This window comes from Athene noctua, chromosome 1 (genome assembly GCF_965140245.1).
Source record: "Athene noctua chromosome 1, bAthNoc1.hap1.1, whole genome shotgun sequence".
NCBI lineage: Eukaryota > Metazoa > Chordata > Aves > Strigiformes > Strigidae > Athene > Athene noctua.
In genome coordinates this window covers 126,113,993-126,251,428 of record NC_134037.1, presented here as the reverse complement: position 1 = coordinate 126,251,428, position 137,436 = coordinate 126,113,993, and the positions used below count along the sequence as shown (strand labels likewise).

Below are 137,436 nucleotides of genomic sequence, written 5' to 3'. Positions count from 1 at the left end.
TAAAGGAAAAATCATGATTTCCTCACTCTTCCTGTGAAAAGGACATGAAAGAGCAAAGGGACTTGTGTGTCTCAGTTAAAAGACGTGACGTAGTGTGAAGTTTCCTGGTCTCACTGGCATGACTGAGAATTCTGCCGTTGCCTTCACCCACGTGCTTCGATCAGTCCTCCGGGAATACAAAGAACGGTGGCTTTTTCTGGAAGGCAGACATGCGAATTTTGTTTTAAAGAAGGTTAACTAAATTAGAAAGCATGTGAGGCGTACGTCTTTATGGACAATGTTTTCTCCAGCCAGTAGTCCCTTAGAATCGTCTCTTTAACTCTGCCCAATGCATATTTAGCTTTTGGAGCTTACAGCTTTAGAACAGGTGTGCAGAAGGGCTTGTCTTCCAACGCTTTTTTGTTCTTCTAGATTAGTTCACATAATAAGACAGCAAGCAACTTCACCTCATAACCTTGCTTTGCAGTAATACTTCCTTTCTAAAGTGAGAATTTTCTGCTCATGAAATCTTGAAGCTGATGGTTTTGTGAATGAAATTCTGTAGCTGGCATTTAAAAATCTAATGGCAAGTGGACCTCACTAATTTGCAAGTCTTTCTGTAGACACATGCAGGGAGACAGGCAAGGGTACTTGAGCTCCTTTGATCGTTTTCGTTGTAAGTCAAGTAAGATGAGGATGCTGGATTTTGAAGGAAGAACTGTTTGGATAATGTTTTGGATTACTTTTTCTGGTATCTCTTTGTAGGTATGTCAAAAAGAAAATGCAAAAAGAACAAAGGCTCTTCAGGTATTGCGGCACAGAGGAGGAATTCTCAAGAATAAAGTTGCGGAAGAGCAAAGTGAGGTAGAGAGTAGCGAGGAGTCTCCGGAAAAAACATCTTTCTAATATGGACCGCACTGAAGTTGAGCCCACGCAGGATGACTCTATGGAAGAAAATGGAAACGTGCTTCAAGAATGGCAGAAAAAGGGGAATGAAGATAAATCTGGGACAGAAAATTAAAAGAGAAGGAGTTCTACTTGTGGCCAAATCTGCTTTTGAAAAGAGCAGTGCCATGAGTCCTGCATATCCAGACCTGAGAAAGAACAGTGAAGTGAGGGATTGCCAAACAGCAGAAAGGTTGGAAGAAGGAAATTCAAATGGTAAGTGAAAGGTCAAACAGGTCACATAGCTGCTTTTTCTTCCCAAGGAGGGTTACACTACTTACTAGGTTTTGGTCGTTTTTAATGCCATTCTGTCATTTCTGTTGTACCTCCCTAGAACCAGCACTCCGTGTTTCTCGCATAATGATGCTTCCGCTCTAGTTACACTACCCAAACTCGTGTTTTTCTGCAGCTGCTGATTTTTTGATTCTGAAGTTTGTTTTTCAGATGGTACCTAGTTGAAAAACACTCGATGACTTTCTTTTATGGGATGAGTATCTGCCCAGTAATGAGCCACATAAGTTAAACAGCGGTGCTGCAAGCAGTGTGGACCCAGAGTCACATGTGGAATAGAAGACTTATGTCCTAGAGTTCGTGGTGTAAGATGTGTTTCCCGACCTAAATTACTTTGGAAGTTTTACCATGCAGTGCTGTAATGGCAATGCGACTGTATTTTTTTTCCCCTGCCTTTTTCTGTAGTGCTTTTCTTTGTGTCTTGGGTTTCTGATTTTTATGGAGTAGTGACTTTTGCCAGAAGCATTTCTCAGTGAAAAAATGGTAACTGTTTTGTCTCTGTCATTCCAGAAACTGTGTTCCAGGTACAGGATACTTCACTGGTACTGTATTCCAGATAAACAGAAATTCTGCCTGAAGAACTTTGTGTCCTTACAGATTCGTGGGTACACTCTGCAACTTGTGCGAGACGTTCTTGGGTAGAAGAGCAGCAGGTGAGACGTGTCGAGCCCTCAGTGGGAACTGTCACGCAGCCAGTGATTGTCGATTACCAGGAGCTCACAGTAAGTCTAATTTCTATTCTGTTAACACTGAAGTAGGATGTTTTCTTGCTACATGTACAGTTGTAAATTAAGTCAGTTGTTAACCAATGCCAATTAGAACAATTTATGGGGAGGCTATATAGCTTGTGAAATAACTGAACTGGTAATGGACTGTGACTGTTGTGTTTCCACACCTGGTGTAGACTGTTGTTCTTGCTTTTGGTGAACTAAATTTTAGGAGACTGGGTTCTCTTCCCAATTTTTTCATTTAAAAGGGCTTGTTGAATTTTAAAATAGCCCACTGACAACCTGCTGGTACTGTTGGTTGTTAATGTCTTCACAGTGTTTAGGATGGATTTGGGGGGGTTGGTTTGGTTTCTTGCAGGTTTTCACTTAATAGGAACCTGAAAATGACCTCTGTTTCTAGCAGGGATGACTTTAAACCTGAAGTTAGCAGGCTGATATAAAGCTCATCAGGGATAAAATACGAATAGCCGCTTTTCTGGAATTCTTTCAAAATCCACTGTTAAAATGTTGCATTCTTACAGTTACAGTGTGATAAGGATTTTCCAGTCCCTTGTAGGAGAGAAGTTCACAGAATCACAGAATCATCTAGGTTGGAAAGGACCTTGAAATCATCTAGTCCAACCATTAAAACGTTGCTAAAAGTTGCTATCCTAGGCAACAGCTGGGGAAAGGCTTAAAGCTGGGCCTAGCTGCAGGAGACAGGGTACAAGAAGGACCTGATCTGCAGGGGATATTGCAGTGAGGAGAATCAGGAAAATTGCGAGGTTGGGGTGCTGGAAGTTGGCCGGTGCAGAGGAGGGCTGCTGTTTACCTGCCAGGATGAGAAAGCGAGTATGACATGGATGTTTCCTTGTGCTGGGAGATTGTGACCAGACAGGAGTCCCCTTTGGTGAAGGGGCTTGTCAACACCATTTCTGTCCCATTTTGAAGCTGTGACCTAATTTGTAGCAGTGAAACTAACTTTGTTAGTTCACCAGCTTCCTAAAGCAGCAGATTTCAGGGAGGGGGTTTTGTTGTTCATGCCTCCCTGTGTATGCAGAGAAGCCACACAGGTTTTTCACAGAGTCAGGGTGCTCACAGCATGTGCTCCGAGGTTATTGTCCGCTGGACAGAGGGTACCTATGATAGAGCCTTTATATACGTTTCAGCTGCGAGGAGAGTTACGGCCATGAAACGCGTCTGCTGTGAGGGAGGCAGAGTTCGATGCTGGGCAGTTGGGAGGCAGTAGTGTTTTCATTTGGTGTGCCTGCTCTTTTAAGCTGCCTCTTCACAGCCTCACACCACACACAGATACTAAACAACCACAGCAAGGGCTGAGGGTGCTGCCACTCTTGTTGCTGTTGCTTTCCCAGAGATTATGAGTCACACCTTTACCAGAAACAACTGTGCCAGAGGTGGGTAATCCGACTCTGCTGGTTTATCCGCTCTGTCAGTTTAGAGGCAGGAACTAACGGATCTGACTTTGCTTCCTGATCTGCTGCAGACACCTGAGCAATGTGTTCTGCCAGCAGCTGTAGGCACGGTGCACGTTCAGCTGATGGGTAATGGGGAGCCCCTAAGGACACTCCCGTTTCCAGCTGGCACAGCTGTATCTAGAAGATCCGTTTTGTGGTGCCCTGCACTGCAGCAACAGCCTCTCTCCTGAAATGCAGTGGTGGCTTTGCTGTGGCAGCTACTCTACAACGCAGTGGACTGTGTCGTTCCCTGCTGTTCTGGAAGCAGTTGATTCACAGTTATGATTGTTGATGTGATTGATTAGTAATAAAACATGGTCTGAAATTTAAGCCTTCCCTTTTTCTGAAGTGTGAAAAGTCAACTCATTTTCTCCAGTTAGATCTTGTGAGGTATTTGTTCTCTGAAGCTCACTCATGTTACTTAACAATGTAAGGAAGTAGGATGTCACTTGTGTTGTACTGTTATTGTTTAGCTTCTGAAATCATAAAAGAGCCCATGCGAAGGATCTCGCACTATTCTCAACTCGCTGTTTCCATTTTTTTCTTCAGCAACTGTTGCATTTCGTCACTTCGATAACTGAGAACTTCAATAAATTTCACACGGAAAAACTCCCTGCTGTTCTTAGTCGCTTCACTCACAGCCGCGCTGCCATCTTGTGCTTCACAAACTACCGCGCTTCTTCTGGGACGGGGAAAGTGGGGGGCGGGGAGGGGCAGCGGCTGAGCCGGGAACTCCCAACGCCGCCGGCTGCGGGGGCAGGCGGGCTGAACCAAGCCAGGCCCGGCCCGGTGGGGGTGAGCGTGGAGGAACAGTGCGGTGCATGTGTGGGCCAAACTGGGGAAGGTGTCTGCCTTACTCTTGTGGGGGTGTTGAAGGGAAGTTGCTACATTTCGTTTTAACGTTAGACGTCACGTGTGTTTTACGAGCTTTTCTTTTTCCCGTATTTTACTGTAATGTATAGAATTTCATCTATAGTTTTTCATAACTACCCTCTGTAGTCATTGTAGTCAATGTAGTCATTACCTCCTTGTAAGATGTTTAAAAACCTTTAACTCCTTGCCTAGTAGAGATAAGACAGACCTTGGACAGTCTGAAAAACTCCTAATAGCACTAACAGCACGAACCTAAAAAACCAAGTGTCTAAGAAGATGCCCGTGTCAAGATAAGTAACTGGAAGCTGGTCTAAACTAACCTCCTTGGAACAAACAGGAACTGAAGGACAGATGAGGTAACTGTGATCATATATGGACATGAGAAGCCTAAAGTTTACTAACGGACAGCGTGAGAAAGGCTACGTGGATCCCTAAGGAGGGGAGAAGACCCTCACTCTAGTTTCACTATGCATGCTCAGACTATGTAAATGAATTCTGAGAATCCATTAGCATAAGACTGCCTTTCCTAAGAAAACTGATGCATATGTATGATTTTTGTCTATATGTCATGTCCCGCTCAGATGAGGGAGACAAGTGATTCAGATTCCCAAAACCCCAACGGAGCAGACAACAAGTCTCAAAGTCCAAACTTTTATTGGCCACCCACAATGTACCAAGTGGACACGCAGTAATTGGCTAGGTATATGGCAAGTTGTGGCAAGCAATACAATATGTTTTGCATTTCTTAGTGGAAAAGGGAAAAGAGGGAGATAGAGGGAATAGGGAAATACAGATCACAGTCTGGGTTTCTGCATTGATCCCACCAGCGAGGGTTCCAGGAGGCATCCGTCTTTTTCGCTTGCATCGGTCTTCACTGCACTTCCCGCCTCCCCCGTGATTTATACACACTTCCCTTGGGTCCATCCCCTAGGCTGACCCACACACCTACGTATTCCATGTACGGGGAGGGGTGTACATGGGATGAGGTAATTAGCATGGTCATGTTAGCCTTCATTAGCATATTGAGGGGTGTTAACTTTAATATGCCTTCCGTGAATAATGGAGCAAAGTTCATTCATCGGACAGCTGGCCCTTGAAATTTGACCAGGTGCACCAGAGCAGAGCTGTCCTGTCTCCACAGAGCTCCCTCCTCCAACTGCATCTTGTATTATTTGGGCAGCCTTGTCAGCCTCAACCTCCACACTGTGCGCCCTGTGACTCAGAGTTTAGTCTTGTGAGTGTTTGAGTCATTCCTTCGATCAGCCTCAACTTTTGCTTTCTCAGTCTGTTTTTCTTAGTTTCTCACGTGCCTGGTTTCTTGTCTCTCACCGTATCATTCAGAGCATTTTGTTAGTAAATGTGGCACTTGCGGTGGAGTGATCTCCAGGGCTGCCCAGCGCTGCAAATAATGAATACCTGCTTAATAGTTATACGCAATCCTGACTGTTGAGTGAAGCTCTTTGTTTCAGTGTCGGGGTTTGGGTACGCCTTCTGATGCTCGGCTCTCCCCTAGACCAGGGTGTGCAGCACGGGAGATTAACACTGACTTCACTAAACCAGGTAACGGAGGCAGTTCTGGGTCCCTGAAAGGGCTCAGGGTATCTGCGGTAGAGAACATTATCTAGGAGTACTTGTGCTTGATTTCTGAGCCGCTTGGACTTTCTGGTAGGTTCCTTTGCACCGTGTCATGTGAAATGGCAGTGGCTGAGATGTCTCTTGGTCTGCAAGCTGGAATAGGTCCGCTTACTGTTAAAGGGTTTCACCAGACTGCAGGCACCTTTAGGCTGGCCTTATTAACAACTCAGTGTTGGGCCATCACCTCAGGGAGTGGCCACCGCTCACAAAAAGCACCCTCTCTCTATATGATATAACATACAATACAAAGAGTCTTTGGTGATTTTCCAGGAACTTTGAGCTCTCAATTCATCATCAATTTCAAAAGTCCATTGTATTCCACAGTTTTGTGTAGTTCTTATCATTCTGTTCCAGTTCCTCCTCGGACACCACTGCTCACTGATGCAGCCTTCAGTCATCATGGTTACTTATCTTCTGAACAATCTTTGTCATAATTCACTTTTAGATTTCTGATAAAAGACTCAAAACGTTCTATTTAACATATACTTAATCTATGTCTAGCTTTTCATTACCTAGCTTTTCTAAATTGCTTAAGATGTCAGTATTGTTCCCTAGAGCACCTGTGCTGTATGAAACCTATTAAGCAATGTATATTTATTAATTATTCCTGCTATTAATAATATCCTAAGAGAAAAGAGTTTTCTAAAGCTTGTTCCTTTTACACTTCCTTTGACGCTAGAGAAGTACAGAGAGTGTCCTGGGCATGTCAATGTGCATATAAGCATTGTATAAATAAGAAGTGGATTTTGCTGTGAAAAATTTCACCTTGTTAGGTGAAAAAGAAATACTCCATTCAAGGTAGGAATGAAAGAGGAATTTTAAAAGCTGTGGTCTTGGTTTTGGCCAGCAGTCTGTTTTTTGTTTGGTTTTGCTTAGAAGGATTTGTCACACAAAAAGGAAGCTTGTGAGTACTTGCAGAAGCCCTGTTTGAAGCAACCTGCATGAGGCAAGCTGGAGGACTGCCCTGGATGGAGACCTCTTTGAGCGAGCACGCATCATTTAGAACACCCTTTTTTCACTGTCTTTAGACATTGCCAGCAAGGCAGTCTGCTTCACTTGTATTGTTAGATGAATTCCCCTGTGCTGATTAGAAGTAGATGCCATTTTTTGTAACTGAAACGATTTAACTTCGGGCTAGTGGTTCTTGTGTCTTTGCTAGACTGAAAAGCCCTCTGTTACCACATTTGGGTAATGTGTCTGTATCCTCTGATTGTCCCCAGACATGTCTTTGTAAAACAGAGCAGTTTGAGGTAGAGCTTTTCTTTCTGAGGCATACTTTTTGACTCTCTTCATGTTTCTTATGACTCTCCTCCGGATTATGTCCTCTCTTGCAACACCTGTGATGACGAGCACGTGCTTTAGCTGGATCTAGTGGCCTGGTGCCTCACCTTAGCTGCTGTCGGTTATTACTGGAACAGACAATATTTATCACTGCACACCAGGCTATCACTGGAGACTGTTAGAGCTGTGTATCAGACAGTTCTGCCTTTGGCAGATGTCTCAGTACTGAAGACTTTCTGTCAAATAAGGCACTTTGTGTTATCATTAGGTATCCTTTTGTTCCTGATGTACCAAAAAGACTGTTGCTTGTGTCTTTTGCTTCCCTGAGCAGTCTATAGCACTTCACTTAAGCTTATTGCTATGCCTGGCCTTTCCCCCAGGTTTTTTCCCCATTTGTTTATAGGTAGTCTGAGGGAAAGGATTAAATTTTGCTGAGTTTCTTCGGCTAGTTACGATTAACATTGGTGACCCTTTGGTTTGGATGTGACGTTAGAAAAGTCTTATTTCCTCCTGTAGCAGCGTTCTTCATACTTCTGTCATCATCTCCACTGACTGCTAATGGAAGTCCCTCTTGGAAAGTTAGTCTCGAGAAGTAGAAGAATCTGGTCTGTTTTCTGCCCTTTGCAGCGTGAGGCTTAGTTTCGTGGACTCCTAATGAAACTTTGGGTTGTAAAACGAACAAGCCCCCTCTCACGGTCATCACAGCTTTCCTCTCCTAGTAAAAGCAAATAGCGCTCCTCCTCCTTGCAGAAATACCCATGTGCATAAGATCAACAGGTGTAAAAAAGTGTATCTTCAGTTCCCTTTGGTTTCCTGGGGCTAAATGCTGTCCTCCTGAAGGAAATCTTTTAATGTTCCTCTGAATGCAGTTAGAAATGGATCAGAAATAGGAGAAGAACTCTCCTAAGTAGTTTTTAATCCCAGGACACGCATGGTCAAACTTGACTGCTCCTCAGAACCAATTTTGAAATAACAGGGTTTGGTTTTTTTTTCATTAAAGTCTAATTTTATATGAAAGACTTTGCTGCAATAATTTTTTTCAGAAGGTATGAAGCTCAAGTTATCCACAAGAAAAGCATGGGAGAGGGGAGCTTTAGCTTTGGAAGCTGATTCTGCCCCGCCCCCCCCACCCCCTGCCAAGTTCTGCTTCTTGGTGTAGAAGCAGTCCAAGGCTTGCCTGGCATTAGCTGCAACACTCTCAGGTTAGGAGAGTTAAGAGAACAAATGCCTAAATGACGCAGAACTTCCTTCTTTGCTCCACAGATATGGTTCAGGTAAATATGTTCTTATTTCCTTCTTTTCCTAGGAATTTTCCTCTCCGAAATGGAATGTTTCAAGAGGTGCAGCTCAAGATCAATGAGAGCAAACGTGCCACCCTGTTCAGACTCTAGCTTTGAAAAATAATTAACAGCTCAATATCTGGAGGGACCATTTTCCTTTATTTGCTCACAGATATTAAATGTAAACCCATTTGAAGGAATATTTAGCTCTGTAGGAAGTTTATGGACATCCGTAAAGTTTTCTGCATTCACTTGCCATCCTCCTAAAAGCAAAAACCTTCTAGCTGCATCCTGAGTTAGAAAGCGCCTTTCTCTTTCTCCTTCATTCAAACCAGGTGTCTTCCAGTAAACTTGGGGAAAGACGAATTAAAGGGAATTCCCAGGGATCAAATGAGAATTGGAGCAAGTCTGTCTGATGGTGATCCAATGCAAATAGATTGTTCGGTGAGTATTTTTAGTTCATTGTCTCAGGGAGATGCTTCCAGGGTTTGCAAAAGCTTTCAGTAATGTTCTGTTTACAACCACCTTGGTTTACAGTTTTCTCTCGAGCAATTTGAAAACCGCCCAGAACGTTCCCCTTGTGCTGACGTGTGATTTCTGACAGAACCTCATTTGAGGGCGCAGCTTTCCTTATCATGCAGAAATGTGTTCTGTTGACTTTCTCTTTAGGTCCGATTTGATGGTGTGGGGTGGTCTTTTGTTGGAGAACGGCTTGCAGAGAGCAAGGCCATGGGTCTCTGCAGGAGCTGATTGCAGCCATCTGAGGTAAACAAAGGAAAAAACCCAGGGTACAGTTATGCTAACAACGGACTGTTATGTTAACAAAGAGAGAAACTGAGGTACACAAGGCCTTGATGGTAAAAACAACCTTGGGAAAAAAGGCAGGCCAAAAGAGGGAAGATGTTGTGTCATATCTGAAATGCCACAAGGGGCTGGGATATTATAATGTAGCCTTTTACATGTATCCAATAGATTTGTGAGTAGTACACATGATTATTGTAGAGTGCTTATATAAGGTGTGATTTCTTTCAATAAAGTTGAAGCTTGCTCTATCATTCACATTGAATCGGCTGCTTGCTTCCTCCGGCGCACCGAACAGGGTTACCCGAACTCTGCTTTTCCACTGAACGGAACCCGGGAAGCGGCGGAACGGATTTTCAGAGCAGGAAGGCAATAAGGTCGCTGCCTGGTGCAATAGATGTGTGCCATCTCCTGAAGCGCCGGGATTTGTAAGTCTGACTTCGGAGCAGCGGATCCACAATATTGCTTCAGGGGATATTGCAAACCGAGGGGGCTACAAAGGAATAGGCCGAAGCGGTATAACCAGGAAAGGCCATAAGGAATTATATAATGAAGGCTGAATTTGGGGAAACCTGGGAAAAGCCAGCACTGGTCCTTAGCTACTGATGAGATATTACTGAAGGTCATCAAGCTACGATACAGGAAAGGAATTAAAAGAAGTCTGCCTGGGCAGGAACAAGGAACAAGAGGTAGCCCTAAGACTTTTTGCTTTTTAGAAAAGCGGGGAGTAAGTCCGATAAAAAACTTAGCCACGCTGATTGGTCTGGGCAAGGCTAAGGGACACTTTAAAGAGCCAAATTTATTGTTTGAAGAAGCAGAATGGTGTGATAATCTTTTAGACCCTGATGCTGTAAATCCTGAAAAAGAATCTGGACTGTCTGGTCTGTATCCTCCCTTAATTGGGGATGATCCGTAGATAAAAGTGAGGCGAAAAAAGCTTTGGCGCAAGGGAATATGGACCTGGCAAGAAAAATTCTTACTCTGTAAGCTATGAGCCGAGTCATCAGCCACGTTGGGAGGAACGGCATTTTTCTGTTATTAAAGATTTAGAGACAAGCATTAATAAGAACGGGCTGCAAAAACTCAGACTACAACAGCTGTATTGGAGGCAATGGCTCAGGGATATCGATTGGCCCCATAAAAATTGGCTAACACTTTTAAGAAAAAAAACGGCATTCACGCCGACACAGTACTCTATCTGAAAAACCGACCGTGTAGATCTCTATGCTTAACATTCGGAGCTGGCGGCAGCGGCGCGGGGACTCCCCGACCCCCCCGCCGCGGAGCGGCCGCCTGCGGCTGTGCCCGGCACTGCGCTCTCGGCACACCCCCTGCCAAAAGCGGCAGGGTTATGCAGCACAGGCTTTGTATGTTCTTAATGGAATCTTCGTATTTGTAATATTTGTCGCTTTATGTTGTGAGTAATAAGTGTCAAGAGCTCCTCTGTGTGCCTGTGTGATTGTGTGTGTGTGTGAGCCGCGGCCCACTGCGGCTCCGAGTTCTCCGGCCAGGGAAGCGGCCGGCCAGGAACTACAGGGTCCTAGTGCCCGCCCGCTGGGGCATCGGTTCTGTGGTTTGTTTGGGCTCAGTGTTCTAAGTGTTACAGGTAAAATACCTCCTCTAGCAGGAGGCAGTAATTCTGTGTTGATTGTTGTTTTGAATTTAGGTGCATACTCTGTGGAGAGAGTGCACTTCTGAACCATCTGCCTAATGAAAATATTGTTAAAAAATCATCTGCAACCTTACAGGGGTTGTTTGTTTTACCAGGGGTCGTAGATGCTGGTTATGAAGAGAAAAATCAATATTATGGTCTGTACCCCTATGTTCAGTAACAAAAGGGTCAAAAAAAATTACTCAGCTTGCTTATTTTACTGCGGCTCCCCCTAATAGTATACCAAGAAGCTGCAATTACTCAGGATTTGGATCAGCAGGTCCCCCTTAAATATTTTTGGACTTAAACGTGACACAAGGTTAATTTCTGGTAAAATGTACTCTCGTTAAACCTGAAATATCTGTTGAGCTCACAGGCATTTTAGATACTGGTGCAGATGTAACCATAATATCTGTGAGCAGATTGGCTGTTAGCTCTGGTACCTCAAATGCTTTTCAGGGTTGGTGGTCATGCTGTAACAATTTAAAGCAAGGATCTCATTCATGTAAGGAGCCCAGAAAACTGGGTAACAAATATTCATCCATTTATATTGGAAAACCCCTATTGCATTTTGGGGTCATGACTGTATGACTCAATGAGGAACTCAAATTGCATCAAATTTGTCTTAATCACCACTGTAGCACAACCCACCCTGAAACCCACCCTGACACTAACCTTGTAAACCGAATCACCTGTGTGTATTGTCCTGCAACAACTTAAAACTGTTATTAAGACTTTAAAAGATTTGCAGACACTGTTAGGAACCATAAATTAGATACAGCCATTGTGAGCCTAACTCATGATGATCTGCGTAGCTTATTTGATATTTTGTGAAAAGATCCTTTACTAACATCACCCAAAGTACTTACAGAGAAAGCAAAACAAGATCTTCACCGTATAGCTAACAAGCATCGCAAGTATACTGCATTCCCCCACAGGACAAACCATCGTAGAAAGAGCACGCCAGATCTTGAAAGTGCTTTTGCAAAAACAAAAGGGGGGAGAGATCTTGGCTCCAGGTCAACCATTTGCTCTGCTGTAAAACGCATGCATTTTTTTTTTCCACCAGAATGCCAGAGCAATACAAAAACAGTTTTCTTTATCAAGGCATCCAGCTAAAGACATCACTGCAACTTGCCCTGAATACCAGAAAGACTCCATCTCTTCAAACCTTTTAAACATCTCCCCTGTGTTACAGATGTCACCAGTATTGTGTCATTTTTCATCACAGATACCAGATCGACAAGAAGTCCAGAGCAAAGCTCAAGTGTTAACAAAAACCTAGAAAGGGGTAACTGGGAAGGACCATTTCCTTTAATAACCTGGGGAAGAGGTTATGCTTGTGTCTTCACAGGTCTCATCTCCAATGGTCACCGACAAGGTGTGTGCAACCACACCTGAGGGTGAGAGGCAGCCAGCACTCAGGATCCAGCTGTGGGTGCTGTGGGTGCCCCTGTGCCGACAGTTTGCGGTCTCTTCTACTGATCATTCAAGCAGAATGTCTGAGTAATGTTTGCTACTGCAACAGAACAAACTATGCTACAGTTGCCAATTCTTTAAGAGAAAATGCTAACAGTAATTGTAACTCCTTAATGAAATATATAGGCTTACTAGTCACTTGTGCAAAATGTAGTTTAGATGAAATGTAGTTACTAATAAGGATAAGATGCTGTAAGAATGTATATATTCCACTTTCTTTGTTTAGTAATATTAAGAATTAAGAACTCAAGTGTTTAACCTTATTTAGAAACTCCCTTGGTTTTCCCCCTGGAGTGCTGGCCAGGCTCCAGGTGGAACTCAACAGATGGATGAAATCAGGTGTTTCCACTCAAAGAAAGTTGCCAGTTATTTTGGCCTGTTGATTTAAAGGCTGGACCTGCTTGCAGCGACTTTGGATGCCTCACCTAGGGTTTCCAGTTTGTGAGGAAGGGCGCTCTAAATTCTCGCTGTATCCAGGGTTCCCTAGCAATTGCGGATCTGAATGTTAGTACCATACTTTCCTTACTGTTTATTTTGTAGTGATTAGTCATATCCCTTGCATGTGGGTAGTATGGGATGCTTTGTACTTGATAGGGTACCTTTGACAGTTTATTGTGGTGATTAGGAATAGTATTACTGATTGTAGTAATTATTAAAATAGCATATAGTTGTATAATGAGAAATATTAGTAAACTTATGCTTGTGCAGCCTGCACAAAAAGAAAAAGGGGAAATTGCTGGAGAACAGCTTGCAGAGAGCAAGGCCATGGGTCTCTGCAGGAGCTGATTGCAGCCATCTGAGGTAAACAAAGGAAAAAACCCAGGGTACAGTTATGCTAACAACAGACTGTTATGTTAATGAAGAGAGAAACTGAGGTACACAATGGCCTTGATAGTAAAACAACCTTGGGAAAAAAGGCAGGCCAAAAGAGGGAAGATGTTGTGTCATATCTGAAATGCCACAAGGGGCTGGGATATTATAATGTAGCCTTTTACATGTATCCAATAGATTTGTGAGTAGTACACATGATTATTGTAGAGTGCTTATATAAGGTGTGATTTCTTTCAATAAAGTTGAAGCTTGCTCTATCATTCACATTGAATCGGCTGCTTGCTTCCTCCGCCCACCACATTCTTTCTGACCACATTGCAGCTTTAAGAGAGATGGTTGTTTATCCGTTGCTTTACCCGGAATTCCTTGAGAGATTGAAAGTTCAAACGCCAAGGTAACAGAGGTTGTTTAAAACTATAATTCACTTGTTTTCTGGAGCATATTTGACTGAGGTATCAATATATTCCCGTGCTTCAGAATTTTCAGCAGCACTGGTGGCGTTTTTTAGCAGTAGCAGAAAGTGATTGATTGAAAACGGATTGAATCCAGAATATGTGTGGGTTCAAAGATTGAGTGTGTGGTGAGAATACACTTCAAAGGTGTCTTGCCTTTTTAAAAGGTGGGGTTGTGGTGTTTTTCTTTCGAGTTCTATGTACAAGGCAACTTGATTAGTTCATAAGCAGGAAGGGATTACCTACTGGTAGTCACCTGTAGTTTGTTGCTTGGAAGTCCACTTGTCTTTCCCACTGACTCTTCTTTTTTTTTTTTTTTTTCAAGGGCCCAGGTACCCATTTTACAATTGATAGGACTTGCAACTAGACCCTTGCAGTGGGTGTTTGTGCTTGGGCTAAAATAAGAATGTGTCAGCTTCTGACACGGCTAAATTAGTTCTGTGTTATGAGATGAAATTCTTAGAGATTTAATTGTTAGCTTTACATATTCTTGGTCAGCAAAACTCGATTGTGGATATTGAAATAGGACTTCAAGTTCTTTCAGTAGCTTAAAACTACTACAAAAATAAATCTTTCAGTGTTTTGCTTCTTTATTCATTGGAATTCTCTTTGAAAGAACGGTGTGGTTGTTAGTTTTGGTTTGGTTTTTTTTTAGATGAAGAGTATGATTATCTGGAAATGCCGAATACCATCCCAGCTTTAGACTTCCTCCTCATTTGTCATCAGCAGTGGATGGCCTGAGAGACCAAATCCAGTAACTTAAAGCTTTCTGAAGGAGAATGAAATGCTTTACTATCAAATCTTGCTTCTTGTGAAAACAAGAATGAATATGCAGTTGCATCACTGAAAAACAAACTGGTGATTCATGTTAGAGCCTGGTCTCATGCTTCACTGAAGCTTGTTCTTGTATGGCTCACCCGTGCTGTAACCGCCCTGTTGGTTTGTCAGCAGTTTTGGAAGTGTCCTTCTGGGACACTATGACTTCTTTCTCAAGGTTTTGTACATCTGTGTTATCCTCTTTATTCATTTTGTTTGCTGCCTTGTTGAATTGTGTAGGAACACAAAACTTCCATCCGTTTTGTCTTTTCTCACACTTCAGCTGTTGCTGCTGTTGCAGAGAAGAAGTCTTTTGCTTAGGAGAGAAGAGTTGTGCGTTTTTTTCTTACTTACACTTGCTAACGAATGTAGCCAAGGTGACAGGAGAAGAGCCTTTTTTATGAGGAAAGGTACTGACTGCCTGAGTAAATGGGTGGGTGAATCTGAACGAAAGCTTCATTTATTATTTGATCAAGTAAGGTTGAAATGTGCCATGTGTTCTGTCTGAGTTGTATCTGTAATTTTCTGTGGTCAGTATTTTTAAGAACAGTTCACGCCTTTTTGTCTTTTGTCAGTTCCTTCCACTGAAATGGGATTGTCAGGGTTTCCTTTTCCAGTGGGTTTTTTGGGGAGCTTGAAATCTTGAGGTGTGCTGGGAAAGATTAATAAAACAAAGAAGAAAACCTCACAAAGCAAACCCACACCCTCTGCCACCAAAAAATGCCCCAAAACAGAACCCCCAAAACCCCTCCCAAATAACAGCCACAAAAAGGGTTTCAAGAGGCAAGAGAGATGGTGGCTTTAGATCGGAGGGAAGGAGATGTGGGCGAAAAGCACGGTCATTTAAATTCATAACAGAAGCTTGCTTCCAGAACCTGTAGTTGAATTAAGTCCCGGCTCTGTTCTCAGGGGCTGCCGAAGAGCTGTAAAAACTACTGGTATGATTTGTTTCCTGTCACCCAGTCTCAGGGAGTTGACAGAGGCCGCTGTCTTCTGTCACTTGTGCCACTTACTCCATTCATTCAGTTAGTAGAGATCCCTGATGCTGGTCTGAAAAATCTAGTTCCTGTGACCTTCCAACCATAACGTTTTTCATCCATTTTCCCTTTAAAATAGTGCTGGTTTGCTTCTGTCAATATCCCTGTGTTCTCATTCCAGGCCTACCAAATGCGACCTTCAATTATTTTCTTTAATGAGATAGATGCTCTTGCTCCTGTGTGGTGCAGCAAACAAGACCAAATTCACAGGTAGTACATTTTTTTGGTACCTACATAGAAGCTGCTTGATCTTTGTGAAAAGAAGATCACAACCTATTTAAGTTTGTGACACATTCATTTATCCTGAAAACTAGTAATTCGATGCTCCTAAATTTCCGATGATTTTTAAACAAGAATTGAAAACAACTTACTAAGCTTGAGATCAGCACAAGGCTTGTGTTACCTTATCTGTTTTTTTTTTTCTTCAAATGAGTCACTAATAAGTTAAAAAAATCAATTAAAAGCTTGTCCTTTTGGAGTGATCGTTGGAGAAGATCATGTAGAAGGTAACAACATTTACTAAACCAGCGAATGAAAATGATATTTTCCTGTTAGCTCTATTGTGTCCACACTTCTGGCACTCGTGGATGGCTTGGCCAGCAGAGGAGAGGTTGTGGTGACTGGAGCCACCAACAGACCGGATGCCGTCTTTACGAAGACGGGACGCTTTGAACGAGAGCTCCTCTTGAGCTTGCCAAATAAAGAGGTGAGAACTTCAGCTCAGTCTTAATGCTGATGTGGCAGAGTCCATCTTTATAACAAAACCATGTAATGATGCAGCATCACGGAGCAGTGAAAGTCAGAACCAGTATTGTACACCGTGGACAAAAGAGGGATATTGGGGAGACTGTCTTGCGCTCTGGAGGTCTGATCTGGTCCTGAATGCTTATGATGAAGATGACTTCAGCGAAGTTGTAGAATTACTTTTGGCTTTGCTGTGACCAGCCAAGAAAATGGGATGCTTCTAGTCAAGGAAGTGTTTAAGAAAGACTGAATGTGTGCATTAGTTATAAATTGCTGCTCTCTCATCTTTGAAAGAATGCACACAAGCGTTCCATTTTTGATAACAAAAACGTTTATCAAGGTGCGGGAGTGAATGAAAATGTTTTATTCCCAAAGCGGTTCATGCTGGCTTACTTATTTAATCCACTTAGGCACTTTCAGCCTGAAGCATTCTTGCTCTCGCTTCTTGGTTTCAGCAACAGGAGAGGGGGTGCTGTGGAACAGATCAAATATGTTATTCCCTACTGTGGAAGAAATGTAGAAATCTGCCACAATTAACCCGTGTACCAGGAAACACTTCAGTGAAAGTCTTGCTCATTGATGATGAGGATGGGCAACATCTGACACTTTCTGGATCAGTGACAGGAGTTTGAGTCAGAATGATTATTCCTTGTTACAAGTGTAGCAATTTGAAAGGTTGTGCTAGGACTCTTCTCCCTGAATGAACCGGCAGAAAAGCAAACTTGAACTAATGAGACTGTCACCGTGAAGTTTTGCTAAATTTGAGAGAATTTTCTTTGGTGAAAAGTCTCTTGTTTGCAGATGAGGTTTTTTTGGGTTTTGTTTTTGTGTGTTTGTGTTTGTTTTTTTTTTTTTTTTACTACCAGTTCTTCCTCAGGATCAGTAGGTCTCATGCTTGTGGAAACTTGCTTTTTATGGAAGCTCTAAATGCATTTGATTTCCCTGCAGACCCCCAGGAAGAGTTTAATGGAGCAAGTTGAGTATGATTAAATGTCCTGCTTGAAAATGCTGAGAGCATATTAACTGAGCTTTCAAATTCTTAAAAAGTTTAGCGGAGAAGAGAGTTGTTTATATTATTGTGAGGGTCTTTGTGGTTTTGTTTTGTGTTTTTGAGGTTTTCTTAAGAGAAAACTTAGGACAAACTGAAAGGCAGCCATTCTGTTTCCAGTCCAGAAAGGAGATTTTAAAGATTCACACGCGAGGCTGGGACCCTAAGCCATCAGACGTGTTTCTTGAAGAGCTAGCTGAAAAATGTGTTGGTGAGTTTGAAACCAAAGTGAGTTACTGTGTGTGACTGAGTCCCAAGGAATCTGCGCTTGTGCCAGGCTGTACCCCAGCTCCTGTGCCGTGCCGCAGAGTGAGGCGGCTGTCACGTCTGGGGAGCAAAGTCAGATGCTTCTTGGCTTTTGATTTTCTTTTTGTCCATCAGAACGTAGAATTGGTTTTGGGCATCTTTCTTGGGAGCAAAGTTTTGACTGTGAGGCTGCTTCACAAGTGCAGGATATCAAGCTGCAAGGCACATAACAAAACTCCTCCACAGTGCAGTCACTACATTCCCTCTTAAGCAGTTAATTTTGGGCTGTATACAAAGTCTCTTAGTGTTGCACTTTAGAAACCGTGACCTTGATTTCTGTGTTGCCTGAGACTGACCTAACATTTGCTTCTTGTTGTCTTTATTAGGATACTGGGGTGCTGACATTAAATCCTTACGTGCCGAAACTGCCCTCTGAGCTTTGCGCCGCTGCTGTCCTCACATATATGAAAGTCGTGAGAAACTGCAGTTAGATGTCACTTCTATTAAAATAAGAGCAGAGGATTTTGTCATGGCTATGCAGAAGATTGTTCCAGCTTCACAGAGGGCTGTGACTTCACCTGGGTGACTGCTACCCCCTATTTCCAAACCACTGCATGAAAACACACTAGCAGAAATTCTGCGAGCCTTGCAGAAAGTATTTCCCTACACAGAGGCTGCACTGAAGAAGAACCAACAGCAAGGTACAAGAACATCAACTTCTTTAAAATTCTGCCAGGGCAAATGTTCTGGTTTGTGCAATCAACACAGGCAAGCCTCTTGGCTGTAACGGCAGTAGAATGTTGTAATATGCACGTGCACAGCGCTGCCTGGGAGCTGCGAGCGACTCGCCCTTTGGAGTGGAGCGCTGTGCGTTCTCCGCTAGAGCACCCTGTTTCTGACAGTAGCTAACATGGTCTTTGTAGAGACGGATCTAAAGTTTAATGTACGAGGTCCCTCTTTCAAAATCAATGTTTAAATGGGGAGACAAGGGTGTTTTTACCTGAATGCTGCTTATTGCTGTTGGAAGAATGTCAGGACCACAAGACAAGTGGTTTAAGCTAGATACTGGTTTAGGTGTCATGACTTTTAACCATAGTCTCTGGATTGAAACGTTTGTGGATCCCACTGTACGCTTGCACATGAGATCAGAATGTTTTAGGAGTGGATGCTTCAGGGCTTGGCTTGCACAGCATATGTAAGCTCATGCTCGTGACTGCATCAACCCTGATCAGATTTAGTCTGTCAGTTGGTGCGAGCAAATAAATGTGTAAAGTAACTCTGCTCCCAATTAATGGAAATCTGTGATAAGTTAGTTACAATGCTAATTCCTGGAGAATGTTGCACCAGCATTGCTCCCAGTAGAGCTGGGAGATGTATTTGCATTGGTAAAACAGAGACAAAACGCCATCAACAAAATCAAAGCAGAGAGGCTTGGGGACTGGTAATTGCATCCCCTCCCTGCTGCCCCCTTTCCCTTCTCTCCTCTTTCACCGACCTTCAAGGAGCTTTATTGAGCTGATGTGTTGGTCTCTGTAGTCTGACTCCTTAGTCTGAGACATGGCATCCACTTACTTGCCCCACAACCAGTGGGGGAACCTGCTCCAGGAGCTACAGAAGTTGTTCCTAATCGTCTTTATTCTAAGGAAAGGACCTCCAGGTTTTCACTGACAGAGGGATAATAGCTTATGCAAATCATGGGATATAGGACAGCTTCGTAGAGACTCGTGCAGTCTCCTTAGATCTGTGGTAGAAGGAACTCCTCAGAAAACAGCTTTCAGCACGTGCCCTCCAATACAAGTGGTTTCCAGCACTGATTTAGAACTAGCTCTGTTAGTGGGAGAGCAAGTTCTGGACTGTTCAGGAAGGTTAACAAACTGGTCTTGTCTTTCAGACAGTTGAAGAGATGATGTGATTGACAGCCATGAGGAGGCACCATCTGCCTTTGAAGATGAGCCGACTCGTAATACACCCGCTAGAGAAAAGGAAAACCTCCTGAATTTCAGCAGGTAAACGTTTATCCCCTTTATGTTTCCATTTTGAAGATGTCTGGGTTTGTAAACAGTTGTGGTGCGAGGGGTGGTAGATGAAGGAGTCAAGAGCTGTTGGGGAGGGTGGGTGATCAGTATTTGCAAGAAGTAAGCGTGAAGATCCAGCTGGGTACTGATGTTCTAACGGACGGAGTACACTGTCATGACCGATCAAACTGACCAGCCCAGCCCTCAGTGGTCCACAGACTATTAGAACATGTTGGCTTAACCCTTGGTATTCCTTGAAAGACTCCAGACCAGAGAAGTGTGCTGTCTGTCCTTTTAGCTAAAAACCCCCTATGGATTGGTGTAGCCATCTTTTGACCTTCTGCCTTCCCAGATTGTGAAACCAGCAGGAAATTGTGTAGCAGAAACAAAACTGAGAAATGGTTTGTTGAACCACTGTGGGAAAAACGTCAATGATGTCTGCATTTTCTACCTTTCGCCTACTGAGTTTATGTTAAACTTTTGCCATTTTACTGTGGAAGTTGCATAAGCCAAGATCTGACAAAACAGATTCCTGTCGTCACTGTGGGTCAGTTATTTTTATCACTGTCTGTCACTGTGCTGTCCAGAAAATCTTTGGACTTGCTGAGCTTGGTTAGGTCTCTAGGATCATTGACTTCATCCAGTAAAGCTGCCAAAAGTATTGGGGTGGAAAAAGCAAATGCTGTTCACAAATGTGTTTTGTGCGAGTCAAGCAAGATGACTGGGAAATTAATGCACAATTCAAAGTGAAACAATCAGAGTGACTGAATAAATGTAAATCTTCTCCATCTTCAGTATACCCCTTGAAACCAATCCAATTGTGTACTTCAGATAACAGCTACTGTGTTCCAGTGCCCGTGTTAATTTTTGTCTAAAAATGGGCTTCTGTCCCTTCCTTCCCACCGTCGCCAGTAACTGTGGCCAAATTTCAGCTAAACTTGACCAATGTAGAGATCTCATGGTTATTTAAACTCAAGACCTGCTGAGAACTGGTGTGTAGGGGCAGTGAAGAGGTCCAGATTGCTGGGTGCTGGAAGAGAGGTGGTTTCCCCCATATCAGGTTACTGACCAGTTACCATGTGTGTATTGAGCTGGACAGTCCCCCTGTGGGATTTAAGAGCTGGTACTTAACCTCGCCCAGCGAAGAGCAGACGTGCTGCGGGTTGGCAGGTTTTCTTAGGGCAAGTATGGTACCAGTTTGTAACAAAATGGGCTGTGATGGTCTTCCCGATCACAGACCGCCTTATTATTTGCTTGAAGATGAAGAGTATTTGCCAAAAGAGAAAAGTGCGTAGTACAAACACTTTTAACTTCTGTGTGTCTAGTCATCACTTCCATTTTCAAACTTAGTTTCTCCTTACTGTTCTAGAAATGCTTATGATCAGCCAACATCTTGCAGGACATGGTTCTTATTAGTCGGAGAGCCAGGATATGGGCACGCTTCTCATCTGGCACCTGCAGTAATACACACCCTGGAAAAGTTTCCAGTTTACACACTAGACCTCCCCACTTTGTTTAGTAGCATCAGGTCTCCAGAAGAAGCGTGTGCACAGGTATGTGTTTCCTCTATAATCTCCTAAAATTCGCAAACTGTGTGTAAAGGAGTAAAGTCAGCAAACTTCATTGTTAATGGAGTTGGCCTGGCTTGAATGTATATGTTGTTTTTCTTTTTGTCTGAAAATCCACTTTTCTTCTAGATCAAATGACACTGACAGGATGTTGTACATGCTCGTATTTTCCATTTCAAATGAAACAGCGAGGATGTTGTTAGCAGCTGGGAAGGATGGGAGGTGCTGCCAATAAACCTCTCTTTATGGCAAGAAATCCTGGCGGACTCGGTGGGATCCAGAAAGTTGTTTTCATTGCTGCTTAAGACTCTGTGCTCCCAGCAGATGGCTCTGGGTCAGCCTGACTGTGTGCCGTGCACTTTCTGTAGCCACCTTAAATACTTGTAAAGCAACCGAGGTTTTAGGGAAAAGAAGTGTTTCTTTTTTATACATATACAGCTGCCCTCCTGCAGTATATGCAGTAAAAGCATTAAAATTCATGGAACGCTTACATTGGTACTATGGTGTGGGTTTTTAAACTGGGAAAATTAAATGTCAGCAGATTTAGTGCTGCTTTCCTCTTTACTTGTAGGCAGGAAATGCGTTTCATTGTTTGCCATCGCTGTATTAAAATACTGTGACCTTTCGTAGCAGCGTTTCAGAGCTGTACAAGTGAACAGGGAAGAGCTTGTGGGGGAGGTAAAGGTTGGAGGCCATCTAGGGTGCAGTAATCATGAGATGATCAAATTTTTGATCCTTCGAGAAACAAAGAGAGGGGTTAGTAAAGCTGCCACCTTAGACTTCCGCAGGGCTAGCTTTGACTTGTTCAAAAGACTGATTAACAAAATCCCTTGGGAGGTTGCCTTGAAGGATATGGGAGTCCAGGAAGGATGGTTATACTTCAAGAGCGAAGTCTTAAAGGCACAGGAGCAGGCTGTTCCCGTGTGCTGAAAAACAAGCAGACAGGGAAGGAGACCGGCCTGGCTAAACAGGGGCCTTTGGCTGGATCTCAAGAACAAAAGGAGAATCTACCGCCTTTGGAAGAGGGGGCAGGTCTCTCATGAAGACTATAAAATTGTAGTGAATTTATGCAGGGAGAACATTAAGAGAACCAAAGCACATCTAGAGCTCAACTTGGCTGCAGCTGTTAAAAGATAACAAAAAATGTGTCTATAAATTCGTTAACAGCAGAAGGAGGAATAGGGAAAATCTCCCTGCCTTACTGGATGCAGAGGGAAACATGGTAACTAAGGATGAGGAAAAGGCTGAGGTGCTCAACGCCTACTTTGCCTCTGTCGTTAGCAGTGGAACTGGCTGTTCCCTGGACACCCAGCCTCAGGAGCTGGGGAGGGGAAGCAGATTGAGGTCAGCACAGTTGATGAGGAGGTGGTCAGAGACCTGCTGCACCACTTGGATACACACAAGTCTGCGGGATGTGTTACACCCAAGGGTGCTGAAGGAGTTGGCAGATGTGCTCGCCAAGCTGCTGTCCATGATTTACCTGGAGTCACGGCTAACTGGGCAGGTCCCGTTGGACGGGAGGGTGGCAAATGTGACACCCATCTACAAGAAAGGCAGGAAGGACGATCCAGGAAACTATAGACCTGTCAGTCTGACCTCGGTGCCAGGGAAGGTCATGGAGCAGGTCATCTCGGGTGCCATTGAAAGTCATATAATGGACAACCAGGGGACCAGGCCTAGTCAGTATGGGTTCATGAAAGGCAGGTCCTGCCTGACAAACCTGATCTCCTTCTATGACAGGGTGACCTGCTTATGAGATGAGGGAAAGGCTGTGATGTTGTTTACCTTGACTTTAGTAAGGCCTTTGACACCATTTCCCACAGCATTCTCCTGGTGAAACTGGTTGCTTGTGGCTTGGATGGGCACAAGCTTTGCTGAGTAAAAATCTGGCTGGATGGCCAGGCCCAAAGAGTTGTGGTGAACGGAGTTAAATCCAGTTGGCAGCCGGTCACAAGTGGCGTCCCTCACGGCTCAGTTTTGGGGCCACTCCTGTTTAACATCTTTATTGATGATCTAGACAAGGGGATAGAGTGCACCCTCAGTCAGTTTGCAGACGACACCAAGTTGGGTGGGAGTGTTGATCTGCTCGAGGGTAGGGAGGCTCTGCAGAGAGACCTGGACAGGCTGGAGCCATGGGCTGAGGCCAACTGCAGGAGCTTCAATAAGGCCAAATGCCGGGGGCTGCCCTTGGGCCACAACAACCCCCAGCAGCGCTACAGGCTTGGGGAGGAGTGGCTGGAGAGCTGCCAGTCAGAGAGGGACCTGGGGGGGTTGACTGACAGCTGGCTGAACAGGGGCCAGCAGTGTGCCCAGGTGGCCAAGAAGGCCAATGGCATCCTGGCTTGTGTCAGCAATAGCGTGGCCAGCAGGGACAGGGAAGGGATCTCACCCCTGTACTTGGCACTGGTGAGGTCGCACCTCGATGACTGTGTTCAGTTTTGGGCCTTCCCCACAAAAAAGGACATTGAATGACTTGAGCGTGTCCAGAGAAAGGCAACGGAGCTGGTGCAGGGTCTGGAGCCTGATGGGGAGTGGCTGAGGGAACTGGGGGTGTTTAGTCTGGAGAAGAGGAGGCTGAGGGGAGACCTCATCACCCTCTACAGCTACCTGAAAGGAGGGTGCAGAGAGCTGGGGATGAGTCTCTTTAACCAAATAGTAAGCGATAGGATAAGAGGTAATGGCCTCAAGTTGCGCCAGGGAAGGTTTAGACTGGCTATTAGGAAGCATTTCTTTCCAGAAGGGGTTGTTGGGCGTTGGAATGGGCTGCCCAGGGAGGTGGTGGAGTCCCCATGCCTGGAGGTGTTTAAGAGTAGGATCAACTTAGCGCTGAGGGATATGCTGTAGTTGGGAAATGTCAGTGTTAGGTTAATGGTTGGACTGGATGATCTTCAAGGTCTTTTCCAACCTAGACGATTCTGTGATTCTCTGAAGTAAGGACAGACACGTTATATGACCGGATCCTCTTTGGTGGCATGAGAGGAGCAATTCCTTTCTTGTTACGTGATGGTTGCCTCTACAGTTCTATAACTGGCCTGTTTAGTCACTGCCCGGATATACCACGTGCACTTCTCATCTTGGGACAGGAGCTCCCAGCGTATGGATACTCCCAAAGGGTGCACAGAAAAATTTGCCACACAAAAGGACTGTTGCCGCTCTCCTCATGCAGTAGGTGCGCGTCTTCCTTTGTGGCTGAGGCCCCGTGCGCCTGTGGGCAATGGCTTGTGGCCTTTCAGAGCACCTGTTCTTCTCTGACGGGTCCTTTGGGAATGAGAGGCTCTGCATGGCTGAGCGATTCAGGCAGGCTAAAGACGGGTCACCTCTTGTGAAATGTACTTGAAATTATGAATTGTAACCAGGCTGCTTCTACAGTGCCAGCCCGCATTTTTTCATGTAGGCCTTTGTTTGTTCAGACTGCTCCAGGCTGACTTGGATATGTGCGCACTCTGAATTGAAAATGGTGTCACTGCAGCCCCTCAAACTTTAACTACCCTGGAAGAGATAAAAATCCCTGGAAATAACAAGGAGCTACAACATGCCCTAGGCTTGCTAGTATTTTGGAGGAAACATATCCCAACTTTTTCCTTGCCCTTTATATGATTTGACACGCAAAAGGGCTATTTGGGACTGGACTCTTCATCCATGAAGAAGCCTTAATGCTGTTAATCTTTGAGGCTGGAGTATATCAGGCCTTAGGGCTGATACATCCAACAGATCCATTCCAAATTGAGTGGGGTTTTACAATTCATGGGCTATCCACACATATGTGGCAACGTGGGCTGGAGAATACAACCTGCCCTATAGGGTTTCATTTGCGCAGTTTCAAAGATGCAGCAAATCATTACTTGGTCTGGGAGAAGAGTCTTTTCCTAGCTTTGCAGGAACCTGAAAAAATCATATGGCAGCAACCAATCATTCTACGAGGACCCTTTAATGTCCTGAAACCAGTAGTGGCTGGAATCCCTCCCCCCTGTGGGGTTGGCAGCGAGAGACAGTGAGGAAGAGGTATGCACAATTAGGTCATTACTGCCACACGTATTGGATGGAGGGATCTGAGGGAGAGGGGGTGACCCCACAGTGCATGGCTGGGCGGCGGTGGCAGCAGCTCCCTGCCACGGTGTTAGTGATTTGCTTTTAATTTGAGCTGATTTTAATGACTTTTGGTGATTTGGATTAAAATAAGGAATTATTTAGACTAGCCATCTAACTAACAGTTATGCTGCTACAAAGTCCTTTTTAAAGTCCCAGGCTGAGGCCATGTAGGCTAGTAATCATCATTAACCAGGTTTCCATTCAGAGAATAAGACACGTAATCAGGTACCAGTGTTAGACTGTGTGGTCAGGACGATTTGTTGCCCTGCAGACCAGGTGTTCTAAAAGTTACACTGTGAAAGGGCCTCAAAGAATGTTCAAATCACCATGGGAGCCCAAATGCTCAGGTCAAGGGCATTGGAGGGTCTTTCTTTCAGGTCAGTAACCCATGGCAGTCACAAAAGCAGCCCCCCGGCTCGTTTCAGGACTGAAGTGCGCATGACCAGAAAGAGGTGGGAATAAGAAAAGGAGTGATGGGAATTACCACGTTTCTGTAGGAGAACGTGATGAATATGTGTTACTGTATCCTCTATAATCAGCCTGCTCCACGAGTTGGGTGGGTGCCGTTGATGAGACAGAAAATTAACGGCCGTTAACAAAGGCATGTCTGCTTATCTCTATCCCACTGGTGTCAATAAGTCCTTTGATCCCGTTTTGGTGACACTGGCAGTCCTGCAGAGCGGCGCCACTTGCATGCGAGGCCCGGCGGCCTGCAAAAGCTGCTGCCACGGCCCCCCCTTCGATCTTATCGACTCCATCTCCAATTTCATCTCCTTTAGAGTCCCCTGCACTCAGCAGCCACTGAGCAGATACCAAGTGCTACAATAGAGCTTTACTCTTAGCCTTTCTAAATGCCTAATTTGAAAGGATTTCAGAAAAGTACTTAGTCTCAGGAGTTGTCTCCTCTAGAATACAAGCTTTTGCCAGCCAACATCTGGCCAGGAGTCTTGTCCTTAGGAGTTCAGTCCTGATGGAGAGACTGTTTTGGCTCTGTCTTGGTGAAAGATGCAGTGAATCCATAAATCCACACTGGAGTTCACTGGGAGGCCAGAAGGGAGAGGGTGTGCTGGGTTTGCGTGTGTGGCAGGGTTTTTGGTAGCGGGAAAGGGAGCTACAGTGGTGGTCCCTGTGAGAAGCTTCTCAAAGCTCCCCCAGCTCCAAGTTGTACCCGCCTCTGGCCAAGGCTGAGCCAGTCAGTGATGGTGGCTGCACCCCTGTGATAATGTATTTAAGAAGGAGGAGGAGTTGGAGTTGTGAGGTGAAGTTGTGAGGGAGACACCTCTGCAAACAACAAGGTTAGTGGAACAAAGGAGGAGGAAGAGGAATGTGGGGAGGTGTGCCGATGCAGAGACTCCCCTGCAGCCTGTGGTGAGATGGCAGGGCCACCCCCCTGCCACCCATGGAGGACCCCAGGCTGATTTTAGGGGGCTGTGGGCAACAGAGGAAAGAAAAGATCAAAACCAAAATACCAAGAAAACTGAATACCAAACCCCAAGGTGTACTGAAAACAAAGGTCACAGATCTATGTGAAGAAGAAAGAAAAGGAAAAATCAAAAGATGGAGGAGCATAAACCCTAAAGACTTTTTCTTATGCTTATAGTTTTAAGGTGAAAGTCAGTGTTTTCCGGCCATTTTCAAACTAACTGTCTTCCACCTACAATCAGACCCTTTTCAAATCTGTACCAGCTGCACAAACTCTGGGTTCTCAAATGCCATACAGAAATCTAGCAGATGCCCAAAAAATCACTGCCTCAGCTGTGCAGATGAACTGTCTCTCTACTTGCTTGCACAGATGAAGAAGTATTCAAAAGAATTTATATGAAGTACGTATTCATGGTATGTTTTGCTTGTCAGTTGTCTGCAAATGGTTCAGTTCATTCACCATTCAGACACAATTTGTGAAATAAAGTCCTCATTCATTCTCAGCCTGGGGTTGGTTCCCTGGTAATTCAAGATGATGGTCAAATATTCAAGCTGTAGCACTGTCTTTTCATCATCAGGTAGAGTATTTGACAGTGCAATCATTCTTCAAAAGCTGTAGGCTTTAGCCTTAGATGAAGAGAACCTGGACATTGTTTCATGTGTACCGCTAGAAACAAAAATGCTGGTAACAGACAATGTTTCCCAAGGAGACATTTAGATTCCTAAAACACAGAATAGTCGACAAGTACTACCTCGAGTTCATACCTAACTCAGAGGGATGAGAATTCAATACAAAATCAGAGGGACAGATCATGGATTTGTTCTCCTCACACACACACACACCCCCCCACACACACACGAAAAAAGGGATGCCTTTTGGTAAAATTTGTAGCCTCGGCTATGCCAAGTGACTACCTGGGAAATTAAGGTCATGATTGCAATTGGTGTCATTTTTGTTTGTAGAGCTATATAGCCATTCTGCAGTATAGTGCATTTATTGCTGGCAATCTCAAAGAAAATGTAAATGTTGCATAAGAATAAACCATACTATTCATGCATCTGACTGCTTCTTTTGAATGTGACCAGACCTACAGCATACAAGCAGTTCATATATCCGGTTTCAGACCTCTAGTCACGGCAATAATTGGCCTATTAGGAGATAGGTCCAGCTGCCCCTAGCACCTCTAATCTTTGAGGACCAGCTAGAATGCAAGGGGATTAATCTCTTACCAAATTTATTTGTCATCTTATATGCAACACCAGGGTGCTGCATTCCTGCCCTAGGGCTGTGACACCAGCTGATGTACTTGCAGAAAGCAGAGCAACAACGACTGAACATGCCCCTTGTTGTGGTTGTGAGGGGGTTGGCTGGAGGCTCCAGGCCAGAGCTGATGATGGCAATTACTGGAGCTGCGTGTACCAGGCACATGGGGCCAGGAACAAGGCAGTTCCTCCGACCTCCTGCTCCGGACCCCGCACCAAAGCCTCATGCATGGGAGCAGCTGCGGAAGGGCAAGCACCATATATAGGGCCTGGCTGAAATGGGCACTTCTTCCACGGGTCACTGATCCACAGCAATGCGCATTGCCACACTGCTCCTTTTCTTTTCCTGACGTTTCATGCCTTTGGCCTTAGCTTCTGAAGTTGTGTGGGTTTTTTGGGTATCCAAGTGAGCATGTTAAAAAGAAGTGAATACTCCATAGTATGGAGAGGGGAATGACTCACTCCCATAGACTCCAGGCTAAAAAAAATAATTAAAAAAAAAAGGCAAAAAAAAAAAAAGGCAGCCAAATGGCTTGGGAAATCTCATTCTTTTAGGTAATTTTTGTTACCTTGGCACATCCCATCTCCTTCTGAGACAACAGAAGTAGTTCACCCTGCAGTTTGACTGCCCTCATCTTGGGATGCATGTCTATCTGTGAGACATTTCTCACAGCTGTAGCTGGCGTGTCCTGGCTCGCCCTGGCCGCCAGCTGCTCTTGTGCCTGCTGCTGTGGCCAGCTCACATGGGTGGGGGACAAGCTGACATCCTGTGCAAATAAAGGGGATAAGAAGGGACCCAGCTGGATAGGTAGAAGTCTTCCCTACTGTCCTCAGATTTAAGCCAGTGCAACTCACCACAGCCCTGCACAGTCAGCTTGTGTAGAGACATCTCTGCTCAAAATGCCTCAGGGCTGTCTGTATCTCCTGAAAACCTCACATGTGGCTCCTGTCAGCTACCAGGTAGCTCCTGGTCACAGGGTTTGGCCACACCTGTGCCATTCACAGCTGTCTTCACCTGCCACCAGGAAGGAGGGAGGAAGAAGGAAGAGCAAGAAGAAGGGGAGGGAATAAGGAAGATAGAGAGAGAGGGAGGGAAGGCTGCATTTAGCAGCTACCTCCAGCAGCTAGAGCCAGAGTGACTGATAGCCACCGTGGGAGAGGCTCGCAATGTCTTCGGCAACTTCCACCACCTCTTTGCCCAGTGGCCTGGCCGTCCTGACAACTTTCCCAGATGTGCTCTTCATTCCTGAAATTGTGAGTGCTGGTTTTTCCCTGGGGGAAGGCAGATGCTGTTTGTGGGGCATCCAGCACACTTCATGCTGCAGGTGTCTGAGGGACGAGAATTGATGCTAAGCATGTGGTCCAGGAGCCACACCGGGTCCCCAAGTCACAAAGGTCTGGGGCCAGCCCCTGATACCTAGCACACCCTCAAAGAAAACCACAAGCCCCAGGCTGGGGCTTTGAAGCTCTCCTTCAGTCTGCAGGGGATTTCTGTGGTGCTCTGAAAACCTTTTGTAATTTTCTGCCTAACAAAGTTGAAGGGGTTGCTGGTGGGTCTAAACTAGGTTGCCAAACAGCCAGTTAATTAACTGGAAGATGATTTTACCAGCTGATACAGGCAGAGGATAAACTGCTTGCTTAAAGCAGGGAGTAAAGGCTTGCTGAGGTAATTTTTTGCAGCAGCAAAGAGCCTAGGGCTGCTGAAGCTGTACTGCTCAGATGCAACGTGCTGGACCTGGGTGTGTGGGCAACAGTGGATAAGCAAAGGGTGAACAAACACTTTTTAAATTCTTCCCGTATTGTAACTTCATTGAGCAGGAGAAGATCGTAATCTTTATAGATTTGGCACAAGTGATTAAAAGCGGTTGCTGTGAGCACTGACTAATATGGAAAGTTCCTGTGTCCTCTGTCCCCACCCATGAAACATGCTCTTCTCACAAGTTTGAGATATTTTTTGAAAGCCTGGGGACTTTCATCCAGCATTGACAGTTGAGTGTTGTAGGATGGTATTTGGATTATTGCATGCTAAAAACTTCAGTTTTGCCATCTGGGGCCAAATCCTTCCCTGTAACACAACTCAGTCCACACTCCTGGGATTTACAGCATTTCCTTCAATTCTCCTAGTGACAGCAGTCAAGCAAAGAGGAGTTGGGTTGAAGCAGGCATTACCAATGTGTAAAGAAAGGCTTTCCTTCAGCTCCTCCAAATATGCTCTAGGGACTCAGTTTCTGTGCCCAGGCCCTAAGAGCAAGCTCCAGGTTTCCTGCAGCTGCATGAAGGAAGGTGAAAAGTCCCTGTGAAGGTTCTGGCTGGGCAGACATTTGCCAGCCGCCCCACCACAGGGTTGTGTTAGTTCTGGTTCTGCTGGCCTCAGCATACATACGGTAAGGTCTGTGCCTTGAACTGTTTGTTTGTAATCTGTCTTCAGGGGATTTGGTAAGGCAGCTTGCTTAATGAGACAAAAATGAGCACCCTATCCTTTGGTTTGGGTAAGTTCTGGAAATGTGCATCCTAAAGGCTCAGGAACCACCTGGGGAAAGAAGAATGCTGCATAACTGGATTCCTCCACTGCTGGAGGTGTGTGACACTAGGTCATGCAACAGTATTATCTCTGCTGTGTACAAAGGAGGCGGCTGCCTTGAATCACAGCGTTCAGAAAGATAAAGAGTTTCTCAGTCTTCAGTGGAATCTGAGGTTGCCTGCAGCAGTTCGTATGGTGACTACAAAAAAAAAAAAAAAAAAAAAAGGCATTTCAAACGCTAAGGCAGTTACCAAAATGTCAGAAGGTCTTGCCTGCAGCTCAGATAATCCTGCCACACTGGGTGTGAAGCAAACATGCCCTTCTGAAATAAACCTTCCTGTTCATTGAAACCAGCCTTCAAAAATGTCTGAACCAGCCTCCTGAGCACACTGATGTGGGGAGGGTGTGACACCAGAGGGCAGGGCTACAGTAAGATTTTTTTGGGGGTCAAGATCAGAGGCAGATGCTCCCAACTAAATGCCCAGTTTCAAGTGGAGGCTGGGAAGAAATCAAAGGCATCCCTGGGCTATTGCCACGTGCAGTGCCAGTGCCAGAGGTGTGCACGGTTTTTGGCTCTGCTCTGGATAAACCAATTTATTCCACGCTTTCCCTCTCTCCCACTTTCACTTGCAGATCTTTGGGGGCCTTGTCTGGATCCTGGTGGCATCCTCGAAGGTCCCGTTACCCATCCTGCAAGGCTGGGTGATGTTCGTCTCTGTGTTCTGCTTTGTTATGTCCACCACTCTTCTGTGCCTCTACATCTGCGGGGTGCACGGGGGCAGCAGCTCCTGGGTCACCTTGGTAAGTGGATGTGACAAACCTCAGGGTCTCTTCCCCTCCCTGGTATCACTTGTAGACAATTGTCTCCTTGTTACAGCACTCCAAATCGCAGGCTGGTGCTTGCTCGTGTGGGTTCCTTTTTTTTTTTTTCCAGTGTGCTCCCTCCTTGGAAATGACTGCATGATCCTTGTTTCTTAGGATGTCATCTGTCAGGAAACAGCAGCTCTGTTCTACCTCAGTGCTGCTGTGTTGGAAGCCTACTTCACCTATGAAGCTGGCTTGTCTGCCAACCCTCTGGTAACAACTATCTACCGGGAGAACATCGCTGCTGTGGTGAGTGCCTGGCAAGCAGGGGAAGGAATGTGAGGGGATGACTGTGGAGCAGCAAGGGCCAATCTTTACTTGCACCAGTAATAGGAGCAGGAATGAAACTAATCCCAGTCCTACTATGCACAAATGTCTCCACATGTGCAAGAGTCGAGATATAGCACATCACAGGGTATTTGCTCAGTGCAGGAACTCATGCCATGTAATAAGTTAACTGGCTGTGTTTTGCCATTGTAGGTATTTGCATTCGTAGCTACCCTGATGTACGTGATCCATAAGGTGTTCTCACTCCTGCGATGGAAATCTTCCTAAGAGCCTCCCCTTGCAAGTGTGTCTTGTGGCCACCCCATGAACATGAAAGCTGTTTAACAACTGCAATTTCCAGGCTGGGTTTGGGTTTTGTTTTTTAATGTATAAACAAGCAGCTTTTTATGTGCGACCATGGCAATGAAGACAAAGAGCATCCCAGAGGAAGCTACATCCTGGCACAATCTATTTCCCTCCAGTCTCTTCTTGGCAGGGTACAGTTTGATGCTGGTAATTTGGGCCCAAATAGAAAAACATCCAGCTTCAAAAAGAATAATATATTTGGGTTCAAAGTGATAAAATCTCCCTGAACCACATCTTTAGGCCTCCAGGGTTGTTACTGCTCTGAGGGGAAGCCTGAACAACCAGCACAAATATGAAAGCAAGTCATTTTAATTACCAGCCCTCCATGTAAGCCTGTTTCCCTCCCTAAAACTGCTCTGAATTGTATGGATGATTAGATTAACATCTTGAATAAACAGAGGCAATCAACTCTTGTCCTCGGTGCATGGCTGCTCTCGCATGCACCAGTGTTATGTCGCTGAGAAAGATGGGCTTGCTGTGAATTTGCAAATAGGCAATAGTGATTTCTGCTGTTTTTCCTTTTGCTTCACACAGGTACACAGCCTTGTACAGCCTCAGGAGCACTGTAACAGGGCAGTGCCTAAGGAGGCACAAACTTAGGCATGAATGAGTGGGCTTTTGTGGCAAAGGGAGCCTGTGGGAATCTGTACCCAGGGTCAGGGGCTAAACCAGCTCGGGTCAGTCTTAGTGATGACGTTTATTTGAATGCTTACAATACTCCAGAGTGTTGAGTGAGTGTGCTGGTTTTGGCTGGGATAGAGTTAACTGTCAGATTTGTGCTGGAAACAGTGTTGCTAACACAGAGCAGGGCTTGCACAGAGCCAAGGCCTTTCTGCTTCTCACCCATCCCACCAGTGAGAGGGCTGGGGGTGCACAAGGAGCTGGGAGGGGACACAGCTGGGACAGCTGACCCCAACTGACCCCCAGGATATCCCAGACCACATGACATCATCCTCAGCATATAAACGTGGAGTAAAGAAGGAGTAAGAGGGGACGTTCAGAGTTGTGGGATTTGTCTTCCCAAGTCACCGTTACGCGTGATGGAGCCCTGCTTTCCTGGGGATGGCTGAGCACCTGCCTGCCCATGGGAAGTGGGGAATGAATTTTGCTTTGTGTGCACAGCTTTTGCTTTACCTATTAAACCATCTTTATCTCAGCCCATGAGGTATCTCACTTTTACCCTTCTGATTCTCTCCCCCATCCCACTGGGGAGAATGACCAGGCAGCTGTGTGGTGCTTAATTGCCAGCTGGGGTTAAACTACAACAGTGAGTCAATTTAAATGGGGTTTAGACCCAGGAAGGGATGTTTTCATGTGTTAGAGGTACCTTATAAACTGTGATACCAAATTAGTCCTTCCAGCTTGTGGGGCAGAAAGTGCTTCCATTTTGAGTCTGAAGTTCCCAGATAATAACAAGGACTGGAGACTGGAAGGGAAATAAAGATTGCCTTGGAGGCACTGCTGTTGCTTCAGATCCAGGGGGGGACTTCTGAGGCTTTTTTATTGCAATGAGGAAAACATTTGAATATTTTTCTTGTTTATTCCTTGCTGAAAACCAGCCTGACCTGTTTTGCTTGTGTTAGTGTGACAACAGCAAGATGATGGTAAAAAGAAAACCCTGGTCAGAGCAGGAAAGGAACTCACAGCCACTTTGGACTGGCACTTGGTTCTGAAGGCTTAACATGCACCTGGTGAAACGGGTTTCAACATCACATCATTATGTGTGTGTGTGGAGGTGTGCACGGTTGGTGCCCAGATTTGCCACCTTCTATTAATGCCCCTGGATTTAGCATTGAAACACAAGGACACCTTTCTGTTTGGGTCTATTTACAAGGCAGACATTTGCAGTCATACCCTGGCCCCTGGGATGTGGTAGCTCTGTCCACGTTCTGCACCCAGGTGTGGCCAGCACCTCTGCGCTGAGCAGTGCTGTCTGTCTCCTCACACCCACATCCCTCTGCCTTGTGGCCACCACGTTTGCAGCCTGTGTCTTGGCAGGGCTTCCATCTCTCCTCCCCCATTCTTTCTGCCTTGCTTTACCCTTTGCTTCGCCCTTCCCTGCCACACACCAGTTCACACTAGTCTGCACTAGTTCACCTCATCCCTTTCCTTCTGGCCCCACCCTGTGTGCTGAGATGCCTTTTCCCCCAGCATTAGTGTAACCTTGCTGTAAACCAGCACTGGAAAAAAAAACAGCTAGGTGCTGCTGGCACGGGAGTGCTCACCAGCCCCAGTGTGGCCGGGGAGTGGGCTGAGTGAGGTTGTGGACATGGCCCTGGGATGGAGACCCTGTGGCCCCAGTGTAAGCTGGGCCAAGTCTTTGCCTAGGGAGAGGTGGGCAGAGAGAAGGGCCACTGCAGGGTCAATAGCATCCAAAGTAACTGATAGGAAGCAGTGCTGCAACTATGAAACCCTCCCAATGTGGCCCCAACTTCATGCAACTGAACAGCTTGCAGATGAAGGAGGGTCCCTGTTTGGCACAGGGCTGCTGGGCCCCAGCTCAGGACAGTGACACAGCAAGATGTGGCATTGTTGTGAAATGAGGAGCTAGGAAATTAAAATATGATATAGAAATGAGGCACTCAAGAAATGAAGGTATAACTTAGTTTAGAGATAAAGATGGAAGACTTAGAGATCAGGCTAGGGACTAGAGGCCTATTAGTTAAAAGATAACTAAGATTAAAATAGGATAATGTATCATAGTTGATAGGCCAGAGAGCAGAACAATATGGAAACCTTGATTGATGGAAACTATGAGAGAATGCTTCCTGATGGAATAGGAAGACAGCCCTAAAAACTGGCCAAAACCAACCCTATGGTACGGCCTGAGTCCAGGAGGCTACAGAGACTGTGCAAGAAACCGGGGTAAAAAGTTCAAGAGTGAGGAAGAGCTACTTCATCTCTGCGACCCCAGCCCACGACCACTGGGATACACTGTGCTGACACGACTCGGAGGAGACTGGGGCGGAACATATGAAGATGACATTCAGGCTCCTTATAATACAAAGCGGGGACAGGTCATGCATATGTATAGGTGTATTATGAATATGTGATGCTTTGTAGCATAAAGGTAAGACAAGGTGCCACGAGAGGTGCGCACATTTGTGGTGGAACGATCCCCCATGTGCCTCAGCGCTGAATAAACACACCTACTTTATAACCTTGGAGGTTGTGGAGTCGTGTTTGCGCAAGTCAGTTGAGCCAGGCCACTGACTTGCACCTCATGCCAGGGGAGTTGCAGCAATATGCATGTTCCCTGCCTGGGGGGAAGAAGAGAAAAAAAAGAGGAAAAGAAAATGAAAAAAGCACCCTGTCTCCACTGCCCATCATGCCCAGCCCTCTTACTGTCTCAACACAACCATGAAGACCCACATGCCCTGGAAACTGGGCAGCCTAAGGTCCCTCCCTGGAAAATGGCACACCGCCACGTTTCCAAAGGGAAGGATGCTGCCCAGAGCTCAGAGAATCTCCCAGGATCTACAAACCCTGTGTGCACCAGGTCTCATCCCCACAGAGAGCCCTGAGGATACTGCTGGCCTGAGAATTTGCTGTTACCTCACTGGAAACATTGGGCACGATGAACACTGCAGGCTTGATCTTACTCCCATGGAGCTGTTTGGGGTTAATTGCATGTTAGCATGGCTCCCCAGAACATGAGACAGCTGGCTCTGCCGAGTGCTCATTGCACACGTTTGGCCCTTGCAGTTTGTTACCACAAGGCACCTGCAGTTCTTGCCTGTAGAGCTGCTCCCAGCCTGGCCCAATACATGGGGCGGCTCCATCCCAGGCTCTGCATTTGCTCAGACACTTCCAGACCCCCCCCAGATTGGCACCCTCATCATTTCATTCATCCTCCCCATCCCTGGGAATCCCTTGCAGACATAACTAGATAGAGCAGCCCATTTAAAAAAGCCACAACTCAGCCCTTTTCTCAGAGCACTTGCAAGCCGTTGACACTGTTAAAACCAGTGGGCCTACTGCATCCCTGCAGCCACCACCAGATTTCAACTGGCAGTGTAACTGGAGTTTCCATCTCTGCTCTTCCCCAGTTTCCCCAACAAGACAAGGAGGCCTGCAGGCAATTAGACTTTGGTTAAAACAAACTATCCTCTTGAAAGCAGACAAAACCTCAGATCCTGTGATAAAAACAAGATTACAGACTTGTTTTAACTATGCCCAGATTGCAATCTTGGTTGCTTTTGCTTAATTAGCTTCTTAGTCACAATGTTAGCTGTTCCCCAAATGTATGGGATACCTTGCCTCCAGTGGTGCAATGAGTTAGAAGCATTTCCATCTTCTCCTGAATTGCATGGGCATTTGCTTTGCCTGAAAGCAAAGGCACTTAATAGAAAATTACAGTCAGCTCCATGGAAAATGCAGGAGTTTCTGATGTTTCTTATTTTATAGTCAGCTTTATCTGTGAGTGATGGGCAAACTGTATGCTGGGTAAAACATCTATGCAAGCATCTGTATGAACAAACTTGTGAAAACGGGAAACCCACCAAAGATGACTTCTACAGAAGGATCAAAGCTCTGTGTGGGTCTGTGGCAGAGTCTGATTCATGGCTGACTCAGTCTGCCTCCGCCTCTCCTGACCCAGCTATGGTCCATTCCCCACCTCTGATCTTTGCACTGAGACCAGGGCCCCTTCCTTCTCCTTGGCTTCCCTTATTCTAACAGAATCAAGCATTGAAACCCCATTTGCTTTGAGGGATGGAAATGCCTTATTCCTTACTCATGGAAGTGCTCAAACGTGTTATTGTCCTGTGGGTTTGAGAAGTGCCCTACACCTCCTCCAGAGAGCAGAGGCAAGGCAGAGTAGTCCTGAGCAGACCAGTCATGGGAACAGATGCCAATGTAGCTAGTGTGCAGACCCTGAGGAAAGAGGGAGATTTGTAGTTACGACGTTACTTTTAAGTTCTGAAAAGGCAAAAGACATTCACCCTACCACTTCCTTATCTCACAGCTTCTCATTTCTACTAGCACACAAGGTGGACCTGCAAGGGTTGTGTGGTTTCTCCTGGAGACACCGGCTATAAATCAAACACTCCCCAGAGCTTTGGCTGATGGAGAAAGATCACTGAGAATAATGTGTTGTTCCACCCCTTTACAGAAATTACTGAGTGACAAAGAAGGGTTCAAGGGAGATGTCTGTTTGCAGACCTCTACTCACAAAAGAGAGACTATGACCCTTGTGCTGAGTGATGGCCCATGCACCTCATGAGCTGGGAAAATGTGGTGTGAGACCTCAGTTCGGGTTTCACAAGGAACAGCGCTCTGACCCAGGTCAGCTGGAGGGAGCTGGACTTCACAACTTGGTCTGCAGCGGGTGCTGCTAGCTAAGCAGCAAGCTGTCCCTATGGCTTGTCTTTCTTCAGCTCTTCCCAAGAGCACTCAAGGGACCTGCCTGGTTCTCGTTCTCACCCCACTGCACTGGAGACATTGACATCACCCACATCCCCAATCTTAGGCCAGAATATGGGGGGCTTTCGCCATATGTGTTGGGCAAGGAAATGCAAGAACAGCATACAAGGAAGCATCAGGTCATTTCCAAGTGTGGATGCAGTCACCTGCTACTGACACACCCCTTATTCCCGATTCTTAGAAGAGAGAAAATGCTGGCAAAATCCATCTGCTCACTGCAACACAGGGAAGCAAATGACAAACAGCTTGATGCAGTCAGTCACTTTAGGCTCTCTACCCAAGCTGAGGCTGTTTTGGGTCGCTTCAGTTCTGTTTCTGCAAGGACAAAGGCAGACTGAAGGTCACCTAAATGCGCTAGACTTGATTCCTTGAGTTCAGGTTTATTCATTCTTGATTTTGCTCAACAGTAAGATGCAAGCTAAACGTGAGCAGGTGTTCTTGAACCGTACGTTGATATGCTGCTTACAAGAAAGCTTGCTAACTGAACACTTTGCAGTCCTATTGAAGGTGGATTTAGATTGAGCTGGCAAAGAGGAATAAAGCCTTCAACCAACTGCTCAGCAGGCATGGCTTTGAATTAGAATGTCCATTACCAAAGTGAGAAAAAACTCAATTAAATTCACCATGCCTGTTTGTACATACACAACTGCTGTCTTTAGAAACCTGGATTGAAATCAGTGTAAAATACTGCTCCTAAATCTCTTTAACATCAAAACTTAAAATGTAAATTCCCAGGTTGGTCTTGAAGTATTTCTAAGGTATTTTCTCCTGTACTAACAAAACAGGTAGTACAAGCACCTTTTGTCATACAGAGAAACATCATGACAAGCACTCACAGACTGGGAGGCGCAGAAGTTAACTCCTGACTTTTTTTATAGCCTTGGACTGCTCTAACACTTTGTGATAAAACATTGTTTAGGTTCAGTTCCACTGTTTCTTTTGCGATGCCCAAGCCAAAAACATGGAGTTGCCAGGTAGAGCAGTACCCTAGCATGTGGATGCAAAGCCTGTTTATCTTCTGGTGGGACTTGGGTGATGGATCCCCTTCAACCAGTGAGCTAACATGTACCTCTGTGTTGGAGATCTGCTACATGGTTTACTCCATGTCTGGTCAGAGGCTGGTGTGTATCATGGACTAGCTCTATCTCCTTTAATCTGACAGCTGTAGCACTTTCTGAGTTCTGGGTAGTGTTGAAGATTCTATGTTGGCAGAAAATTTAAGTTAGGTCTTATCCTAGCACATGTGCAGAGAAGACTGCCATAAGAAAGGCTGGATTGTGTGTTCCGGACTGGACTTCCAATGGCAATCAAAATACTGTGATATCCCACAGTGGGGTGGCTCTCCTCAGGTATTTGGACTCTGCTTCATTTGGGGAACCTCCCCACTTGCATGAACAGTGTTTGCACAAGTCCAGCTGTTGCCTACCATCACCTTGCTCCCCTTCCCCATCCCCCCTGCAGAAGACACACAACTTCTACTTTCTGATTTCACAGCTCCCCCCACCATACTGAGTGAGCCTAGAGAGAGATGGAGAGTGCACACATTAACTCCCACTACTGCTGCTTGCTTCAAGATCTCCCAGACACTGGCATTTTGCAAAAAGACCCAAACAAACCCACACTGAACTAATTCTGAGGATTGTTTATTGCTTTCACAATCTTTTCAGTAGTTTCCCAAGAGCTTGTGAAGGAAACATGGGATCTGTTGATTAAACACCATCTTTTTCAGGAATCAAGTAAATGCATGCTTGAAGACAAAATCATGTTCACTGGCTGTTTGCATCCGAATGTCCCTAGTCGAACACTGGTCAGAAGAATTGTGGGAAAGCAAACAATGTTACTGAATGGTAGGGATGGGAGCAGCAATACGAATGGCATGAGAGAGAGCTACTGGTGCTCTCCTCTGAAATGTAAGCCCAGACAACCTGTCCAGTTGGGCTGGGCTTTTCCAGTTGCATCTCTGAGCAGAAGAGACGGACTGAAGTTTTTACCATGCCATCCGTCTGACATTTATCCAGGGAGATTTTGTCATTCCCTGAGCTTCTTTCACCTCACTCCACTCCAGCTTTGTGTCAGGAACTACATCTTCAGGCTCAGGATCCTCACGGACAGTCCCCTCTGGGAGTGCTACAACAATGGGCAGAGGGCCCTGCTCCTCCCGGAACTCCACTACGTAGAGACTCTTCTGGTTTGCTAGCTGTTGGTGAGTTTCCTGGGAGTAAGAAAGAGAAAAGACAATCAAAGCAATGGTGCCCGATGTTGGTTTACTTCAGGTCAAACTCTACGTGGTATATGGGGTAGGAAAAAAATAAAGGTAATTCACAACTAAACAGTTTAAACGCTGTGTAAATTAAATGACTCGTCAGGCTCATCGTCATGGGTTTCAAATGAGCTAATTGCATAAGCAGCAGAAATCCAGACAGCTAGACTGCAGATACACTAGCATTACAAGGCATCCTAGAGGAACTTGCTTCTGGAAAGGATCTGGCCAGAAAGGCACATCCTGCTAACAAGCAGGCGTGTTGGCATGTTAGTAATGTGCAGTAACATTTTTAGGTCTTGATATGGATATAAATTTGGCTTTGACAACAGTAAAGTGCTTATTACTGCCCTGACAGGTAATATTAGCTAATATAATGATACGAATTTACATTATTTTTAACTATACCTCTTCCTCGCATACAAGTTGTGTTGTTAACACTCATTTTACAGAATAAATGTCTACTGAGGATAGGAAAACTTTCCCATTCAGGGCAGTCAATAAAATTTATCAAGCGTGCATATCTCAAAGCAATAATTCATACAGCAGACTCTTCTTCTATTCATTCTGTGGAAGACTTCTCGGAGACCATGCATTGAAAATATATGACAGACTTCCTCAAGTCTGATTAACCTCAGATACTGATAAGCATCTGTAAGTATCTTATTAGGCAAAGATGATCATAAGCCCTTCACCCCCTGAGGCTAAACTGAAAAAGTTGGCTAGGACACGGTGACAGATTTGACAACTACAGCTTTGCAGGGCTGTATTGGGAAAGTAAGCAGCTAAATCCTGGCAGCTACCAAGCCTCTAAGGCCAAATGAGATAACCAGGAATTTCCAAAGGACAGACTCATCCTAAGGCTGGGGTTCAAAGGAATTCAGACGAAATGCTGCACATCGGATCTTTCCATCAGCTACAGGCAGCTGGCTCAGACAGAGACAACTCCATTGTGAGCACTTTGAGTCAGAGGAAATGACACCACTGCCCTGAATTATTTCAGAGATCTTAATTGTACTAGTGATAGAAGCAGCTCTGACATTCAGTCCTTAGGCAACAAAAACTTAAGAATGCTGACAAACAAGCAGCAGCAACCAAAGCTGGGCCACAACTTCCTCTGCCCACGATTTTTCAAATGCCACCAAAAATACTACAAATGAAATCCCCAAAATTCAGATGTCCCCTGGAGGCACCTGGCTGTGGAACAGGCAGTTACATACAACTGTTTCTGACTGGACAACTTCAAACAATTGCTGAGGAATTATTCACGGGCTGATTTTGTTTGCTCTTTGGAAAATGTCTTCATTTAAGCCTAGAATATAAACTGTTTGACCAAAACCTATTACAGTATAATCCTGTTCCATCCCCTGACCTGATGTATAGAAGCACTGAGAGTGCACTACCTGTTGTGTCAAGCCTTTAAAAAGAGCTCTGGTAATGTTAATCAAATTTTTGGATCCAGAAACCTTGGCATACATGTCTCTAATGCCAATTAGTTTGCAGATGGTGATGATAGCTCGGTGGCAACGAAGACCATAACCTGGTGAAAAAAAATATAAATTAGCATCATATGTTTATTTGTAAGCATACAACTTAGCTAAGTCAGAATAGAGACCTAAGACCTCTTCTTAGCATGTTAGAACACACTGTATCTTAAAAATAGCAAAAAGACCATTCTTCCCAGTCTTTGCAGCCATGCTAACATAAAGATCATTGGGGGGTTTTTATACTAAATACACCTTACTTAACATATTGCAAATCCAAATGAAACTGTCACCACCTATAAACTCAAAACATAAAACCATAAAAAATGCAACCTGTTTAATACAACAGGTTTGGGTAGTATTCCTAAGAAGTACCACTGGCAGCTTTAGAAGAATCTTCCACAAACATACCCCACCACCCAGGGAACATTCAAACAAAAGGCAATTTCTTTCAACAAAAAAATAACACTCTAGTACTTCCCAAAAAGAACAAAAAAAAAATGCATCAGGGAAGCAAGGCAACAAGTTTACTTAAAAGAGTATTAATAAGAAGCCATTACAAGGGGACACTCTAGATTTAACCGGATCATGACTGCTTCTTCTAAAAAGCAATACCTACATAGCTTCAAAACCACTTCCTTTGCAATTTCAGGTGACCAACTGTGAACAACAGCTTCAGTAACTCCTAATGATGGTAAATCTGACTTTAAACTCCTGGTTCACATACATAATGGAAGGATTTAAACTGGTCCCCTATGGTAAAGTTACTGCTCATAACAACTGGTATGCTCAAGTACTGCTCTCCTTTGAGCTTCTTTCCAGAAAGAAGTTATGCTTTTCCTCTTCAGCTCATAAAAGCGAGCAGAATACTGTGCACTATCAAGAGATTATCCAGGTACTGTGGAGAAACATCAGTTCTCTTCTCCCAGCCCAGCAACTGGCATGAATGATACTTCATTATTACATTAGTGGTACACTGTCAAGGACTGGGAATGGAAATAAAGAAGGTAACAGACTCCTTGGAGATAAAACTACATTGGAAAGGCAGCAAAATATTTCTAGAAAAAAGAATTGGTTTAATCCAACTTAAAGAACAAATGAGTGTTGTGACACTCGTTTGTTTTCAACTTACTGTTCAAAGCAGTAAGATTAAAAAAAGTTTGTGTGTGTGTCTTTGGAAACTACAGGCCAAATTACAAAATCTTGTAACAACTTGAAATTTGTAGGTGAGTGGGGAGGAGGGACAAGGATATTTCAAAATCCACAAACACAACAGAGGTTTTCATGTCATCTGCACCCATCTCCATCATAGTGTTGTATGAGCTCCAGTGCATAACTGTCGTACATTAGCATTAATTGCAAGTGGTTTCTTAGACTTGACAGGCATTAATGAGGGTTACTTTCTGAGGAGTCTGATTTTGCTCTCTCATTCCCCAGAGATTTGTTTCATGTGGCCTAGCTGCATTAATATTTAAAAATTGGCCTGTGATAGTTCTAACGTGTCTTACTTAAAAGCTGAAAAGCCAGGTTATTGATTAGTCCACTCTGCAGGACAGTCTTGCAGCTGAGCAAATGACGGGGGGAAAAAAAAAATCTCTTCCAGTGCTGCATGTTTTATTGTGCCGATATGTCCCTTTTTCTTTTAACCTACACTTGGAAAAGAAACTATCACCATCCAAAGCCATTTGTTCTGCCATTTGAGAAAACACTGTTTTCTGTGCTACAAAACAAATCCAAGTTTTTGACACAATTACATGTGAATGACCTCTGAAAGGCTATTTGTCAAAGTATCATTTTCAGTGACTTAAAACATTTAATTTCTGGCATTCTTATTGTTGCCTTTCTTTCTTCATCTTATCTCAGTCAGGTTTCTGCATATTGGTAATACATGAAACTCAGAAGCCAGCAAACTAAGTCCATCAGTCACCGAACAAAATTTACTCCAAACACAAAAGTAAAGGATTCTAACCGGCAAACTCCAGCTGTGGAGAGAAAGTTTGGCTCAGACATTTTTAACTTGTTTGTGGCAATCGTGCCGTTTGTTCTACTGAGGTTTAATTCAGTGAGGCCTATATAAGAGAACAGGGTCATTTAAACGTAACAAATTTTTTCACACTCAAAAATAGATACAAAGGTAACCAAAAAAGAAGTATTTAAAATGTATGCTTCCTATAAACTAACACAACGTTATGTGCAATTTACATTAGATTTTCTGGGTAGCCCCTAATAAGAGTGTTTAAACAGAACATCCATTTTAAGTCCTCACTAAGGGGCTACTCCAAGTTAAGTTCACATTCACATGCACATTACAATACTTTTTAAACTTGGATTTTCACTTGTCTAATATGTAATCCTGACTACAAAACTGGGTTTTTCCTCCACTTTGCAGGGATTAGGATTAAATTCAAGAGAGGAACATTTCAGTGTAACAGTGACTTTACCTTTCCTACTGAAACACTAGGCTTTGTTGTGATCATTTGTTGAGATATCCAAGTCCTACATACAGAAATTGCCAGCTGGAATTACACAAAGTGAGAAGCTCCAGCATACATAACTATACAGCTGTAATGCCCACAGCACTTAAAGTGGAGACAGTCTACATATGCCATGGTCTAAGGTGAAATCTATGAATAATTTTAATTTCTTGTACCTATTAATTACAGCTGCAGGGTTTCAGTGCTGGGCTTCACAGTCACATAAGTGTATTTGACAAACTGTTCTGCATTTCCCCTTATTAATTCACATTAGGAACTAATTTACACTACTCAGAGATGTATCAGTGTGGCTAGGTGACTACTGTAATTGTAAAGTCAAGACAGAGATGAAAATCGATTAAGAGCTGTCCACACTCCAAAAGGTAGCATATTCTGCAGCACAGATAAGCAATATCCCCAGCAGTTTCCATCCAGCTGGCACGTGCTAGAAACAGGAGCTACCTGGAATGGTGGCAGACATGAAGTCCAGAGCCTGCCTCCAGTTAAATCTTGTTCTGCAGTATGTCCACAAGTCATTTAATTGTACTAAAATTACAGCCAGCTCCTGCTTGTCCTATGAAACCTTCTCATAAAACACAAAAGCCTGTCAGGGACTAAGGTAAACTCAGCAAGAGCTTTATCTGTACCATCCCTAAAAATCTCAATTTTGTATAGATATATGTTACAGCGTGTTTTCAGAGCATGAGCACATAATGAAGTCTCTCACTCACACACACAGACAATTTATCCATAAAATTTTATACACTGATCTATCATTACACTTCTGAATAAGGCCCACGATGCCTGCTGTCTAGAGCACATTGGACATAAGCACATTTTTTTCTTAGACAACATCAAACCCATTTCAGGAAATGTACAATCTAGTTCCATCAGTTATAAAACAGGGAAAATATTCATTAAGTGGAAAAGTGTTTCCTGGTTTTTGGAGGATACTTGCATATATGTGAAGGTGTCGTGTAACTGAAAAGGCTGGCAAGATACTCAGACAAGGCAAAACACTGGCCAAAACTGGCAGCAACAAGCTACCCAGGCTAAGGTGCTAATGTGACAGAAGTGGACTCGTATTCTGACATGGTTCAACATGGTACTCTCACAAATAAACTAAGGACGTAAGAACCAGGCAAAATCATCACTGAAGTGAGTATCTCCATGACCAGCAGTTTGCCGTCAGGCCAAGAGCATTTTCCAGATAGAATCCTGATGTGTATTTGTTACGGCTTTAATATCTGCAGGTGTCATCACTGATGACTTGATTAGGGGAACAGACTGAAAAAAATGGGTTGAGGATATTATCTTGGGAAAGGCTGTAAGTGTACTGGAGGTCAGAAGAAGTCAGTGTAGGTCTGACAAACTGGAGACACAGTTTGAAACCAAAACACCGAAATTCAACACAGACAGATGCAGAATGCTTTGCTGAGAAATCAAAAGCACAGCTACAAAATAGAGGAGACTGACTAAACAGCAACAGAAAAAGGATCTAGGGATGAAAATGGACCACAACCCCCGCCCCCCCTGAGATCAATAGAATTATTCTGCTGCAGCACATTTGAAGCCTAGAATGAAATGCATAACACATAAGTTTTTCCAAGAATTATAAATCAATGGTGTTCATGTGTTAATTGTTGTTCAGTGCTGCTAACAGCTTTAAGAGGCCTAGACTCAACCCACAGTGTGGATACAGGCACAGTCCAGTGGAATGGCAAGTGTAACCTCTGGGGAAGGTGAAGAATGGAAGCTAGCACCAAGAGAAGGGCTCCAGCTCCACATAAAAGCTAGCCACTATGAAACAGATTCACTGCCCTCAAGGAGAAGGAGAAGCCAGATGTACTTCCAAGCAAAGCATCTGGGCCAACTGACCGTGACAACGCAAGACCACTGGGAAGAAGCAGTGACTGGTAGTAATGGGCAACTCCCCGCTGCAGGGAAGAGGCACCCATCTACTGACCTGACCTGTCATCTAGAGAGGTTTGCTGCTTGCCAGGGGCCTGGATCCCAGATGTTGTGGAGAGACTGCTGAAGCTTGTCTGAGCTTCTATCAACCCTTGCTGTTCTTCCATGAGGGCACCAATGATACTGCCACGAACAAGTCAGAGTATCAAAAGCGGCTACAGAGCTCTGGGGGTGACAGTCAGGCACATGGGCCCAAGTGGTGTTCTCAAGTAGCAAGAAAGGGGAAGGGCACTGATAATGCAGGTCAACAGCTGGTTGCAGAGGTGGTGGTGTTGACAACAGGGTTTTGGTTTCTATGACAATGGGACTTGTTTGAGGATCAGCGTGTGCTTGGGAGAGACGGGATCCACCTCGCTAAGTGAGGCAAAGGTATCTTTGCTGGCAGAATGGCTGACCTGGTGAGGACTGCTTTAAACTAGGAACAACAGGGGAAGGAGAGAGTTATCAGCAGCCCTCTGAAGGGGTGTTTTGCCAATTATCAGGCCTAGCATAAAGGACACAGCCAGCATAAGGATGAACCAATAACCAAATTGTATTTGATACAAAAGGTCAGTACATGGGTGAGCGCTCGGGGTACAAACAAGTCAGATTATACATAATCGACATCAATCCCGCTGACCCCCAACAACGACACCGCACAACCAACAATGGGTGGAATAAATGGTGAAATGCAGCCTCTCATAGAAGGGACGGGAGACAACCGAGGTGACAAGCCAAATACATAAGAGCAAGGAAGACACACACTGAATCTCTACACAGCCCACATTTACAAAAGCCAGAGCTGACTGGAGCCCAGTTCCAGGGAGGCAGGAGGTCCTTCCCCAACAGGGAACTCTGCACAGTGCATCCACCTCACAGACAGACACTGCCCCTTCCTGCAAGTGGTCCCAGCTTTTATCCCGAAGTGTGACACCTGACCTTGGTTTACTTAATGCAGACACCTGGGGCTCCTTTACCCAATGGCTCTCCCTGCCAGGCCGGCCGCACCCTGGAGGGAAGCCTAAAGGCAAACTCACCCCCCCTTTGTGAAGGGCTGTGGGAATCACCCATATGTCAACCTTAATTTGGGGCTTGGGGTTGAAACCCCAGCATTTCAGGGGGTGAGAGACAGGGTTGATGAACAAAGGGTTTGAAGTGATGTGAACAAAAGGGAAAGCAAAAATCGTCAAAACAGGCCTCGAGTGGGGTGACCACCAGCATCTGCATGTAAGCAAGAAAGTTTCTGCAAGGGACTGTAATGGAAAAGTGCTTTCTGGGAAATCAGCATGAGAAGGTGCCTCTCTGAAGTGCCTGTACACTAATACGTGCAGCATGGAGAATAAACATGAGGAAGGAAGAGATCTGTGTGCAGTTGCATGTCTGTCATCTTGCTGAAGTCATGCAGATGTGCTGAATGGCTAACATGAATGGAGTGCTACAGTGGAGGGATACAGGTTCTTTAGAAAAGACAGGTTGGGAAGACAAGGAGGTGGAGTTGCCCTTTATGTGAGAAAATAGCTGGAATACATGCAGATCTGCTCTGCTCTGGAGATGGATGATGAGCCAACCAAGAGCTTATAGGTAAGGATGAAAAAGCAGACCAATATGGGTGACACTGTAGGGCACACCTGTCTGCCAAAGGACATCTGATCAAGAACAACAAATGCATGAGGCTGCCTACAGACAGGTAGAAGGAGCCTCACGTTCACAGGCCCTGGTATTCACAGGGGACTTCAACCACCCTGACAGATACTGGAGAAACAAAACAGAAGGGCATAAGCAACCCAGGAGATATCTGGAGTGCACTGGCAACAACTTCTTGGCTCAAGTGACAAAGAAGCCATCAAGGAAAGGTGCTCTGCTGGACCTCACAAACAAGGAAGGGCTGGTTAGGGATCTGAAGGTCAAAGGCAGCCTTAGCTGCAGTGGCTATGAGATGGTGGCATTCAGGATCATGTGAGAAGGGCGCAGGGCAAAAACCAAGACCACAATGCTGGACTTCATCATCTTCAAGGATCTGTTTGGAAGAAAGACTCTTCCAAGGAATAAAGTCCTTGAGAAAGAAGAGCCCAAGAAAGCTGGTCATACTAAAAGATCACCTACTGTAAGCTCAGGAGTGGTCCATTCCAATAAGCAGGAAGTCAAATAAAAATGCCAGGAGCTCTGTACGGATGAACAAGATGCTCCTGGCAAAACTCAAACATAAAAAGATGGAAGCAGTGACAGGTAACCTGAGAACAATACAGAGACACTGCCTGAGTATGCAAAAATGCAATACGGAAAGCCAAAGCCCAACTGAATCTGGCAAGGGATGTCAAAGGCGACAAGAAGGGCTTCTCTAAGTATCTAAGTGGCAAAAGGCAGACTAGTTAAAATGTGGGCTCACTGCTAAATGGGGCAGGGGACATGGAAAAGGCTGAGGTACTGGAGGACCCAGGGAACTACAGGCTAGTCTTAGATCCCTGGGAAGCTGATGCAACAACTAATCCTAGAAACCATTTCCAGGCACATGATGTTACAAGAAGGTGATCAGGAGTAGTGAGTATGGATGCACCAGGGCTAAGTCATGCTTGACCAACCTTATAACCTTCTATGATGAAATGCAGAGTGTGGGTATTAGCTCTCTTGACTTCAGTAAGGTTTTTGACACGATCTTCTGTAAGATCCTCACAGAGAAGCTGATGAAGTATGGGCTGCATGAGTAGACTGAGAGGTGGATAGAAAATTGGCTGAACAGCCAGGCCCAAAGAGTGGTAATCAGTGGCATGAACTCTAGAGGCCAGTAATTAGTGGTGTACCCCAGGGGTCAGTACTGGGCCCATTTGTGTTCAAGATCTTCATCACTGATCTGTTTGATGGGGCAGAGTGGACCCTCAGCAAGTTTGCAGATGATACAAAAGCGGGAGGAGTGGCTGATACACCAGATGGTCGTGATGCCATCCAGAGGGACCCTGACAGGCTGGAGAAACGGGCTGACAGGAACCTCACAAATTTCAACCCAGGCAAGTGCAAAGCCCTGCACCTGGGGAGGAACCATATGCACCAATACATCCTGGGGGCTGAACAGCTGGAACACAGCTTGGTAGAAAAGGGCTTGGGGGATCCTGGTGACCACCAGGTTCACCATGAGCCAGCAACGTGCCCTTGCAGCAAAAAAGCATCCTGGGCTGCATTAGGAGGACTGTTGCCAGTGGGTTGAGGGAGGTGATCCTTCCCCTCTACTCAGCACTGGTGAGACACACCTGGAGCACTGTGTCCTGTTCTGGGCTCCCCAGTACAAGAGAGACGTGGGCATACTGGAGGGAGTCCAGCAAAGAGCTGTGAACATGATTAAGGGACTAGAGCATTTCTCCTATCAGGAAAGGCTGAGAGAGATAGGACTGTTTAGCCTGGAGAGGAGAAGGCTCAGGGGGGGATCTTATCAATATACATGAATATCTGAAGGGAAGGTGCAAAGAAGACAGAGCCAGGCTCTTTTCAGTGGTGCCCAGGGACATGACAAGAGTCAATGAGCACAAACTGAAACACAGGAGGTACCATCTGAACATCAGGAAACACTTCTTCACAGTGAGCATGACTGAACAATGGCACAGGTTGCCCTTAAGAGGTTGTGGAGTCTCTGCCTTTGGAGATATTCAAGAGCTGTCTGGACATGGTCCTAGACAGCTTGATCTGTGTGATGCTGCTTGAACAGGAGTTTGGAAGGTTGGACAAGACAACCCCAGGGGTCCCTTCCAACCTCAACCATTCTGAGATATGCAATGTTTATTGTGCAAGTCAAATGGAAAAGCCTCCCTGGGCATGGCAACAGTCGTGTGTCAGCTATAAAAGGATCTGTCCTGGGAAAAAGAGTGGAGAGGCAGTTTGTTTCTCGAATCTAATAAAAAAAAAAATGAAATAAATGAGGACAAAAGTCTGGCGAGATAAAATTAATCATAAGGTGACGCTCATTGTTCTTGCTTCTGAGGTTCATGTCAGATGAGTTGGGAAGATATGCCTTATTCTATGTTCCACTACAAGAAAATAACATCTAATGTGAACTTTTCTTTACCATTTAACAGCAATAGCATCATTTGTTCGTATGTACATGCTCAAATGTGTAGTTCAGTTGTGCTACACTTGCTCCATGCATGGTTTTCATTCATTATACTGAAGACTAAACTGAAGTTTCATTTAAGTGGTTATCTTAAAAATTACAGCCCAATTACCTGATTTACCACCTTGAAAGCTCCTTAAATGCAGAAAAGCTGCAGAAACACAAACAATAAGACAGTCTGACTCTGTATCTGCTAACTTGTAAAGATTTTTCTAAGTCGATGTCACACTGATTAAAAAAACCCTTCACCTCAGAATCAAATTGTCATCTAATAAAAACTGTGTTGAAGGTTCATAGCAATTTCAGATTACTTCAAAACACATTAGCAACTTTGAACATTAATAATTATATTCTCATATTACTAATGTGACAGTGCAGAACAAGAATACCAGATACACAAAATCAAACAGTATGTCCAAAGCGTCAATGCTTCAACTTACTCAAAGGCTGTAGAAATTGATGAATTAAATAGTTGAGCATGACTGGAAAATTATCCCAAGTTTCTGACCTATAATAAACTAATCATTAAATGTCTTGCAGTTTAGCTCTTATCATAATGAAACAGAATTGATTTACAAAGAACTAGCCACATAAATGAATTAGTTTCCTATTTGTATATTAAAATTAGAGGACCAATTAAGAGTGCACCAATCAGCAGCAAACTAAATCTGTTTTCTATAGAACAGCAGCTGCCTTTATCTATTTTGAAAGCAAAGTTAGACTAAACAAGTCAAATCAAACCTTCTGTCCTGGGTTGCAGTGTATTCTATTACCATCCTCATGAGCTGTTGAAATCAGGTGGGGCAGTGTTTCCTTGCTCCCCCCCCCCCCCCCCCCCCCCCGACTATTTTTCTGCTAATGGCCCATCAATGCCATGCAGCATGACTCATTATCCCATTGTGAGATGCTCACCCAGAGGGAGAAAAACAGCATTCCATCCTGGATAGAACCTGAGATTCTGAATACCAGAGACGCTCTCTTTTCCACTGGATTTCCAGAGGACAGGAGCTACTTAGCCACCACTGGACTTTTCTGAGGAAGAGCAGATCTTTTTTTCTACGGGATCACTGCTTCGGGGGAACTGCAGCCACCATTCTACCAGACTGCTACCACCACCCTGATTAACAGGGTGTCAGGTTGTATCCTGACTCTGTTAGTTTAACCCAGTGTTATCTGCCTTTATATTTTTTTTTTCTTATTAAATTGTTATTTTGACTTGGTGTCTTCCACTAGTTTGTTTTCAAACTAGCACACCTTCGTACATAAAGGTCTAACTAAAGATTCATGCAAAGAAATGACGTCATGCCATCGTGCAGGTCTTCAAAACAGAAAGACCCAAGAAGGTAAAATGGATGACACTGAAAACTGTAGTGCAATAGAAATAAGCTAACCTTTAGCTCCCCAAACTACTTCACGTGTTAAAACTTTTTTATTGCAATCCTGAAGAACATGACAGCAGTTTACAAGGTTGTTCTGGATGCATCCCTGTTATTGTAAATGACTGGCAAAGCACATATCACAACAGCTCTGAAGGTGAGGAGAGTGATAGCAGAAAGTCAGCAACATATCTTCAAAAGGTCAGTGTTCATGTGGAAGCTATTAGAGAGAGCACACACACACAACTGAGGAACAATGCGTGGTGCACTGTGTATCTCTGGCTAAAGCCAGGAGGGGAACACAGTCATAACCCTCCATCAGTTACCAGTCTGATGATAAAATCTGTGCTGTGTCTTGCTGGCGCAGAACTGTTGATGGTAGACGTGCTGAGTTGCCATACTTCACAACTACTGACAGCAATTTAGTAGCACTGTGGACTTTTAATTGCAAGTACTTCCAGTGAACTGGTAGCTGTTATGTTGAAGGAGAGTGACAAGAACATACAGAGACACAAACATGACTGACAAATGATAAGGGAGGCATTGATGAGAATCAAACATGGTCAGCTACACTAATTGATGAGAGCATGCGAGACTGTGAGAATGTTTATTCTAGTGAGGTTATCTGATTGGGGACCTTGTCAACTAGGAAACTGAGGGGAAAAAGAGGAAATCAGAAACAAAATATACAGAAACACAGACCTGAGAAAACAAAGGTAGAGAGAATGACAAGAAACAAACATTGCGACTAACCGATGGGCTATCAAGAAACTACAGGTATCACTTTCAGGAAGATCAACCTGGACTTTGCAACTGTTAAGACTGTAAACCAGGGGAGACCCAGACCGGGAGGGGTGTGAGAATTGACAGCGGTTGGAGCAGGACCACAAGTAACAGCCTGTCTGCCTGGTGGTGGCTGCTGGGGGGTGCCAAGCATCTCTACCTTCCCCAGTCCTGGTGTGTGTGTGAGGCATGCATTTTCACTAGCAAACTTTAAGCTGGACTAGCTTGTGAGTAAGGGGGCTCAGGTCTGGACTGGGGTATCAGGTGGGCAGGGGGTCAATGCCTGTATACCCAGGGGAACTTGTGAATGTGAAGTGGATGAGGAACAAGTGTAGGAGTGCATCCATGTTGGCTAGTAAGCATCAAGCTGAACCAGCTGGCAAGTAGAGGACCTGTGAAGCAGGTAAGAGGGCTCAGAATTTAGGCAGGGGTGCTGGGTGCACAAAGAGGCCGTGCTGGTACTTGAGGGATCCACAAATGTGTGCTTGTGAACCTGGAAACTGCTCTGTGTGCCTGCACTAGTGATCTTCTATTTCTGCCAGCCAGAGAGGAGGAACAGAATTGACTGTGTTTATGCAAGTCCTGTACGTAGGTGCTGTTGAAGGCAGCACCTTGCCTGTGGCCAGCTGTGTCAGTATCCCATGTGTGTCCGTGTGTCTGGGATGCACAGTCAGCTCTGCTGCTGGTTGAACCTGCAAACGGGAAAGTAACAGCCACATCCCTTGGGCAGGTACTGGGCAGGAGGGTCCTGAGCCAAAGTGGCTGGAGGAGGCAGCTGCACACCTAATATCACATAACCCTAGCTTTGTGGAAGAACAAACCTGGGAACTGAGAGGTAACAGGCATGGACTCACTACTACTCCCATTCAACCTACAGGAGTCTAAAGAAGCATCTGCCTGTACTACAAGTGCTATGAAAGTGAAGAAGAAGTTGCAAAGGTGGAGAAATGAAAACACTACCACTGTGCAACTAGGAGATGGTCTTTGTGCTGGTATGGCGTAGGACAACAAGCCAGGGTAGATAATCCCTCTAGCTTCACTGCTGGAAGCTCTTGATTTTAGGGAAAATAAATCAGTAATGGTCTCAAAGCAGCAGGCTGGATGCTGTCCTGGCTCCAGCTCATGACCACAGGTAGTCCAAGGCAGTTGAGGAAGGACATTAGCCCATGGTATCCCAGTATGGGCTTAGGAGGGACAGGCACACAGATCCAGCTTGCACTTGTGATTCCCACTTGAAGCAGTCCCACTACTGCATAGTAAACTACCTCTGAATCTTGTTTTGAAAAACATAATTAAAAAAAAAAAAAAAAAAAAAACCAAAAAAAACCCAACTGAAAAATAATGGAATGAGCCTATCAGCTCTCCAAATGTATGGGGCATATGGTGGGAATAAAAACCTGCAGGGTTCTTCTAAAGGCCTTTACCTATACTAATAGATTAGAAGTCTCCACATTTAGGTAATTTAGAGCCAAACAAACTACACTTAGGAAGCATGAAAGAAAACCAAGAATAGGGCTCCCACCAGTGTAAGAGAGACAAACCCCGATTTACAATAACAAAGCCATCTCATCAACAGTAGGTATTTCTAATGAAACAGAACTAATCATCTTCGATATTTAAAACATGGTAGACTAGCACCAAATGATCCATCTCTGAAATAAACAGACGTTGCACAAATTTAACTTCATCAAATAAATATCAGCCAGTAATTAATAAAACTCCAAAATTTCCAAGCAGCTTTAATTACCTTTGTTTTGCTTCTTCATGCGGATGGTTGTCCTTTTAAATTTCACTGTAATGTCATGGTAAACTGGAGGAGAGGACAAAAAAGGCATTACAGCTAAATTCTTCCTTCTAGAAAAACTTTAGCTCAGCACATTTAAGGACTACCTTTCTTTTTCAGAACTGTGAACAGGAAGTTTGTTTTACTCTCCTCTGAGTTCTTCAGAGAGATGGGTTAATCTAGGTAAATTTCTGGAATAGATTAGGTATGTTTACACATCTGTAAATACTATGTTACTATTGTAAACAAAACCAAGCTTCACTTGAAAAATATGAAGTGTCTATGCCTCCAATAATCCTCATTTGGCTTTGAAATGAGCTCACATGATACAACTTAACCTTCTTCCTCATACTCAGATTTTTCTAACAATTCAGATTTTAACCTAAGATTTCCCCGTAGGCTTCAGCATTCTTGGATGTTTCACATAGAATATTTACCATTCCAGTCTCCGTGCTTCTCTCTATTTCAAAAGGAACCCCAAACTCGTATCTTCTGGTGGGTGGCTGTTATATACATTTATATGCATTTGATTCAGTGGCTCAGTCTCTGCATAGGAGATTCTAGCACTGCAATCAAGATGGCTCAGAGAACCTCTATGTTAAGGAAAAGGAAAGCACAGTGGAAACACCACCGGTTTTTATTTAAATCCCCAATCTGTGTGTGAAATAATAACGTTCAAGAAATAGACTCATGACGATAACTGCAGTTTTGTATTTGTAAGCTGAAGTTTTATTATACTGAATATCTACACAAAGACTTGGTTAAATATTCATATAAAGTACTATCTTTCAAAATTTTTCGGGAAGATAACTGAATCTTTGGTATACTGGTACCATGTCTGACATCAGAGAGGACTTGCATGGTATTAAATTGAATTAAGAAAACGCTACCATGAAACATCAGGCTGACTCCTCCTGCCCACATTCTCCCCAGCTGCTGGGCTTTGTCAGCATACATGGATTGAGTCAACAGGGAATCATCTCTCACAAACAAAGGGGAAAAGCACAGAGGAGTTCACTGTAGAGAAGAGATGCTCAGACGTTATCCTACTTCCTGAACTCAAACTGTGCCAGCAGATATTTCATCTTGCTACTACCCCCTTCCCCTGCCCCCAGTTTTTAAGAGCCTGAAATATTATGCATTAAGCATCTAGATTTTAAACACAGAATCATAGAATCAAATAGTTTGGGTCAGAAGGGACCTTTGTAGGTTATCTAGTCCAACCCCCCTGCAATAAGCAGGGGCATCTTCAACTGGATCTGGTAGCTGAGAGCCCCATCCAGCCTGACCTTGAATGTCTCCAGGGATGGGGCACTTACCACCTCTCTGGGCAACCTGATCCAGTGTTTAACCACCTCATTGTAAAAAATATCTTCCTTGCATCTAGTCTAAATATACCCTCTTTTAGTTTAAAACCATCACCCCTTGTCTTACTGCAACAGGCCCTACTAAAAAGTCTGTCCCCATCTTTCACAGCAAAGGCAGGAGACTAGAAAGGAGATCACTATCTCAGTATTTTAACAACATCTTGTATTATGTAATTTCAACTTTTCTTCATGGACTTTCCTACAACTGTTGATGCAAACCTGAGTGACAGTAAAGAGTAAACCACATATTCATTCCAGGTAATGGTAAATCATTTTGCACAGGGACTGACAGATTACCTACTCTGACATTACCACTGTCTAGCTAAAACAGTCTGGGGCTAATATTACATGCAGCACGCTGAAGAATCAAAATCAGGCACGAAGAATGACACAATGTATCAGATCTGAAAGGTTTGTTAACATCTTTTTACACTTTGTAGCTAGTTTCAATCAGTTCCCCTTGGTACATTCAATGCTTACTGAAAGTTAAAGAATGAGTCTAAAAAAAAATATCGTAATACTTACTTGTGTGGTTCTGATACAGCTCTATAAAATGTAAGCAGCGTATTGCTTTATTCTTTGCCTAGGAAATAAAAGAAGAAAACATTTTTTCTTGAATTTTTCTGAGAAGTATTTGAAATTTACCATTGTTCAGTTAACTAGACAGAAAAAAAAAATCAACACAGAAGACTTCAGAAGGTTTAGGTTTGCCACATCTAAACCATTTATTTTATGGAAATGAAAACGTCCTCTTTAAAGAACTAATTTCTCCTGACAGATTTAATATTTAAAAGATTTCTCAATATGGTAACACCTTTATCAAACTTTGTGTGTTTTAGAATTGCTACTTTGATAGCTTAGTTGAGCATTACAACACAAACTAGATCGATGCAGATAGATAAGTAACATTTTGAAGTCTAGAGGAGTCTTAATAAGGTCATTATGCATGTGTAAGAGAAAGATTCGTACACGCTAACTGTACAAGCAGATTGTATGCTATATAGATATTGGAACAGGTGACCAAGGCGGGATAGGTATATACCATAGAAAAGGGAGTAGAAAGAAAATAAAGAGTGCATTAATGGAATCTCATTGCAGGGCAACCTCATTATGTGTGTCCAAAGAGCAACGGTGCTGGTAAGGGGTCTAGAGCGGCTAGGAGGCAACTGGGGTTGTTTAGCCTGGAGAAGACAAGGCTGAGAGGAGAGCTCATCGCTCTCTACAACTGCCTGAAAGGAGGATGGAGTGAGGTGGGTGTAGGTCCCTCCTCCCAAGTAACAAGCAGTAGAATGAGAGGAAACAGCCTCAAGTTGCACCAGGGGAGGTTTAGATTGGACATTAGGAAAAATTTCTTCTCTCAGAGGGATCTCAAGCATTGGAACAGGCTGCCCAGGGAAGTGGTTGAGTCACCATGCCTGGAGGTACTTAAAAGATGTGTAGATGTGGCACTTAGGGACATGGTTTAGTGATGGACTTGGCAGTGTTAGGTTAGTGGCTGGACTCGATCTTAAGGGTCTTTTCCAACCTAAATGAGTCTATGATTATTTGTATCAAGGTGGGCAAAACATGTACATGGACTTACTTCTTTGAATAGACTACAATATATAGATTACTAAAAAAAAAAAGTGTAGGTACAAATTATTTGTGCTTGTCATCAAGCAACAATTCAGTCAACATACTTTTCGTAAAGCATTCATCCTGTCACCTGCTTTCCCCATCGCAAAACCTGCAAGACAGAAGAGAGTAATTTTATTACTGGGAAACAGATGAGGCAGGACCTTCAAGAAGCAAAGGAAAAAAAAAAAATGGAGAACTTCACAAACACTTCTAGTATCTGTTATTTCCATTCCATTGCACAGATCATACTCAGAAAATGGTCCAGAAAAAACCACAGAAACCACAGAAAGTAAACAGTTTAGGAGTTATGAATACCTAACAACTGGATGCCAATTGCCTGTTGTCAAATGAAAACAAATAAGGCTTAAGTTATTTCTTTTGTGTATTTGTCCAGACTTGTTCCAAACAAATGAATAGTGGTGGTGGCTTCAGGCAAAAAAAGAGCCCAGTCTTCTGCTTAAAAGAAGGGAACAAAGGAAAAAAAGGAAGCTGATGCAGATATATCAATTACGTCTGTACAAAGAGTAGCTCCAAGACTCTAGAAGCAAAGGAGGAGACCGGGTTTCTATTAATGAAATAGAGAATATGAAAACCAGGTTTAGCAGAATAGTGCATTTGCAATAAATGTATGCCTGTAGAACAGAGGAAAAACAGACTGCCGGTTTACAAACTGTTACCTAATTCTCTCTGAACCCTCAGACCTACTCCTATTTACCAGGTCAACTGTGGTAGCAATGAAAAGATTTCACAGCAGTCCTGGAGTATTTGCAGTCAGCTCAGAGCAGGGCAGCAGCTGACTGTATGGAATGAATAAGAGGACGTGACAACCATTTTTACAAACTGTAGTCCAACAATGTCAAGGTAGACTGAGTTACAATTATTTAACTTCAAATCAGGAGATCTAGCTTGTTTGGTCCTTTGATTTTTCTGTTGTGTCAGCTGGGGCTGTAGGTTACCTGCATCTAAAAGCCTAATTCAAAAAATAATGGGATTGGAACCACTGGCCAACACCAACTCACTAATTTCAGGCAGACATTACAGGAGAAATGGGCTGGAAAAGATCTAGGAAAGAAATACCATCCCAACTATTGTGGTGCTGTGAAAGAAGCAGACAGAGAGGGTAGTGTGTCTGCTGTCAGCTACACCCAGAAGTCTCTGTCACTTTCCAACTCCTGCACAAGAAAATGCAAGGAAACTGTAGTATTCTTTTAAACACATGCACAGAGCACAATAGCAGTGCATTAATAGTGTGAAGTGACACAATAGGTTACAAAATGCCACAAATGAGGTCACCTGGGCAACCTCAATTCAATCATTCAGTACATACGGATTAAAGTGATAACGTATTTCATGAAAAAGCTTTTCAGGGAGGAGGTACAAAGAATTTTTCAGAGTAACATATGATTCTGTTGGAGAACCACACCTTCCTCTCTATATAAATTTTCCTCCCCTCCAAACTGCAATTAAAATTGAGGAACAGCTTTGGACTTGAATCTTTCACATAAATGAAGTTCTGCAAAACTACAGAAATAGAGTTGTCTTATCAAAGCTCCCACATACAGCCCATCATCAGAGATATCTATTCAGCTCATAATAAAAGATTATTTACAGCCAAAAGGTAGATGCTCTGCATATATACTGAAAGCAGGATTTTCTTTACTAGAGTCATATAGCAATGCAAATGCAATTTCCTGTACACTATATACACAATATATGTCATATTCTTGCCTCCCGATACAGGTAGGAATTCTCTATTATTTAGATTATATTATTTGGATTATTTACTTCACAGCTATTAATTTTCTGGTTTTTTAGCTGATTCTTCTTTTAATCATTTACAGCTGTCTTATCTCTAAGTCTGTTTGGGGCCTAACCGAATTTTAATATACATCGGTTTGTATCCACCAGAGAATGCATGGAAACTATCTCCTTATGGAGAAAAACTTAGCACACTCAAGAGTGCTTCTTAAATAAAACTTAATCCTGCAACAAAAAAAGGTCTTTAACTCCTGGTATCTGAGAACTGAGCGAAAGATAAACACTATCTCCTCAACAGAACTGGAAACAAGCAAGAAACTCACTGGTGTACAGGGTAGCTGCATAGTGCCTTTATGCTGGGATATAGGGTTATTTAATCCAAGTTAGATGCTGCACTGAGATGGTTTGATTGCTTCTAGACATAGCTTGGTCATCACTACCCTGCACACATAACCATGCTTATAGCTCTGTTACAAGGAAATCACAACTAAACGGAATGCCTCTAACCAGTATTCTTTCTCCTGCTGGAGAAGAAAACGAAAAAGGTCTCTTTTCACAGCTTGTATTATACGATCCCTCGTAATTTTGCATTTCCTTTGATTTGTCTGTCGTGCTTTAAGCCCAGAGGTCAACTAAGCACCACACAGTTCACTCCCTCCCCCTCAGGGATGGGGAGGAAAAAATAAAACAAAAGGCTTGGGTATCGAGACAAGGGCAGGGAGGGATGAGTCACCCATTATGGTCATGGGCAAGATTCCATTGGGGAAGAAACAAACATCAATTTAATTTGAACACCAGCATCACCAGCACTAAAACAATCAGAGCAGGACAGTGAGAAATACAACCACGTCTTAAAAGCACCTTCCCCCACCTCTCCCTTCTTCCCGGGCTCAGCTTTGTTCCTGATTTCTCTACCTCCTCCCTGCCAGCAGCACAGGGGGGCAGGGGATGGAGATTGCAGTCAGTCCATCACCTGTTGTCTCTACTGCTTCCCTCCTCAAGGGGAGGACTCCTCACACTCTTCCCCTGCTCCAGCACGGGTCCTTCCCACAGGCTGCAGTCCTTCAGGAACAGATTGCTCCAGTGTGGACTTCCCTCAGAATCCCGGCCTTTGGGTACAGCCACCTCCTCTGGTGCGGGGTCCTTGATGGGCTGCAGGAGGGCATCTGCTCCACCAGTGACCTCCATGGGTGCAGGGGCACAGCCTGCCCTCACACGATGGGCTATAGGGTAGTCGCTGCTCTGGCACACCTCCCTCTCTTCCTTCTTTCTTCCACTGACCTCAGTGTTTGCAGAGGTGTCTCCTTTACAACTCCTCCTCAAAACTCCAACTCCTCCTCCCAGGTTCCTGTTCTTAAATACGTTATCTCAGAGGCACAGCCACCGTCGCTAACTGGCCCAGCCCTGGCCAGAGGTGGGTCAGACTTGGAGCTGGGGGAGCTTCAAGAGGCCACCTCTGTAGCCCCCGACCCTGCTACCAAAACCCCACCACACATCCTATTTATTTTATGCTGTAGACAGCATTTCCATGGTTCGACTTCAAACTGCTTGCTGAAGAGACTGTTATAAAGAGTCATAATGAAAAAAGCCTACAAATGGGTCAAGCCACAGATCACTGAGGTCACTATGAGACCAGACTCAAAGGGCTCGAGTTTCCAGGGCCCCTGGAATTTGCAGGTGCCTGGTTCTTTTGTTTTGTAGTTGTTTACTCTTGAAAGTAAACAACTATACTCTGCGGCTAGGTGAAACAAATGCAGATATGTGTGACTGAATACTTTCAGGCTTTGATTTTTTTTAAACATAAACAGTATCAACAGTAAAATGAACAGTGCACAGGAAAGCACACATGATCCCTCTGGTAGGTTCAACCTGTGGTTAGTTCTATCACTCTAGAGTTAAACAAAACATTTTTTCCCACTGGATAATATATGCTCCAAAACTAATCACATGTTACTACTTTTTCCAACTTCTTTTTTTATATAAAACAAAGTGTCCAAAGGAATACATACATAATTTGATTATAAAGCTTACTTTTATAAATGAAATTCAAAATTCTTACAGGTATTTCAATATTGGCCAGTGGGAAAAAGGGTAAATTTTCTTCAAGTCATCACGTCTCCTTGAAGTCCTATTACAAACAATGATTACTTTGGCATCTTTTACAATCAAAAAACACACATACCTGCAGCCCCTTTACCATTTCCAATAGCCACTAAGGCACGTATTGATCTTTTTCTGCCTTCCTTTGCCTTCATACAAAACACATTTTTCACCTGAAGAAAAAAACCACAAAGGATATTGTTACGGCACAGTCCAATTGTTTTGTTTTTTTAAAGAGAGCCAGTTTAGCAAAAAAGGAATTAGAGGTCTGATGAAACTTTACAATATATACTGTCTTTGTCAGTGGGCATCATCTACAGTGGGACACTGGTTTCAAGCCATCAAATACGTAAAGGCTGCAAAAAAATCTATACTCAGACACAGAATTTACTTCAGTACAGTTTCATTAAAACTGTTTACCTGCACAACAGCTAATGCTCTAATGCCGCTAGCTTCATGTGTGACTTCAATCGTGATGAAAAAACATGGGAAAAAATTGTAAGGGACATTACTATCGCACTGCGCCCTCACATTTTAACTCATTTTAGAAGCACTCTCAGGAATTGCTCAAGGCATGTTTTGGCTTTACATGGGTTAAAATTTACAATTGAAATCTACCTGCAGACTGCAGAAGGTAGTCTCGTTATTGAGATGACAGCAGCTAAAAAGAAAACTTCATTTAAGAGAGGGGAAGAAGAAAATGCTATTTCATTCCTCAAACTAGAAAGGTTTACAGAAACTGCAAGAAATCCAAGCAGAGATGCAAGAATGCTATTTAATTTGGAGTAGAGGGGGATATAACAACTGGGGAGACTGGCAGCCTTATGGTTAGCATTCTGGAAATCGAAATTTGCTTCCACCTCTGTGACATACTCCCCTACTTGACTGTAGGCAAATCACTGATTTATAGTCTCCCACCTTAAATCGTTTAATATGTAATCTGAGATGCTTTATCCATTTAGCTCCTGTTCTATTTTCCTTAGTTTTGTTTATATATTAAAATGTTTATTTAAATATAGACATATATAGTTTATATACTGTATATAACATAGAAACGATACAAAAATATAACATACAGCATAGAAAAATATATATATACATATAAAATACCATACTAGATATTGTTTGACTGTGCCAATATCTGTCTCTCAGAATTACCAGTCAAAAGATACAATTTACTTCATGGCTCATTTCTGCCCTTCCTCTCAAATGCAACAGGATCTAATTCCTTGAAGCCTCTACATGTTTTCCATAAATTACAGTAATAGTTAAATTAAGCATGCATTGTTAATACATGAATTAGGCAGCGCTCCCCTCTTTTCCATATATGTAATTCTTCAGTAATCTAGTCTGGCTGTAGTATACATCTGGAAGTAGATTATTATAAAATATTTGGTCATGGTTTAAACATTCTTACAGTAATTAAAGACAAAACTCACAACCAAAACAACCCCCAAAAATTCCACTTACATCACTAGGTACAGATCAGGAATGAATGCTTCTGAAAAATTCCACCTTGCTTTCCATTAAAATAAAGATGCTGTTAAATTCAAGGTGCATATATATTCTAGAGAGCACTTTGAAGAAATATCAGCTTTACTAATTGCTTATTTGAAGATATTTTTATTTTTGCAATCTTATTGCTTACAAGAACAAGCTAAAAAAACAAGCCCCCTAAGACAGAAGTGCTTGTTGAAATAGGCTATTTACAGAAAATGCAAAATAATGATGAAAGAAAAGAGTGAAGTAGAGTGATCTCCCTGGGAGCATCAAGAGCATAATATTTTTGCTTTGCACATACTTTTATCTTCTGTTACCAATATGAATGTACTTGTACAAGAAAAAAGTTAGCATGCGTATTGTCAAAAATAAAGGACATGATGTTTGTAGAAGTCTACTCAAGAATTATTTTTCTCCCTTCCCAGAAGGTGGCAATAAAGACACATACAATGAGCTTCACCAGAAGCCTTCCTAGAAGCCTTCCTAAAACTGTTCTTGTCAGCTGTTACTGAGCAGCTCTGAAGGAAAATGTGTTCGGTCACCCACCACAATCAGCACTATTTCATCTCCCCTGAAATGCTGTGAAGGCCTTTCAAGCTTGATAATGTACACAGGCAGCCATGACTGCTAGAAAACAGTGTCCTTAAATTCTCCCCACCACAGCCCCATGCCTCCTCACATCAAAGAAAGCAGTGCTCTTCTAGAGCATGCTCAGCGATGCTTAGAAAGCCTATCATTAAACTGCACTGGAATTAATCAATACACAATGAACAACGTGCCACTTTTAAAACAGCATGACCTCTGAAAAGTGACAGAAGCTAAGACAAGTACCCCTATTTACTAAATTGCCACTCAAGCTAGATTTAAAACAAATTTTAAAAATTTCAAAACAGATGCATGCTCAACCTTAATCACAGTGTACCTCAAATCGACTGTCTCTCTGTATCCATTATCCAGTGGTAATAATGCAAATTCAGCTTTCTTTTGAGACCTGAGGGAAGACCAGCATCTCTCAAAAACAAAATGAAACCACCGTTTCAAAGGCAGAACTGAAAGTGCGGAAACTGGCTACAGTCAGAGACAGGCTGCTAAAGGTTATTATGATTTCAAGTACTCAGCAGTTATTGCACTCATTAGAAAAAGGTAAAAGCCCAACACTTCCCTTTGTTCTTGCAAAAACGGAATGAATGACAGGCCAAACTGACTGCACCTGGATAGTCCTCATTCCAAGAATGATATTCTAGTCATGATTTTGAGGAACCTGGTGCTTCTAGGCCACACTCTTGACACTGCTATTCTTTTGCTGCTGTTATGCGGAAGAGAGTGTCTGCACAGGCTGCTCCCCTCATGGCAAAAGAGCCTCTGGTCCCAGTACTCCTCTAAGGTACAAGGTGAGATGAGATAAAATGAGAGCAGGATACAGTGCTGAAAGAAAAGCACTTCCATGGAAATGAGCCTAGAGAGGCTCGGAGACATAGCTAGAAGGCTTGGGAAGCCAGTTACCCAAAAGAATTGAGTAATAAACTTGTGAACAAAAATCAAGCCCATGTTAGCTAGATCATGTCCATATCAGCCTTCTTTGTGAAAAGCATCAAAGGCAAAGCAGATGTGCACCACAGTGACAGAACATCTCCCAGTTGTAAGTTAAACCTACCGTACCTAAAAATCAGAAATTGCACAAGCTAGCTGGAGGGCAGAACTAGTACTGCTGACAAATGACAAGGGTGTCACATGGTTCCCCTGAAAGCATGCAAGTGGTGGGCAGTAGCGAGGGTAGTGCTTCAGAAGGTGGCAAATTAGCCTGTTTTCAGCTCTGATTACGAAGATGTGGCCTTCTCAAGGAAGAGCTAGCTAATGAATTTATCAGTCCATGCTGATGGATTGAAGCTACTCCAGCACAGCCCTGTGAGGAGCCAAACCAGGCATCTCTTTCCTTCAGTCTGTAATTTTGGTGCCCCTGCCTGCCTTTGTGCTCCTCTGGTCTGTGGTTATGGCTCTCCTGTGATGGTCCCGGGAGGAGTGCTGGCAGGGTGTTACTTGGGTTCCTCTACTTCTGCGCTCCTTCCTGTGTGTGTAGACAGGCCTTTTATCACATAACCCAACAGTCAGTACTCTCTCCATCTTGGTCATCAGTAGAATAAATAAAGTACTTCTCTTGAAGAAGAATTTGATTCAGTAGCTACAACCTCTGAGAAGCAGGAAGATTATAACCAACCATCCTGTTCACTGTGCATCCATCCCCTAAGGGCACAGTTAAGTGGAGTCTTTGTAACTGCAATACAGAAAATAATAATTTGTACTCCTCTACCCCTCACTCATAAAAAAAGCTGAAACTTTGTGACCAGATACTTGAAGCATTTTTCATATGGGCTGACTCATAACAGCTCTGGAATAAACCCCAAGTGCAGTTCTCATCCAAGTTAGTAATGAGCCCTATCCGCAGAGAACTATTGACTAAACCATGTTTAGTGCTGATAGTTTTGCCCTGTCCATGTGTGAAATTCTCACTTTTATAACTCACTAGGAAAAAAAAAAAAAACCAACATAGCTCAAGTGCCCTACCAACATAGTATGTGTCTAAATGTGCCTTCATACTAGAGCTCATATCTGAGTATATATCCTTTGGATTAATCCCACATAATGCATGTTCAAAGCCACACTACATCTGAAATGGCTTTGTTTCTTTTTCAAAAGATGATCCATAATCATGCTGAATTATAATTCATTTAAAAGCTCATGAATGTTCCAAATGCTGATTATTTCATTCATACAGGCTGACAGGTAAAAGAGATAACAAGATTTAATAAGTTAATCAACAGAATCAGTTGAATCGGTTGGGGTTTAGCATTCCTAAACTCTACTTTAAAGGCAGGCCAAAACTCTTGAGAACTCCAAGAATATCAGAAATAAATTCTAGTGCACAGCTCTGACCTCTCATTCTTTTCTGTGACAAATAGCTACAGGTGCTACCTTAAAAACTGACTGAAATTTTCACTGTCAGTCTAAAGACACTGTCAGTATCATCCAGGGAACAAAAAACTTCCCTGTAGTTCTAAAAGCAAAATCTAGACCTCCAATACCCCAAAAGTACCTGGAGCCAACATCTCATTTGATGTAGATTATTACTCAGAGAATATTCTGTATACCATATAATTTTTCAGTCAAGGATGTCAAACAATGGATCTCAGATACTGTAATTTCATGCAGCATTTTCTTTTCACAAACCTTTTTTGTTACATCCTTTGCAAAACCAATAACTTCCAACAAGAAACAAGTTTTAGATCGAGTATCAAGGAATATTTTTTTTGTCACAGTAGCAGGTCTACAAAGATTAACTCTGTGGTCTTAAAACAAACATGTACTGGTGGGGTTTTTGCTACTTTGTGGAAAGATGAAACTATGGCCTTATATTCTATTAACAATCCCCTGCTGTGCCTAGACAATTTGTTCAGTGGATGCAGAACAAATGACTATAGAGTGATACAGTTAAAACGTTTTTCTGTGTTCATATTCCTTCCAGTAACATGCACTTTGTGACAATACATTTAGAAATACTTAAGACAAGGTCCTTTGTATTATTCTGACCCAACAAACCTCTGTTTTTCTGACTTAACCCCTGCCTTCCACATGCCAACATAAAGCTACTGTTCCTAAGGCAAGTCGATTCTTGATGGCTTAGTAAAGAAAGCCTAGTGGTTCCTACTGTCACTATCCCTAAATAGTCCCAGAAAAGAATGAGAGTCCCCATACAACCAGTCTTCTCTACTGCCCCACTGATATTTGTTGCGGGCTGAATTCAGATGATTAAATAAGTACAGGTGACATTCAACTGCAAGAAAATAGAAACTTCTGCTAATCTTTTCCAGGTATGAATAGTGACTGTTCACTCTACTCCTGCTCAGATTTTGGCTAACCACAGCTCATGTTAAGGCCTGATGTAAGCTGGGAGCAGCTCCATTAGGTGAGAGCAACACAGAGGCAAACACAAGGCCAGGAAGGGCTAAAGGTCCTTATGCAGTCACTGCCACCTACAGCTTACTGTCCCCTGCAGCCATCCTCCTTGAGTACTGATTGTCTGGCAGTTTCTACAGAACCCCCTAACTCCTGGCAACGGTACAGACCAAACTTCCAAGCTGGACGGTATAAATGCCAGCTTACCCCAAACGATTTTGAAGTGGATCCAACAGCAGCGGGACTGCTGAGACTTTTGTGCTTCCCAGTGTGATACAGGGGGTGCCCACACCATGACAAGAGGAGCAAGAATGAGCACTCTTACTGTTGGTTTGGCAACTGTTTTGCTCACAGATGTGCGAATTACAAGTTGCAAGTAATGAGTTATGATTTGAGAACTTTTGAGTTAGAAGCCTCATAAATTAAGTGATGAGCTAGTGAATTCACATTTTAGACTAGTCAGTACAAAGGGGACTGAGTGCTTGTTTGATGGGTGTGTTTTCCTTCCTAGTAAGCAAATTTGAGTGATCCAAACAGACCGTGACAAGCACACCTAACACAACCTGCACAACATCAGATACAAGTTGTGCAGACTCTGATCAGAAAACTGCTTTTTTTCCAGTTGTTCTCTTCAGTCTTGCTTCTCCAAAATGCCATATGACAGTTGGAAGTAAATGCTGCATTCAAACAGGTCTCAGACAATCAAAAAAGAAGCATGCTTGAATCCAGCTAAATGTCTGCAGAAAACAGGTGAAGAACAAGCAAACTCCACTTGACAGAAAAAGCCAGCTTTAAGAAATTAGAGGTTCTGCATGAAGTCTTGCACATCAGGACTCGTATATGAGCTGCCAATACTATGACACAACTTTGAGGCATACCCAATCTCAAGTCAGTTCAACTCAGAAAAAAGTCTGCAAAGAATACCACTGGAGGTAACATGCAAAAAAAAGAGACTTAGGTGACAGCCTAGAATCTAGCTTCATATACCACATACTATTTTGATTACAAGACAAAAAGTATTGCTTCTCAAAGGCTTTCTGTAGAGTTCACCACTAACTCGATTCCTGGGAAATACAATCCGTGTGCTTTTCAGAATATCCACACAATTATCCACTCAACGCAATTTACTTTGATTCTATGGAAGAACCAGTTAGTTATTTTAACTATGAAAGTGTTCGAAAGTAAAACCAGACAAACAAAAACCACACAAAGACCCAAAAGAAAAAGGTCCACATACAGTTTTACACACAGCATAAGAAAGAATGAGAGATAACCCTGGACTAAAATAGCAACATAAAATGATTTTGTATTTTAAGGACCAGAAAAGGCAATATCAACATCCCAGTACCCAGCCCATGACATATGAAGCTCTGTATATAAACCAAAGCACCAGTGTACTTACATCTGCAGAAAGCAGCTTTTGCTTTAAGAACAGCATCAGTGTCTTCATGCTGCTGCCTTCTGCACCATTTTCATTGTACAAATTGAGTGCATTGCCTGACCAGAACTTCTTTAGCAAGTCTATACCTTTTTTTAATTTAATACTCAAGCAGAAATCAGCAGGGGTTTTTGTTTAAAAACTATAGTACCCTATGCTAACCATCTGGTTGAAAAAGGGAACTATTCTGACACTAGAAAGGTTGCACTGACAGTTACAATAGGGCCATGCTTGCACAAAATTCAAGCCAAGTCACCTTTATTAGAAACAGGTAACAAAAACCAAAAAAGCATGAACGTAACAGTAAGTGATCAAAACGCAGAGTTTTCACAACAGGCAGCAGGCAACTTCAGTGTTGGGCAAAAAACCCCAAGATCTGCCTTTTGCAAAAGACATTATTTATAGCCTTCTCCCTTAGTATCCTTTTGTGAAAGACTCAAAGGGTCACTAGTCTCATGTTATGTGCTTTCAGGCCTTACTGTGCTTCAGGCAGCTCTCACCACCTAATTTTGATTGTGCTCTGAGGCAAATACTACCATTACACAGGATATCATGTAAACTACTTTTTTTACTAATGTTACCATGTTGTTTTTAGAGAAAAATAGAAGAAAAATTAATCTGAGGATGGATGATACACAAAATGAAGCCTTCCAGTTAAAGTAAGAATGGCACATCTAGTACAGCGGTAAATTTTAAGTGCCACCGTTACTACATTATGTTAAATAACAGTAAATACTACCACAAATTCTATTTATGTGTAATATATGAGCAAAACAGGAAATGTGCCTTCACAGCACTAAAGCACTAGACTGCATCACATCATATATTTATTTCAATTTTCTCATGAAGCGTCTTCAAATTTGGAGAGAAAGGGAAAAAAGTTAATCTGTTAATGCACACACTCTCATTATATCTTGATTGTAAGGATTCCGTATGAATTTAAAATAGTATCAACACTCTTCTTGCTCAAATGGCCCATTTTACGGTATTTTAACATGCTAATTCCAAATTTGATGCCATTTTTTACATTAAAATTTGGTTTTAAGTTTTTACAATTCTTCTCACCTCCCCTGTTGTTTGTCTGTGTTCAGTCACCATTTTTTTTTGTTTATTGTGTCCAGGGTCACCACTTGGATGAACAGACTTCAGACCTGTTGTGGCCCTAAAGCAGGCCGTTGGGTTAAGAAAACATCTTTAAGAGAAAAAACGCCTAGTTAAAGTTTGTCCCACCAACCATACTAGCACTGAATATACTAGCTGTAAGGGCAGGTGGGTGGGTGGGGTGGGGTGGGTGCAGGGAGAGGAGCCTTGAGGGGAGTGGGCTGTGGGAAAAGGAGGTGCAGTGCTTGCTGCAGGCCAGACTAAGTGTTTCTGGGCTGGATGTTCCCCACCCCTGCTTTAAGCCTTCGTGGATCCCCTGTGATGACATCGGAGGCCCCCCAGGGGTCCACGGACCACAGATTAAGAACCACTGGTCTACAGAAAAGCCAGAAACAAAATATGCAGTCCCTGTTGCTGATCCTTAAAAAAAAAAAAAATAATAAAAATCACTCAAGCCAGCTTTTTCTCTGTGACAACTTTAACTCCAGCTTACATGAAAATCTGACCTTGACTGTACCCTATTCTATAAGCAGGGAAAAATCAAGTTAGCTTTTCTGTTTCTACATTATAAAAAACCACTTTAATAAGCAATATTTCTCCGTTAGCATGGGAGCACAGTCTTTTTAGTAGCATACTCACAAAACCCACCACAACAGTTTTCCAAAACCCACCACAACAATCTACTGTGTGTATAGCTACTCCCAACTTAAGAAAACTAAAGAGTACAAAGAAGGCTTTTCTGATTCTTCAGCATCTCAAATGAAACCGCACATGTGGTTTTAAACCTGAGAACAACAGATTAATTTTGCATGTTAAAATAAGAATGCATAAAAAGTATATGGTGCAATTCAGGACATCTCATTAACGGTCAAGTAAATGCTCATTTTTGTTGCATTTATCATTCTCAGCATAATCCTTAAAAAACTATTAAATGGGAATTTGGTGTGTAAAAGGATCAGATGATCGATTTACATATGATCGAATGATCACCAGCTTTTATTCCAATAATACTATCCATTTAAAGGCTGTTTTAGGGAAGTCTAGATGTGTGCACATCTGCACATGGAATAAGCTATAGAAGCACTGAACCCATGTACTATTGCAACAAACCACTGTGACAGTAAGTGCAAGTTTACTTACTTACAATAAATAGTGATCATATTGAGTGCATATTTTTGAAGGTAAACCTGCTGTAACCTTAATAATTACACTACTTGTAGAGTAAAATAAAGCAGAATGCACTAAGATGTCTACATATTAAATTAAATGCACCTCAGGGTTACAAGGTTACCAATTTTGTCTCCCCATCCCCTCAACAGATTTATTTAACTTGTTTTTAAAAACCTCCAGTGACAGACATCCCATATACTCCCAGACAACCCATTCTAGTATTCAGTTTCCCATTTGTGACTCATTCTTTACATCTAAATTTCTCTTGCTCATTATTTAGATCCACTGCTTCTTATCCTTATCACAGCAGACATGTAAACCAGCTTGTTCCTTTCCTGTTTGGAGGATTTTTAAAAATACATAAACCAAACTCATGACTTTTAATTACCCAGTCTGACATTACAGTACGACATCATTGTTTTCCATGTCTCAAGAAGATTTTCAAAGCCACTGTAACAAGCAAGGATTTTGATACATAGGATTAATCTAGAAAACATTCAAGCCACTGGATGGATTCCCAACTGATGGTCATCTCAGCAAAATGCAGGACGATAATCAAGGACGAAGAAATCCGTTTGCTCATTATCTCAGAAGGTTTTCTGGAGTAGAGTTGTCAGTCAACTCAACTTCTGACTTGCCTGAATAGTCTTTTAACTTTCAGGCAATTAAATAGATTTAAGTAACTTAAAGTAACTCACTTTCCATCAGGTTATGCCTGTACGCAGTTTAGAAGAAATGAATGCTGCTCTAAGTTACATTAACTTTGTTTTCACTCTTGCCCCCTCTTACACACTATTAATAGTTACTCAAGGCCACTCAAAAGCTATTTTACTTTAATTCTGGTAAAATCTTACTTACCCTGGCAACATATATTTCAATTAAGACAACAGATAGACTCCTGTTATCACATCAATTGCAACTCTAGAACTCTTAAGTGTTGGTGAAAATAACTTCCGAATAAAACATTTCTTCATGGAAGTACCTCAGCAAAAAATGGCAAAACAATTTCAGGCAAAACGCAGTTGACCATCATTCCAAAGACAGGTAACACACTGACAGGGATTTGAGAGTTAAAAAGACTTGAAGTATCTGGGTTTTTTTCTCTCAAGAGACAGTGAAGGAAACTATACTGATGTAGCTTTAAGTTCTCTTGCACATCTTGCATCCTACTCCTAAACCTATGCAGCCTTGTGTTGCAAAACTGGCAAAGGGACTCTCTGCTTTAACATTTTATCCTGTTCTGGACTGGGACACAGCCATCTCCTCCCCTCTTTGACTACAATCCCTTTAAAAGGGCAACCTTTTCCTTTCTCTCCAAATCAAGTAAACACTTGATTTCACAGTTCCTTAGGCAGCAGCTCTGATTTTATTGTCAAGGGAATGGTTCACTTTTTCCCCATCTCAAAAAGGGCAATGTTTGGCCATGTTCCAAGAAAAATGCAACCAGACATCAGGTCTGGAAAGAAAATCAATGTTTGGTGTGTGTTTATAGCATGCTTAGAGATATGCAGTGTAGAGGAATGTTGCTGTCTCAAAGAGATTAAAACCCGAATATAAGATTTTACTATGACCACAGTGCAAAATATTGAGGCAGAATAGCTGTTTTCAAGTGCTAATCAAGTACTAATTAAGAGTATATAATTTCTTGCCAGTTTTGTGAGACAAAGGATTTTAAAAGGATGTGTGTGAAACGAAATCAGCTTGGCAAAATCTTATCTGGGGGCTGTCTGAAGACCCCAGCTGGAAACAGTTTGTCACACTGTAGGCAATGGATCAATCATTTTAGCACATATCAAATCCTTTTAACATATTAGGTATTTAAATTAAAAAAACAAACTTGATATTCCAGCTGTCTAAAAAACAAACTTCTGGACACAGAGCTGGAAACGATTAGGCCACTGCTACTACAAGTCTCACTAAAATTACAACGCAAGTAGAAGAGAAGGGAACATGCAAGGATAGAAAGCAAATAATCGTTCTCACTTCCAGAGCTGCTCCTTTCTGGATGCTGTGCATCATCTGATTCTGGACTGGGAGCAAATGAGTCACAAGAAATCCATTTATTTCTAAATCCATGATTCCCCTCCAACAATGCTTATACTAGTTCTATGGTTTCCATAGTAACTAATGTATTTGAAATTAAAGAAAAATAGTAAGATAAATGGGAATAATAAAATATCTTGTGATAGTGTGGGTGTGTGCAGCACTTACTGTTCATAGTGTGATTAGGAATGAGTTCCAAGTTGCCTTCTTCAGCAATGGCTTTTCCATTGAGAAGTAACACAGCTCCACATATCTGCATTACTAACACTTTACATTTCACCAGTAAAAAAAAATATTACCAATGGATTAGCTTGTTTTTGAAGCAAAATCCACCTTTATCACATTTGAAATAAGTATCTTCTCTGACCACGTTCTGAGTGGTGTTTCTGTTGAAATCATTAAGATTGTGGATCACTACTTTTTGGTAGTGTTACGGTCTTTACCCTTTAGCTTGAAGTTCTGCTGTCAGTCAGCAAATATCTTGAATGATGTGGATTTACGAGTCAGCTAATATCACTGCACACCAACTGAGGGACTGCATACAACCAGCTACACACCAAAAAGTTGCTCTGTGTTTGAAAAGATGACAATGTCATGAAATGTAAGAGATTAAATATTTTTAAATCTCTGTAGCTTAATTTATCATAACAAAATTATTCTAAGGTGATTCACTGATTCCATTAAATACCTAGGATATGTAGAATGCATTTCAGCACGTATGCTGTTCTTGAAAATATTTCACACTTTCATTAAGAAACCCCAGTCAGCCAGACACAAGAGTCAGGAGTACAGAGAAGAATTCTGTGCTGTCCATCCAGGATTAAGTTCACAGGATAAGCACGTGGGAGACAACCTTATTATTTGCAAAAAAAGGTAGCAGGATTTAACAACAGCTATTAGATGTTGTTTACTAAAAACCAGAGACAAGGAAAATACCGGAGCACAGACATCTTTGTCAGTTACTAGTTTTGATTGATAGATATGCAATATAATCTATTTAGAAATGAGGGTAGAAACAAGGCTTGCATTAGTCCAGTCATAACAATCATCCTTACTCTGACAATAAGCACAATAAAAAGTGTATATAAAACTATGAATGGGAAATCTTGTTGCAAAATTTTTCCCAGAAGTGTGGTGGTACAATTCTTACCCCTCCCTGCCCCTCCTTGTTGGGCTGCTTGGTGCTAGGTGTGATTCCACCCATCTTCCCCGAGCTATACACCAATCTGGAGATAAGAACTGATAACGAATGGAGCCTGGCTCCTGCCCCTGCTGATTGCTCTGAAACGGTTATAACAGCCCATCATCTCCTGATGGCCTGGCACACCTGTGCCTGGGATGCGGTCAAATTGGAACAGCAACAGAGCTGCGCATTCATCAAATTCTTGTGCAACTGCTGGAAGGCACCAGAATACTTCGCTGTTCTAGCTGGGTGTGAACAAAAGTATCTGACAAAAGTCAATTATCTTGGACCCTATAAATTGCAACCACAAGAGAGACCCTTTGAGCTCTCCAGGATCACAGCGGGTCTGTGAGCAGCATCTCCCCAGAGCTGGGACGCCTCTCACATACCAAAACCCTCAAGGTGTCGTCTGCTGCCAGAGCTGACAGAAGGCCAGGGAGAAGTCAACCCGCTCGAGTCTCAATTATTGCCCGTTGAGGAATGCCAAGGCATTGTGAGGATTTACTCTAGACTCCAGAAGAGGGAAATTTTACTTTGAGCTAGCTTCTCTTTCGCCCACTCTTTCTTTACTTACTGGTGTGTGGGAACATACTTCATTCTACTGGATCCAAATACTTTTATCTCTGTGTGTGTTTGTACGTTTTGTGTTAATTCTACTGGATCCAAATACCTTTGTTTCTGTATGTGTGTTTGTACGTTCTGTGTTTGTGCATGCATATGTACATATGTAAAAATTAAGATACCATGAAGTAAGTTAGTGTGAATCTTGTTATCCTAGAATCTGTAAATAAGTTGCTATTTCATAACATCTTCTAAATTATTTTGTAAATGATTAATTGCTGTTATTTATTAATGAATCTAAGATTCCTGTTAAATCCTTACTGTGTTAATACTTTTATCCGCAACAAGAAGATACAAATATCATAGGTTAAGACATCTAGGACAAGTGAGTATTTTATTACTTGAGAGGCACACAAAATGGGATCTTCATTCCACACTCTCTGTCCTTTGCTGCTGTTCCCTCACTTTAAGTAATTATTTATTTTACAGAGTTATACAACTTCCTATTTGTACTTTTGTCTGAGAAAAAACCCTAACACTTTATTAGGTTCCCTATTATGGTTGCATGTGAACTATTAAAGCATTATCTGCAAGCATTTGCCATTTCACAGTTACTCTAAACCTCTTTTGAATTAGATTCTATTTGCTCAGAGAAGATGAGGCCCCAGTGCAAAGAATGACAGATTATGTCATGCAGTTGAAACCGAATACCAGACTAATTCCTACTGCTAAGACTGCCTTAGCAAAAACTGGTTAAATAATTGCAAGCTCAATATAAAATAGTGATAATTCTTTATAGACCTTGAAAAGATTTGTAATGCTTACCTCAATGACTCTTGTTTCAAAATCTTCATAAGTTTCTGTTGGGAGAAAAATAGAGTATTACGTTTCCTTGTATTACTCACCTATCAGCACAGCTCCCCGTAGCTGGTATAATTTAAAAAGGACACAATTTTTATGTAGCTGCAATTTATAAATTAATGTCAGCAGTAAATAAAAAAGGTAATCATTTGAACAAACATATCTAAAGTGAGCTTTCTTAGTTGCTTCCTGTTTAAAAGAGCTCAAATATGTTTTTACTTGACTCCATTCATTCAATCTTTTATGTCAGTGAAAAAACAGCATATATCTCTTACTTATAAAGCATAAAGCTTTTTCATTTTCTTCAGTAAAACCAACTTTAATGAAGAAAACTACCTTTACAGAAAATCCAGTTAAAATTATAACTTCCCAGAAAGTGAAATACTACTTGTTATAATTACTATACAGCTCCTGTTATAATTAAGAGATGACAACTGTTAAATAGATTCGTTGTGCTCTATTAGTGACCCCAACCTCCAACTGCAATCAGTATCTCAGTTTTTTAAGTACCATGCATGCAGGGAAACAAGATGGAAACAGTCTTCAGACAGTCCAACCTAAATAACCAAACTAGCACAAAGGAAGAAAAAGAAGAATTTTCTTTAAATAGTAAAGCAAGACATACAAATTTAACTGCTTTGTTTGAACATCACATAGAAAGCAAAGGTGATAGAAAAACTGAGACATCCTCGGAATCTGTTGAATATTTTGATCACAAGCTAAGCTATACATACTTTCCAAATTAAATCTGAAAATTTCTTCTGGAAACCACCGCAACTCACCACTTACACTGAAGCATTTTTGTTAAATTTTTTCTTCCTAGTACTTTTCAATTGCAGAAATGCTATAAAAAGTAACTATTCATAGTGTGTTACAAAACCAGAATGTTTTGGGTTTTCACTGTCTGGCAGTGTAAACTGCCTTTTTTCCTAAACACTGCTCTAAAACACTAAATGAACCCCAAATTTCATATATATTGAGTAAAATCTGTAAATGGTTAAAAAATAAAAATGTAAATCACTTCCATCATGACCAAACTATTATCCAATATTTTTCAGAATATTCTGAAGCTTGTATTAGACAATCAACGGGGATTCAAAGCAATTTTGATACATATTTCTTGTGAAATTTCACAAAGGGGAGGGGGAGGATAAAACAAAACAATACATAGCCACTTCAAATAATCAAGAATCACACAGCCACACTTTTTTTTTCCTCTTTCAATTTCAAATTCTGCCTGAAAAAAATGCATTTGCAATCAAAGACAATTACAGCATCATTTATTCTGTCTAGTAACAGTTAGGGTGTTTTGCATTGTAAAACAAAGATCGCTTTTATGTCACATCTTCATTCAAGTCTTTTCATCACTGTGGCAATGAAACACCGAACACAGAACTCTGCTCTGGCGAACATTACATACTCAGCTCTAAGTGGCAAATGTATCCTTCCCCGAGCACAGAAAGTAAGTTTTCTGCTCTGTCATTACAAGGGACTTTAAAGCAGTAAGATGTTTCTGAAATGCCTTATAACACTGTGGAAGAGGAAAAAGCTAGGAGAGCTCTGGGCATGACATGGGCATCTCTACATGTACTGTCTGAGAAGACAGTGAGTCAAATGAGAGAGCACAAAACCATGCAAACTGCAGCCCAGTCACATCTTACCCACAGGCCTTCACCCTGACATATGCTGTAAGAAAAGTCAGCAAGCAAATCCCTTAGGCTTGGCTTTCGGCAGTCCCACCAGCATTTCTCAAAATCCGTATTACAGAAGCAGGCAAAAATGCTGCAAATCACAGATACTGCCAAAAAGATCTCATTTTCTCTGAGTTTGTTTCAAAACCTGATGACCACACAAACACCTGAATATAAATTGCAAATACATTTGTTTCCCTTTATGCAATTGAGCGCATAATTATAATTGATCTGGTTTTAATACAGACACGTTTTCCACCCAGAGTACCCTACTATCAGCTTGGCAGTGGAAAAAAACCTACTGACTTTGAAAACAATGGACAATGGAATAAAATGCAACATCTTCGTATAAGAAGCAGAATAGATAAATGGATCCTTCCAACCAGAGGAGTTTCCGACTTATCTCACAAACAAGAGCATTTCAGTATACCATAGAAGACCAGTGTTAATGAAAGCATTTAATATTTATTTGGTGTAGTTCCATTGAAATTCTGCAAGAAAAGCTGAAAACAGTGTAATGGTGAAGAACTGGGAACTCATTCCTTCACCAACCTTCATGATTATAAACATGATCACCTCGGCACAATTTAGACATCTGCTAGTCTACAAGAAGTAAACTTCTAGCTCACAGCAGAGGCTATGAATGCCGACAGCCAGCCTCTTCCCTCTCTGAAGCCTCCTCAGTTGCAAAGAAACACCATAAACTTGGAAGAAATTTTATTTCCAGCTGAAAAATACTGTTCTTTCTCTACTCATAGCTGGCACAATAAGTAAAGGTATAGGGGAATAAGATCCCCCCCAAAAGAATGAAGCATATACAACCACAGCATGTCCCCAATTTCTTATTTTTTTTAAAACGTATCAGTCAATTTCAACCAAATTTGCCAGATGTTGAAGGCTCACAATATTGAGGTTTCTACAAACTTCTTATACCTGCTTTCATTAGCAAATATGAATGCTGCTGAAGGAAGCTGCAACATAATACTCAGCCTCTGCTTGTTACTAGAGAATCTAATACCAGAATACTAGAAAGGGCTGAACTGCAGAATCTCAATCAGAACTCATTCCTGCTTAGACACCAGGGAATCCAGCCACACCACAGTCTCAGGCCAAAAGGATTCACTGGGTTTGGCAGTTTCAGGTCTATTCCTCCTATCACCTTGACAGTGCTTCGCACACAGCCGGTGTTCCAGTTTCCCGGCAAAATCATTAATCCTTTGAATAAGAAGATGCTGAAAGAACTATCAGGACTTAAAAATCCCTGCAGATTAAAGGGAAATTAGTGTATACTAATCAGAAACTGCTTTTTCTCAAGCACATTTATAATACAAGCTAACAGTTTCATTGTCCTATTTTGACTGTAGTACACTTTCCCATTTTTGGCAAAACTTGACCTGCCTACTACAGCCTCCATACAGCCAACTTTAATGCAAGTAATCAAAATCAATAGTATCAGCTAAAAGCAAAGTCAAGAAAAGCACCAGAAGGTAAAATTCATACATACATAAATAATGTCTGCAACAGCTGCCACTTCTTTTAGTGGAATAAAATACTCAAAAATACATTTGAATTTAAAAACAATGCAGTCTTGTCTTCAAAGTATGGAAGTAGAACCATGAAATTTTCTTGACTTTTTGCATATTCCACCACTGACTTGTGGGGAATTTCAAACAATTTATTGATTTCTCAAATTTTCAGTTGTAAGATTCAGTGATATTCTGCCAAGTGCACTGTCACATCACCTCCTTCCATGGAATATCTGCTTTCAAGGTAATGAAATGAAATGCAGGGAGGTAAATACAGGAATCTTTCATTTGTATACTGGAATATTATGCGGATATTAGAACAGAATGAGTCGCTCTTAAAATTGAAGACAAACAAAAACTACTCAAAGAGATGGCTGGCAAACTCTCCTTAAATTCACTAGGTAAACATGAGGGAAACTATACGCCTCAGACACTGCAGCAACAGAAACCACAAAATCATCTATACCAGCTACAGGAATGGAAAACCTGGGAAGGGAACAGAGATGTAGTAGACAGCAACAATGGCATGAATTTGTAAAGCAGAAAGATACAAAAATGCTAGCATAACTTCAATCCACACAGACGAGGGCATTATATCGCACTGGAAAGACAATGCTGTTACTATCTTATGGCTTGGTTCAAAGCATGTCTGAATTTTTAATTAATATCCAATAGAATGTAATCAGAAAATATTCACAGACAGAAAGAAATCAAAAAACAAAACACCAGACAGACTGGGGAGCAAAGGTGACTGCAAGAAGATCAGACAATAATATAACTGTGATTCCACGCATGTGATTTCCCATTTACGTTGACTTGCTCCAACATACGTTCCAAGATCCAAGCTTGCACTGGGAGAACATATTCCTGGACAAAGAGCTCTGAAAACATGAACAAGCTTAGAATGACTGCAACAAGTCTGAAACAATGGTGCTAGAAAACTTCAGCTGTCTTAGCTCATCTTAGTAGAAAAGCCTACAGAAATATGACAATAAACACACAAGCAACATTACATGCCTCACAAGAAACACTCAGCTGAATACCAGTAACAACTCACTTTCATATTTAGTTAGTTGAAAAGCATTAGGCTTCTAAATGTTAAACAAAGCTACTGTAGAATTTCTAGTGGTCTGAATAACAGCATTGTTAAAAAAGTTAAGTCACCTCTTCACTTTAGGTATAGGACCTCTAGTTTCACTATGATATTTAACTTGGCAGCAAATAAATAAAGAACTTACATTAGCTACTTTCAAACTACATCATCTTTAACCATATTTTATTATTAGACCTAGAAAAAAAAAAGCCTGATTTATCCCACAGGATCCTTTAAGAAACTATAAAAAACTATGGCTCTATTTCAAACTCAAGACAACTGATGATGAACAGAGGAAAGTATTTCTATACTTCAATACTCCTGTAAGTCTACAACATAATACAGTACTCTGTAGTACAGGATAACATCAGACAGTCTATAACACAATACAATAGTCTAACAGCTATATTAAACTAAGCAGTGATTTAACAAATTTCACTTGTGTTAAACACAACTTGTTCTTCAATTTAGCTGCCTTGCTTCATGTATGGGCACATAAGAGAAGTACAGAAAATGATTTTCAATCACAGGAAAAGTCTGGATCTTACTTTCTTCAAGCCCCTTATCAGAAAGGCTAAGACAAAACTTACCTCCATGAGGACCTGGGTCAGGAGGATCCAGAATGACACCTCCCCAACACTTTCCACTCCATCCTCCCTCTCTCTTTACTTTTATTTTTCTTTTCTTCTCCCATGTATCTCTCTGTTGAACAATATCAGATTGAATTCTCTCTCGTTCTTCTTTTTTTCGCTGGGTAACTGTCTGGACTCTCCCACTTTGTATGACAGGAGCATTAAGACCAGGCCAGAGGAAACCAGAACGTCCTTAGATTTAACAGAGAAAAATTATGGTTTATGCCAAATCAGGACTGAAACTCTGCATGCTGGAAAAATACAATAAAATGGAAGGTTCTCACATATTTCAAGGGCGTTTTATGATACAAAATTTACATTTAAGATCTAAGAATAACACTAAACAATCATATCAGGATTTTTTTTAAAAGACTAAAATATCTCAAGCAGTTCTAACACCACAGAAATTAACAGCAATTTATTAAGAAACACTATACACGAAAACGTCAAGACATGTCTTCAGCCCCTTATTTGTGAATCTACCTTCACCAATCTCCTGGCCTCTATTGAGATTCTTCCTTAGCTTTTTCTTCCTTCTCTTTCCTCTTCCTTTCTTTACTCCCACGCCAGTCTCTGCCAAAGCTCCTTTCCATAGCTCATCAGCTGTCACTGAAATAAAAAAGCTTTCATAAGTAACGTACAAGTACAGCTTACATTGGAAACTGAAGCTGAACAAAAACCTCCCAAACCTTGAAATGCTGACCCTTGCTTGATCTTTCCCGGGATTTAAACTGTAGGATTACTGCCTTGCTAAGAAAGTGGTTTCCTATCATTCATGTATTATACAATATGTATGTATGTATCTGGTGCAGAGATATACCTCTACCCCTGATTACTGCAATCAGGCACACAGCCAGGTGCATGGTTTTAAAAGGATTTTCAAAACCAATTTAAAGGTGAATGTTCCTAACCAGTAAGGTATTAATTCCCAGGCCATTAAAAGAAAATCATTCATTACTAACTCAGAGCTGCGACACCCTTAAGCACTTATCCAAGGACAAATATCAACAGCAGTCAAATCACTCCTAAAAATATCCAAGGGTTGACCTACTTTAAAAAGCCACAAAACACAAGAAGTTAACCAACACCATGAATCTACTGCTGTTCTCCTGTTCTGACAAAATACAAGGTCCCCCTTATTGCCTGTATAAATGCAAAGGAATGGAAGGAGGAAGGAATGTAAGGCACTTAAAACAGGCTCATCACCCAGCTCAGGCTTTGGTTAGGCCTCCTCACTCAATGGCTGTCTACAGGACATGCACTGCCTCAAGATGTTTCACCCAATGTATGAGGGCATGACTTCGGAAGCATGCATTTAGTAGTTAACTTCAAACTACTATTTGCCCAACCCACGGAAATATAGGATATCCTCGTAAGTTAGCCAAAACCAAACACACCAAAATGAAACTGATGATGTGAAGAAGACACCATAGACAATATTTCATCCTGTTAGTCCAGACAAGAAGGCTATCACCATGGAATACACAAGCATCACCACTGCTATACTTGCAGATTAATGCTAGTATGTGTTTCACCTGGGGAGCAATGTTACTATGGCAGTTTAAATCTCTTGTCTTCTCTGATCAGAAACTGATTTTGTTTATTTAAAGTAGACAAAAAAAAGTCAGTAAGCACTTTTAACCAGGGGAATTAAAATAAATATGCTCAAATCCCTACAGTTCCCTACCAGCAATTCATGCTTGTTAGATTGATGCATGTGAGAGATCTTGTCTCACAGGCTGGCAAAATGCATTGGAACTGGGGAGACTGTGCTATGTTGACAACACAGTGAAGGACAGGAGCTTTCCAGGATTTTCAGAGGTACCACTAAGTGCCCAGGTTTATTTCTGTACTGAATAAGTTTGGACAAGGTGTCAAGGTGGCTACCCCAAAGGTATGACGCCCATCTTTTCAGTCAAAATTCCTTTTCAAAGTGAGATGCATAACTGTGATTCTTAATCCCGAATCAAGTAGTTAACACTCAGTACACTGGAAAGTAAGCATACAAGGAAGGACACACAACTCTGCAAGTCCAGGAAGCTACAAAACATTACTCCCTCAAGACAGGCAACAGCAGAATAGCCTAGAAAGTCAGTACACACCTAAGTAACATATTGTATGAATAATACAACAAGCCAAAACATGTAGTGCAGATTTTGGCTGTATTACAGACAAGCAGAAATTGTATATTATTGACAAGTAGAAATGCCCATGGAAAACAGCAACATTTGTCCCACTTCTTACATGTTGTGAGGCAAGAACTGTATTTGCTCCTAGGTAGGCCTTAGTCCCTGTAAAAAAGAAATTTCTATCTGAAATTACACTCTTTGCTAGACATTCAAGTGAACCCTAATGCCCAGAGGTTTATGGTTTAAAAAAATCCCACAAACAGTAACTGTATCAAATGGCTTGAAACCAGTGTCTGAACTGTCAGCCACTAAAACCAATTTCCAACCAATTACAACAAACTGATGCACGCAGCTACTTGCTAAAAAAAAAATAAAAAATCTTCAGCTGAACAGAAAAACTCCATTACTCAGCATATTACTTTCAATAAAAGCCAAACTGTGATAGCTACTAGACTGTCTACAAAGTAGTGAACATTACCCTAAGATAACACTGCATTAACGTTCAGTATAGAAGAAGACTGGTGCTAAGTAGGTAATGCATGATGTAGCTTTCCATGTTCTAACATGGTCTGTAGGACTGTTGCATGAGTTGGAAGGTTGACAATCAATCATGCTAAGCTTCTTAGCTTATTCAGAAAACACTATGTAACCAGCAATTTCCTTTTTTTATGATAATCCTGCTAGTCTGGAAACATGGAATTACAATAAAGGTATTTACATTTTTTTTTGCAAGGTTATTTTTATGCTGGAATGGTTCCCCAATCTACTGCAGTTTGTGTGGCCTCACAAAGGGTCATAATAGCTACAAAGGAGGCTGCAGAGGGCCAGCAACAAGTAGTTCAGAGACAAGAATAGGGAGCTCCTGAGCTGGTAATATACTCAAAAAAACTCCATCACTTTGAGCTGTATTCTAAATATCTGTATGATAAAATCACTTAATCCCAATACAGGACAATAGCAAAAGTCACAGAGTAAGGAGATTGTTTTCTACCAAAGGAGACCAGTCAATGACAACAGATTGAGCGAGATGAGGTCAGACTGAGTCAAGTTTTGGCCTCAAGCACCACACAAATTCTGACAAAATTAGAACCAGATGAAAATGTCACATTCGGTACCAAAGTGCAGTTCATCTAATCAGTCTATAATAATATCATCATGTGTTTGGAAAGCAGCTGAATTTAATCAGAAAGCCTACAGGCTACAGAGTTGAGAGTTCTTTAAAAGATGGCAGATACCACACTGATTTTAAGACGAAGTAACGAGAATGGAATATGGAAGGGATAGGCTGCAGTCAAGAAGATTACAATGGTGGGGACATTACTTACGACAGGCAGACAACACAGCAATGAACAAAATAAAAATCTGACCGTAAGAAAGGTCAGTCTGACTCAGCAGCAAAGCACCAAGATGACTGGAGAGAACATACACAGGCAGGAGAAATGTCTTGGAGGAAATAACCCCAAACAGAAATGAGCATCACTATACTGCATTTGACATTTGCAGACAAGCTCTGAAATGAAGACAGGACAGTAGGTAGGTTTTGCACCAGGGAAGGTTTAGACTGGATATTAGAAAGTATTTCCTTCCAGAAGGGGTTGTTGGGTGTTGGAATGGGCTGCCTGGGGCAGTAGTGGAGTCCCCACCCCTGGAAGAGTTTAAGAGTTGGGTTGACCCAGCACTGAGGAATATGGTGGAGTTGAGAACAGTCAGTGTGAGGTTAATGGTTGGACTAGATGATCTTCAAGGTCTTTTCCAATCTAGATGATTCTGTGATTCCGTATGCAGTCTCCTAGTGATTTGTAGCCTTACCTTTATTTTGCCTTTGTAAAATGGGAGACTGCACGTATTCCTCCAGAGTTAAAACAGACCCAGTCACAAAATCCACTACACATTCCTAGCCAGTTATCAAAAAAAGCATATTCTACTCACTGAAAAAAATAAAAGAAAATGTGTCATATATAAGATTTTATTTTATGGCCTAAAAAAAGACTATTGATTTTTGCTGAAAGCATCCTTTATGCAAGCTGATTGCTAACAACTGCTAATAATAAGTTTGTATGACACCACTCCATTGTGCTTAATCTACGTAAAAGATGTTTGTAATATTTTGAAAAGGAATTGTTTTTGTGTCTTCTTCTACTATCCCTGAATGTCGGGAACCAGACAGCCCCGGTGCTTACTTCAGAGAAAGATTAACATTAGACCATACCTCAGTAACTCACAAGTAACAGTAACCCACAAGTGCAACAAAAAAGCTTTTAAAGGTATGTCAGTGATAAAGGGAAGACTAGGGAAAACATGGGCCCTCTCTGGAAGGAAAAGGGAGACTTGGTCACATGGAGAAGGCTGAGGTACTCCATGACCTTTTTGCCTCAGTCTTCACCAGCAAGGGCTCCAGACATCAATCACCCAAGTCACAGAAAGCAAAGGTGGGGACTGGGAGAATGAAAAACTGCCCTCTGTAGGAGAAGATCAAGTTTGAGACCATCTAAGGAACCTGAAGGTGCACAAGACCATGGGACTTGATGAGATGCATCTGTGGGTCCTGAGGAAACTGGCAGATGAAGTGGCTAAGCCACTATCCATTGTATTTGAGAACTTGTGGCAGTCTGGCAAAGTTCCTGCTGACTGGAAAAGGGGAACACAACCCCCATTTTTAAAAAGGGAAATAAAGAGCACTTGGGGAACTACAGGTCAGTCAGTCTCACCTCTGTGCCTGCTAAGATCATGGAGTGGATCCTCCTGGAAACTGTGCTAGGGCACATGGAAAACAAGGGGGTGACTGGGGACAGCCAACATGGCTTCACTAACAGCAAATTGTACCTGATGAATTTGGCAGCCCTCTACAATGGGGTTACAACGCTGGTGGATAAGCAAAGAGCAACTGATGCCATCTACCTGGACCTGTGCAAAGCATTTGACACTGTCCCACATTACATCCTTGTCTCTAAATCAGAGAGACATGGAATTGATGGATGGACACTCAATGAATAAAGAATTGGCTCGATGGTCACACTCAGAGTCAACGCCTCAACGTCCAAGTGTGTGTAGGGTGATGAGTGGTGTTCCTCAGGGGTTGGTATTGGGACCAGCGCTGACATGGACAGTGGGACTGAATGCACCCTCAGAAAGTTTTCAGATGACACCAAGCTGTGTGGTGCAGTCGAAAGCTGGAGGGAAGAGATGCCATCCAGAGGGAACTTGACAAGCTTGAGAGGTGGGCCCATGCAAACCTCGTGAAGTTCAACAAGGCCAAGTGCAAGGTCCTGCACATAGGTCAGGCAATCCCAAGTACAAACAGAAGCTGGGTGATGAGTGGATTCAGAAGGACTTGGGGTAGCAGTGGATGGAAAACTGACTATGAGACAGCAATGTGTGCTCACAGCTCAGAAAGCCAACCATATCCTGGGGTGCATCAAGAGAAGTGTGGCCAGCAGGTCAAGGGAGGTGACCGTCCCCCTCTCTCTGCTCTCACAAGACCCCACCTGCACTGCTGTGTCCATCTCTGGGGCCCCCAACATATGAAGGACATGGACCTGCTCAAGCGGGTCCAGAGAAGGCCACAAAGATGATCAGAGGGCTGGAGCACCTCCCCTGTGAGGACAGGCTGAGAGAGTTGGGGGTGTTCAGCCTGGAGAAGAGAAGGCTCAAGGGAGACCTTATACAAGCAACCTTCCAGTACTTAAAGGGGGCTATAGGAAAGATGGGGAAGGACTCTTTATGAGAGAGTGTAGGGATAGGATGAGGGGTCCTGGTTTTGAACTGGAAGAGGGTAGATTTAGATTAGATGTAAGGAAGAAATCTTTTACTGTGAGGGTGGTGAGGCCCTGGCACAGGTTTCCCAGAGAAGCTGTGGCTGTCCGTTCCCTGGCAGGGTTCAAGGCCAGGTTGGACAGAGCTTTAAGCAACCTGGGCTAGTGGAAGGTGTCCCTGCCCATGGCAGGGGGGTTGCAAGTAGATCATCTTTAAGGTCCCTTCCAACTCAAACCATTCTATGATTATCACAAAGACTTGCTGTAAACCATATCAGAAAAGAATAACCTAGATCCCGATAAACTGAGATTAAAAGCAGATTTCTCTCCCTCCTGCATGATGAGTTCCCAGCTTGCTTAGAATATAAACTACAAAGACAGACAAATAGCAGTAAATTGGAAAACTGAAGGGAGTAAAAAATTTGTGAAACAGTCAAGTAGGCTCACTTCTTCCACTTACAAGCAATTTTTGCCATTTTTTGCTGCCTTGTGGCAGCACAGCAGCAGAGATCCAAAGATGTTAATATTGACACAATAAAAAGACTAATGAACATGTTATAATAAACATGCTTGTTTCAATGTACTGTTGCCCACTAATGCCATTACATCTATGCATCTGTATTACCTTAGGGAACTTAGTATGGTCTTTTCAATCACTAACATTCTCTTCCAGGTTTCAGCTTAGAATATGTACTTAATCAATTATCAGATGAATTCTAAAAAGGTATGATATTTCAACCCCTTTCCTCCTCCAGAGGCCGGTGGTTTTGCCACCATCTCCAAACAAAAATGGGATTTGGAAAAAATATTTCATGTTTTATGTGTGCGAAGGAGCATCTGCAAAGGGAATGTCCTGCTTACGCATTCTGTTACAAATTGCATGATAAATTACACAGTGTAGACTCAGCTGCTTAATGACCACAAGGAGACATTTTTTCTCAGAGACAGGTCAAAGGATTAAAAATCCACTCCTCTAGGAACAAAGCCTCACCATACTCGAGTACAGAGGGCATTTCCTTGACCTTGTCTTCTAGGACAAACACATGCTTACCTGTCTACAGAAAAGAGAATGCACTCGTCAGATCATTTATATGCATTCAAAAGCAGTCAAATTCATAGATGAAAAAGTCACCTAGAACTATAACTTAAAAAAATTTCATGTTACAAATCACTAAAGGTTGAGATGTTTTTCTAAGGAAGCATCACTACGTGCTCATCCAATTCTTACTTTCTTCCAACAGTATCAGCTGCTGTTGGAGACAGGATGTTCAGTTAGATGGACATTTTGTCTGATGAGGCAAGGTTTGTCTCACATTCTAAAAGTTCATTTTTTAACTTACTCCTCTAAGACACTACTGTAAGGTATAGTTTCCATATTCAGTATCTGATATTTTTGAAAGACATTTCTGAAAAAACACTATGGACTCAAAGTTCTTAGAAAACACATACATTTCCATCACCTCATCACAACTCAAAGCACTGAGAACTGATTAAAAATAGGCCAAGCATTAAACAGGTATGAAAAGCAAATCATGGGCCCACTCTCAGATCTGGTCTCTAGATATAGCTGAAATAGGATAAGAATAGGGAACTCAACATGTCAATTATTTGTACAACTTTGACTCTTAGAGATTCCAGTTGTAGAACAAGACATATTAAAAACAAAGCCATATCCACTGTTCTGTTCTCTGACATAGTTGTACTTTCAAAAGTCTATGTTATGGCTAGCATTTTAAGGATGTGCATCTTTGATAAGAACTATGCAACTGTATATTAGACAGTGAAAAGTGTTCATGTCCCAGACAGCTTATAAACAAATTCTTCATTACTGAAAATTGCATTTCAGTATTAGTTCTGAACAGGAAAAGTCTCAAGAGAGAGGTCATTTTGTCAGTGTTTGTGAGCAACTAGTGTTAGGTCATTTTTCTAAAGCAGGATGTGCTGAGTCCAGAAAGAAAATGAAGTGCATCTTTATAACACTTCAATTACATTATCTAATACTGCCATTAAGGTGAACAGTAATCCACTCACTTTCAAATTACACAAGTTCTCAGTGACAACTCCACTGCCAATAAAGTGATATCCCATCAAATAAGAATTTTTAAACATGGCACTGATATGATTAAACTAAATTATTAATCAGTCTCATCACTGAGGTACAGGCAGAGCTGGATTACTCCAAATAAACTGGGTTTTATGATCTCTCCAAAAAAGACAACTGCAACCCTGTCTTACCATAGCTAACTGAAATAGTCTATAGGAGTTCTAAACATTAGCCTTTCCTTGTAAAATGACAGCTTGCTTCAGAAACCTAGAAAGCCCAACAGGAGTTAGGTTTTTTTTTTGAAAACCCTTGATGGGTTTTAAAAAACACTGGCTTTTAACCTATATTTCTGTTATTTTTGATAATTGATCCCAATAACATTTTGGCATTCTTTCACCAATTTTCAAGGCTCCACAACCAATTTTCAAGGCTCCAAAACCAAAGAGAACTTCCAGATGATTCCTCCATTTGTAAAATGGAAGACAGTAATAACTAAAATGCTGTTCAGAAATCTCATCAAAACTCTCAAATTTCTGGTAAAGCTACAGGTCCAGTAACAGCCACCTTTTGGTAGAACTGATTGATGCATCAACCTGCTACTTCTGGTGATTTACACCATTAAATGAATCCTCAGTCACATGCCAGGGTGATGTATCACTGTAAAATAGAAAGTGCTGCACATTGTTTAAGCTGCATGTTGCTGATGATCTCAGGAAATGAATCACTCTTAACACTGTCCTTGTAAGTTATGTGCATTTCCATTATAGGAAAAAAATTTACAATTAAAAATTTTTTAGGAACCAGTGTTTAAATCATGTCAATCTACAAAATGTCCCAATAAGATGCTTCTCTATGTATTGTTTGGTACTTCCAAATTCCGCTCACAATTTCCATGCTAAACAAGGGTTTTTTTATAATTTACTGCACAATCACCAGATGCCCAGAATCAATTACAGAAGAGCAAGACAAATACGCCAGTTCAGGAAAAAAGTTATTTAGAGAAATGAGAGAACACAGACAAGCACTCTGCACATTGAGCTTGTTTTCAAGTGGCCACCAGAACTCTTCACTCCAAAAGCAATGCTTCTTTTCTTCTGACAGGTTGTGGACAGCACTTCAACTGCACAGCTCATAAAAATTCTGCAGATGTACATTGAACACGTATGTTCACAGTATTTCAATGATTAAAGTGGCACTAGACATTAACTTGATGCCCAAGTGCACCATTCAAGACATTTACAGATCACTCACCATAGTGAAGGTGTACTTAAAAGACAGCACAGACCTCAGTGCTGCAGCACCTAAACAAAAATGACGTTCTCTGCCTGTGCACACACAGTACACTGTCGTGCTGTACAAGTTCTCTACCTGGACTTCTAAAGTACTTTTTCTCCTGCTAGGCACAGTAATCTTGAAAATAGTAGGTCTTTCTTTCATTTCTGAGATTCTGATCTTAAGCTTTAACTAGATACAAAAACAGCCTGAAAAATTCACGGTGATTTACAGTCTTAAGCGTGTATGTGGTTTATCTACCATTAGTTTTCTTCTCACCTTGTACAACTACAGCTTCCTGAAACTTCAATTTTTACTATAGAATTAGCCAAAAAACTGAGACTATTTCTGATTATATAGTTTTATCAGGAAACAAAACAGCAGACAGACAGCAGAAAACAAGGAACAAGCTAAGACAAAGGCACTGAAACACTGTTTAAAATTATTCAAAGTACTTGAGAACAAAGGGAAAAAAACCCAAACCGTCACTCCCAAAACACTCAATTCACCCTCCTCACTGGAGCTAAGTCAAGTCACTAAATTTGAAGTTATGAAAATACACTGTTGCTTTACTCTAGTGTCATCTTGTACATTCTAGTGAAGTTCTACTCTCCATCTTCAATACTGTACAAGGAGTGAAATACACTAGAATCACAGATTCACAGAAAAATTTATGATTTAAGGGACTTCAGGAGGTCCTTGATTTAATTCCACACTCAAAGCAGAACCAAACTCAAAGCTAAATTCAACTTCAAGATTATGTGAGGATGGCCAGAGACTTGCTCAGTTATATTTTGAATATCTCTAGTAACAGAAATTCCACAGACTCTCTGGACACCCACCCTGGTCCAGTGTTAGACCACCCACACGATGGAAAACTTTCTCCAACTGTGTAACCAGAATTTTCCTTGATCTAACCTGTGTTCACTGTCCTTTGCTGTTTTCCTACACACCTCAGAGAAGTGTGTCACTGTCTCCTTCAGAAACATAATTTAGGTTTGAAGGGACCAGAGGATTTTACCAACTGCAACCTATAGCTCAAGCAGGGCTACCTCCAACTTGCTCAGAAGCACCTCATCACAGAAAAACTAAGATATCAGTTAGCTAAATAAATTGTATTTATGCACCTGAAGAAGAAAATTGATTTACATCTACAATCAGGTTGCCAAAAGACCACTTGCACAAAAAACCTAGCCTAGAATTCCTGTAACTGAAATAAAAGGGAGGAAAAGATTTTCTGAGTCACCCCATGTAAGTAGAAAAAAATTACTCTCATTCAATGTTAGAGAAGAAAAGAATAAAAACCACTGCCTTCACTCTCAAAATTTCAGAGCTAAGGTGAGAACAGTAGCCTAAACCTGGGTCTGTAACAAAAACTTCAATACTCAGGCAACTGGTAATGACTGCCATAGCAAGACTTCCAGTGGCAACATACACTAGAATAGCATCTCAATCCTACCTTCCAGGTTCCCCATTAAGGCAACTATTCCCTAACAAGGCATATAAACTGCATATACAAGTTGCAGGTTACAGAACAAAGCCACAGTACAAAAACCATCTAAGCTGAAATCTGATAGTAACAGGTTAAAAAAAAAAAAAATTTATTTTCCATGTAAATTCTGCCTACAGAGGCAAAAATCACAACAAAATAGAGACCAACAAAAAAGAACCAGTATAAGTAAAAAGAGACTTCAGATTTTTAATGAACTCACATCCATCAATGAGACTGGAAGAACAAAAATGTCAAAGGTAGCTTTCTCCTTTTACTCCTTTGCAAGCACAGTACGAAATAGTATTATTTCAAATAACTGAGTATGAAGCTTTTTTTATCAATCAAGAACAAATGATCAGGTCAGTAAGTGACCCAAGGTTAGAAACAGATTAAAAGAAACATTAATGCTACATCTATTTTGATTTAAAAGAAACTTCCTTGAAGGAGTCAGGGCCATCTGCTAATAGGAATTTGCCAGCTGTTTTAAAAAATACAAGCAAAATAATGACTGTAGAGTGACTTGTAAATAATGTTTGTAACAATGACACACACTTGTTTGTAAATGACACACTACCTGATGAGATCATTTTCACATTTTAAAGTTCTAGAAGAGAAACCTGAACTTCAGGTCAATTATAGCCTACCTCATGTGACTGCTCAAGTATGGCAGGGAAAGAAAAAACTGTTAGCAGTGATAGTTGCCAGTATAATGGGCACTCGATCCAGCAGCTGCCTGAAGCGAGCCCAGGAAGAGCTTGCAAGGGGAGTGAGGTACATGCAGCTGGCTCAGGACAGGAGAGAGAAGGCAAAGAAGTGATGGTGAACCTTACAGGGAAAGGAAAAGATCCTTTAACTTAATTCAGTAGTCAAGACAGTTATGAGGGATCTGGAGACCCAAACACTACTTGATTTGAAAGACTTCAACCTTGGTCTCTCGTTTTCAGCAAGAATATGTGTGTGTCTGCTTTTTCCAAAATTCCATCCCAAAAAAACCCACCTTTCTGTTTCCAGACACTCCCCCATCAGTACTTAAAAAGATTCCTAGGACAGAGGCTGGCACAGAGCAGGCTACATGAACTATTTTAACCATCTAGGATTTGGCAATGAACTGCAATTTAAATCACTTAGGTCAGGAAAAAGAGTGCTCAACTGTATTTTTGAGTCTGGGCCTTACAATGTCTTACCTTCTCTCTCCAAGTCTTATATATAAATTGTGCCTAATAACAATATCCTTAACTACAAAGCATTTAATGTAAAGGTGTTAGGCAAAAAGGTACACAGAGCAGCTGTCAAAAGAGCAAAACCTCCAATTCATTTCAGTGGCTGAACATGAATCAAACATGAAGCAAATGATTTAGATGTCACTTTCAATTGCACATATTAACATCTAATTTCAAGCACAATACGTACTAGTGGCTGGAGGCATTCTCACAATTACATGAACTACCCAATTCAACAACAACAGAAGTGAACCATCCAAAACAAAGATGGAGTCTGATTTTATATCCCTTCATAATCTTCAACTGAACTCATACATTGTTCAAAAACTGTGAACACAGGTGATACCATCAGTTATTCCTGATAAGCTGTGTTTCTCATATAGTGTTTTCCTGTTAGTTTTAAAAGTGGAAGTCTTTAATTCTAAGACTTACTCAGTCTGTTTAAAGATAATTACGGAAACTAATTCCTTTAATAGGTTGAACCCTCTCAATTCAAAAGGGAATATTGTGCAGATGATAATACAAATAGACTTACAAGAGAAAAATATTGGATGGATTACTTATAATGTGCAAGATTCTAAAGCTGTTTCATCAAAATCAGTGTGCTCATCTCAAAGGAGAACTGCCCTTGCTACTTCCTTTATCTCCACTGCAACTGTCTGCCACCATGTGACGTCACAGTTTCTTGACTGCCTGTCTAATCCCAGTCCCCAAGCAGAAAAGCATGGATCCATAAGAAATGAGATACAGTGCTGGATTACTCTCTTAAGTGAGTATGCTCAAAACATTGTTTTCTTCAACTGCAAAAAGAGACCCCTTACATTCTAAATGGAAGTGTATGATGTGTATCTGATACTGAGTTCTGCTGAAAGATAATGAGAACATAAAAAACTTTCCCTGCCTCAAGTGATGCCTTAAAAAAAAAAAAAAAAAGCAGCTCTACAGGACCTTTATACAACCTAGGAAGTTGTGAAGAATATAAAGTATTCAGTCTAGACAGGCCACTACTGAGTCCCTTGAATAGCAGGTGGTATCTAACTGTGGCACTGCAAGAATCTGCACACTAAAAATGTCTGAGAAAGACAAGAACTACTTCCAGACCATAAAGAGGAACATGAGGCCATGTAAGAGGTTAGTACCAAGGGACAGATACATGATGGTTTTAGATAAGCTTCAAAGACTAAAAATTAGCCCTGCACATACCTGAAATGTTCCACTGAAAACTTAAGTTCATTTCTATTTCTCACTGCTAGCTGGATTTTAAATTATTTTAAAATTACAAAAAAAAAAAATTCACTCTGATCCTCAAAATAGGCACGGCAGAAAAAACGAACAATTTAAACCAACGAAAATTCACACAGGACTACAGTAATTTAATATAAAATGTGATTAAGAAACAGGCTTTCAGGAACTGATTCTTCCAAGTAAGAACACAAACACAGAGATTTATACCGAGTACAACTGCTTCAAGTATGCAAGGCCTGTAGAGACAAAACATGTTACACTGAGTCTGAATTTATGTTATTGGTCTAAATGATTCTCCCTTGATGGTTACTAATTCTATAACCTCTGAAAAATCATCATATTCCTTATTCTGTATTCTAACCTAAGAGAAAACATCACCTAGCAACAGAGAAACTATGTTCTTGTAATTCATTTGTAAGGGTAGTTAATGGAATTGACAGTGTGAGTAGGAAATTTTTATATAGTTCCAGTATCAAATAAAAGTTCTTTATTCTCACATAAACTTGGATACACAACAGATGTTGAGAAAATTATGATAGCTGGTTTGGATGATTTGGGTTAACGATAACTCCTATGGCTGGGAGACAGCCACAGCATTTCAGTATTCATGACACATTTGTGTGCCTTTGCTGCCTTCAGGAATGACAGCCCATATACTGCAATCCAGTTCTGTGGCTATCAAATTTAAATGGTCTATATCTCACACTTTCCTCATCTACAGGTCAGACAGATATGTACTTCTTCCATTAAACATACAGCGCTTTTTATCAGCGTTTCTCAACAACTGCAGCTTAAGCATCTGTTCAGAATGTCTGGATTGGTGGGATTTCCCAGTCTGTGTGCCTGCACGTAAGAGTACATAACTGTACTGAGAGGTAGGGAACACCGATCTGCCCTATCCTCTCAGACAAATGTTGGACTGAAACAGGCACAAGAAAGACATTGTCCGCAAATACCAGGTCTACTGAGACACACTGAAAAAGAAGGCAAGACTTTTCAGAGGAAGTCATGTATATTTCAAACATCATTTGAAAAGCCTCAGGCCCTTCCAAATTTCTAAACAGGCATGTCATGTGATATTGTTAAGTAGATGGAAACTGAACTGCTTCCCTTAGCAGGGAGGGTGGAAAGCAGAAAGGAGGAAGGGACAGAAGCTAATCCTGGAATAAGAAGATCATTTTAAATCATTTCATTACAAACTCACTGAAATATGTCATAGGACAAGAATAAAACCCTGTGTGTGCTTTTGTGTCAGAGTCGAAGGGGACGGCTATTTGGGTAAGGATCATAGACTGCCTAGGATAACTGCAATTCCTCCTACTTAAATTAATTTCTTCTATTTAAATGAGTTAAACTGGTTTTAATAGTTAAGTTGAAGATAAGGTGACCCTACTAACAAGAGCATGTTAATATTTTTAAAAGTATGATGGAAGAGAAGTAAACTTTCACTAATGAGATAGAAAAGTATAGTCACCTTTCTCAGTCACAAAGGACTGCAATTTGGTTGACATTTCACGTGAAAATTGTTTCACATAAAATGGTCATATCTGCATTTTTAACGTTACCACTTCTGAAGCAACTGCACTGCTAGAGGATATGAGTGATTTATACTGTTGACACCTACTTCATTTCAATTCTGAAGATTTTAGTTTTGACTTCTGTCATAGAAACAATTAGAATAACTGAAACATAAAACCCTCAGACTCACGAATCTGACGGCTACTGTCTCTGCTGAATACATAAAGGAGGTACACTTAAATTCTTCCAAGTTGTTACATCTTACTAAGCCAGCCAATAGTTTTAGGTAGTTTGCCTAAATATAACCTGTTTAAAATTTTATTAAGTCAAACATTGGAGATGCCATCACAACAAACATTTTTAATTCAGCAATCTAACAAACATTTTTAATTAAGTCACCTAACAAGACAGCTGGCAAAATTCCTGGTAAAACAGAGCTCATCTAGACTTTGTGAATACGAGCATAAGCGTAATTAAGGAAACAATCTAACCTGCAAACTGTAATCACATTGCTATCACTTGCAGTGCTGTATTTTAAATTTAAGATAAACAAAATAACAAGAGTGCTCAGCTCCTTACATATTCTTATCTCTTGACTGCTTGGGTTCTAAGAAAAAGTTCTAAATGAATTTTTCCTGCAGTTGGCATCCTTAGCAAACCTTTACCATGAGGGGCCTCTGGTTCAGACTGCAGCTTTTTGCAGGTCTTTTGAGACCTCTTTACCCTCAGTTGTTTGAAATCAGTCAAAATTTACTGGGTAAGACAGTCAGCATGACTGTTTAAAATCCATTTCTTTAACAAATGTAAAGAAAACAAATACAGTATTCTGCCACTCAGATGTTGAGAAGAATAGGAAGAGACCACCAATTCTAAGTGTCTGATTTTGCAGAGCTCTTGTACTCTATGAATTAGAATCCATAGAACAACTTTGACTCTCAAATTGCTGCAGTTATCTCCTCCAGAGATTATGTTCTTACTATTCCTTCTCTTCCCCTATTGGATAGGATAAGAAACTACAAAACAGATAGAATGGCCCCTCACCTATCTCAGTTCACAGTCCCAAGCACAAATTTAAACAGCCATAATTTCTCAATTATGTTAAGCATGTGTGCAGTCCTTCCAGGACTGAAAGAAAATACTGCAGCTGGCCAGACAATTAGCAGGATATGATCAACACTTCTTGTTTAACATATTACTGCATTTCAGTTCCTTCATTTTTGAGACAGCAGTTTGAACAGTATGCCTTGCTTGTGGCTCAAAAATAATTTGGAAAATAAACAAAATTTATGTTCTCGCTAAAGGGCTAGGAAACAGAGGGGAAGGTGTTTGCCCCTTCCATCCAATGACATATATTAGATGGATTCACTGTGACATAACACAAACCCTTGCTTGCTATTAAAAGATAATAAACTGACCTTGTGTATCACTTCTGACAACAGCTGTAGTTGCAGCTATAATCTTAGGAGATATGTAAATAGAGTAGATACAAAAAATTACTATATATAGATTTTCATGACTGTATCTCTCCAAAGCAAAATTTTCTTTTCTTCTTCTGTTTATTACAGATAATAATTTTAATCCAACTCAAGACTTACACTTATTGAAGAAACTACTTTGTCTCCTTTGCTCAGTTGTCACAGTCCAGGAGGCAGAGATGGAACACCGTGTCTGGAAAGCCCATGCCAGGCTAGAATAGGAACAGCAACTCCCTTTCACTGGCACAGAAGCAAACCCTGAGAATGAAGACAGAAAAGTGTTTACATACAGGACATTTTCTTCTTTAAAACATTTCCTGCAAATATACCTACCAGATAGAAAAAACAGTAATATTTACTCATACAGCTTAATTTCTGAATGCAATCAGACTTGAACCTTTTGTCTTGAAGTACGAAGCAAGTTGCAGAAGTGGAGGAGGAAATACTGCATTACAAAATATCAGAAAGAGGAGGCGGCTAGAAGACTTCTAACATATTGCTGATAGATTGAGAATGTGCCCTCAAAAAGTAAAAATATTGTCCTAGCAGCAAAATGTGCAATAGTGCTCCTGGACACAATCAGAAGTGATAGATAAATAAATAATTATAAAATACTGTATGTGCTATGAAGACCAAATCTGAAATCAGCTTGCTAATCCTGCCTCATATTGTCATCACTGATCTGATGGGGCAGAGTGGACCCTCAGCAAGTTTGCAGATGATACAAAAGCGGGAGGAGTGGCTGATACACCAGATGGTCGTGATGCCATCCAGAGGGACCCTGACAGGCTGGAGAAACGGGCTGACAGGAACCTCACAAATTTCAACCCAGGCAAGTGCAAAGCCCTGCACCTGGGGAGGAACCATACGCACCAATACATCCTGGGGGCTGAACAGCTGGAACACAGCTTGGTAGAAAGGGGCTTGGGGGATCCTGGTGACCACCAGGTTCACCATGAGCCAGCAACGTGCCCTTGCAGCAAAAAAGCATCCTGGGCTGCATTAGGAGGACTGTTGCCAGTGGGTTGAGGGAGGTGATCCTTCCCCTCTACTCAGCACTGGTGAGACACACCTGGAGCACTGTGTCCTGTTCTGGGTTCCCCAGCACAAGAGACATGGACATACTGGGGAACTGGACATTAGAGAAAGGTGCTTCACTGAAAGGGTGGTCTGTCACTGGAACAGGCTCCACACTGAAGCAGTCACGGCACCAAGCCTGTCAGAGTTCAAGGAATGTCGAGGTGATGCTCTTAGTCCTATGATTTAGTTTTAGGTAGTCCTGCAAGGAGCAAGGATTTGGGCTCAATGATCCTATGGGTCCCTTCCACCTTCAGATATTCTATGATTCTGTAAGAAAGTCCAGCAAATGGTCACAAAAATGATTAAGGGATTGGAGCATTTCTCATAAGAGGAAAGTCTGAAAGAGCTGGGACCATTCAGCCTGGAGAAAAGCAGGCTCAGGAGGAATCTTAGCTATGTAAATATAATTATCTGACGGGATAGGACAGGATGCAATATGGGCATAAGTGTAAAAACACAAAATTCCACCCAAACATAAGAAAACATCTTTTTTTACTCTCAGCTGAATATGGTCCTGGGTAATCACTCTAGTTGACCCTGCTCTGAGCAGGGAAGGTGAACTGGATGATCTCTAGAGGCTTCCAAACTCAACTACTCTGTGACTCTGCAAATTTGTGAATGTGACCTACTCCGGCATCCTGAAAGGAGAATGCACCTCCAGAAGTACCTTCCCCATGGCCCTCTAGATTGATTATTACAGAGCTAGCCAATTACACACGCTCTTATGTCCAGAAAGATTGCTTCAATATAGCATGGTGGTACATTTTCTGCCAGGTGGTTCAGCTAATGCAGAAAGGCTTCCAAAGCCAAAGGGAGCATGTTATAACAGCTAAGGCTCAGATGCTTACCCACCACAATGAAAGCAAGATGTACTCTAATTTATTGACCAGCACAGAGGTGTGGTTCTTCAGAAGTAAGGCATACGTATTTTTCCTACTTACTTAATCAAACAATACAAACAGTGAGCATAATGAACAAATTAAAAAGGGCTATACTGTCTTGAAATCAATTATTCAACATATTGTTCAGAAAATGACAACAAAATTAAAAAAAAAAAATTTTTTTTTTTTTAAGATTGGTGCCACATTTACCACCTTTCACTATACAGGTACCAAAGCAATTTCAAAGCGGAGGTTACACACTCTTACTAGTAATTAATCTTTTTCATCCTGGAGTTCTCTTTGAATTCTTTTGTGAATAGTTTCTGATCCTGCTAACAATCATCCTGTAGATTTGGCCCATAACTTTTCAGTTATTTTCATTTCAGAAATAGCCACTAAATCTCACCACCATCCCACCAAGGGGTACCATATGGAAATCTCCCATTTCTTTTTACAGTGAATAATAATGCGAAGAATTAATTTAGCTTCCCTGCCTTGCCATCTCTGAGTGCTCCTCTTATATCCTGTTTGTTAAACTGGCTCTACATTCACTTTGAGTTATCTATTGGAGCAATACTTTATTAGCTAAAATGAGATAAATAACATCAGAAACAACACCACTAATTGTCTGGGCCAGGCTCAATCATACATTAAAACATTACAGTGAGAAAGTCATTGCTTTGTTTGAATTGGTCATCTGCACTTCTAGCAGCAGAGGTGATGGTTTCTTTCACAGCTCTGTAATACAAAAGCATATTCTAAATTCTCTGCCTAAGAAACAAAATTTGGAAAACATCCATTTGGAAAACAAAACATAAGAGGATTAGTTTACTTCATTATCAAACATATTTGCATGCAATTTGCTTTTGGTTGTTTGTTTCACTCGTACTTTCATTAGCAAAAAAATTCCACATTCTAAATACCATCTTCTTCTGAAATTATGATGGAAAAATGAAAATCTATAGTCTATAAAAAGGCAATAAAGTCAGGAAAAAATGACAACAGTAAGAAGAATCAAGAGACGGTGGAATCAGATGAATCACTTCTGCAGAAATAAAATTCTGACAGAATGGCTAGGGCATGTAAGAGGAGAAAAAGTCAAACGTCAGAAAAAGAAGCAGTCAAATAAACACTAGTGTGATACAAAAAGGTCAGAAGACCTTCAAGAGATCTCAAGAAGTCTGGTGATCCAAAGTTATTTTTAAAAAATACTACAACATCCGGCCATTATAATTCCTAACAGAAGTTGTTAAAGGCCAGGGTGAGATATTGGCTTCACTGAAAGCAGTGACAAATCTATTTTCTTTAAGGATTCAATCTTTTTTAAAAGTGAGTGGTTTATACTTTTAAGACTGGTAGTGAGAGAATACCAGTTCTGAGATGGCAATCAAAATTATATGTTTAGGAGTGCTCATGGGCTATGTTGACCACATTCTAGACAATAGGAGATGAGACCGTTTTGGACTCTGAATTGCAGCAGGACAAGAGGAGGAAATGGCAAAAAAACCCCCAAACCCGTACAATTCCCACAGTCTGAAACACTGACTATCGGTATTTAATACATGATACCCACACACTTCTGTATACATACTGCTACCAAGGGCACAGACACTTTGAAAGGAGAGCAAAGAATAAAAATATTTATGGAATGCAGTTTGAAATGTCACATCTCAATAAAACGTCATTCTGACATGTAAGTATGCACAGTTAATGAACCATATCCTCCAATCTCTATACTTCCTCCACAAACATCTGTGACAGGATTTTTATTTAAAAATCTAAAATGCTTCTTACAATAAGGTATTCAAAACTGAATCACCTGTAAAAGCAAGATAGTATCTTGCCACTAGCAAAAGACACATCAACAAAGCAGAAAAAAGAAAATAAAGCATGCTTACCATGATTTTATGTTAGCGCAGAGCATGAATTAACTCCTCAGTGACACTTACTTCCCTGCTATAAACATTACAATTAAAAACCTGCACCAACTTTTAAGTGCTGTCCTTCACTGGCTAAATAAAAAATTTTATCCAAGTATAAATATACATCCACTCAGCACTAAAAATTCACTTAACAAAACCACTACAAAACCATTTCATTCTTCTCACAAGATGCAACAGAAGAATGAATCTCAAGATAGGCGGAAAAGTAAACCTAATGGTTTAACAGCCTTATTTCTGCAAACTTTAAATCCCTAACAGTTTTCTTTCTAACACTCACCCTAGTTCATATCACGTCTACTACTTCACTGTACCCATTTCATTATAACTTTCCTAACCTTTATTTCTGTTACATACTGGTTTAACATGCCACCTTTAGGAGATTTATGCACTGAGTGAAGCATCTGTCACCACACACAATGCCCAAAATTGGCATGCATTGCCATTTGCTTGCTGTATACCTAACATTCTGAAAGACAGCAAGCATGCTGAACATCGACAAGTGAATGCCATGTTCAGCAAGCCTCAGTGCTAATTTCTGGGTTTTTAAAACAACTGCCAACAATTTAATAATCCCCTCTACTGCAATTACTTCCCACAATAATTAAATACAGAAAACTGTTCTTACCCTGTTCTGTACCTGAGTGAAAGAAAGGCTGCATGAATTTGGTTTCAGCAGTGAGAACGGCACTGTAAAAAAACTTTTCAAAAGAGCCATGAAGATGCTTATTTTGTAGTTACAATTAAAAGTTTGCAAAAATTGCCCGAGTATAGTTCCAGACATACACATGGGAGGCTCTAGGACTGAAACAATCACATTCTCAAAAGGTTCGTGTACAAGAAAACAGAGATGTTCTGATTAAATTCCAAATTGCAATTTGAAGGTATTGCAATTGCAAAATTGAAGGTATCAAACACTATTAGCTTAGCCTCTACTGGGCAATGAAGTTAGCAGGTTTTTTGACTGTTTTTTCTGTTTAACATTTTGCTTGCTGCTTTTTATTCAATTGAAAATGTTATGCACAGAAATAATACATTCATAGAAACAAATGCAACAGGAAATACACTTCAAAATCATTACTGTTTTTTTCATACCATCTTGTAAGCACTCAAGAAAGGCTCGTGTAGTAATGAAATCTTTGCACTGCTACAATCTGCTTTTTAAAAAACCCTCCAGCTACCTTGGAAAAATTTGGATGTGAAGAGCTTAATTTCTCAAACTAAAAACTATATATTTAAAATCACAGCACATGGAAAGGGTCACTATCTACCCAAGCTAAGCACAGAACACAAAACTAATCAGATCAGAAACAGTTAAGAGGGTCACACCTGAAAAGACAGATTATTTTAATAAATTATTTAAGAGCAGTTGCAGCCTTTTACTTTTCTTGGTCTACTTATAAGAATTTTTTTTTTTAGGATATACTCTGATTTTCCAGTGAAAATGTTTCCCTCCACCAATGAAACACCACTGGCCTGCTTTCAAATGTCCCTGAATGCTCAGGCTTTAATTGCTGTTTGGCTACACAGTGGGCATCACTTCATTACAGGTTGCCCTGAAGAAGAAAAAGAGACCAGAAATTCATTAACTGCTTAGATTTTACTTGTGTTTTGTTTTGTTTTAGAGGACAGTAGAAGCTAAAAAAGCTAGAGAACTTTATTTTGCCTTTGAAGGTGAAGGAAAAGGAATGGTCATCATCTGCCGAAGGCAAAAAACATGTCCAGCTTCCATGCATTTTAATACTAAGCTTGAATATACTTTTAACAATGTAATCTGGTCTTTCCTCCCACCTCAGTCACCAGCTTTCCCTGAAGAACACACAGGCATTAATGTAGTTCATTATGACTTTTGCCTAGAACTTAAGCACTTACAAGCAACCTAGGCTGTATAAACGATTCTGAGACAGGTTCACTGTATTTATTATCAGGGTGCATAGCTAACTGTATACAACAACTCTAACGATGAAAATCACTTTGGAGGAAAAGTAAAAACAAGAGACAGAAAGATGTAATGTGCATCCCAAGGCAGTCTCCAGTGCAGATGACATTCCCCCGTAAGAATTTCCTATAGTACCTACACACTTTTCATCAGGACCATTGAAGGCTCCTCACTGGATATACGCAGGCTGGTTGGCTGTTAAGCACTATGAAGGCATGTCATGGCATCCCCTAATGAATCTAAAGCTTACAGCCCAGAGGAAAGCAAAGGGAAGAGAATTGACTCCTGCCAGTTGCTACCCACCAAACACTACTGGGATTCACAGCTGCAAAGTCAGAAGTACAACAGCATAAGAACAAGGGGAAAATACTGCCCCAAACGCTCTGCAACAGTGCCAGGGCAGCATGGGTTAAAGGGGACAGAGCTGCTGAAAGGCAGGGGGTGAAGTTGCAAATGGAGGGCACTTAGGAATACTAAGGTAAGGTTAGTGCCCTGGACTAAGGTACCCATGGCACTGCCATAACTACACCTGTACCACCTTGTGTCAAACCTCAGTAGTATCCACTGCTTAAAAACACTGTATAATGAAAAGACTTTTAATTTTCTAAGAAGCGTGCAGGCAAAAATAACCCCACATCTACATCAAAATTAACTACATAATTCAGAAAATGCCACCCAGCATAAGTCTTCAGTTATACAGTATTATTTATCATATAGCAAAAGTCAATTTTGCCAACTTTCTAACCATAACTTTAGGAGGATAGATCCAGAGTCAACTCTGGTCCTTAGTAGAAAAAAATATATACATTCTCCATTCCTCCTAAGTATACTTTAACCTCTGCTGGGAAAAATAATACATTAAAGGTTTGAAAATTGACTGCAGAGGATGAAAAACCAGAAAGAAATGGCTACTGAAGAATTAGAGAAGTCTAGGAAAACAAACCTAGACTCCTATCAATTAGAAATGTTCACGACAATGTAAGAGGAGAAAGATAGAAATAATGGGAAGAAAACAATATTTGAATTAAAAAGCAAACCACCTCACTCCATAATCTTAAGGCATATATTACTGTGGCCCAAGTTACTGTGATGGGACAAATAGGTTTCCAAAGGCACAGCTGGCCTGCCCCAAACTCTGTAATGATGAGCAAGATCTGCATGCCTAAACCCCATTTATGATCTGAAGTACACGTTTAATGCAGGTGAAGAAAGAAATACAGAAACTGCTAAGTAGTGGACAACAACAACCTTGTCCATCCATGAAAATGCAAATGTAAAGCTAGTTATTTCACAAGGTACTTACCACACTTCCCATCCTGGAAAAGAATAACACATGCAAGAGCAACTAGGTTTACACTAACTAACATTTGTTTAGAATTTCCCACTAGCATTGTTTAGATATAAAACCGAATTCATATCTAGCTCTTGTAGGGCCCAGAGCAATCGACCAGACAAGGGAACGTACGCAGCTGTGGCGTGTTCTGATCCATGCACATACAGAGCAGCTCCCACTTCCCTACATGGTGTTTTTGAGTCAATCGTTAAGCCGTTTAATATTGTGCCACAGTAACCATAAATTATCACAGTGGAGCCGCGTCCAACGGTCAGCACACTTTTTCCACACTGGAGTTAATACAGTGGAGGGAAAAATCAGTGCAAGGGTTTATAAACACAAACACACATGTGTGCAGACACCCACGTACGGCTGCCTTGACCTCCCTCTGTCCCCCAGCAGCCCTGTGAGTGTAACCTCGGGGCACGCAGGGGAACAGGCTGCTCCCACCAGGTCAGACCCCAGACCTACGGGACCGCGGCAGAATCAAAGCAAACCTCACTCCGTGCTTACATGCACACACATGGGCGCATATACGTGCACCCGCCTCAGGGCCCGGACTCCCTTGGCGACTGCCCGGACCGGCCCGTTGCCACAGGAGACGGGCCCGCGAGCGATTACTGCCTCCCCTCCCCGAGACGGTGGCCCCGGTGCCACGCGCTCCCCCATCACCTCACCTCGCCACGCCGCTCGGAAGGCGCCACAGGCGTACACCCGGCCGATCGCCGCCGCCATACTGACCCCTTCCCCCGCTCCCGGCGATCGTGCTTAGCTGCCCCGCGGAATGCCTGATGGGAAAGCGAAGGCAGCGAGAGAACGACTCAGGGGAAAACTAGGCCGGAGCGACGAAAACCGACGGCTGACACTTCGATGAAGCCCTACTGAGAGACTTCCACCGCCCGGCCCATTCCCGCCGACAGCTGCGCGGTTAAGGATCCAACAGGCAAGCGGCTGAACAGCCCCAAAGCAGAGGCCCGTCGCAGGACCCCACCGGTCGCCGAGGCCTTGCCCGACGTTGGCGTGGGACTGCCCCTACCCCGGGCCGGGGCCAGGCGGCGGCGGCGGCCCCCTCCCCGCCCTCGGCACCGGGGCCGCCTCGGCGTGAGGGAGTTGGAGAGACTCGCTGGTACCTCGGCGTCCCCTGCCCTTGCAGCTGCCGCTGCCCCCAGCTCTGGGGGTGGGCTGTGGGTGCAGCTGGGCACTCGCCGCTGCGGTGCTGCGATGGGCCTGGTGCTTGGCCCTGCCCAAAATCGGAGCTCGCATGAACACCAGGGCTGCCTGGAGCTCGTACGGCTTTCCTAGGAGCTGTGACCTCTTTTCCGGGGATTCCATCCCGCTTTTCCCCAGCCGAGGTGCAGCGGGCTGTGCAGAGCTCCCGGTGGATGGGGGCTCGGGTAGGTGAGGTGTCTCCTCACAGACAGCCTTTTCCTAGTGGCTCTGCATTGCCGGTCGGAGTGGCAGCCGAGGCACGCTTGCTGTTCCGTCGATGCTGCTGGCCGTTCCGTCCAGAGGGGCAGGTGGGCTCCAGCAGACGCCGTTTCCTGTGCAGATGGACTTCGTGGCTTAGAAGGCTCCCCTGTGCCCAGCAGTAATGCTGCCAAACAGCTTGCAGTCTCCCCGCAGCTCTGCTACTCCCCTGAACTGCAGCAGCTTAAGCACCCAATGCGCTTTAGGAACTGCTCAAGACCCTAAACTCGCTCACAGCAAGTTTAGCAACAAGACTTGGCCATTCAGCATGTTGCACATACCTTGTACCCTTTGGTGCAGTGTCCTTGGGGCAGGAACCGTCTCCTACTCTCCTGCACGGTGCCTACCACTGTGGCTGTGAAGCATTATTACAGCAAGAATGGAAAGGTAGAATGCTGGGGGATGAATTCTTGATGTTTCAGAACAGTTTTTGAGTCAGGGAAAAATTTGCTGAAAATTATTCACAGCAGCTTTTTTCCCCCTCCCATGTTTCTCCTTCCTGTGCAGCAAAGGCAGTGGATTTGTTGGTCTGACTGCCCTTTTCTGCGTTACAGGCATTTTCATATACTGCATTACCATTCTTCTTCCTGATGTGCTAGTTCCAGTATTAAAAAGACTACAGTAATAACAAATAGCTTAATTTGCATTAGTGAGCAGAAGCACACAATCTGCAATGTGTTCAGTATTTGCCATACATTCAACGTGTAACACAGTGATTGCATTGTACCTTATGGAACAAAAATAGGCCAAGAAGCTGTAAAGAATTTCCTGCAGTGTGCTGACAGACCAGCTGCTGGCAGAAAACTGATGTAAGACATGCTCTTTCAAACAGGATTTTTATCTTGGCTTCAGGCACTTTAAATATGCCCATTCTCACCGCATTAAGATACCACAGTATTTCAGGACATAACCCTGACAGTGTCACTAATGATAAAACCAATTAGTCTCATAAATTCCAATAGATATGTTCACGGCAGTGTTTATTTCCAGCTCTTCCTCTTGGAAGTAGTTGTGTCACATAGACAAACTTTTATTTATGCACTGGGTGATCTAATGCAAATGCCACTTTCTGTGCATCATTTAGTGGAAAGAATTTGCCTTGTACAACTTTGTTAAATAAAAAAAAAAAATTGCAGCAATAAAATGACTGTTTAGCCAGTGTACCTTGTCACACTGCTACAGCTGGTCGATGGCAGCAGTGTAGGGGTCAGTGTGTTTTGTCTTGTGTCAATGGGAATTGGTTTATGTACTAGCCAGTCTCTCAGTATGCTGCACAGACTACAAAAGATGGAGAAAAATTAATATGCAGAACTGAAAGCCAGTTCCTGGAGTTCACTGCTGGTCATTCAGCTTCAAGATCCAACTCAAAGAGCACAAATTTTCTCCTTTGTGAGAACTTTTATTACAATTATTTTCCTCCCACCATCTCTAAAAACGCACTTACATTTTAAGAGAGGACTTTCCAAAAGGCAAAATCATCTTGGGGCAAAATCTTCCAAGTCTGAAAAGTTCTGAATTGACTCAGAATGGGTTTGGGGTTTTCGCTTAGACCTTTTTTAAAAAAATCTGGTTCCATTAGCTCTGGACTATCTTACCTGATTCAACCCCAAGTTCTCTCCCTAGAACTGGAAATAGCATGCTAAGTCTCCCCATGTGCCCAGAGTTCCACAGAGACCCAAGTAGTCTGCAGGTCTTTCTGTTAGGGCTGGGGCCTGTCACAAACTGTTTGTAAACAAGAAACTGTTCGTCAAGAGGACGTCTCGACTCAAGTGGGATGCCCTGTGGGGGAGAAGCAGAGTGAAGTCTGTGGAGGTGGGGCAGTGGGCTGTTTCTTTCCCCCTCCCTCATGTTGCACAGAGACAGAACTTGCCTAACTGAGCAGGTACAAGCCAGAGAAAGTGAGAACCTTCTGGAACAACCTTTTCCACATGTGTAAGAAAGATTAGCTAAAGGCAACACCCCACATGTGTCTTTGTAGAGCCATTACCTATGGACCTACCCTGGAATAACACAGAATCCAATGGTGGTGATTCCCCTTTTCCTATCCCCTCCTCCTCTCTTTTCTCTTTCCTCTTTCTGCTCTCTCTCTTTCTTACATATATTCATGTGTCTAAGTTTTGTAGGAATTGAATTGCGATTGGTTGATCATTGACAGGTTATTAGGAAAACAGTCTCATCCCAAAGTGCCTTTATTCATTCCCCTGACAGTTATCAGTTGATTGTGGCCAAATTGTCTCCATTCAATTACTAAAGTGATCAGTTAATAAATTCACCGGCACAATTGTTCCTCTGATTCGTTGTCGTGACTTGGCCACCCTGCAGCTCTGCTGAACGGAGACCGGCTCTTCTACCAGCACGCACGCTCTCGGGGAATTCAAAAGATTCACCCCACTCATAACCCACTGCACGGGACAAGACAGGGCTCCAGAAGAGCACCTAGAGCTAGTGCATGGTAGCTGTGCAAGAAGCTGGTGTAGGTGATGCCATGAGAAGCCAGAGAGAAAGCAGATGATCTGAGCTGCTGTTAGTGATATAGTACACTTCACATTTGCTAGTAGCTGTGGTTATTAATTGTGCTAGTAGCTATAGTTACTGCACATATGGGGGACAACTATGAGGTTTTGAAGCTTGGTCTAGTGAAACTTTGAAGTGTGGTCAAGATGACCTTGACTAGTGATAAGAAATTCATCAAGGATAGACTTTGGTCTCCAAAACCTAGAAAATAAGCAGAACATCCTGGACCATAAAGAGAATGTCTGGGTGTCCTGGTTCAGCTAGGATAGGGTTAAGTTTCCCCAGCAGAGAGGGGGAAGGGATCTCCAGCCGGGTTATCCATACCATGCTGACATCAGGTCCGGCGCGGCAGCGCGGGAAGGTTTTTTTTTCTCCTTTGTGGCTTTGGTGGCGGGGAGCATCACGAGCAAACTGTCTGTAACCACTGCGGTATTTCTCTGTATATCTTTTGTCTTGTTTACTGTTATTGCTGTTTATTGTTGTTATCATTGCTACTGTTGTTGTTCAGATTGCTTATTACACTGTTGTATTAAATTTCTTCTTATTTTAACCCGGGGTCTGTGCCCCACTTGTGTCCGAGGGTGGGGGAGGGGCAACGGCAACGTGGTCTCTGGTCCCAGCAGGGCTTAAATCAACACACTGGGATTGTGTTGAAGATGAGTTATTTGACAAGCTGGCAAAGTGACTATTCATTTAATTAACTTGGCAATGAAACTAACTTTTGAGTGTCCTGAAAGTGAACTACCTTCATTATAATACTAAAAAACACACCCACAGATCAAAAAGACCCCTGCCCAGATTAAGACCCTTCCCCTGAGTATGCGTAGTAGTAGAAGCATTATGTAAGCTGTATTGTATGTTAACCACTAACTAATTAGTATCTAATAGATGTGTTTGGAAAAGTTCTAGCCTCTGATTTTTGTGTATAAGAGAAGCACAAAAACCTGTTGGTGTGCTTGATTTGTGGAAAAGTCCACTGAGCACCCGGGCCTGAATAAATACAGTATCTCTCCTGAGCATGTTAAGATTGGTTTATTGCACACAGGGCATGAATTTGCTTTTTGGATAACAGTAGCACCTGGTTAGTGCCAGCATGGTGCTGTGTCATGGGAGTCAGGAAAGGATGTATGCGTGATGGGGAGAAGGAACCAGGGGGATGATCAGACCAGAAGGGGGAACAACTGATTGTTAAAACACCATTCTGGTGTTTCTGGTGGTGAGAAGCTTAGGTGGGAAAAGCCCCACTCCACAGGTATCCATCAGGCAGCCTGGTGCTTTTAGTATCCCACTCCACTCCTGCAAAACACATATCTGGTCTGTCTAGCACTGGAATACTTCCAGAAAAGTGATGCTATCAGCTATTTCTTTGCTGTCTCAGCATAGAGAAAAATCCCATCATATCTGATAACCTACCAGAACTGAAAACAATTACAGTAAGCCTACTGTCTGGGCATGCTGTCAGTTATATTTTGGAGCAAAACTTATTTGCTCCAATTTTTTTCACCAGTAATAACTGTTTTACTTGGCAGTAAAATAGATTTGAACCAGTACTGGTCATTGATGTGTGTGAAGAGTGCTGCCACTGGGAGAGACAGCAATGCAGGCTGATAACGGACCATTCAAAGGCAGGCTGCCTGCTGCAGTGAAGTAAGAATAGTGCACTCTAATGTCAGCAGATAAAAATTTCAGAGGAGATGTGATTTTGATTAGGGTTTCCCTATCTTTGCATAACAGCAAATTCTCAATCTAGCTCATTTGTTTCCGCAAGACTGACAGCTTTTAACAACTGGTAACATAAAACACTGGTTTTTTGCTAGCCTCATTGCCTGTAAATCTCTGCTGTTTAAAGTTACTCCCCAGTGTATGCTTTCCCATTGTAAAAGCAATGACAACTAAATGCATTACACTGCTTTGGCTTCTCCTTGGTAGGAGCTTCAGATGAGCAAGAACAAACATGTCTAAAGAAAACAAGCTCTGAGACCTAGTGGAGTCAAAGGGACTTCATCCACTTTGGGTCAACTTTAGCAGGGAAGAAACTGGTGTCTTGAACAGTTTCTGATAAACAAGTTTCCAAAATGGAAGAACTGGCTGTTTGACATTGGCACTCTGCTGTCCCAGGAAAAATTAGTCATACTTTGCTCCCAGGGCTCAAGGTGAGGTAAGATGGCACAGGCAGTTGTGGGTGTCTTTATAATGTGAAAGCCTCGGGAGTATTTAGCTCTTTAGCAACTAATGCTAAGCAATGCATTTTAAAAAAGGAGTAGGAAAATCCTTCAGGTGTGTTGGAAACAGCTGTGTGCCAGGGAACAGTAAACTCCGCACCAGGTAGAGGAGATATAAGGTTATGTATCCTTTTCACCTGCCCGGACCACTGGAAGGTGAGGAACCAAGGGAGCTTTCAGCCCAGATGCTCACCTTGATCTCAGGCCTTGGTGGCACATGAAAGAGGTCCTCTTCCCAGCTTCCTTGCTAGAGGCCAAATCAGCCCCACTCCGCAAACAAAATAGCCAGTTGCCAGTGTTGCCTAGGGGAGGGTTGCTAGGAAAAGCATAATATATTTTCTATGGAAACGGTTTTCTTTTATACATGTTGGGGAACAGACAAGCACTGTCAAAGATTGTGTTTCAGGAAGGTGTCATTAAAGATGCCCGAGCAAGGCCATCAGCAGTATCCATGAGGGCATACCTGCCAGATCACTGCTGCTTTTTAGTACCAGAGTGGTTTTAGGCTTTCTGCCAAAATTTCATGTTTCTCCTCAGCCAGTCAGCAGTAACTGTGCCATACCATCTCCCAGGTGGTCACTCTCTTGCTCTGTACCAGCAAAATCAGCTATTCCCTTCACAAATGCTACCCTTCTGCTCCTGCCTACAATATGCATGGTGTTTCATTTCCTCTTCTGCTGTGCCAGTCTGTTGAGGCTGCCATGCTCTAAAACTCCACTATTGCTACAGAAGTGTATCTCTGGAACCAAAGATCAGCTGCCAAGGAGAGTGGCAAAGACTGCAGCTATTTACTAGTCTGGAGATGCTGCACAGGTGCTGTGTTGTGGTAAGGCATTAGCTGTCTTTTTCTACCTGCCAAGCCACAGAAATGTGGCACTCAGATCACAGTTAACCCTTGCAGGAGGTTAAAACCTTTGCAGGAACAGAAGCACAGACACCAATACGATGGTTGGTTGCTACTTGTTCAACTTACTAGCTGCGCAGTTGCTTTATATGTGCTCCTTAAAGGGATCCACCTTAAGCATGGCTGTGTTTTGATAACATTCTTCTTTGGCATGTTTGATTGGTTCCCGATTCTTCCCGTACATCGCGAGGTCTTCTGAGCGCCTCTTCCTACGCTTCCCCCTCCCCATGCTATATAGCTATATTTGTAATAATTGAAGTGCTTGTTGTTTTATTTCTTCATATGTAGGGTTTTTTACTCCATTCCCTTTTTCCTTTGCTTTATTTTCATTCTTTTCCTGTATTCACCACAGCTGCTGCATGCGTCTCTGTAGTGCTTGCCCGTACGTTGGGTCTGGGCAAGATGGTTCATCTAGCAAAAGATCCAAGTAGCCAAAAGCCACAGAAAATCTGCAAAAACTTTTAAGAAGAAATGGTTATTTCAGGTTTTATACATCATGCAGGTATCCATTTAATTAAACCATTCTTTTCCACTGCTGCGTACCCACGCCCAAACACTCTCAGCGACCAGCCCGATTCCCATGGCATTGCTTCCGGTTCCTTGATCCGAACCAAAGAATAGTTTTTTGTCGCATGGGTTGGCATAATGTGTTTCCACAGGGGAGGTGTGGACTCGTCACCTCTAACAAAATGATTTAAAGCATAAAGGGCGTGGGACAAAAGAGTCTGCTGTCGGTCTATGGGTATTGTCCCTTTATGACCTTCCCCCTCCCCAAGCTGTTGCAGTTTTGCTTCTAGGGTGCGATGTGCACGTTCCACTATTGCTTGTCCTTTTGCCCTCTATGATTGGTCCTGGCGTGGTGTCCATGTGCTGTTCTCCTGCTGGGCAAACATCTTGCTTTCAGCAGTACAGCTTTCTTATCTTTTGCTACACACACTGTTTGTCAGCCCCTTGGCTTTTCAGGTGTTCTTCACAACAGCTACAGCCTGTTGTTACAGTGAGGCCATTCGGTCTGGATCGCTCATAACATGTCTGTTGTTTTTTAACCAGTCCACGAATCCCTCTTTTGTTTTTGAGCAATCCAGACCCCTTTTATTGCTCGGTCCATCATTTTCATAAACCACTTCCACAGCTTAACATCACAAAAAGATTACAATGACAATTAAAACGGTTATTCCATATAAAACCAAATTCTTTAACCATCTAGTAATTGGCAACCTTTTAGCTGAATCATTATTAAATATTCTTTCTTCTTCGAGATGTAAACCTATCGTGTAAGCATCACTACAAAACCAAGTGTCATTTACTTGTACTGCTGAAGGAGTCATGTTTTGCCATCCTAGCCTATATACTACCCCAGGCCTGACCTCGCATGCTATTCCCAGCTACTGGGGGAAGAGAGCTTCTCAGCTCTAACTCCAATCAAACAGGTCTGAGATGGGTCGGCAGCAGTTGCTAAGCCCAGGCAAAATGCCTGTTGTCCTGATTGATTTTTCCCTGCCACCTTGGCACAACTCAGCAGTTTCTTATCTATCCTACGAGGCCTGTTCTTCATCAAAGCTTAGCTGTTTGTCAGAGGCTGTGTAAGGCTGATGCCTCCCAGATCTCGTCTTTCTCTGTTTTGCAATGGCACCTGCAAGACTTGTTTGGGAGCTGTTATCAATTAAGGGTTAGATAAACTTCAAAACACAGCATACTTAGAATAATTCCACAGAAGGCTAAAACAATACAGCAATTAAAATTACTAGTTAAAAAGAGTAGGCTAATTTCACTACTTATAATTAAAGGATATGATTAAATACTACAAAAATAAACAGTAAGGAAAATACGGAATAGCACACTTAATTAATAGAAGTACTAACATTCAGATCCGCAATCGCTGGGGAACCCTGGGTGCAGCGAGAATTCAGAGTGCCCTTCCTCGCAAACCGGAAACCCTACACGATGCGTCCATCCGTAGGTGAGGCATCCAACATCGCTGCAAGCAGGTCCAGCCTTTAAATCAACAGGCCAAAATAACTGGCAATTTTCTTTGAGGGGAAACATCTGATCTCATCCTCCTGTTGAGTTCCACCCTGAGCCTGGCCAGCACTCCAGGGGGAAAACCAAGGGAGTTTCTAGAAATATTAAACACTTAAGCTCTTAATTCTTAATATTGCTAAACAAAGAAAGTTGAATACACGCATTCTTACAGCATTTCATCCTTATTAATAATTACCTTTCATCTAAACTACATCTTTCACCAGTGACTCGTAAGCCTAGATATTTCATTAAGGAGTTGCAATTACTGTTAGCATTTTCTCTTAAAAGAACTGGCAACGGTAGTGTAGTTTGTTCTGCTGCAGTAGCAAACATTACCCAGACGTTCTGCTTAAATGATCAGTCAAAGAGACCGCAAACTGTCAGCACAGGGGCACCCACAGCACCCACAGCTGGATCCTGAGTGCTGGCTGCCTCTCACCCTCAGGTGTGGTTGCACACACCTTGCCAGTAATCACCAGGGACTGTGACCTGTGAAGACACAAGCATAACCTCTTCCCCAGGTTATTAGAGAAAATGGTCCTTCCCAGTTACCCCTTTCTAGGTTTTTGTTAACACTTGAGCTTTACTTTGGACTTCTTGTTGATCTGGTATCTGTGATGAGAAATGACACAATATTGGTGGCAATTGTAACACAGGGGAATGTTTAAAAGTTCATGACATATAATGCCTTATTTAGCCTTTCATGAGGTGTAGATTGATACTGTGCATCTCCCCTTTTTTATTGTTGTAACACGCTTTAGCGAGAGTACATTTTACTAGAAGTCAATCTTGTGTCACTGTCTGAGCCCAAAATATTTAAGGGGTACCTGCTGATCCAAATCCTGAGTAACTGCGGCTTCTTGGTATACTATTAGGGGGAGTCACAGTAAAATAAGCAAGCTGAACAATTTTTTGACCCTTTTGTTACAGAACACAGGGGTACAGTCCATAATTTTGATTTTTCTCTTCATAACCAGCATCTACGACCCCTGGTAAAACAAACAACCCCTGTAAGGTTGTAGATGATCTTTTGACAATATTTCCATTAGGCAGATGGTTCAGAGGTGCACTCTCCCCTCAGAGTATGCACCTAAATTCAAGACAACAATCGACACAGAATTACTGCCTCCTGCTAGAGGAGGTATTTTACCTGTAACACTTAGAACACTGAGCCCAAACCAACCGCAGCACCGATGCCCCAGCGGGCGGGCACTAGGACCCTGTAGTTCCTGGCCGGCCGCTTCCCTGGCCGGAGAACTCGGAGCCGCAGTGGGCCGCGGCTCACACACACACACAATCACACAGGCACACAGAGGCGTCCCCCACACTCGCTACTGACACAACATAAAATGACCAATATTACAGATACGAAGACTCCATTAAGAACATATAAAGCCAGTGCTGCATGACAGCGTCAGCACCTTCTCTGTGAAAAAAGTGCCGCTTTTGTCTGGGGGGGGGGGGGGGCCGGGCCGAGCGCGCGGTGCCGGGCTCATCCGCAGGCAGCCGCTCCGCGGTGCGGGGGGCTCGGGGAGGCCCCGGGCCGCCGTTGCCAACTTCATACTGCGCGCCCCGACCACTGTTGGACCCCGCGGACTCCCCCGTCTGAGTAGTCTCCTCTGAGAAAGGAGTTGCAGTCCCCTATGTGCATCCTTAATGCATGCTGTTCGGCTTGGGTGGCTTTCATCAATGCATTTACCGTATCCCAAGTCATCAAGTGCTCTGGTTTTCCCAATTTTGCCTGCTCTGTTAAATCAGCTTTTATTAGAGGCCAAAGCTCTGACTTCACGCAATCCATCGGCTCGGCCAAAATGCCGAGCTTTAATAATCTTTGTAGCATAGCTCTTAAAGTGCTCGACTTCACAGAAGTCTTATGCCGTCTTCCCCATGTTTTAAATACCTTGATTGTGGCCTCTGTGGCGCGCCGTGGAGTCTCCCGTCCTGCGTGGGGCTCCGTCACCTCCTGCCGCGTGCCGCCGACCGCCACCAGTCCGCACACCGAAATCACCACTGCCCTCACATCAGGATCACCATTTGTTGTGGTAAGGCATTAGCTGTCTTTTTCTACCTGCCAAGCCACAGAAATGCGGTGTTCAGATCACAGCTAACCCTTGCAGGAGGTTAAAACCTTTGCAGGAACAGAAGCACAGACACCAATATGATGGTTGCTACTTGTTCAACTTATTAGCTGCGCAATTGCTTTATATATGCTCCTTAAAGGGATCCACCTTAAGCATGGCTGTGTTTTGGTAACTCTTCTTTGGCATGTTTGATTGGTTCCCTATTCTTCCCGTACATCGTGAGGTCTTCCGAGCGCCTCTCCCTACAGTGCTGAAACCAGACAACTTTCAGTAATCTGAAATTTTCATTGGGTGTTTAATACACCCGTTCACTGAATTGTAATCAGAAACATTTCTGCCCTGGTCACTATGCTCTTTCTGCCTCTCTGCTTCTCCCTCTCCTTTTTTAGCCCACGGGCCTCACACTTGGCTGATCACTTGTTCTCTTCAACAGTTCTGGGTGCTTGACTCTTCTTGTTCTTCGGGCACAAACAGCAGTTTTATGGAGGAGGCAACATGTGAATCCCAGGTGTCCACATTATCAGGGATATGCATGTCTTATAGTAGCTGTAGTGATGCTGCATCTAACAACATTGTGCAATGTGGCACCACGTGAAATCCTTGCTTCTTCCCAATACAAAATGTATGTATCTAGAGCAATTGCTGCTTGCTCTGCCTAGTTACTTTTCCACTTTTGATATGTAGGTGGTCAGCACGGGCCTTGCAACTGCTGGTTATGCTAGGTTCAGGCAGGGAAATGAGCAGGTGGGCTGGCCATTCATAACAGTTAACATGCAATTGCACAGCAGTATTGCTAATGAAGCTGAAAGATAGGTCATAAACAGACTTGCAGTTCTGAAGGTGCCTGGGTATTTCTGCCACTGCTGTTGTAAGTCTTTCAGCAATGATGTTCCTTCATATTTAATTGTGTTGAGATGGTATCTGTGAGTCCCAAAAGCCACAGCCAGGCTCTTAGCAGAGCAATGTGAAACCAGCATGTAGCTGATTGGAAAGGTTAATGTGACTACTGCCATACTTCCTCTAGTGTTGCTGAAGTACAGTGTTACAAGCTACATATCAACAACCTGCCAAAGTGAAAACTGGAAATAGATTGAAGCTTTCCTGCAGCCAGATCCATTAAGGTGTACTGAATTCCAGGCAGGACAGAAGATAATTTACATGTTTCTTGAAATAGAAGGTTACTGGCAGGCACCTGGTTTGAAGGCTGTGCAATCAGAAAAGGAGTCAGTTATACAGAACAATAAACATATATGTAAAGCAGGGTCTGGCAGGCCCAGAAGGCTGGTCAAAGATACCTCTCAACCAGGGCAACACTCATCTGATAGCACTGCTCCATCTTTTCAAGAAATACACATTTCCACTGAGATCTAAGTATTATTGCCACCTGGCATTAAATGGATAGTAGTTGATTTCTCTATGGCAGCAGCCAGATATACAGGAGTAGTAAACAAAGCAACTGCTCAGCTCCACAGTATTTATGTGTTCTCCTTCCCATTGCTGGCAGTAACAAACCATGCTCCACCTGCATCACATGGATCATTTGCTAAGCAGAAGGCTGCTGTCTCCAAAAAGCAGCTGCTAGCATTCAGGTGCACAGCGGACTCAGGCTCTGAAGAACTGCTGCTGGACTCCACAGTAGCAGCATAGTTGGGGGACGCGGACACTTGCTATGGCAGGGTTCGTGCTGTCACATCCAGGGTCTTAGCACAAATCCATTGTCACTACTATGCTGGCATGAGCAGACTCCAAGAGCAGGAACTTGCAGGGGCTCTGTCACAAGCTTCACTAAACATATTCAACACTTGACTCCCCTGAGAGCTGATGTGAACTAGAGAGTGCAGAGAGAAATCATACAGGCATAGAAGCTGCAGTTAAGCTGGACACTCACATCTGCAGACCTCCTCTTGCAAAGACTGTCTTGCTAGGGACACTGTTACATGGCAGTAGAAAATGAAATAAAGCTGCAAGTTCTTGTTGCCTGCTCAGATCCCTGCCTCTGTCTGGCACATGAATATGAACAACAAACAGAACAGGCAACCTTGATAGCGGTCATCCTGAAAGATACCACTTACCCCAAAGGAAGGCAGAAATTCTGTACAGGACTGTTTTGCCAATTATTAGGCCTAGCATAAAGGACACAGCCAGCATGAAGATGAACCAATAACCAAATTGTATTTGATACAAAAGGGTCAGTACCTGGGTGAGCGCTGGGCGTACAAATAAATCAATCAGATTCTACACAATCAACATCAATCCCAATGACCCCAACAACAACACCACACAACCAACAATGGGTGGAATAAATGGTGAAATGCAGCCTCTCATAGAAGGGACGGGAGACAACCAAGTCAACAAGCCAAATACATAAGACCAAAGAAGCCACACAATCTCTACACAGCCCACATTTACAAAAGCCAGAACTGACTGGAGCCCAGTTCCAGGGAGGCGGGAGGTCCTTCCCCAACAGGAAACTCTGCACAGTGCATCCACCTCACAGACAGACACTGCCCCTTCCTGCAAGTGGTCCCAGCTCTTACCCCTAAGTGTGACACCTGACCTTGGTTTACTTAATGCAGACACCTGGGGCTCCTTTACCTCATGGCTCTCCCTGCCAGGCCGGCCGCACCCTGGAGGGAAGCCTAAAGGCAAACTCACCCCCCCCTTTGTGAAGGGCTGTGGGAATCACCCATATGTCAACCTTAATTTGGGGCTTGGGGTTGAAACCCCAGCATTTCAAGGACAAAGGCATCAACTACCAGCACTAAATCTACAGGGTCTAAATTGGAATTGCTCCTTTGACTATTTGGGGTCTTTGTTTTATTTCTTTAGAAACACTGTACTTAAAGAAGAAAGTAATGCAGCGTTTGTCATTGAGTTACCCCCTACACATCATTTAATGATGCATGCCAGACCAGCAGATTGTTTATTTACCTGGAGTATCTCAATTTTTGCAATGACTCCAGGACCCTCAGGACAGCTTTCTATTGCATATGCTTAGATTGTTAAATAAGCTGTAGCAGTCAGTGCTGGCAATATGGATGACACAGTGCCAGCAGGTAAAGACAGCTTAAAGAATTCTCACCCAGCTTGCACCTAGTCACTTGTTTTTTGCCTCTTTCCTGTGCTGGTGGCAAAGATGCAATATGAGCTGGAGAACTTACTGACATAAAGATCGTCATCTTTTGGGCCGTTGTCCAGGCCTGTCCTGCTATCTGTCAGCCAAGCATCTTACGTTCAGTTGCATGATGCATCGGAGCAACACACAGCCACAGGCTCATTCTTGAGATGATAGCAAATGTAGTGAGGAACCAAGTAAAAAGTCAACTCTTGTGTCAGCTGCCTCTGGCCAGTAGTAGCACAAAATTAAGAGGCTGGAGTGCTAAGGGCTGGTACTTGGGGACTGCTTCTCTCACAGCAACAATGAGAGCCAGCCTGCCTAGTCTTCCCGAGGAGGACCCCAGTGTCCTCCCAGAAGCCACTTAGGGTCTGTAGAAATTAGTCCTAATAAGTGACATGTTGCCAGGGACTGGGACATCTCTAGAGAATGTCAAAAAGCCAAAAGACACATTATGAATAACAGAGACTAGAAGTTATGGCTCAGGAAATAGATGCTTTCAGGCACAGAATAAATATTCATTTTGCTTGAGACAACATTTAAAAATTAAAACGTACTGTCATCTTATTCTTTGGAGACTTGGGGGTACTGGTGAGTGAAAAGCTGGGCATGAGCTGGCAATGTGCTCTCACAGCCCAGAAAGCCAACTGCATCCTGGGCTGCATTGAAAGAATCTCTGGAAACATTCAAGGTCAGGCTGGACGGGGCTCTGAGCAACCTGATCTAGTTGAAGATGTCCCTGTTTATTGCAGGGGAACTGGACTAGATGACCTTTAAAAGTCCCTTCCAACTCAAACTATTCTATGATTTTATGATCTTTATTGTCATAATCATTGTGTGTTATGAGAAAGAAAAGAGAAGGTACTTCATCAGACTTACCAAGACTTGTGGTTGACTGAAGAAGCTATGATTATTCTTATTAAGCTACAGCTCACTCATGAAACACTCAGGTAGAATCTGTGGCTTGAAATCTGATGGGAACCCCAGTCTGCTCCATCTGGAATTCAAAGTATAATACTGACAAATACTCCTCAGACAGCAGTGGGCATCAATATGGTGATAAGTTCTACAGGAAACTGAAACCCTCAGTCAGTTGGGTGGGAGTGTTGATCTGCTCGAGGATAGGGAGGCTCTGCAGAGAGACCTGGACAGGCTGGAGCCATGGGCTGAGGCCAACTGCAGGAGCTTCAATCAGGCCAAATGCCGGGGGCTGCCCTTGGGCCACAACAACCCCCAGCAGCGCTACAGGCTTGGGGAGGAGTGGCTGGAGAGCTGCCAGTCAGAGAGGGACCTGGGGGGGTTGACTGACAGCCGGCTGAACAGGGGCCAGCGGTGTGCCCAGGTGGCCAAGAAGGCCAATGGCATCCTGGCTTGTGTCAGCAATAGCGTGGCCAGCAGGGACAGGGAAGGGATCTTACCCCTGTACTCAGGACTGGTGAGGCCGCACATCGATGACTGTGTTCAGTTTTGGGCCACTCACTACAAAAAGGCCATTGAATGACTCGAGCGTGTCCAGAGAAGGGCAACGGAGCTGGTGCAGGGTCTGGAGCACAGGTCTGATGGGGAGCGGCTGAGGGAACTGGGGGGGTTTAGTCTGGAGGAGGCTGAGGGGAGACCTCATCACCCTCTACAGCTACCTGAAAGGAGGGTGCTGAAAGCTGTTTAATGAAACAGTAAGTGATAGGACAAGAGGGAATGGCCTCAAATTGTGCCAGGGAAAGTTTAGACTAGATATTAGGAAGCATTTCTTTCCAGAAGGGGTTGTTGGGTGTTGGAATGGGCTGCCCAGGGAGGTGGTGGAGTCCCCATCCCTGGAGGTGTTTCAGAGTAGGATCGACTTAGCACTGAGGGATATGCTGTAGTTAGGAAATGTCAGTGTTAGATCAATGGTTGGACTGGATGATCTTCAAGGTCTTTCCAACCTAAATTCTGTAATTCTGTGACACCTGAGTAACATGTGCCCTGCTGCTGGTTCAGGGCAACTTGCTACTCCTGAGCCATGCTAAGGTACCAAAAGATACAAATACATATCTGAAAGGCTTTGCAGTGAGTGCTATATATCCTTCTTATCTATCCTTGGGTGTTCAAATACATTGGAAAATCTAGACTAGCAGGTTGTATTGTCTACAAACATTGGTACAGCAAAATGAAACAAACAAAAAAACCCAAACCAAAACCTAGCACTGAGCTGAGAATGGTGGCACATTGCCCATGTTCTTTAGCAGGAACCCCCTTAGTTGCAGGACGTGGCTGTGAGACAAGACACACACCAATATGGTTAAAGTCAAGCTCCGATCTTTATCAGAAAAAGAAGTCTTTATATATTCTTGTGACAGCAAATCCGTGTGTTGCTCTGGCGCATGCTCATTTCAAAAACTCGTTCCTCTCAGCACTTTCAACAAGCGCTACTAAGCGTGCTCAACTGGTAGATAAATTTCTGCTTTGTTATTCCAAAGATTCATTTCTTATCTGTTTCTTCCCTAATGAGCAAAAATACTTTCGCTTTTAGCCGTCGTTAATCTAGACGCCGTTAGTCTTCTAACACAAGTGTGTCATAAATTTAGACATCATTAATCTTCTAGTTTGAATGCTGATGACACTTTTACATTGTCAGTGACGCAGACGGTTCGCAACCCAGCATATGCACCCACAATGTTCCATCTCTACCTTCAATTTAAAAATGACCTTAACATGGAGCAGCATTCATGCTTTCTTGGCTTTTGAGACTGGAAGTAGTCATTTGCAAAGAGTTCTGGGAAGGATAGTGAGAAGCATTTCTTTACTACCAATCCTTTCAGCAAACCTTTTGGATCCCTAAATCTCCACAGCCATTCTCTGGACTTGGGCTGCTTCACCATGCTTCACTCATCCTCATCTTGTGCAGGCACTGTGGCAGCCCTAATTGGAGCTGTCTAAAGGTATGCATACAGTGTGCGATGAAGTGGGCTGGGTTATGCAGCAAAGTTTTGGTAGGAGAAGGGTTGCAGGGGTGGCTTCTAGGAGAAGACACCAGAAGCCGTCCCATGTCAGACAGAGCCAGTTGCAGCTGATGGCTAAAGCTGAGCCAATCAGCGACATTGATAGCATCTCTGTGATAACATATTTAAGAAAGGATAAAAAATGTGAGAAAAACAGCCCTGCAGACACCAAGGTGAGTGAAGAAGGAGGGGGAGGAGGTGCTCTGAGTGCTGGAGAAGAGATTAACCTGCAGCCTATGGACACGACCATGGTGAGGCAGGCTGTCCCCTGTCAGCCTGTGGAGGTCACTGGTAGAGCAGATCTCCACCTGCAGCCTTTGGTGGACCCCACACTGGAGCAAGTGGATGTGCCCTGAAGGAAGCTGTGACCTGTGGAGAAGAGCTCATACTGGAGCAGGTTTTCTGGCAGGACCTGTGACCCTGCTGGGGACACATGCTGAAGCAGTCTGTTAAGGAGAAGAAAGAAAACCATGTGAGACACTAGATTTTCCTGAAGTCAAGTCCCTTTCTGCTCCTCAACGTTCATGTAACAGATCCTGAGCTACGAAGAGCCCAACCCACTGATGAGGTCCCAAAGGCCAAGGGGATGTCTGGCCTAGCTGTGGACAATGCCGCTCAGGCAGCTGAACTAACCACAGCAGCACCTGAAGGCACAGCTGGAAGCTTGCCCACAATAAGACATCACCACTGAGGCCAATGCTCTCTTTCTGAAAAAGAGGCAAACTACAAAGCAGAAACTTTACATTTGTACTGGGCTTTGGGAAAAAAAAAAAAAAAAAAGAAAGAGTTTTAGAAGCCCAAAGAAGAGGAGCTACAGTCTCCTAAGAAGGAGGTTTAATTTCCATGTTGAGAAATTTCACTGGAACACCAACTTCAATTAAAGTAATACTCTTTTTTTTTCAGTTTCTATAGCCAGTAATAAAATAACTGCTTACAGTAGTTTTTCCCTCCCCCTCCACCCTGCCCCAAGTAAAGCAATGTAATTTAAATTACATACAGTGAATTGTAAAAAATACTGCCTAGAAAGGTGCTTGAGCATTTGTAAGTAATTGTTTTTTAAGAGCATGTTTGGGGTGCCCTGCTCCAGAACACTACCCATGGATTGCTATTAGCACAGAGGGCCAAATCTTTCACTGATGGGAAATGGCATAGCCCCATTAACCCCACAGATTATATTGACCACATTTCTTCACCTCCCTCCTCCTGCCTTAGGGGAACCCTGTCTGGTTTGCCTAACAAAGGATACTTCAGCCTCATAGGGAAAATTTTCAGAATTTCTCAGAATTACTAATAACCAAATCAAGTACAATGTATTAAGTCCACAGTCTGCAGTTGATTGAAGGGAAGAAATGGTAGAGTTGCTTAAGTGCTCATGGCATAGTACCATGGAGTAGTTCAAGATCATTAACTGGAGCTAACATTTTGGGGGCTTCAGAGCTTGAAGTGCAGTATAAACCCTGGCAAGAAAGTATGGTCTTTAGGTCAGATGGCCTATGGAGTGACTTTGTAATTTAGCAAAGGATAGAGGTTTTCCTCGATGAAGGCATGTTATGTCTTCAAGCATCCTATTTCCAAGCAATAGCAACTCTGTGCAGGGATCCTTTTTCAGTCTCTACCTTCAGGTGATCTGAAGAGATCCTAGAAGAAACTACCACTGTGGAAAAAAGTCCTAGTCATTGCGTGGTTATGCTCCAGAAGTGAACAGGGAGTTTTGTTCTCTTTTTCTGGATATCCACTGAGAAAATGTTGTTATCATATATATCCCTGCAATGGTATGAAGCTGAACACTTGACTTCAGAAACCAGCAATTCCTTGACAAGGAAAATGAAGAGAGGGCCTTTGCTTTTGGGAAGCCAAGAGCAAAAGTTGGGGAGTTATTTTTTTATTTGCCTGATATGTTGTCTTCAGTGTGTGAATGACAGGTATGTGGAGGAATAGCTGTTCCCTATCAGAGTAAGAGAGGATAAACAGACCAAGTCTTTCCCTGTGTAAGGAAATTTTTGGACTTTTAGTATGTCTCAACATCGCTGTCTCCACGACGACCACTTCCTGACTCAGCACAAAAGAGCACATCTTGAAGGAAACACATAGTCCCCGATGAAAACCACATCCGCCCTAGACGAGAACATCAGCAGTCTCAGCAGTCATCCATCGAGCTGCACCTACGCGTGAGCTGGGTGGAGGGGAAACCATGGCGAGACAGATCGGCCCCTCGCCAGCGTGACCACCATGGACACCCGGGCATGCGCGCACGGAGGACCACGGGGTGGCACCTACAACAACGAGCCCCGTGGAAATGGGCGGACAAACTGTGGGGACGGGGACTATAAAAAAGACAGTCTGCGTACTCCTTTGAAGAGGGAAACCAACTCAAAGAGGGGAACCAACTCGAAGAGGGGAACCAACTCGGAGCCAGGAATGTGGAGCATCATCGGACCGACAGAACATCGCCGGATCCGTGGTCGTAGTGGTGGTAATTAGTTGCGCCTCTACCGTGTTCTTGCTTAGGGATTCCGACCTTTTCCTTTCTTTTCCTCTCTGTCCTATCGCTCTTATTAGTTGTTATAGAAAATAAAGTTTATAAGGTTATGCAGCATCTGACCTCGTTTGTGTCTTAATCTCGCTCTCGGGATTTTTTAAGAACCCTCCCCGATATGGAATCAGGACACCCTGGCAAACGTTATCAGGAGATGGAGATTAGGACTGATTACAGAAGTCTCAAAGGCCTTGTAAGGAATCAAGTGCCACAACCCTACTGATCATTAGTAAAAGCATGTATCAGAAATTGTTTTGAGAATCTTCCTCTGCTTCCTATGAATGAGGCAGTCCCAGACATCCATTGCATCACAGAAAATTACAACACAAAAATATGTTCATGATGGAGAATTAAAACCTTAAAGACTTGAAGGGTTACTTAAATACATAACTAGCTTCAAACCCAGTAGACCTTCTACTGTATCACCAGGAGTGAAATATAAAAAACAAAAAAAAAGAACACTGCTGAGAAGATAAACCATTGCTCTGTTTAAATTTATTCTGCAGAGACTGCATTTTTTAAGGCTAGTTTAATCATCAGACCAGCCAGGAACAACAAAGGGAATAGAAAAATGAGTTATCCAAGCTGCTAGCAAAACCCTGCTCCAGACATTGTGAGAATGGCAGGTGTTGACCTGTAACGGGTTCACAAGAAGTTCTTGAACTATAGGCCTCTCATGCAGAACTGGCAAAGCATTTGTAATGCTGGTGAAAGCCCAGAAAACCACAGGGAAAGTCATGACCTGACAGGGATGAGCAGTGCAAGCATCATAAGGAAAGTAGACCATTCCACTCCCTTCCTAAAATCATTTGAACTAGCTGATGAAGTGAAGACTGTTGCCACAGGAAGCAACTGTCAGAGTTCAGGTCAGAGTCTGCAAAACATAAGGGCATGTCTGTGAACTCATGAGGATCTCAGATATTGTATCTCATTATGCTGTTTTGAAATCAACATAGAATCAGAGAATCATTTAGGTTGGAAAAGACCTTTAAGATCATTGAGTCCAGCCACAACATCAGACCTTTTGCGTGAGTTTAAGCACTCCTTACTAGATGATCTCTAAGGCAGAGGTGGGGCATACATCTGTCTAGTGCTGGCCTCATATGGTTCTGGAAGCACTCGAGGTGATCACTACCATATTCAGATGGGAACAGGTTCCCTGGCAACCTCCAGAGGTTCCCTATTTTGCCTCAGGTGTTTGTTTAAAATGTGGATCTCTCAGCAGCTATGTGTAGTTGACTCGAATCAGCTGTTCAGGGATGTAAATGCTTCAGAATAAGCAGAGAGTAACCCTCTCAGGCAGCATGCACTCAGTCCCCTCCTCACTTCACGCCCTCAAGTGGTGTGCAGCCCAAGCTGGCTCATGCACCTGTCTCACAGAAACGCTGCGCTGCAGAGAGTTTCACCATACTCCCAATGCCAAAGCATGGCTGGGCCACGCAAGTACCTCCAGTTGCCAAGCAAACCTGTTGCCTCTCAGAACAATAAAATCTGAGTTAAACCTGTTTCCTAGAAGAACCTGTTGACAGCCGCTAATTATTAATCTCACCCACATTATCCCAAACTCCTCTTTGTCTCTCAATTATTTTTGCTCTTTCTCATAACATTTACCAGGTCATTCCACTCACTGGCTGCACACGTGCAAAGTGTCAGCATGGCCCAGACTCTGGAAACTCCTCCACTGATTCCAGATTTGCTCCTGCAGGAACCAGATGTAGTTGGACCTGCTCTGTTTGCTTGTATTAGGGGGAGTTGGAGTAGATGATCTCCTGAGGTCCTGGCAAAATTGCTTTCCTTCCGTTTGAAATTATTCTAGTATTAGTTAAGAATGAACCTCATTGAACCGGATTGCCTCCTCAGATGCTGTTTTTGGATCTGTGGATACAAATAATTGGGGCCTACTGATCAAAATGTGTGTCTGTAATAAATGTGATTTGATATGGTGTGAAGCATGAAATGTTTCCTCCTGCTCTGATACATGAACAATCTCCTGATCCATTCCAAAGACAGGCAAGGCAAAAATGCAGTTTGACAGAATGTGCATTTTCTCCACCATAGTTAATAAGTTCCATCTCCTGGCATTCAGTCTACTCCATCACTGCAATCTGTCTTTTACTCACTGTTCTCATAGACCTTCTTTCTTGTTTTCTTAAACCCTGCCAATCCTAGCCATGCACACATTATAAAGTCTCATTTTTACTGACTGCTTTCTCTGTCTGACTTTTTCAAATTTCTATGAAGTTTGTAAATTTTTAAATTTTTTTAAATTTTTCTTTGTTGCCTTTCATATTCCACCTAAGCAGGAGGGTTTGGGCTAAAGTTTTCACTGGCCAGAGTACCAGTGTGCCAAATAGTATATTGGGTGGTTGCTGGCGTGAGCACTACTCTTTGATCATAACCAGGCTGTAATGATCTTTGATTGTATGATCTTTGGATCATAACCAGGTGTTAATCCCTGGGTCCTGGGCCTGCACTAACTTCCATCCCGCTTGCTGAGAAAGTACAAAACAGGAGTGTCTTTGCCTTTGCTCACTTTTAGTTTCTGTAATTGTACTCTCGGGATATCTTACCTCTGGTTTCAACAACACCTGCAGTATTTGCCTCCTGAAGCAAAGGAGGCTTTTTTCCCATGCATTTCAGATTAATGTTGCAGGGGCAAATTCACCCTGACTTGGGACAGAAATGCTCCTTACCCTGCCCAGCCTGTCTGTGCCTTGATCTTCTCCCACCACCCCTTTTGCCCAAAGAGCAGGCAGGGGCTGTACAGTCTCCACTACTGACACTCTCACAGGGAAGAGCAACTCCCAAAAGCTCTATACTTGGGAAGAAAGCAAGAATGCAGAAATGTATGTATTGGCTGAGAGGGTAATGAACAGGGAACTGATTTCTGTTTCTGCTCCTCCTGTGAGTCAACCAGCAAGGTGAACTCCCTCTGATATTCCCTCTGATTCTCCTCCCACGTTTCCTTCCTGCATGTTGTGCAGCATCCAGAAACTGAAACCCCAGGCTCAGCCAGATGGGTGGAAGGATGCAGGACATAAAGACTAAGATGGAGAATTTGACTGTGTTCAAATTATTATTAAATTTCACAGAACAAGAGAAATGTCTTCCCCATTCCCCTGTCTTGTTTTTGTGGGATCTAGGAGCTGTGAGAAATCTGCTGAAGAAACATGTATCTTCTCCATTTTCTATACCCTTGTCTCCCTCCATCTAAATTTGGGACAAGTAATTTTGAAGGTTTCTATAGTTCACAGCACCTTCCTTACATTAAACAAGAGGAAAAATAATACCTTGGGGACCATGGGGAAAAAAATATGTTAGTTAATATTACTCAGTTTGCCCACTCCCAGTTGACAATGCTAAAATTCAGTAAGTTGTTTAGCAGAGGAAGGCTGCTAGTGATAATCCCTTGAATGCCCTGTTAATTTGTGGGTGGCAGACTTTGACTGTAGAGACATTTCAAAGATGTCTGTATCAATAGCACTTCACTGACAGTCTGGTGCTGCAAGTACCTAAAACGATAACGGTCAGCATTTTCCCGGATTCCTGGGAAACATTCAGCAGTGACATGGGAGCCTCTTGTGGGATCCCATTACAGCCCATCACAACACACAAAACATCGTTTCACAATCCAGTGAGAGAAGTCTAGCAGCTAAGTTACATTAAATGCTCAGAAGATGAGACAAGCCCCTTGTCTTGCTTCTGTTTTCTATTTAACACTGAACTTTTCAGGCTACACTGTACTAACAAGGTAGAGATGTCAGTCTATGGCAAACTATTTGTAAGGTAAAGTGGGTTGATCCAGGAGTTTCCCATCTCCCTTACAAACATCACACATGCTCTGTATTGGTGGAAGTGAGCAAACTTTTTGAATGACTCTGAGACACAGCCAAAATATTCCAAAATTATATTTACTCCAATTAATTTTCATTCTCTGGTTACAAAGCAACATACAGGGAAGCTGCTAAAAACTATATTCATATTATTGCACTCAGGTCTGTCTTGAGGTTGAGGGAGGTCCATTTTACATTTAGGGAGTATTCCAGATATCTTTAGGAGCATTGGACATTGTGGTGTAATAAAATACTCCATTTTTTCCGTGGATGCCCTATGTCATATTACTTGTTAGGAAAAACAAAATCATAGCACCATTTATGAGCCACAGAAGTGAAATGATGACTTTGGTGCATGGTGGCTGCTCTGCAGATAATGCTGAATCCTTTTTTTTTTTCCCCACATAGGGCAAGGATACAAACTGCATATTTAGCAGCTCCCTGAATCTGCTTCAGATTTTCCCATGTGCTGAACAAAGGATTTCACCTAGGATCTGGCTGTTCAGCAAAACCTAGCTGTAGGAATAGCCTGGGCCCTCCTTATCCATCTTCCTTCCTGTTTCCCACATAGCTCACCCCACAATCCATGGCTCTGCATCCTGATGGACTGTCTAAAAGCTGCTGGCCTAGCAAGAGACTGTCCCAGAGCTGTCTCTTGCAGCAGACCTGCTGCTCCCCATTGCCTAGGAGATGCAGCGCTGCATTGCTGCCCACCCCCAAGACCTGCCCTGAGCATGCTGAGAGCCCTGAGGGGTCCCTGGGGTCACCTTGCCTCGGGGTGAAAAATAAATGCCATAGCTGCCCCAGAAGAGCCACTCCAATGTTCATCTGGGCAGATGCTGGCTCAGGGAGGTAGGATGGTGAACAGCCTGAGCCCCAGCACACAGGAGTTTCTCCCTGGCAATGGATGACAGGATTCAGGCTGCACAAAAACCTGGCATGCACTAAGCGAGACCCACAAAGATTCCAGTGATAGACCCAGATGGGGCTCTCTGACCCCATCCCAGCCTTAGAAATGCTTCAGAACAGACCTGCTCACTCATAAGGGCAGAAAACACATCGCTGTGTAACATTAAATTTTTGACTATTGCTTTTCTTGGTGGAGGACTTGGTGATGACCTGCAGCAAGCACTGTGAGCTGGAAACTGAAGATGCTTTTCCCTGTGCTGTGCCATGCATGTGCATGTCAAGGCTGTGCCATTGCCATTGCAGTTGCAACGCTGGGGATTCAAGGAGCTGAGCACAGCAGCAGAGCCGGGCAAGGAATGGCAAATACATCCCTTGAAGCTCAAGGGACCAACAGGTCCCAGGGTGCCCAGTATGCAGGGGCCCTGGCTCAACAAAGCTCCCCTGGGCCTGAGGCCATTGCACAGCACCTGAGGCCATTGCACAGCAAAGAACAACTCTGGCTCTGCCATCCAACAGCCCCAGGGAGCAAAGACACCTGGAAGAGCCACTGTGGGACATGGGTCAACCCGTAGGGCTGCAAAACTACCTAAACAGCCCTTGACAAAGAGAGAAGCAGCAGCAGCATGAAGGGAGAAATGTATGTGTAAATGTATGTGTAAAGAGTACATGTATGGTACCTGTGGACACAGGAGAAACACAGAAGTCCAAAAGAGGAGAGAAAAATGTGGAGAAATACGAAGATTACTATTTGGAAGGATTAGGGAGGAGACAAGAGGGAGAAGGCTGACAAGTCCAGTGCAGGGATGGATGGTTGCTTTGGAGGAGGAGCTGACACGCTCAGATGAAAAGCCTGTCAGGACCATGCAGTAGCTTCACAGACTGCCCCCACCCTGGGTGGCAGGTGATCCTCTCCTGCCATGCTAGGAGAACACTAGATTGAGATATATGAATGCCACTTGCATCAGAAAAGCAGTATTAGTTAAAAAAGTTAGTTAAAAAATTAGTTTAAAAGCCTGGCCAGGGCTCGTGGGGGGAAAACCAAGGGAGTTTCTAACAAGGCCAGATACTTGGGTTCTCAGCCTTGAACAAGGCTAAACAAGGGAAGTTGGATACATTCTCTCCTCACTACTGATTATATTTTGTCTAAGCTGCCTCTTTCACTAGCGAGTTTACATACTTTGTTAATGATTACAGACTAAGCAGCTTTGGCTTGGGGCCTGTTGTTCAGGATTCAGTACTTCAAAGCTTTAGCACTTTTTACATCAGCATAAGTGCGTTGTTATAACTTAGTATAATACCTACTAGCACAATGGTTTCAGTTATAAAATATACAGGATTCATCTATAGGTCAACTCTGGCTTGGGCCAGTTGTCCAAGCCTTAGCACTTCAGTGTGTGTGTGAGATAACACGAAGCAACACTGCAAGCCAGCAGTATGCCCTTTGTCATGTTAAAGGCCAAGTACATCTGGGCTACATTAGCCAAAAAGTCAATGAAACTGATTATTCCTCTCTACTTTGTACTCTTGAGGCTGTACCTGGAGTATTGCGCACAGTTTTGGGTTCTCCAGGATAAGAGTCATCTAGCAAAGGACCACTAAGGCAATCAAGGGGCTGGAGCACATCAAGAGTTTCTTTTGTCTATGGAAGAGAAACCTTATTGCTGTTATCAATTGTATGAAGGGGGATGTCTCAGGGATGCACAGCAGAAGGACAAGGACAAGGGAAGTTACAGCTGGAGATGAGAAAAAATTCTTCCTCATAAAAGCAATGCAGTCCTGAGATGCCCTTTGAAAAAGAGAAGGTCTGTAGAGAAGTCCCTCTGTCCATGTGCCATTTCCAAGAAGTTTAGCTGGCTGCTCAAAATAAATGTTCTTTCCCATTGCAGAGCTTTCCTGTGCAATTACTATCCATGGTAAAGAAGGCTACAAACACCATATCACTGAGATAAAGGCCCATCATTGTCTTTCATCTTGGTGGAAAAGAGTTTTCCACTGCACAAATTGCAGGGCCCCCTCTCCAGCACTGATTTTGGAAGCAGCCCTGGTTTAGCTATATATGTCAGGAGCAGTGGAGGAGGAGGAGGAAGAAAACAGTGTCTTTCTATTTATGGATTCCTTGACTGTGTCCTTCAGCCTCCACAATATAATGAGTGCCCTCCAAAAAACCCTGAATTTTATTTTTTCATGAGAATTACAACCCTTCTGAACATGTTATATTCAGGCAACATCCTACTACAGAAGTGCCTAAAATGACGCCAGTCCCTTTGAGGCAAGGCCCATCTCTCTGCTGTCTAGACAGCACCAAGCACAAAGTGGATTCTACCCCCCAACTATGCACCTTCAGCACAATTATAATAATATTAAAGGAAGGTATATTCAGGGGTAGAAATAACATCTGTGTTGGGCTCCAGGGACTTTTCTCCAGGCTATCTAAATCAGCAGGGATTGCTGAAAGCCCATTAACTACATCCATGTACCTGACTGATCCAGGAATGAACATTTCAGTTTACTGCGGCTTGTGATCTAAAGTTCATCTCCACCTCCCTGCTCTTGACTGGGCAGAAGCTTTCCTGTGCAAGATTTCACCAAGATTGAAGAACTATTGCTGTATGCAGATATTTTCTGTAGCAGAGCTTTGCTATGACTGATCCTCATATTAAAACTGATTAGTATTCACAGCAGAACAGATGTGGAGGTTCAGAGCAAAATTCTGACATGAACATAAAATAGAATAAACCCCATAATCTTGAAATGCTGCTGGTTGATTCTTCGTTCCTCACCTAGTGTTCTACATTTTTGACTGCGATCCCAAACACCACCTAGGAGCACAAATAAACAATCTTTGAGTTAAATCATTCTGCCAGGCAGCACTGCTGAAAGCAGTGAGCACAGTCCTGCCCTTGACTGAGGTGCCTGCCAGGATGCTATGGGTCTGAGGGGTAAACTGGGAGGGGGACAGGGCATGAGGGACCGAGGGATGAGGAAGGTACGGCATGTCTCCTACTGCAGGGTTATGGAGGGGCAGTGGTGTTTTCTTCTGCAAGCTTTGGCTTTGGTGTTTTGGGGGTGCTTTGCATCCCTTCCTCCTTCCTGAGGGAGGCCAAAAAGCCAGGCTGAGGTGAGCTCTCACTTGAATGGACAAACTTCTTCTTCTCTGGAGAGAAGGACCATGGAACTGTCTACCCCAGCAGCATAAGGCCCCTGGGGGACCATGCTATGGGGGTGGGAGAGGGGTGGCAAGCATGGGGCAAGCTCCATCCTGAGGATGCCTTGGGCTTGCTCAGATCCCATAGCACATGCCTAGACATGACACCGCACTGCAGAAGGGCCCTGCCATCAGCAATGCTGGACCACAGGATGGTGAGCAGGAGAGATGGAATAGGACTGAAATGCAGTGCTGATTTTTAAGGAGGCTCTCAATGAAGAGCTGAAATTTAAGCCCAGTATGAGTCTTTCCCAAGACCACTCCACTTCCTGAGGCTTACCATATTCATAGAATCATAGAATACCAGACTGGAAGGGACCTCAAGGATCATTTGTCCAATCTTTCTTGGCAAAAGCACATTAAATGCAACTATTTCCCTTGGGGCTCAACAAATTAACTTCTGAAAAAAAAAGTTAAGTGAAAGAAAAACTTTTCTCTATGTGACATTAAACACAATGATGTTGCAGGGCAAATCTGGAGACCTCCTTGCAGTAAGCTTGTTGGGATACTCATGCCAGAGCCCTCACTGCAACATCTAGTTGAAGATGTCCCTGCTCAATGCAGGGAGGTGGGACTAGATGACCTTGAAAGATCTAAAGATCCCTTCCAGCCCAAACTGTTCTATGGTTCTATGATCCCGAGGGTCATGAATCCCATTCTGCTGGGAAAGCCAAGGAGGCTGAACAGGAGGCAGGAAGCAGAGCAAGCTCCATCTCCACCTTCGAACAGAAGAGATTCCTCCAGGAAAGTTCATTAACACTTGAGAAACCTCTGCTCTCATCACAAGTTTTTATTAATAGCTCAGAATTATTTTATTACTATTGCAAAAGCCGCAGCCAGTACTCAGAGGCTTTGCACTCAGCTGTGCCAGCTAGGACAGGTACCCATACTTGGCAGCCAAAGCACATGACTTGTTTTTGTTATTCAGGCAGTTTTTTCAGCTCTATAATGCATTCCTCTTCAAGATTCTGGAAGCCACTTGACCACTGCTCAGTCAGAAGAGGGTGACAGTGTCCCTGCTATCCCCAGCCACCTCCCAGTAGGCAAAAATAACCTGCAGCCCAAAACTGAAAAGGGCCAGGTGCCTTCTGTTTGAGCTGTGTGCAGTGCTGTAGCCTGTGAGGTTTTGGTGCAGGAGTGAGTTTAGGACAAAGCACAAAGACCATGTTAAAGGGATTACAACCTGGCTACATGACAAGTATAACGCACTGCTACTTAGTGGCGTTATCAATGCTGATAACAATTTCAGATGAACAGGAGACTATCAGGAACTACATATAATTAGATACATGAATGTATAATGAATGTGTAATAGAGTATATAATAAAAATGATGGACCATTAAGTTAACTTACACAGTAAGTATATCCTATTCAAAGAAGTGCATTTTAGTTAGGGCTCAAAAGACAATTTCCACCATGCAGGGAATGCTAATGCTTCAATACTTAATTTAATTATGAAGTGGAAAGAAAAGACAACATTTCAACATTGCTTCTGGAAAATGAATTCCCCCTCCCACCCAAATTCTTTCAACTGCCTTGAAGATGTGTTGTGGTTGAAGTCACATTGTGGTTTTACCGCCTAAACAATGTAATGGAGTGTGGATTGTGGAATACATTAGTCTCAGTGAAGAATATAGTGTATTGCTATAGTAATATCAAACTCAGATTAATCAAAGGATCACATACAACTTTATTTACATGAAAGGAGAAAGGCGGAGGAATTGGGGGTGAGGTGGAGCTGCTTCTTGCTTAAAATCTCCATCTCATAGAAGTGTTCTGTTTTCTCTGCTTCCAGTCTTATTCTGTGTGATTTTGATGCACAAGCATTTTCAGAAGGAAAAAAACCCAAAACAACAACAAAAAAAAAAGTTTGGCCTAATTTCCAGGTCCCTCCACTAGTGAGGGACACAGGACCAGGAAGGATAAGGGGACATTGCTAGGATGCTGTGGTCAAGAGGGATCATGCCAGCTTTGGCCATGCTCAGGAGCTGAGGAGCCTGGTCCTGAGCAGCTTGGGAGCCAGATTCAGATCTGTGCTTCTTTGAAGGCTGAAAAAAACTGGAGAAAATCCAGAAAAGGACAATAAAACTTGGCCAACAGCTGGAGATGATACTTGACGAGGAAAGAGAGCTTGTTCTGCTCCAACTATTGATGAGTGTGAGGTGACTGGATTTAGTGCATGCAGCCTTCAGGGGATACAAATGTTGAAAGTTTTTTTTTAAATGAATAAGGAGAAAAAAGGCTAATGTTTCTGGTGGCATCTTGGGATTGGGCCTGGGGGTTTGCTTTACCCAATAGCAGATTCTTGAGATAGTGCAAAGGAAATGAGTAATGCAGATGCATTTGGCTGGCCAGGTGCTGTGGAGAAAGCAGGTCCCACCATGTGGTGTCCCATGCCTTCCCCCTGCCTCAGCCATGGAGGAGGAGCAGAACCGAAGAGCTAGGAAGTGGGGAGAGACCCAGGGAGGGGCAATCTGGAGGCTGGGAGGAAGAGAGGTGAAAGGACCTAATGGCACTATGCGCTTAGGGATATGGCGTAGCAGAGAATGGTCAGTGTTAGGTTAATGGTTGGACTAGATGATCTTCAAAGTCTTTTCCAACTGAGACGATTCTGTGACTCTGTGATCCTATGCCTCACCATGGTAGTGTCTGTCCCTCTCCCTCCAAACACAGGACACCCAGAGGCAGTGGTGAGCAATGCCAAGACCAAGAGACCCACACCATGACTCTTTGTACAGAAGTGTTATCCGAAAAGTGGATTCATGCCTGGTGTGCACTAAACCAATCTTAACATGCTCGGGAGAGATATTGTATTTATTCAGGCCTGGGTGCTCGGTGGACTTTTCCACAAATCAAGTACACCAACAGCAGGTTTTCATGCTTTCTTTTATACACAAAAATCAGAGGTTAGTACTTTTCCAAACACACCTATTAGATACTGATTGGTTAGTGATTAACATACAATTATAATATGGCTTACATAATGCTTCTACTACTACGCATGCTCAGGGGAAGGGTCTTAACATGGACAGGGGTCTTTTTGATCTGTGAGTGTGGGTTTTAGTATTATAACAAAGGTAGTTCACTTCAGGACGCTCAAAAGTTAGTTTCACTGCCAAGTTAATTAAATGAATAGTCACTTTGCCAGCTTGTCAAATAACTCATCCTCAACACAATCACAGACATTGTCATTATGGTCCAGGACATTCTACCTGTTTTCTAGGGTTTGGAGATCGAAGCTTGTTCTTCTTGCTTGACCAAACTTGTGATTGTTCCCAGATGGTAACTATAGCTCCTAGCATAATCATTAACCATGGCTACTAGCAAATGTGAAGTATACTATGACAGAAGCACAAGCCATTTTGCAGGCCTCCAAGAGGTAGCTGGAATGTGAGCCCCAGAAAAACAGAGCATTGACATCTGGGCCTGCCAACTCATGCTCCTAGATTCACTAACAAAAATTCCTTCTTCAGGCATGGCTAATGCATTGTGCTCTTGCACCTCCTCTGTTTCAGGTGCTGAAGGTCCGTGGCTGGGAGTCAGTCTCTTTCCATAGATACACGCAAACATCTCTTCACCTGGAACATCAGCACCATAGACCATGATGAACAGGCTTTCAGTTTTCTTTTCCCACTCTTCTAACTTAGCAGAAAGAGACCTAGTTCGGTTTGCTTGTGTTGACAAACCCTGAACTGCCACAGGGTACTGGAGTGACAATGGGGGATAAAGAAATTCCCACCTGTGTTCCCATGAGAATACATACCAATTCCTATCTCTTCCTGGCACTGCTCAGTGAGGGCCAAAACAACTCTACTGTGTTAGAGATTTGAGGGGTGACCACTTGTTACTGCATATAACAAGCAAACCTAGCTTTGGCAGGAAAGGGGCAGCATGTGGCTGTGAATCACTTAAAAGTGGCTCCTTGATTTTTTATGCCATTTCTAAATCTCTGTGCACTGCTCCATCCCCCCCATCCCACCTCAGCCTTCAAAACCTGAGTAGGTTTAAATGACAGCCCCAGGCCACTGCTCTTGTTTTAAACCCATTATGTAATGCATGATACCATGACGACAAGTGCATTATAAATTTGGATAAATACATCAAAACCACGTTCCTCTGCTAGGCAAGGTGTCCTTGAAAAGCTTACATTCTTTAGCCTTTCTCTCTGAACAAGACTGCCACCTCTTCCCCTTTTGCACCAGAACTGGGTTTGCTGCCTGTAAGCACCAGGCAGCTCTGAAAGATCTGCAAAAAAAGATCAAGTCCATTCCCAGGAAATTTAAATGTACTTGTACTGGAAAATGTCTAAGGGTTCACAAATTGAGAAAACTAGATGCTAGCTTAGTTTGCAGCTATGAATATACAAAGAAGGAGAATCTATTGTAGTCTTTACAATGGTGTTCAATATCTTAAGTTAAATGTCCATCAATTAACTGGAGGAAGAGATGTTGAAGAACATTTCCCTGAAGCGACTAAAAATATGATTTGCTGTAATTATGAAGCCCTTTCTATTGCCATGGTGGCTTAAAATGTTTTCAGTCTACCTGAGAATCAGGTTAATAGATTTTGTCTTTAGCTCACATATCACTTTTCAAAGAGCTGGTAGATTATCATAGTTATTTATCTGGGTTATCCAGAGGTGGATGAGGACTCTACTGTGTTTGGTGCTGTGTGAGCACAGAAGCACCCTCGGGCAAAAGACCAAATGCAAAGAACCCAGCATCTCCATGCACTGTTTATCCTCCTATAAAACTACTAATCCTTCTTCCCTTGAAATGTCGCTGGGATGTGCAAGGCAGGTAGTAAGGCATTAAAGTTTTTATTAAGAAAGCAGGGAGAATATCCATAGCCAATGGACACACCACTGTGTAACTACAATCCAGATGACATCATGGAGGCTAAGCTTTTGTCGATGTAGTGTTTTAATTTAATAGGGCACAATCTGTTTAGCTGGAGCATCTGGCTTCTAGGTATACAAGCTTGGGAAATAATCTGATTGTTAACATTCACATTCCTGTCTGCTTTCTAAATTTGTCTGAATGCTCAAATACATGACTGAAGTGGCCTGTTCTTATTCCAGATGGCACCTCTTTGGAAACAGTCATGCCCAATGTGTGCAAATAGGCTGTGACGTGCAGAAATGTTTACTAGGCAACCATAGGTCATTTGGCTCCTCCAGCTGCTGCCAAGGGTCCAGCACTACTTCTCGTAATCAAAGGGAGAAGCTCAGCTTCTCAGCTCCAGTGAGGCTCTGGACAGCCATAGACACATTCAGTGACGCACATGGCTAGTGGTGGCCTGATCTGCAGCCACATCTGGATCACGATGTATCACATGCGACTACATGTTGTAATGATGGGCAAGTATTTGTTCCACGGGCAATACATCCAAAATCTATCTCAGTAGACTTTCTGCTGCCAGGGCGTATTTTATGCATGATAGGAACAGGTCATACTGAGGCAGGTGAGCACACATAAGCCCACCTTGTGCTGGAGACACAAGGACTCTGCTCCATGCACGTGACCATGAGGCTGACAGACTGAAGATACCTTGCTTGGAGGATATGACATAGACTATAAAGTTCCACATTACTAAAAGCTTAGGGCTGCTCATAGAGGATCAAGAAAGATAGGAAACAAATTTAATTGACTTTCCATAGAGTATGCATTCCCAACCACTCCAGGAGTATGTGAACAATATCTCCTCTGAAAGCCACTGAGCTCTGGGCATAGCTTGCCCTATGCATGGAGGAGTAGCCACCTGTGCAGGTAATTACTCCTTTGCCAAGAGTCATATATCAGGCCATTTAAGAAGGTAGATAGAGATTCTCCTGGATTTTAACATGCTTTGAAATAAAGTGTCAGGTAACTCAAGTTCACACATTTTTTCCATTCTTAGGGGGAACTACAGGAAGGTTGTAACAAGAGTGATTTGCCCCAGGTATTTGAACTCTGTTATTTTTATAATACCTGACATTTCCAAGTCTTATCCAGGCTTAGATTTGATCGGGTCATTATGGCCTGACCTTGGCACATTCCAAGATTTTTTTCTCTATTATTATTATTATTTTCTCTCCGCTCTTTAAAGAAATTCTCCATCCACTTTAACAAACCACTCCACTAGTTAGAAAAGTGGATATATTTTAAGAGCTATGTGGCCAGAAGGGTTTTTCTAAAGTGCTCAGGTATCTGCTAGAAGCGTTCCAGCAATATAGCTGTCAACATGGAAAAATGCTAACAGCAAAATGCTAAGATGAAAATTTAAGATATACAGAAGGGAAGATACTAGTTTTCTGATTCACTGACAGAGATCCTTGTTCAGACTCTCTCTCTTGGCAATGCTATTGAGAAACATTACCAGCTGAGACAAAACCATGGGGGATTTGTTCTTTTTCTCTCTTTGCTGTGGATAATAGTGTGAAAATAATGTAATGGGCCCAGACTGCTGCAGATCCCGGCAGCAGAATCTGACCATCTCCTGTGTGAGTCTCCCACTGTGGAGGCCACCAGCTTCCGGCTGTGCAGGAGTGTAGGACAGGGGGAGAATCTGCAGGCCCCCAGCTCAGCTCATGAGCAAGAAAGTCCCAGTTCCTGCACAGCAGGGAGCTGCATGCCTTCACTAGCAAGGGATAAATCTGCTGGAATAACTAGGCTTGTCCTCTAACTAGCCAGTACAGCAGCAGACTGCCCTCCCAGCTCATCTTGTCTCATCTCATCTCATCTGCGGTCTTGTTTGCTCCCCTCCCTCCCCCAGCCCCCTGACATTTTCACCTTCTCTCTGCAGGGTCACTGTCTGTTGGAGATATTCTTCTGTGCATGGGAATGAAGACACTTATTTTTTAGTTCTCCCAGTGGACTATCTCCAGGAAGGGCAAGGGTCTGAATCTGTAATTTAACTGAATTGCAACTCTGAGTTGGAAACTCAAGACAGCCTCTATTGGTACATCCATTCTCCTTTATGTTTTAATCCTGCATCCTACAATGATAAATACAGGTCCCTTCCCTTTTGGTCAAGGAAGTATTGAACCAGTAACAAGTTAATGTTATCACCTTGATCTTGATATTATTATTACTGTTGTTGTTTATATATACATAACTAAGATAATTATTAATCTGGGCTCTTGCATCACTGAAGGCCAAGTAAAATCCTACAGCATAAAAC

The 137,436-nt window shown here is 42.7% G+C and overlaps 2 protein-coding genes across 2 annotated transcripts; one reads left to right on the top strand and one right to left on the bottom strand.

Moving 5' to 3' along the window:
• Positions 1 to 29,095: 29,095 nt before the first annotated feature.
• On the top strand, positions 29,096 to 31,868 carry LOC141970506 (myelin and lymphocyte protein-like). The gene is made up of 4 exons (XM_074927162.1): positions 29,096 to 29,182; positions 31,083 to 31,250; positions 31,428 to 31,562; positions 31,794 to 31,868. Exons 1-4 carry the CDS (start codon positions 29,096 to 29,098, stop codon positions 31,866 to 31,868), a joined length of 465 nt encoding a protein of 154 aa, XP_074783263.1.
• A 7,135-nt stretch (positions 31,869 to 39,003) lies between these two features.
• Positions 39,004 to 103,254, bottom strand: LOC141970495 (small ribosomal subunit protein uS5m-like). The gene is made up of 11 exons (XM_074927152.1): positions 103,166 to 103,254; positions 95,436 to 95,573; positions 79,652 to 79,777; positions 79,127 to 79,360; positions 74,191 to 74,225; positions 60,501 to 60,591; positions 56,623 to 56,669; positions 55,469 to 55,526; positions 53,541 to 53,603; positions 41,034 to 41,170; positions 39,004 to 39,582 (listed from the first exon to the last, which is right to left on the bottom strand). Exons 1-11 carry the CDS (start codon positions 103,221 to 103,223, stop codon positions 39,358 to 39,360), a joined length of 1,212 nt encoding a protein of 403 aa, XP_074783253.1. The 5' UTR covers positions 103,224 to 103,254; the 3' UTR covers positions 39,004 to 39,357.
• Between the last annotated feature and the right edge of the window lie 34,182 nt (positions 103,255 to 137,436).

What these genes read in the sequence shown, in the direction of transcription:
- LOC141970506 (XM_074927162.1), top strand. Translation starts at nt 29,096, where the DNA reads ATGTCTTCGGCAACTTCCACCACCTCTTTGCCCAGTGGCCTGGCCGTC. An exon ending in TGCTCTTCATTCCTGAAATT is followed by an intron (nt 29,183 to 31,082) that starts GTGAGTGCTGGT and finishes TTTCACTTGCAG; the next exon opens with ATCTTTGGGGGCCTTGTCTG. An exon ending in GGGAGAACATCGCTGCTGTG is followed by an intron (nt 31,563 to 31,793) that starts GTGAGTGCCTGG and finishes TTGCCATTGTAG; the next exon opens with GTATTTGCATTCGTAGCTAC.
- LOC141970495 (XM_074927152.1), bottom strand. Translation starts at nt 103,223, where the DNA reads ATGGCGGCGGCGATCGGCCGGGTGTACGCCTGTGGCGCCTTCCGAGCG. An exon ending in AGGCCAGGAGATTGGTGAAG is followed by an intron (nt 79,361 to 79,651) that starts GTAGATTCACAA and finishes GTTAAATCTAAG; the next exon opens with GACGTTCTGGTTTCCTCTGG. An exon ending in GCTGTATCAGAACCACACAA is followed by an intron (nt 53,604 to 55,468) that starts GTAAGTATTACG and finishes CCTCTCCTCCAG; the next exon opens with TTTACCATGACATTACAGTG.